General features: G+C 46.8%; 3 protein-coding genes, 1 long non-coding RNA gene and 3 pseudogenes across 4 annotated transcripts; 3 read left to right on the top strand and 4 right to left on the bottom strand.

The window, feature by feature from the left end:
• The window catches only part of LOC115309262, a 12298-nt pseudogene extending 10828 nt beyond the window's left edge, over positions 1 to 1470 (top strand).
• A 35377-nt stretch (positions 1471 to 36847) lies between these two features.
• Positions 36848 to 60177, bottom strand: LOC115319778 (G2/mitotic-specific cyclin-A-like). The gene is made up of 8 exons (XM_040210764.2): positions 59725 to 60177; positions 55447 to 55693; positions 54107 to 54213; positions 51115 to 51338; positions 49096 to 49300; positions 46698 to 46811; positions 41301 to 41434; positions 36848 to 37167 (listed from the first exon to the last, which is right to left on the bottom strand). Exons 1-8 carry the CDS (start codon positions 59941 to 59943, stop codon positions 37119 to 37121), a joined length of 1299 nt encoding a protein of 432 aa, XP_040066698.1. The 5' UTR covers positions 59944 to 60177; the 3' UTR covers positions 36848 to 37118.
• Positions 60178 to 61123: 946 nt separating this feature from the next.
• On the bottom strand, positions 61124 to 62058 carry LOC115319779 (annotated as a pseudogene).
• Positions 62059 to 65490: 3432 nt separating this feature from the next.
• LOC121835494 lies at positions 65491 to 72740 on the bottom strand. The gene is made up of 3 exons (XR_006077618.1): positions 72659 to 72740; positions 66976 to 67103; positions 65491 to 65701 (listed from the first exon to the last, which is right to left on the bottom strand). It is a non-coding gene; the product is annotated as an uncharacterized LOC121835494 (long non-coding RNA).
• Positions 72741 to 78054: 5314 nt separating this feature from the next.
• On the top strand, positions 78055 to 93333 carry LOC115326757 (cysteine-rich hydrophobic domain-containing protein 2-like). The gene is made up of 7 exons (XM_042289615.1): positions 78055 to 78271; positions 80626 to 80648; positions 81738 to 81769; positions 83769 to 83924; positions 87878 to 87934; positions 92283 to 92342; positions 93283 to 93333. Exons 1-7 carry the CDS (start codon positions 78153 to 78155, stop codon positions 93331 to 93333), a joined length of 498 nt encoding a protein of 165 aa, XP_042145549.1. The 5' UTR covers positions 78055 to 78152.
• Positions 93334 to 94703: 1370 nt separating this feature from the next.
• On the bottom strand, positions 94704 to 106495 carry LOC115326756 (annotated as a pseudogene).
• A 25623-nt stretch (positions 106496 to 132118) lies between these two features.
• On the top strand, positions 132119 to 132958 carry LOC120840322. Its single transcript, XM_040210793.3, has one exon. The coding sequence runs from the start codon at positions 132119 to 132121 to the stop codon at positions 132956 to 132958; it is 840 nt and encodes a 279-aa protein (XP_040066727.1).
• Positions 132959 to 144179: the final 11221 nt, after the last annotated feature.

Below are 144179 nucleotides of genomic sequence, written 5' to 3'. Positions count from 1 at the left end.
GTATTCAAACTTTTTTTCTAGAACAATAAAAAAAACAAAAAAAAAAACAGGGTCGCTGGACATATATGCGTGTCAAAATGCAGTCCAACTGTATGTAGGTAGTGTAGTATAAGACTGGCAAGACAATGAGGTTTTCTTTCTTTTTTTTTAATTGTAGAACTTTTTTTTGTTTTGTTTTGTTTTAATGCGGGGACACATGAGGAGAAAAGGGGGGGGGGGGGGGAGGCACCAGGCTTACCAGGGAGCCGCGAGCCGCACTTGGACCCGCGTAGAGCCGGCTCGCGAGCCGCAGTTTGGGCACTCCTTTGCTATAATGTTAAGTCTTGGCTGTTGATTCCTTCCAGATTTTGTTTGCCTTTCAATTCAACTACAGACATTCATAGTGACTGGTACAGTGAAGCCCCAGTTCGATTCTGGACGTAGATTATTGACACTTTAAGTGGTTTTTGACCTAGCCAGACAAACGGCTTTTCGGAATATCCAGAGTTTAGTCTTCTCAGCATGCTATTTATTATCTCTCAATTTAGATTGGCTATTGAAAGACCAGCAAATGACGGTTGTGCAAAAGCCAACATTAAAATTTTCACGCTTTCTCCAGCAATGCGATGTCACATATAACTTGGAAGTTAGCAGTCTAAAACGACACACTGCTTTAAGTGTTTTTTTTTTTTTTTCGTTTGCCGGCGTGAGTTTTTGCAGAATTCATTTAACATTACCGAACGGGAACAAACTGTGCTGCCCCCATATAACAGCAATGGATGAATGGATGGATGGTAACGGTCGTATACCTTTGCAACGGGCGGTAGCCTGCTGCAACTAGCGTCATAATTTTCACGTCACGGTTTAAGTGTTGTCAGTGTCGCTATAGAGCCTTTCAGACCAAATTTTAAAATTTCGATACCTCTACAAACAATTAATGAGACTCTTAATTTAGACTACTAGTTCGGTCGTGTCAATTAATCTGTTGAACCAATTTTGAGGTAAAATTGGAAGCTTTGCCACTTTGGAAGCGAAGGAAAGCATTTTGCGTCCACTGGCGCAGTAAAACGTTTATACATGTTTGCCTTTAAGAGAACATATTTTATATTTGCCGCTTGTGAGCATATTGTAGTGCGAGAGCGGTCAATAACTTTGCTTGATTCCCGCCGGTTTTTGGCATGCACAGGTTACGACGCGTTGTCCTACCACAGCGGAGAGAAGTTCACCATCAAGAAGAGCATGACACAGACACCCGACAAAGACAAGTGCTCCGCAAGACTAAGTGGTGGCTGGTGGTTCAAGGAATGCAACGGGGCAAATCTTAATGGACGTAAATTCACCTACACTTCGCCAACAAAGGCCCTCGGTATTACTTGGCACATCAAAGGCCAAGAAGAATCCTACTATTATCCCTACGACAGTGTGGAGATGAAGATCAGGGACTACGACTATGGTTTCTGCACGGGCGCTTTTAAATCCAAACGCATCTAATTTCTAATTTCTGCTGCGGTGCAAAAAATAAAAACACGAAATTCCGCGGATGTCGTGATTTACTATACGCTCTGCGAATTTCTCGCTTCGTGACTTCTCTCTGCAAACTTTGGAAATAAAATATCACTGCTAGAGAAAACAGCTTGCATTGTCTTGGCTCTCCCGGCTACCGCCAACGTCTAACTCTAAACCGGCGGTCGCACTCTTTATACATCTTACAAAAGAGACGCTGCAGACACCGTCTGAGGCATTCCTTGTATATAAGGGTCCAGTCACACTGCTCATATAAAGACCCATTTTAGACATGTTAAAAGCATACATATGCACGAAGCACACACGCTTGAAACCTGATTGAGGCGTGAACGCAGTGAAATCATGTCTGCAGCCCGCGTCGGTTCTATGACGTATGAGCAGTGTGAGAGCGGCTTAAATTCCCAAGTGCGCACCATTGGCTCCGACTTACTCGAAGCCAAATGAACATTGTTCCACAGTATGGAAACGAGAGATGTGTTTAGGCAGCAGCCTCTGGAGCCGTATGTGTCTGCGATGTGAAGGAACAACCTGGTCATTGCTGCACGACTTACGAGGCGTGGCTGTTAAACAACGCGTGGCTGAACACTCATTCTCCGCTCACGTGTAACCCTAGCGGTCCGAACCAACAGATGGACACGACAAGCGTCCCCTCATTTTACCTGCCCTTCGTCGCTTTTTTGCGCTGGTTCTCGTTAGTAATAAACTTCCGAAGGAGTTGTCGGGGAGTTCTGAAACGCTGACACCTGGTTCAAACCCGTTCATACCCCTAGCGCTACATCTGGGCGTAGAATAGTTCGTTTTCGTTCATAATTCGTTTTCGCGGTTATAAAAACGAGAAATGTGTGTGTGTGTGTGTGGAAAGGGGGGGGGGGTGCACAACGATACGTAAAATGTTTTTTCGTTAGAAACAATGCTGGAACTCAAGTGTAGCCCTTCAGCAGCGTCGCCCTTTTTCTATTTTGTCTCGTTCATAGTTCTTGTCTTGCCATTTTTATTTTGGGCGATGCGGGACTATCTCATAGCATCGATTGTAGCTTTGTTTCACGTCGTACTATAAAATTTCCGCCTCCTCCCATGTGATAATATTTTCCAGCGAGTCGATTTCTGCTGCGAGTTGTTCCATGAAATCAGAAACGTTTCCTCCCGACAGAACATGACGTTGCTAAAATTAGGTTAATTGGTCGCAAAGATCGGCGATTGATTGATTTATTCTGTTATCTACATCGCCCTTACCCGGGCATTATTGTAGGGCGAAGACAATACCAAAAGGTGAATAAAATATAAAACATACATCGAACATATGCGTATGATTCGAAAAAAGTTCAAATGACATTAGGTATAAAAATAATGACATAATATAAAATTTGCGAAAAAACAACAAATCGGCAAGCACGCCAGCAAACAAATCCGCAAATAGACAGTAAGCGAAGAAAAAAAGTTCGGCAGAAGCGAATACAAAAAAGAAAAAGCTGGCGAGGATACAGTTTTATCTGGTATGCTATGCCATTCGTTTACAGCATGGGGATATTACAATATTCGCTATAGGTTCAGGCGCTGTGTCATATTGATGCAGACAGCAACCTGGTTTTGGCAAAATATTAACTTCTTTGTCAACAGTGTGTAGGTCTATAAAACACGCGTTAGGTTGTTAATATTTTTTGCGCAGTGGAAGTCATAGAAAAAGTTCGATAAGAACGAGCCGTATTGCAGAAATAAGGGTTGTGGCGCAGGCTAACTGGTGAACGTTCATACTTAAGGAAAACCGAGACAAGGGAAAAGGAAGGGACAAAAACTCGGGGTTCTTTTAAGTATGGGCCGTATTTACCTTTTAAACTTGCGACCGAAAAAGTGGCTATGTGGTCTCGAGTCTATTCTGTGGTACCATAATCGTACCACAAAATGATCCCCTAAAAAGAAGGGGCTCACCAGTGCGCATGTGCCGAACCCAAACCACGTCTTGAATACGGAGCGTTCGCAGTGACTGGAGGCGCAGTCGAGTCACATCCGAGATAATATAGCAAGGGTGCAGGCGGAGCTGGTGAATGTTAACCATGTTGAATAAACCTGAGACTGGGCAGAAATGGAGATATAAGTCGAAGGAACAGAAAAGGGAGAGGACGACGTCAGCCACCACCAACTTAAAGGGGCCACCTCTAAGCAGTTCAAACGCCAAACCCTCCAATCAGCCACCATCAACAGTCCAAACGCCAACCCTCCAATACACAAGGTAGTACTATGGACGGCCTTCATGCCGATTCACAATGTTAACTCTACAATCTGCCCCAAATTCATTTCTGCCCCAGTCTCAGGTTTATTCAACATGGGTCACATCCGTTCCTAAGAAAGGCCACCACAAACAACACCTGTGTGATTATATCGCCCCCTCACTGTCCGACGCCTCCTAGATAACAAAGCGTCGTAGTGCCGAATGAGATGGCGTCATTGGAGAAGGTCAGCTCTGGTCACAGATTGGACACGACGATTGCGTTAACGTTCGGCTCAAACTTGACTCGAAGCCGAGCGCTGAGGAAGTACTCGTTTCCAATCCCAGCGTTGGGCTTCTCTTATTACGACATCTCATGTAGCACTGGTGTCTTGTTATGTAGGAGGTGTTGTACTATCAAGGCCCTTGCCTATAGGATGTCTACAACTATATTCATTTAACGCGTCTCATATTGGGCTGGGTGAAGGTGCTGGGGTTCTCACAGACCCTCAAGACGGCATCCGCAGATATCGTCGGTCGGATGACAACTCGTATACACTGACGCAGCTCAGCTATATCGTGAGGGTGGAAAAACAAAATTGATTACGTTGCTTTTAAGACGTGGCTAAGTCGCACGACAGTGTCGATCATTTCTTGTAACGTGGGAGTCTCCAGCAGCTCGACATGCCAGCCTGGCTGAGCCCAATACTTCAGCGACTTCGTGACTGCAGGGTCTCACCCGCAGACATTCCGTTGCGCAGGGAACTCCCTCAGGGTTGCCTTTGTCTCCCGTTATCTAGTTGCTATATAGATTCGGCATGAATAAAGCATTGAAACAAACTCGTGTTGGCTTCACTTTACAGGATATTCAGCACGGGGATGGGATAAAACAGCGGCTCCCTTGGCTTGCTTACGGTGACGATCTTTTCCAGATGTTCGACAATGTGTTAGACATGAGGGTACTGCTGATCGCCTGTGAAGCAGAAGCCAAACGGCTCCAAATACAATTCAATGTCAGCAAACCGGCTGTAGTGCTCGTTTCCGGGCAAAGGGGACGCCTTGAGACACTTAACGCCCAGAACACTGCGCTCCTTGTTGGTATGAAATTCAAATAGCTTGAAGTGACGCTGTCTAAATCGGAAGATAATCTTCCAGAACACCACGAAAATTACAAGGAATTAGCACTAAGCAAGCAAAACGAGCCGCCTCGAAAATCAGTTAAAGCTGCGGCCGCTATTTGATCCCACGAGAGCTTTGTAAAGCTGTTGCAGTAACTGGACTAACTTTCTATAATGTTTGTTTTGTGCCCCCGGCGAGATTCGCCATCCCCTCAAGCGACGACATTTAGAGACATGACGACAGGCGCTAGGATGTGATGGTAGTGTTTCCAACCAACTTATCCAGGGAGATGTTGAATGGTTCCTCTTTGAAGGGACTACTGCGGACCACAAGGCAGAACGCAAAGCGACGGCCTCCCGTAACGACTGGACCAAAAACACAGTGTTTACTGACGCAGCATGGGATGCCAGTACTCGAAGGGGCAAGCTGGCAGTGATCTCACCACTAGGCGAGAGCAGATGTATACATCAATACGACCCATGGCTCAGGCCAACTGGAACTGTCCGCGACACTGTGTGCGGTCCACAAGGTGCACGACGTGGCGCGTCAAGGCGGGAGAACGTGTGGTTGTGTACACCGAAAGCAGAGAGGCGATTAGGCGCCTTGAACACTCCCAGGATGGGCACACTTGCCCGCGACATCAAAACCATGAGCTCAATGCTCTTCAGACACCACGGTGTGGAGGTGAAGGTGGACTGGGCACCGGGACACGCGGGCGGCGTCGACAGCGATGCCATGCACGCGCTGGCGAGCAAGAAGGAGGACAACCACTCCGTCCCGGCGCTCCATGTCCTTCCCGCTCCCCACGATCCCGATCCGACCACCCGCATGTGCAGGCAAGCAAGAACGTAGACGTACCCTTAGGGAGCAAGTTCCGGCGAACGATCACCCGCTGCCGCCAAGCTTGTCACGTGGAGCTCAGGTTATGATCCACAAAGCCCGCGCAGGGCCGCGCTAACAGAGGACAGCCAAATGGCGGACTTACCGGAAAGACTGGCATCGAACCGTCGCTACCTGTGCAGACTCAGACTCAGACGAAGAGGTTGAGCCCGCTGTATCGTGTTCGACGTCTACAATGGGAGCCAGCCCAACCGTCAAGCAAATGCTGTGGGACTGTCCTGGCTACTTGATTTCCCGGAAAGGAGCACCTCCCACGAAACGTTCGGACTTTCCTCGAGTGGACCACTCGAGGCAACAATGGCACCCGTGACACATTGCTCTCCCAGTGGAGGTTTGCGTGTGCCGCGGGCATCGACCGTCGTATGTGGTCTCCTCCACTGACCCCTCTCCCTCCCCCGCTTCCCCAATTAGGCCTAAGGGCCAGCCCTTTCCCATTAAAAATGTTTCATTCATTCTTTGAAGGAAATTATGGTAAGGCGCAAAAAACAACGGACACAAGAGAGAAATCAGACATGCCGGTGCCACTCACAACTACATTTGAAAAGTGAAGAAAGAAAGGAATACATATGTCGTCAGCTTCATCACGTCCACGCACGCGCTTTCGAGGCTAAGTACTTTTTATGTTTCCTTCTCCTTTTAACTGTGCATGAAGTAGGGGCGGTAGTTTTTGTTAGCAGTAGGGTAAAATTATAGAATAACTTATCCATTTCTTTTTTTGCGGGCACAGGAGTTTATTTACGGGACCACATGACCAGGCGACATGGCTTTGTTTGAATGGTTGGCGGGATGGGCAGCGGCGTTGTTTAGAATAGACACTGGGGGAGAGCGGCATATAGGTTCGCCCATTTTATTTATCGAGTAAATATTGTCACGGGTGGTGACCAGAAACCAATTAATAAACAGGAAGAAATAAACGCTTAATGTGGCGAACGTGTGCCAAAAATAAAAGGGTACAAAAGATAATAACAGAGCGTCGCGGGCGTCGAAGTCGGCGTAACAGCAGTGTCGAACGCAGGGGCGAGACTGACTGCAGATCAGCACGCCGAGTCCCTTATGTACGCGCGCTGGGTTCTGGAACAATCGGCCTAGATTGTTTGGCGACTGGAACATTCGGAACTCGATCATACGAGAATGTTCTCGAACACACTAGAACCCAATGTTGAAAGAACAAATAAAAGAGCATTCCACTGACTGGAATCGAACCCGGACTTTCCGCGCGTCAGTCAAGCACGGTAACCACTCGGCCACGCACGCGGTCGCTCGCCGAGGAGCGTGGCGATATAGCGTAAAAAGGGGGAAAATCGGCTAGATTTGAGCAGCAGACCATGTGGTGTGGCACGTGTTAGAGTTGTGTGCCGAATTGGGTTGGGCTCCATAAGTAGGGAAGATGGGCAAAGAAGAACGTTTAGGTACAGTGCGGAAAGTGTCCGATCTGGGTTAATATGTCGGAAACTAGGTTCGAGAGTGCTGAGGCAGGGGAATTTCTATGCAGGCTGTGCGTCTTACAGGTGCGTCTAGAGAGGATGGACACCGAGAGCACGACAATGGTAATACGGATTGTAGAAGTGGAGAACAACCGAGAAGGGAAAGAGACGAGCGATAGGTGCTGGAGGAGAGGCTGAAGAACGTAGAGGGGAGTCGGACAGAGACGATCGCCCTGAACGACGTAATGGCGGAGAGGCAGAGAAGCGAGATGACAAGGCGCAGTCTGTCACCAGCGCTGGGGACGGGGATGGAGACGACGACGGCAGCGTTAGACAAATCTATGCGGGGGCGCTGACGCAGAACAGTTAGAAGAATAGAAGGGAGATAACGCGGTGAATCAGACAGGGCAGTTGGCGGGTTGGGGGGGGGGGGGGTCGACTGGGAGCGGGCCCAAGTGAGGAAAAGAGTGTCCTTGCAATGGGAAGTCCAAACGTGAACAGGTTCGAGGCAGGTCTCGGTTGGAAAGTAGAGGAAGATGAGAGGGTCATAGTGCAGGCGTACCCAAGTGCCTGCATTGGGAAGGTTATGGATGGGTCGAAGACCAACTTATGGGAGAGCATGGGCGGGCAGAGCAGTGTGGTGGTACACGGTGGGCTGAACAATGTTTTGCAGGGAAGAGAACAGAACCTGGGGAGACAAATCGAAGCCGGGGTGCGCAAACTAAGGGCGACGGCTGGAGGGGTCCAAATCGTTATGTACACGATTCCGGAGATTCAGGAGCGGAGTGTAAAAATGGAGAGGAAGGTGGTCCAGGAAAATGCGGTCATAAGGAAAGTGGGCCCAGGCAGCACACCAATGTTGGACCTACATTGCACCAACAATGGCAAACGCTGGCTCCGGAGGTTGGTCCAACATTGGTATTCTGGCCGAGCGCAACTTCTTCCAATCTTGGCCCAGCCATTGGCACCAACGTCGGGCCATCGTTTAACCAATGTTCCAGCCATCATTGGCACCAACGTTGGGCCATCGTTCAACCAACCTTCCAGCCGTCATTGGCGCCAACGTTGGGCCATCGTTCAACCAATGATCCAGCCATCATTGGCACCTTTTTTAGGCCATCGTTAAACCAATATTTCAGCCATCGTTGGCATCCACACTATGTCATTGGCTATGCCAATTTTGGCTTTCACACTAATTCAATGGCTATGCCACCATTGGTATACAAGTTCAATCATTGAATAGGCCGTTATCGGCAGTCAAGCTGATTCATTGGCATGTCCTAGTGTTAATGCCATCTTTAATGCTGGCTATGCAATGATGGCAATGTGTTTAAATCCTGGTTATTCCAACATTGGGTTTTAAGAACTCCTGACCTGTTTCTTATTAGCAGCCCACTGCAAGAAAAACATTCTGGGCACAAATGGCAAGGTCCTTCTATGCTTTGTCTGTGCACTATTTTATCTGGCGAGCAAATGACTAATTCAAGATCAATTAATACTTTTTTCGGAACTTTTATTGAAAGGGGCTAGGGAGCAAGCTCAGCGGGGAGCCTATGCCTGGTCCTGGGGAAGGTCCTGGGGCGAGTCCTGGGGCTGGGGAGCCATTACGGCTTCCGAACGCCACTTCCTGCAGCCTCCCCTGTCGCAAGACCCTGGCAGCCACTTCAGCACCATTTTTAAGCTGCCGATTCTTCAATTGTTAGCTTCGCACTGATGGCATCTACGAAAAGATCCAAAGGTCAAAGATCAACGCTTTCAAACCCACATTGGTCTTAGTAAAGCACATTCCCAAGCAGCACTTAACAAATGCTAAGGTTTTAGTGTCCCCGAAAAAGTCCCTCGCTCACGACTTTTCAGTCCTTGCGGCGTAGCACCCGCGGTAGCCGATGATCAGGGGTCTACGACGTCAGGGCCGAGGTCCGGACATAGTGACGAGGCAGTTGACCGATGGCCGAAAGCTTGAATCAGGCCCCGTACGCCGGTGGCAGCCTATGACCAGGTGTCCGCCAAGGTCTGGGCCGAAGGACGTAGCGACGAGGCAGTTGGGCGTTGGCCGAAGGCTTGAGTCAGGCCCAGAACGTCTGTGGCACGGAGTGGCAGCCGGTGTTCAACTGCGCCACGCATGCAGTCTTGTCTACCTCCGGAAGGTTGGCGCCCGGACTGCGTGAGAAGTGGGTTGTGGGTCGGGCCTCTTGACGTCTGGTCACGCCGACGGAGGTCCGGCCTGGTCGCGTCTGCACCGTCCTTTGTCAACCGCCCGAATCCCCTCTCGTGCTCCTTGCATGCCTCCACCTCGTCTTCTTCTTTCTCGTCCTCTTGGGCTGGTCGCGGGATCGCTCATCACACCAGACTAAGCCAATCAATTACCAACGTTGGTAGGCCACTGGCTAAGACAGGCAATTGGTGGCCAGCTTAAACCAATCGATTGCCAACTTTGGTAACCCGTTGGCTCTATTACAGCTTATATTTCGGGGGATCGGTGGCCGTCAATAAAGAAAAAAAAAAATAAAGATCGGTGGCCGAGTGGGCTGAAGCGCACACCCAGCTCGACGCGCGTGGAGCGAAAGCTCGCGCTGCAGAACTCAGGGATCCTGGGCTCGAGCCCCACCCCTACCCGTTTCGATCTGGATGAGCATCATACCGGCGTGCGGTCGTGTATCACTACTGCGTGGTGCACGTTAAAGACCCCAGGCTAGCGGTTGTACCGCACTGGCTAAATTGCTCATCTACAGCGTGTGACTCGTCGCAACTTTAATGGCAGACCAACTACACGCTGTATAAATATCCCCACAACCCCACAATTATTATATTTCTGAGGGCGTTGTCACTACCGTAGTCAGTACTGCAGTTGCCGTATTTTGTACGCACTTTGAAGTCATTTCTGGGCAAGCAGGCATAATGCTCAGCTTCTTCTGTTACATGTTGCGTGATAACCTTTTTTTGCAGATTGAAATGCGCATCAGCTTTATGTCACCTCCTACCTCAAACATAGGGTGTTCGAGATGTTAATTCAACGCAATTTTTTATTCGTGAAGACATGCAATTGCTTAATCAGTCGCTGGATATTTGTTTAAGGTTTTATTTTTTTGCTAAAATTATTAGTGCTTTTTATTTATTTTTTAATTTTGTCCGGTTCAGTCTGAATTATAGGCCGCGTTTTGCGGCTCAGCAAAGCGGGTTGCCTTGAGATTTTCAAGATCACATACAGCTGACAATACACCCGTGTCCTAGGTTGGGGAGGCGGGTGGAAATTTCGGAGTTGAACCCTGCCTCCTTCCCCCCCCCCCCCCCCCCCCCCTTTGGAAAGGTTTCCCGGCTGCGTCGCTAAATGGGCATAAGAGAAGAGGCACTATGCTTTTTGCCGTATAAACATATACACAAATGGAAGAAAGCGTGCATTTTGTATTTCGTGTGGAATTTACTAAGCATAACTATAGTTTTGGGAAGACGCGTGTTAGTTATAGTCGGTGACAGGTGATAGAAGCTCCTCCCATCTCTTTCCATATTTGTAGATCGAAATATCAGGAGGAGTCGACCTCCTCCCCAGCGTTTATTTTTAACCTGTCACCGAACACGGTTTTTTTCTGCGTGGACGTTCAAACTTGCTACAGCTCGCAATGCATACAGCGTTCTAAATCAGTTGCTAACTTGCTGTACTTCTGAAAACAGGAGAATCGTTCCCCCCGGAGGCATAGCTAGAGATTGTTCTCAGCGTGCGCGATCAGCACATTAAAAGAACTAAGCCAATTATATATAACATTGGTAAGCCACTGGCTAAGACTAGGGTGCCTCAATCTCCTTCTGTTTAGGGTGATGCCACCCTTTGTAGTACCAGATGCCGACAGCACGCGCTCACGGGCAAAATACAAAGAAATGGACGAAAACAAAATGTCTCCATAGCACAGTCAGCGCCACAAGCGCGTGCAGGGACACGCTCTTTCACGCGCTTCTCAACAAAAAAATAAAAATAAACGTGTGTGACAAAATGGCGAGATGCCACCACCCTAAGCAAAGCGCTCATGAAGGCACCCTAGCTAAGACAGGCCAATGTTGCCCAGCCTAAGCCAATTGATTACCAATGTTCGTAACCAATTGGCTAAGACAGGCCAATGTTGGCCAGTCTAAACCAATCGACTGCCAACGTTGGTAAGCCATTGGCTCAGGTAGGCCAATGCTGGCCAGCCTAAGCCAACTGATTACCAATGTTCGTAACCAATTGGCTAAGACAGGCCAATGTTGGCCAACCTAAGCCAACCAATTACCAACGTTGTTAAGCCGTTGGCTGATGTTTGCCAATGTTGGCCAGTCTAAACCAATCGATTGCCAACGTTGGTAAGCCATTGGCTGAGGCAGGCCAATGTTGGCCAGCCTAAGCCAATCGATTACCAACGTTGGTGAGCCGTTGGTCAAGTCAGGCCAACGTTGGCCAGTATATTCCAGTGTACCACCAATATTGGTTCTACGATGGCCGCACTGGCCCAATATTGGACCATTGTTTGCCAATTCAATACCAATGTTGGCCCGACGTCGTGTGCTGTCTGGGGGGCGGGAGCTGGGGTGCGAAGTAATGGATATAAACAGATAGGTGTACCAGCCAGCGTCTGTCGGTTCATTTGTAGCAGACGGTATTCACTACCGCGAGCACACCGGAAGGAGAGTGGATCGAAGGCTCGGACGCAGATCGAGGTATTTTTTTTTAATACACACAGAACCCTAAGGGACGAAGCCTAGAGGGCGGGGCTGGGAAGCGGATGAAACAAAAAAAAAATGTAGGGTTAGGAAACAGAAAGACCGTACAGCTAGAAGCAAAGAGCATCTTTGGCTCAATGGCAACATAGCGGGAGAACATGTACCGTTACCAGAGTCGGGAGAAGTTCCTGGGTGTGAGTACCGCAGTAGCAGCAGGGAGAGCAGGAGGAAGCCCCGTAGAAGTAGGAGAAAAAATCGGCTCAGTATAGGGTTCATAAACATACAGGGAGGTAGAAACAGAATAAAGTGAGAGGAGATTGGTGAACAAATAGAGGGCTGAAAATTTCACAGTGTATGGGGTAGCAGAAACACACCTTAGAGATGAGAAGGAACCACCGTACATACCAGGCTATTCCTGGATGGGATGCAACCGGAGGGGAGGCGAACGCAAAGGCGGAGGTCTAGGCATGCTAGTTAAAGGACAGGTCTGGGAAAGAGAGAGGGAAGGCTGCAGAGAATAATTATAGTTGAAAGGCAGGGTAACAGGTCTTAACACTCCTCTGGGGTTTGCGCACCTGAAATCAGGAAATGACTCAAGAGAGGGGAATGCAGAACACTTTACATTATATCGATCGGGACATTCTAAAGAAATTGGTCTTAATCAGGAAATAATCATCATAGGAGACATGAATGCCCATTTAGAAGAGTTTGACGAATTCACAGGTACAATCGGAAAGTTGCTACAATATTTCTGTGGTGCCCTGGACCTAGCGTTAGTGAATTCACACGTGAAATGCGACGGGAACAGAACGTGGGAACAAAACAACTCACACTCAACAATAGACTACGTCCCACAAACTGTATGGCAGTTTAGGCTAGAAAGTACGCAAATAGATGAGGAAAGTGCAAAAAGCTTAGGGAGGGACCACAAGAGAATTAACAGGAAATTTTGCGCATCCAAACCAGAACAACACGCTCGGAAACGAGTGGGTAAGCCGAATCTAAGTGAAGCTCAAATACAAAAAGTATCGAAAAGCATTGAGAACATAGTATCAAAGCAACCAGAAAGGGTATGGACATATGAGGATCTAATAGGAATATTTAAAAGAGAATTAGAGAAGCACCAAATGAAACAAAGAGGAAAGCAAAAACGAAGACACAAACCAAAAAGCTGGTGGGATAAAGAGGCCAAGCAGCCATATTGCGGCGCCAAGATGCATCTAGGGAGCATAGGTGGGCAAAAAAAAAGGGGAGCCTTGCCAGCTGAAGTAGCATCGAAATGGGAGAACTTCTAAGAGCGGAAAAGGGGAGCATCAGCTTTAATACAGGCCAAAATTGGAAGTGCAGGAGTGCAGTGGATGACGGACATACGTAAATAATATAGGAATGCGGCAAACAGGCTTTGGGACCAGATTAAAGCGCAGGGAGAAAGACACAGTGTTTCCAACACGTGCTAACCACACATGAAGGGAAAAGAGTGTAAGGTGAAGATGTACGGGAAACATTAGGCAGACAATCGAAGAGGCTTTCTCCCAGCTTCAGCAGGGGGGCACGGTGGATAGCACTGACAGCAGCAGCGTAGAGGGGGAGCAGAATTACGTAACAATGGAGACGACCACAAGAGAATGGGATAAGGCAGAAAGTAAGGTTTCAGCGGGTACAGCGACAGGCCCAGACGACATACGCATGGAACTCATTAGGACACTAGGAAAAACAAGCACATTGAAGTTACGACATGTGATAAATCAAATAATTATGGGAGGAGAGGTGCCCAATGATTGGAAACTAAGTAAAATGAGACTAATATATAAAGGTCGAGGAAACAAAGACAACATTAAAGGGGTACTCCGCCGATTTCTTCATGATCCCCGATTTGCTTGAAATTTTGCTAAACTCCCCAAGCAACATCGCCAAAATAGTATTATAAAATATTAGGTCAAAATAATTTTTTTTCACGAAGTTATTGAATTTACAATTTTGGTCCTCACCGTGTTTTTCAAACTGAAAGTCTCTACTGGCAACAATGAAAAAGTGACGTCAGTGGAAGTGTTGGGGTTCACACTTTGGACTGTAGAATTTGTTCCCAACTGATTCGAAGCAGTTTCATGGTGTCAAATGAATGCTTTGGAAGCTCACTCCAGTCCCCGCGCTCCAGCATGGAACAAATGATTGGCATATTCTATTTTTTAGACTGCTCGCCCGACTGGCAAGCTTAACCTTCCACTGACGTCACGGCCCTGAAAAGGGCGGGTATATTTGAATGTTTGTTTTTGCATCATTTTCATTTGCCGATTTCGCGATAACTGTTATGAATTTCGCGATACTAAATAGCATACCAGAAAGGGTAAAAGCCGGGGAGTCAGAAAATATAGTTAGTTGAGGTAGCTCAAAAATCGGCGGAGTACCCCTTTAAGTTGCATCGCCCAACAACGGTAACTTCAGTTCTATACAAATTTGCCATGCGGATAGTAAAGCGGAAAATGGAGGAATGGGCAGAACATATGCAAATACCGGCTGAGCTCCAAAATGGGTTTCGTAGAAATAGAAGACTGGAAGAAAACTTATTCGTCACCCCACAATGCATAGAAATAGCAATGAAGAACCAGACTCAGCTTATTTGGACACCAAGGTAGCGTACGATAATCTGAGCCAAGAAAAACTCTGGAGTCAGCTGAGAGAATATAACTTAAATGCAAATTTGGTTAGGTTTCTTCAGCTGGTGTGCACAGACAATAAGGTAATTATAACATGGGAAGCAGAAACCACACAACCCGCAGCAATAGGAAGAGGTATCAGGCAGGGCTGTTCACTATCACTTCTACTTTGCATGATATATCTCAGTGAAATAGAAAAGAAATTAGAGCAGAACAACTTAGGTTTTGATGTGAGTTATATGGAAGGAGGAAGAAATGTAGTACAGGTAATACCAAGACCGAGGTATGCAGACGACACAATACTTATGGCAGATAACCACGATACCTTACAGGAACTAGCTGGAACATGTGGAGAGGAAGGGGACATATTGGGCACAGAGGCGAATCCAAAACTCCGTTTTTTTTTGTTTTTCTTTTGTTTTTGAGGGGGGGGGGGGAGTTTTAAGGATATTATTTTCTATTCTTTTATTCTTTCTTGTGCACCGGGGGGTCCACCGATGTCAAATTGCCCTCCGAGAAGCGGGGAGGGGGGGGGGGGGCGCCCACGTCGACTCCCCGCCTCTTGGATCTGCCCCTGATGGGGCATGAGTTTTAGTAGTGACAAGTCTGGAGTAATGGTGTTTAACGACGAAAATAGAGAGCCATCGAGGATACAAGACACTGAAATAGACCAAGTAGGATTATACAAATATCTGGGAGTCTGGCTCAATCAGGGAATGAAATATCTAGAGGTGCATGCGGAAAATATAATTAGAAAAGGGAAAAGACATTCATCTATTATGAAGCTCAAGGCACTACGGAACTAGATATGAAGTAGTCAGAGGTATATGGAAAGGATTGATGGTACCAGGACAGCCTTTTAGCAATGGGATGGTGCGCATGAGATCAGAGGTTCAAACATAATTGGAAATTCCACAAAGAAGCGCCGGCAGACTGGCACTGGGAGCACATGCAAAGACACCAAATGAGGGTGCACAGGGGGACACGGGCTGGTCGACTTTTGAAAGCAGGGAGGCAATTAGTAAGTCGAAATTTGAACTAAGGTTGACCGAAATGGATGATACGTGGTGGGCATGGAAGGTATTCAAGTATTTATACATGAAAAGTTTAAACACAAAATGGACAATCCGAACCCGAAAGCTTACATTTAAATACCTACACACTGGCGATGCGGCTGAGCAGACTACTTCAGTGGAAAAGGGGTGAAAGAGGCAGAGATGAAAATGTGGGAGGGAAGAATGGTGGAGAAATCAGCACTAACAGTGTCCAGGTCAGGAAAGCAGGACACAAGAAAGAAAAATGTATTTGAAAAATTCTTTGGGAAGTTCTTTGCTGTTTGAGGGGAGAACGGGAGGACGGGAGTTTTAAGGACGAGGACGTATCGGGCTAAATTTCAGAAAGACAGGCACCTTATGTGCTGCCTGCCATAATGAGAGTGAGACACTTGAGCACTTGGTCTTAAAGTGGACAAGGCTTCGTCCTGCCCTCCCTGAAGGTGAAACGGATTTGGCTGGGGCCCTGGGCTTTGCTGGCGACGATGGAAGGACAGGGGAGAAGAGGACTACAGTCACAAAGAGGCGATTAGAAGATCGGTGGAAATTATCTAAGGAAAACTGAATGATGCACAACTAACTAGCACAGCTGAGGGCAGGCAAGAGAGAGTAAAATTGAGACTCCCTCCCGTGTGGTCCCGGCCCAAATCTCAACCCTGCCCCCCAGTTGGTCCGGTGCAGGGGTAACGCCGACAAGGCTTGACCAGAGGAAAATTGGCGACTCCCTCGCCGGGGGGAAGAGGAGGGAGTGATCTTTTTAGTTTTTAGAGCGCAGCTCTTAGGCGCCCATTTCCGGCTTGAGCGGCGTCGGCGTAACTGCGCGGTGCATTTCGGGATATTTCCCATGGTGCAACGTGCGGAGAGTAAGAGGAGGACGAGGGGGAAGGAGGGAGGAGGGGAGGAGGAGGAGGGAAGGGGGAAAAGGAGGGAGAGGAGGGGAGAAGCTTGAAGGAGGAGGAGGGTACCAGGAGGAGGAGGGAGGAGGGGAGTAGTAGCAGGGAGGATGAGGAGGAGAGGAGGGGTATACCCTCCCCGTCAGTACCCTTCCCTCCTCATCCTTAAGAGCTGCGCTCTAATTCGGCGTTACAGGGTGCTGTAAACGCCTTTCATTTTTTCCCCGATCCCCCAGAGGTCATCCTGGTGATATCCCACAATGCCTGGTGATAGTTATGGGGAGAAACGTGGCCTTAAAATCGCGGGAGGAATCATGTTTTCGACTTTTCGACTTAGGCTAGGTGGCACAAGCTACCGCCCGTTACAAAGGGTATAGCCATTAACACAGGTTGGGAGGCGGGGGGGGGGGGGGGGGGGGGAGTGGCAGCCGATTCCCATGCAACCTCCTCAGAACTTGCGGCTCTCAATACTGGCCGCCATGAGAATTTTAGAGCGCAGCTCTTAGGGGCCCGTTTCCGGCTTGAGCGGCGTCGGCGTCGCCGTCGGCGTCGGTGTAACCGCGCGGTGCATCATGGGAAATGTCCCATAATGCACCGCGCGAGCCCCCACCGGGGTCACGTGACCTCGTGTGGGGGGCACGTGACCCCCCGAGGTCACGTGACCTCCCGAAGTCACGTGACTCCCCTGAGGTCACGTGACCCCCGCCGATGTCGCGTGACCCCCAATGACGTCATCGTCACTGATGACGTCACCGGCATCCACATCGTCATCGTCATCATCACTGATGACGTCACCGGCATCCACATCGTCATTGTCATCATCACTGATGACGTCACCGGAATCCGCATCGTCATCGTCATCATCACTGATGACGTTACCGACATCCGCATCGTCATCGTCACTGATGACGTCATCAGTGACGTCACTGATGTCGTCACCGGCATCCACATCGTTATCGTCATCGTCACTGATGACGTCACCGGCATCCGCATCGTCATCGTCATCATCACTGATGACGTCACCGGCATCCGCATCGTCATCGTTATCATCACTGATGACGTTACCGACATCCGCATCGTCATCGTCATCATCACTGATGACGTCATCAGCGACGTCACTGATGACGTCACCGACATTCACATCGTCATCGTCATCATCACTGGTGAAGTCATCAGTGACGTCACTAATGACGTCATCGGTACCCGCATCGTGATCGTCAATGATGACGTCATCAGTGACCTCAGTGATGACATCTACGGCATTGGGGGTCACGTGACTCCCAAGGTCACGTGACCCCCCAAGGTCACGTGACCCCCCCTGGTTAGTTTTGCCCCCCCCCCCCCAGTGCCCTTCCCTCCTCCTCCTCAAGAGCTGCGCTCTAATTCGGCGTTACAGGGAGTTGTAACCAGCTTTCACTTTTTTGGTACCAGTGTTGCGGCATCTCTAGGTCATTTTCAAGTTAGAACTGACAGAAAAAATCTGGCAACGGCGCAACGCCGATGTACGCTGGAAGCTAGAGCCGGTTTGCTTTCGTTGTTTTAGAGCGCAGCTCTTAAAGGACACATGCAAAGGAAAAAAATATTTTTTTTAAACGGCTTAGATGGAAAAAGGATGCCATAAAACAATTTTCCGACGAAGGAAAAAAATTTTTAGAGCTATATTTACGGCGCAAAACGAATTTGTAGTTGGCGCCCGCGGGCACCGCGGAAAAGTGGTCCGTATTTATCACGTGACTGGTCCTTATTTATCACGTGGTGCTCGCGTTCTTTCGGAAGCTTCCTATGGCCTCTAAAAGTAACTTATTCATCTTTGTTTGAAGTATAACAAAAAACTAAGATGAATAAGTAACTTTTAGAGCCCAAAGGAAACTCCTGAAAAAGCGCAACCAGACGTGATAGACCTGTGCGCCGGTCAGACGAAAGCGGCGGCGCCCCGAAGCAGACGAACTTGTGCGGCGGCGGCGACGGCGGCGTGGAGAAACGCGTTGAAGCGACGTTCGCACAAGGCTCAGCCTGCGGCGGCGACGCAGCGCGGCGGCGCGCGGGCCGACCACGTGACCAGCGGCGGCTCCCGCGAGCGCCAACTACAAATTCGTATAGCGCCGTAAATATAGCTCTAAAAATTTTTTTCCTTGGTTGTAAAATTGTTTCATGACATCCTTTTTCCATATAAGCTGTCTAAAAAAAAAAATTTTTTTTCCTTTGCATGTGTCCTTTAAGGGCCCGTTTCCGGCTTGAGCGGCGTCGGCGTCGCCGTCGCAGTCGCCGTCGGCGTATCCGCGCGGTGCATTATGGGTAAATTTCCCCGCGAAATCTAGCGGAACAATTTCCCCGCTAGATTTAGCGGAAAAATTTCTCCGCTAAATCTAGCGTAAACATTTTCCCCGCTAGATTTAGCCGAAAAAATTCCCCGCTAAATCTAGCGGAAAAATTTCCCCGCTACATATCTAGCGGAAAATTTCTCCGCTGAATCTAGCGGAAAAATCTAGCGGGAAAAATTCCTTGCTAAATCTAGCGGAAAAATTTCCCCGCTAAATCTAGCGGAAAATATTCCCCGCTAAATCTAGCGAAAAAATTTCCCCGCTGTGATGATGTGGGAGAACCAACGATGAGGAAAACGACGTGCGTGAAAACTGTGAGTTGGACTGAGCAACACTGTGAACTGAGCAAAGGACGATGAAGAAGATGCGGTGAACGTGGGGAAGATGGAAATGGTAAAAGACAAAGAAGTTCAAGGCAAGAGTTGGATATACGGAAAAAAACGAAGACGACGACGAGAAGGGAAGAGGGGACACAAGCTCGTGACTCGGGAGAGAAGGGCGGGCACGACACCGAACCCGGCTCGACAGCGGTGGTCTCGGCAGCCAAGGAGGAGCCCGGACGGACGAGTCCAGGCCCGTGGGGCTTTCACTCAAGCTCGCTGAGAAGCCTCCGCCTGTGCCTAGCGAGCAGCTGAACACTCCTGGACAAGACGAACGCCCTGCCTACGTCGACGTGCACCACCGGGCCGTAAGCGGATGCGGCGAACTGAACTCTGTACATATAGCCACACCATTGTTTTCTAACTTCTTGTTTAAACGACTGTAAATAATACCTACCTTCTTATATTCACCGCACTGGAATTCCGAGTCCTTTTAATTATTATATATTTTTTTTCCATCACAATCTGGCGTCCGCGACAGGACTCTCTCTTTTTAACATCTTATAGCGAGCAGAATTCCAGACGGTGCTGTAAGAAGAGTTACAGTATGAATCCTGATAAATTGCTATCGGTCGGGAGAGAGCTGGGGTATGCGGGCATAGAACTCCGCGAATGGGTCGAAAAAGAAATAGTCAGGCAGAAAGAAGAACGGGTCAGAATGAGAGAAGATGCAAGAGAGGCAGCTAAGGAGGCGCAAGAAACGGCTGACAGAGAAGCTCACAGATTCCAACAAGAGCAGGCGGTGCTGCAGATGCGTCTTCAGTTGCGAGGAAACAACAGTTCACCTCGAGATGAGGATCCGAAGGATACTGGCGGTGGAGAAAACCCAGGGTGGCAAACATGTTATCGTAGCCCTCATAAATTAATTCCACCGTTTAATGACAAAAGAGACGACCTTGATGCTTACATCCAACGTTTCGAGCGAGTGGCGACCAGTCAGGCATGGCCTCAAGAAAAGTGGGCGATGTCTTTAAGTCTCTGCCTCACCGGTGAGGCCTTAACGGTCGTTGGAAGGATGACACCCGAAGAGTCATTGGACTATTCAAAAGTAAAGCTTAGCCTGCTTCAGCGGTTTCGCTACACCGCAGAAGGCTACCGGGAAAAATTTCGGCAAAGCAAGCCAGAAGAGTCAGAGACCGGGAGACAATTTGCAGCTCGGCTCCTCGGTTATTTCGACCGATGACTAGAGACGGGTGACACCATTAAGACATTTGAAGGGCTCAGAGATCGCATGGTCGCAGAGCAGTTCTTAAGAAGATGTAGCACAAAACTGTCTATATTTTTGAAGGAGAGAGACTGCAAAACCCTCGAGAGTTTGGCAGTAACTGCAGACCACTTTTTGGAAGCGCAGGGCCAAACTAGCTTGTCTAGCTCGAAAGAAGAGGGCCTAAGCCAAAAGAGTGGAGGTCGTAATAAAGAGGGTAGTCGGCTGAAAGTTCCCACCAAGGGAGTGAGCTGATGTTTCCTCTGCAACAAACCTGGACATAAAGCCGCAGAATGCTGGACCAGTTCCAGAGCTCAACACGGATCTGCGTGCTGGAGGTGCGGCAAGCCAGGACACAAATCAGATGCGTGTAACTGGAAGCCAGAAGATAAAGGTAGCAAGACTCCTCAGGCATCCTGTATGTTGACAGTCGCTGACAGCGAAAATCCAGAAGAGACATACATCGTACTGAGAAACGGAGAACAGATACCGATAGTAAATGCGGCACTCGGAAAGGCTCCACGGTTCCTGGTAGATAATATGCCAGTGGTGAGGCGAGAAGTGTGCGGTCGTCCAGTCACCGTACTGAGAGACAGCGGCTGCAACACGGTTGTGGTAAAAAGAGATCTGGTTCCCGATGATAAGTTAACCGGTGTCTCTAGTCCGGTTTTCCTACTTGATAGGACTGTAAAGTACCTGCCAGAGGCAGAAATAGAGGTGAGAACTCCGTTTTTTACGGGCAATTTAACAGCCAAGTGCATGGACAACCCGTTGTACGGTTTGGTGTTAGGAAATGTTCATGGGGTGAGAGGAATTGATGATCCCGATGAAGAATGGAATGACGAAGGAAGACTAAGCGGGTCTCAACTGAACGAAGAGAGACAGACATCCAAGGGGACGTCAGGAAAAAGTGAGACTGGCGAAGGACTCGTTCTTGACGAGAGTGGAAAAGAAGGCTGTGAAGTCTTGGTGCCGGAGATTAATTCTGCGGGAGCGCTGAAGAGAGTAACCGGCAAGGAAAAAAATTCCCAACTACCGGTTATGACGCTCGAACCGACGGGAATTGACCATAACAAGTTGAAACTATCTCAACGTAATGACGAATCGTTGAAGAAATGCTTTGCTGCCGTCGGCAAAAAGTATATCTCGGGAAAATCACACGAGTCTGAATTCGTGTTGCGTAATGAAATCCTCTACAGGAGGTACAAGACGCCGGCACACAAGCAATGGGAACAACTGGTTGTTCCGAGAGATTTCCGAACCATCGTACTGAAATTGGCGCACGAAGGAATCATGTCCGGACATCAGGGAGCTAAGAAGACCACTGATCGCATCCAGGAGGAATTCTACTGGCCTGGAATTGCAATGGACATCAAGCGATTCGTGAAGTCGTGCGACATGTGCCAGAGAACCATTCCTAAGCACATGGTGCCGAGAGCACCCCTTGGAACCATGCCGATCATCGACACTCCCTTCCAAAGAGTCGGCATTGACATTGTCGGACCTATCGCGCCCAGTTCAGAGACGGGCGACAGGTATACACTGACAATGGTTGACTTCGCTACCAGATACCCAGATGCTGTCGCTCTGAAAAGCATCGACACAGTAGAGGTAGCGGAGGGCCTACTGCAAATGTTTTCTCGTGTAGGCCTGCCACGAGAAATCGTCAGTGACCGGGGATCATGCTTCACGTCGGCTCTCATGAAGGAGATCAGTCGCCTATTGTCGCTCAGACTGCTGACGACAACCCCTACCATCCAATGTGTAATGGACTGGTTGAACGATTTAATGGGACTCTAAAACAAATGATCAAGAGAATGTGCCAGGAGAAACCGCGATGTTGGGATAGATATCTCACCCCGTTGCTTTTCGCATACAGGGAAGTGCCGCAGAGCAGCCTGGGGTTCTCCCCGTTTGACCTTCTTTATGGAAGGTATGTTCGCGGTCCTATGGCGGTTCTGAGGGAACTCTGGACCAACGAGAACATCGACCCGGAGACCAAGACAACATACGAATATATGGTTGATCTGCGCAAGAGACTTGAAGAGACCTGTAAAGCCGCCCACGAGGAACTCAAGAAGGCACAACTGACACAAAAAGAACACTACGACAAGAAGAGTCGAGCGCGCCAACTACGAGAAGGGGACAGAGTACTGATCTTGTTACCGACAGACAGGAACAAGTTGATTCTACAATGGAAGGGTCCATTCCAGGTAGTTGAGAAGAGGAATGACGTGGATTACGTCATAGACCTTGGTCAGAAAACGACCGTGTTTCACATTAATATGTTGAAGAGATACGAGGAGAGAGAAGTTCTTGGAGCTCCCAGGCAAGTCTTGGCTGGTATGGCTGTGGAAGAGGCTCCCGAAGAACAGGAGGTCCCTCATGTCGGTCTGCACAAGCTTCAAGATGACAAAGACGTACAGTTCTCAGAAGAGATGACTGAGTTCCAAACAAACGATGCAAGGAAGCTGCTGGAAGAGTTCCAGGACGTATTTTCAGATCTTCCAGGTCAAACTAGGCTTATAAAATGCCAGTTGAAACTAAAGACAGATACGCCAATCCAAGTGCGACAATACCCCATTCCCTTTGCGCTACAGGAAGAGGTAGAAAAGGAGATCGGCGATATGTTACGCCAAGGCATAATCGAGAAGTGCGACTCAGCCTACAACTCGCCCGTTGTGGTTGTAAGGAAGAAGGATAAATCAACACGGTTATGCATAGATTTCCGCCAATTGAATAAGGTTCTGGAAACCGATTGCGAACTGATTCCTCGAGTCGACATGATGTTCGCTGAACTAAGCACTAAACGATACTTTTCTAAATTTGACTTCGCCAAGGGATATTGGCAAGTACCTATGGCCGAAGGATCAGAGGATGCGACTGCTTTTTCAACTATGTCGGGACTGTATCGGTTTAGGTTCATGCCGTTCGGCATAAAAACAGCCCCAGCAGTGTTCACACGATTAATGAGGAAAGTTCTCGAAGGTGTGCCAAATGTACATCATTACTTTGACGACGTCCTAATATCAACCGACACTTGGGAGGAGCATATGAGGACAATGAGCCTATTCTTGACTAAGGTGAGGGAGGCTGGACTCACCATCAAGCCAAAGAAAACAGAGATCGGGTATTCAAGAATAACTTTTCTTGGCCACAAAGTCGGGCAGGGGACTTTCGAGCCCCTAACAGAGACGCTAGATAAAATTCAAGGCGCAACAAGACCAAAGACTAAAACAGAAGTCCGATCCTTCCTGGGGCTGACCGGCTATTACCGGGAATTCATTCCCAATTACGCCGAGACAACGCTCGCTCTGACGGAGCTGACAAGGAAAAGAGCGGCCAACAAGGTTATCTGGGAGGAAAGACAGGAGAGAGCGTTCGAGCTACTGAAGAAACTCCTCTCCGATAAGCCAATTTTGAAATCTCCAGATCTGTCGAAGGAGTTTATTTTAAGAACGGACGCGTCAGAAAGGTGTCTGGGCGCCGTACTAATGCAAGAACATGAAGGGGTCTTGCATCCGGTTGCGTATGCAAGCCGGAAGTTACTGCCACGAGAAGTCGCGTATTCCACCATTGAGCGTGAATGCCTAGCCCTCGTGTGGGCAGTGCGAAAATTCCACATATTCTTGTTTGGCAAACGCTTCACTGTACAGAGCGACCACCAGCCGCTTGAATACATTCACTCTGCTAGGCATCTGAATAGTCGCGTATTGAGATGGAGCTTGTTACTCGCCGAGTACGATTTTAAAGTGACGTACATTAAGGGCTGCCAGAATGTTGGAGCTGACTATTTAAGTCGTATGTAATGCGCCCACAGCTGTTACTGGATTTGTTTTGGGGGAAGGTAATAGTTTACCTACGTATGAAACACGCTTCGTCGTTGTCGTGTGGGTTGGAACAATTGTTTGTTTTGACTACAGGTCTTAATTCTTTCGCTTAAAAGTTTTCGGAAACAATTGTCTGAAAAGGGGGGTAATTGTGATGATGTGGGAGAACCAACGATGAGGAAAACGACGTGCGTGAAAACTGTGAGTTGGACTGAGCAACACTGTGAACTGAGCAAAGGACGATGAAGAAGATGCGGTGAACGCGGGGAAGATGGAAATGGTAAAAGACAAAGAAGTTCAAGGCAAGAGTTGGATATACGGAAAAAAACGAAGACGACGACGAGAAGGGAAGAGGGGACACAAGCTCGTGACTCGGGAGAGAAGGGCGGGCACGACACCGAACCCGGCTCGACAGCGGTGGTCTCGGCAGCCAAGGAGGAGCCCGGACGGACGAGTCCAGGCCCGTGGGGCTTTCACCCAAGCTCGCTGAGAAGCCTCCGCCTGTGCCTAGCGAGCAGCTGAACACTCCTGGAAAAGACGAACGCCCTGCCTACGTCGACGTGCACCACCGGGCCGTAAGCGGATGCGGCGAACTGAACTCTGTACATATAGCCACACCATTGTTTTCTAACTTCTTGTTTAAACGACTGTAAATAATACCTACCTTCTTATATTCACCGCACTGGAATTCCGAGTCCTTTTAATTATTATATATATATTTTTTTCCATCACACCCGCTCAATCTAGCGGAAAAATGCCCCGCTAGATTTAGCGGAAAAATTTCCCCGCTAGATCTAGTGGAAAAAATTTCCCCGCTAGATTTAGCGGAAAAAATGTCCCGCTAAATCTAGCGGAAAAATTTCCCCGCTAAATCTAGCGGAAATATTTCTCCGCTAAATCTAGCGGAAAACTTTCTCCCCTAAATTTAGCGGAAAAATTTCTCCGCTAAATCTAGCGGGAAAAATGCCCCGCTAAATCTAGCGGAAAAATTAACCCGCTAAATCTAGCGGAAAATATTCCCCGCTAAATCTAGCGAAAAAATTTCCCCGCTGTGATGATGTGGGAGAACCAACGATGAGGAAAACGACGTGCGTGAAAACTGTGAGTTGGACTGAGCAACACTGTGAACTGAGCAAAGGACGATGAAGAAGATGCGGTGAACGCGGGGAAGATGGAAATGGTAAAAGACAAAGAAGTTCAAGGCAAGAGTTGGATATACGGAAAAAAACGAAGACGACGACGAGAAGGGAAGAGGGGACACAAGCTCGTGACTCGGGAGAGAAGGGCGGGCACGACACCGAACCCGGCTCGACAGCGGTGGTCTCGGCAGCCAAGGAGGAGCCCGGACGGACCAGTCCAGGCCCGTGGGGCTTTCACCCAAGCTCGCTGAGAAGCCTCCGCCTGTGCCTAGCGAGCAGCTGAACACTCCTGGACAAGACGAACGCCCTGCCTACGTCGACGTGCACCACCGGGCCGTAAGCGGATGCGGCGAACTGAACTCTGTACATATAGCCACACCATTGTTTTCTAACTTCTTGTTTAAACGACTGTAAATAATACCTACCTTCTTATATTCACCGCACTGGAATTCCGAGTCCTTTTAATTATTATATATATATTTTTTTCCATCACACCCGCTCAATCTAGCGGAAAAATGCCCCGCTAGATTTAGCGGAAAAATTTCCCCGCTAGATCTAGTGGAAAAAATTTCCCCGCTAGATTTAGCGGAAAAAATGTCCCGCTAAATCTAGCGGAAAAATTTCCCCGCTAAATCTAGCGGAAATATTTCTCCGCTAAATCTAGCGGAAAACTTTCTCCCCTAAATTTAGCGGAAAAATTTCTCCGCTAAATCTAGCGGGAAAAATGCCCCGCTAAATCTAGCGGAAAAATTAACCCGCTAAATCTAGTGGAAAAATTTCCCCGCTAAGCCCAGCGCAAAAAATTCGGCGCAAAATCTAGCGGAAAAATTTCCCCGCTAGATTTAGCGGACAAATTTCTCCGCTAAATCTAGCGTAAAAATTTTTACGCTAGATTTAGCGGAGAAATTTGTCCGCTAAATCTAGCGGGGAAATTTTTCCCGCTAGATTTAGCGGAAAAAACTTCCCCGCTGAATCTAGCGGAAAAATTTTCCCGCTACATCTAGCGGAAAAATTTCTCCGCTAAATCTAGCGGAAAAATGTCTCCGCTAAATCTAGCGGAAAAATTAACCCGCTGTCTAGCGGAAAAATTTTCGCGCTAAATCTAGCGGAAAAATTTTCCCGCTAGATTTAGCGGAAAAAATTCCCCGCTGCCTAGCGGAAAAATTTTCCCGTTAAACCTAGCTGAAAAAATTCCCCGCTAAATCTAGCGGAAAAAATTTCCCGCTAAATCTAGCGGGAAAAATGCCCCGCTAAATCTAGCGAAAAATTAACCCACTAAATCAGCGGAAAAAGTTCCCCGCTAAATCTAGCGGAAAAAATTCCGCGCTAATTCTAGCGGAAAAATTTCCCCGCTAGATTTCGCGGAAAAAATTCCCCGCTAAGTCTAGCGGAAAAATTTTTCCCGTTAAACCTAGCGGAAAAGTTTCCCCGCTAAATCTAGCGGAAAAAAATTTCCCGCTAAATCTATCGGAAAATTTTTTCCGGGGGTCACGTGACCCCCCAAGGTCACGTGACCCCCCCCCCCCTTCCCCCGCCCCGAGAACAGGTAACCCTCAGTACCCTTCCCTCCTCCTCCTCAAGAACTGCGCTCCAATTCGGTGTTACAGGGAGTTGTAAACGGCTTTCATTTGTTTTGTTTGGTCGGACAAAACCTGGCAGCAACGTACGGTCAACATAGTGCCGGTATTGTTTTGGTTCGACGGAACGCGAGAAGCTCTGCTGTTTGCGAGCACATGTAGCGAAGACGTGACCGGAGAGGTGTCCCTGTGATGTTCCCGGAAGACGAAAAGTATCATTCCTAATCGTCGTGTGTGCTTTGAAAGCGAAGGGAGTCACCGGGTCCTCGAGTGCGCAACCACAAGTCAACGTTCAAGACGGCGCTGCGTTTGACTTCGGTGATCTCGTTCTTCTGTTTGGTGCAACACGGCGTTGCAACAAAGAGCTGAAACGTTCGTGGTGTGCGGTGCGGAGCTTGGAAGTAGAAATTCACACTAATTAATACCCTTGCCACACGGGCAACTCGAATGCCATTTACAATGAATGACATTTGGACGATCGGCCAATGAGCGCGCGACACTCCGAGCGTGGGGCGTTCCACGCGCGTCAGATCGTGAGCCGATTCGTCGATCACACAAATGTTATTCGTTAATTGTAAATGGCATTCGAGTTGCCCGTGTGGCAAGGGTATAACACGGAGCGCAAGTTGGTTGTTGTGAGGTTGAGGTTCAACGGGTTCAGTCCCGTCGTCGTCAGCTGATCCGGTCTAGCTGGTCCGAGTGGACGCCGTGAGCCTCTTTAAAAGAAAGTATTCTTTCATTCCGTTTCGAAATATAGAAGATTCCCGACGCATTGTGTGAGTAAAAAGAGGCGGGCGTTTTTCAACAAAAGTACGCCGTTTTAATTGAACAATGGACTCCGGATTGTTGTCCTAAATCTGCCGTTTTTATGCTTCGTGTCGCTGGACTGTGTTTGCACAGCGACGTGTTCGCACAGCGACGCACACTTAAGTCACCACCGATATTTCCCTGTAAATCTCGTACGAGTTTGTTGCGCTCATCATGCGGTGTGACTAAATTTGGGCAAGATTACCTACCTGCCCACGGATGCATGAACTCATACCATTCTTTACATAGTGAACATGGTGCTTTTTCCTTATTTTGGGAAGAGGCGTTGGTGCATTTATTATGGTACAATCACTTGAGAGTTGAGAAATTGAGGAGAGCGAGCAAGCTTTCCCAACTTTGTCTCTTGCCTCTCGCACTGCCCCTAGCTCCAGTTGCAGTTTCAGTAGATATACGTACTAGCAGGTACAAACCGCTCTAAAGCATGTAAAAGACTGGGAAGTCAGGACGGTGAGGACTCCGTGTTTCGCGCTTTTCGCAAGGTGACTGGGGAAGTGCTTTTGCGAGGTATGCGGCATACGCAAACGATATTATTATGCCCGTCGTTTGCGTCTTTCCAGCAAAACGAATAAGATGATCTACAAAGGAGGAATCACAAGCCAAGATTTACGATAACAGTGTGTTTGCTTCGGTGATCCGCGTGGTTGTACTTTACCCTGCTGTCTGCAACACCGTGTCATGACGAAGAGCTGGAACGTTCAAGGTTTGTGCTGGGCTCACGGGTATCACGGACTCCAAAATGACGGAAGCAATAAGTTGTCAAAAGCCCGTTTTAGGGTTTCGAACCAATTAAACAAGACAAAAATAATTAAACTTCGTTGTTTGTATGCAGGAGGACTTACGTAACACAACAATACATTCTCTTTCCCAAACGAAAAAAAAAAAGTAACACTCCGTGCGCCGTATATGGCAGCAACTTCTTCGCTTCAAAACCTATGCTGGCAACGCAAGCGGTTTTCTAATGGACCTCCTCTAGTTCACCTTACCGCTTGCTTTACCGCCACCGCGTTGAGTCAAGAACTCCTACAAATAAGGCCGTAGCGCTCTTCTCGTGAAGTCGCAAAAGAAGGCCATCTGGGGCGCGCGTCGAAGCGAAGGCAACGCGCGTGGATCGACCGTCCTAACGCGCTTTTAGTCACACACGCGTGTCTTATTAGCTAAAATGAAAGCTGTACATTGCAACGGGTCTAAAAAAACACTTTGTTATACGGGCAAAACATTACATCGCTAAATAATCGATGCGAAATGGCACGAGGTATGCGTAAAAGACGTCTGTAGAAAAATGTGATTGTTTTAAGTAGAAGATATTGAGTCACGCAGTTATTGCTGTAGGAATGCATATTTTATACAGAAAAATTTCGAAAAAATGGCGAGACACGCAGTTATTCGACACAGCACTACAGATCAGTTAAAAATCTGGTAGACGCAGCCAACGCGAACACGTTCCGACAAGTGTCACTGACGATCATGTAAGCGATGTTATCGCATGTAGTCACTGAAATGAAATTAATAAAATTTCGATCAAATGACAATATGGGGTCGACTAATCAGCTTGCGAAGCTCAAATAATCACTCAAAAGACTGAGCTGATTAAAAGGACACTACAACAAAATTTCGGCTCTCATTTTTTGGTCTATATGTGTTCAACGGAGCAGAATCACATCGAACATACCAATACCTTGTTAAAAAAGTCACGAAAAGGAATTTTAAAACGAATTCAACGATTAGCAAAAAGCACCTGGTGGATGTCGCTGACGCCTCGCTTGTAATGCCCGTCTAGGAACCTTGACAGCTAGTGACGGAGGTTGTCTCGCCTCCGGCGGCGACGAGAGAAGAAGGGCAGGAGGAACTCCCCTCTTCCCGAGAATCCCTTTTGTGTGTCGCAGATGTCGCTATTGTGCCCCTACAAGATTACAGAAGATTAACCCGTCGCTCAAAATTCGTACAAAAGCAGCCGCTTCGGTGGCTGGAACGACTAGGCCATCCTGTCGACGTCAGCCTCGCCGTAGCTTTGCTCGTCCTGAGACGACCCACGTCACGATTGCGTTGGATGTCACGTGGTCTCCGCTGGGCCTTCTCCGAGCGCTTTCCAGAGTGGGCCGTTTATAACGAAAAATACAGCCACCAGGCTCAAAATACAAACTTGCGATTGTCATTTACGGATATCGTGAATCACATTCAACCTTTTTTTGAACACGACGGGAATATTTTCGAAGTTCGTTGAAGTAACCCCTTAAATCCCGTATTATTTAATCAAAATATATTAACATTTCCGTGAGGAAGGAGTACTACACTTACTATTTACAGTCAACTAATTTACTTCTCCCTATGAGCTCGAGCTGCTTAAGAACAAAATATAACCTATTTTGTAACCAATAATACTATTACCTTAATACAGTTAAGATTCTAGTATTAACACGGTAATGGCAACAAAATAACATTAGTATAAACACATAAGCACAAACAACGCACTTTTAATAATCACACAAACTCGTTATTTACCTTCCGGTATAAACTAGAATATTACCACGCATATTTACATATGTCGACGCAATAGCGAACAGATAACGAGGAAGAACCAAATTCCATTCTATCACGAGATTTAAAAAAAAAAAAACGACTGCAGCACTTTACTTGCGTCTTACATGACCAAGAAAGCCCGTAAATAAGTTGCTTCTCACTTGTCGATCGTATCCATACGTCCCACAAGATCCATCACAAGAACATTTGAACACGAACTTCGCGTCTCTCCCTGTCGAGAGAGAGAGGTCATCGGCCAGTGTCATTCTTGACTAGTTGCCACACACGTCACTCAAACCGTAGCAGGACTTGTTTCGCGAATCCACGTAAATGCCGTAGTATCAAGCAAACACACACACACACACACACACACACACACACACACACACACACACACACGCACGCACGCACACACGCACACACACGCACACACACAAACGCGCGCGCGCGCACACGCACGCAAAAAAAAACTACTCGAGATTACCACACGCACACACACACACATGGGAGCAGCACCAGCAGGGTAGGAAAAGAGGCCTAGGGAGGCTCTAGAGAGGCCCCATCTCTTGCTTGTGTGCGCTCCCTCCCTGCGGCGATGACTGGATTTTTTGGGGGCTCCTTTCCCTTCTGAAATGTCTCAGCGTTCCTTTGCAGACAGTCAGCACAACGTAAATTTACCAGAATCGGAGCCCGTACGAGGGAAGGTGTCGCATCGGAAACTCGGAGCCGGTTCATTCGAAAAGTGTGGTAAGCCACCCTAAAGGCGCCTTCACACTGAGCAAAAGACGCGCGTTGCGGTCGACGTCGACGCCGGCGTCGTAAAATACGAAGCAGTCACACAGGGCCCTCGACGGCGGCGTCTTCTCCGGGAATCTTGCGTTTGTCGAGATAACACGGAATATTTTTTATTCGTCTGCTTCGCACGATTATTGTTGCCTTGCCTTCGTTATTGCATATGCGGTGCAAGATAGCCGTCTTCACTGAATGGACAACGGCAATGATTGGATGTACGTTTACACTCCGGTTATATGCAGCATTTGCGAAAGGCACGGACTCGAACGGGCCGCTTCAGAGGGTGCTCTTTTGCCGCGTTTTTGTGCAAACAAAGCACGGTGCTACGCCGGCGCGTCCCAGAGCCTTCGCGTCAGCACCTTGAACACTGTACGCAGCTTGTGCGAGAGTGTTTTCGATGGAGAACTGTTGTATTCCGTAGTGATAGGGGCACACAAAGACTACACAACACATTGGGAGTGATCGCTCCCGCACAGTTCAAGGTCGGGACACATCCCGAACTTCGGTGGCAGCTTTCACGCAAACGATGAAGAGTAGTTTCACGGCGTCGTACACGCACATAAAACACTGCTCACAGTCAGATGTTCCAATCGGCTTGCTTCTTTTAACGCTGAAATGCTTCCGGCCAAGTTTGGCGAGTGCACGAATCTCCCGACCCCTCTGCCTTTTCGCCTTCATTGTAGGTCGAAAATAGAAACAGCGAAAACAAGTCTTAGCCGGAAAAGGGCGACACGTCACGTCCGGACGCTCGCTGATTGGCTCAAGCGCGCGCGTCGAGGGAAAAATTGGGTTCCGTGGCGTCGTCTCCCTGCGTCGTCCTCCTCGGCGCGCGACTTTTTTCAATACAAAAATAAGCAAAAAGCTTACTCCACGACGCGCGTCTTTTCACTAAGTGAATGCGCCTTAAATGTGGGGAGCTGCGGGACTGCGCGTAGTCCCGCGGTTACAGGGATAATCATAAATATAAATTTGGTACTATAAACCTTGGTAACGCGTTGTATATTATGTTTATATTATTTATATATAATAAATTGTACAAGACTGCGCTTTTAAAACGTGTATTAATGTCGGATAAACGTGCACGAACATTTCGTTCCGCTCGAAAATATACATTTTTTTTCCCTTCGATATGCGTCAACAGCAGATTTTTTCTCACGTTGTTGCGCCATGGCCTTCCTTCCTCCGACATTGTGAGGTACCCAGTCGCAGCGCTACGGCCATATTTCTAGAAGGTATAGACCATTCTATTTAGCGCTCTCTGGGCGGCACCATTTTGTTCGACAGCAGCGCCCTCTCCACACATCCGGGAAATTCAGCGGGTTCGGTGGAGTAAAAGGAGAGAGAGGGCACGAGCCCGACTCCGCTAGCAGACGACAAAACGAGAGGTTGCCATTTTCCACCTTTGGGCTGTATCGGCGGGCTGTACGGAACATCGAACTCTCGCTCGTGGCTGCCGTTGTGAGGTGGTTTGCGTTCTTAGAATAGTTATGGCTACTCCAATATCCGCCTAGAGCTATTTGTTGTTCTACTTCGGTAAATGATCAACTGACATATCTTTTTTCCGTTACTTAAATATCAGTTGAGTCAGCCGGCAGTACTACCCTCAACTACTGCGTGTATTGCGGCAAGAGAGCACGTTTTTATTTATTTCAGACATCCACTCATGGTCACTAAAGGCCTACACCAGCACGAACTTTGTCTAGTAAAAGAGGTACAGCCACTGGATTCACTTTTCGCCGGCGAGACCGGCCAGTCTGACACAGTTTTCCCTATTTTTTTTTATTTGCACGCAGATAACAGCGCAATTGGACTCTGTTAGTCTTTTTTATCTAGCATAGTAATGCACGATAACTGGCATACCAAAATCTGCGCATCCGCGCTTGAAATGTCCAAAATGACGCGATTTTAAACAGAGTTTCTACGCCAGCCGGATCTAGGTGCTGCCCACTCAGCGGAGCAGACGACATCCGGGCGAGAGGGGGAGGGCATTTTTTTCTTTTTTTTACCCTCTCTGCTATGACCCTAATGGAACGGTCTATTGGTTGAGCCGATTTCCATTTCCATCTTCCCCCATGCAACATATAGCGGGTGCGGCTATCTATATGTTACCGTAAAATCCGCCTTTTTTCTATGCAAAATGTCAGTTTGAAAAGCATTCCACCATAACGGGGCATTTTCTCTTCATCAAGGCTCTACTTTTTGGCAATAAAAACTTCATTTAAATAGAAAAAATAAATATCTAGCCTCATTCCTCATTAAATTTCAGTTCCGAAACATCCACAGCGAAGAATACATTTAGTGATTCGTTGAAATTACAGATTTTCTAAAACGAAAGTTGCTGCAAAAAAAGGGAAATTGAGAAAAACCTGTTTGAAGTTTTCACACCACTTCATTTGATTTTACTGGTGGTGGTGGCAACCAAAAGGCACTAAGTGCAGAGTGGTGCCTTCCGGTTTCACCCAATCTCCTGCACGGTTTTGCTGAGTGAGTCTGAGCTGACAATGCTTTCTTCGAGTGTCATTTTGTTGTCAGCATGTGGATTGTGAAAGGAGTGAGGAATTCGGTATGCTTGCAATACACAAACCAACATCAGCAAGAGTGGGTAGGGCAAGCATCATCAAAATACAAAACAGACAAACCCACGTGACTTTCTATAAACAAAAGGCTGGTTTTAGTCAGTTTTGTGTTCAATCAGGACAGGCTTTTCGGTTCTTAGACATATGCATAGCCTCTTCCACGTGAAAGCTGAACTTCTATGGTGTTCGTGCCCGAATAGAGTTTACTCTCAAACAAAGATATTTAATGTACTGATGTAGAAGAAAATCTCTTTCTAACAAGGGTAAGATCATCATTCGAGGGTATACCGGTGCAAAGCTACAGCAGTTTGAAAATAGGAAACAGGGAAATTTCACAAACATGATTTTACATCGTCGGCTTACCAAAAATATTTTATTTATTTTCCGTAACATTCAGACAGACATTGCTATCAAAATTTTCAGTTCTGGAACCACTATACATAAAAATAGGAAAAGTAATTTGTTTTTCTAAAAATTTGCAATTTTCCGGCAGTGCGCCCCCTTAAGCCAAACTAAATTGTAGTAACATTATGTCTCCCACCAAGTGCCGTTCCAACTACACTCCACCAGGATGCCGGAGGAAACAGCCTACATTGAAAATGTGATTGGGTTGTCTCAGTCCATCCGTCGTAATACCTGTTAAAAATTAAGGAGAAAAAAAACGCTGACTGGGAAAGAAAAAATGTTGCGCTGTCTTAAATTTCAGCTGCGATTATCGTTTTTCAAAGTCCCCTGAAATTACGTTGCAGGTTGTTTGTATTTGATTAAGTGCATCTACAAAGTAGGACATCGTAAAATATTGACTAAAATCTTTTTATCGGATTAAGGCCGGCTCCAATGTATTTCCTTCTTTTTCTTTTTCATTGAGCACAGCTGTTTAAAAACAACGGTAACATGTCAATGCGAAGGTTTGGTAACCTTGATTGGTATGAAAATGTTCAAAAATATTATTTCGTTATTACCGGGCCCACGTATTTCTTTCAAGCTAGAAAAGTTGATGACAAGACACCATTGTTTCATTTATAAATTCCTAGTTTTAATAAAGTGCGACAGTCATATATTTGTCCTGAGAAGTAGCCTGAAACTTCATCGCAAGAATATTCGCAGAGGACAATGTCAGACACAAAAGATTAATAGTCGGCGGGGAAGTTAAGTATGCGCCGGTTAACAGCACCAGTGTGTCGCAACCGTAGCATCAAGCTTTGTTCCAACCGGTAGAAGTCCAGTTGAGGGGGTCCCGAGGCGCAGTACAACTTACGAGAGAAGTTAATTCCGCGTCATTCTCCCTTAACCCGCGACCACGGCTCTCATCATCTCTGCTAAAGAATCATGCAGAGCGGCCTCGGAGTCTGGCTTGGCCCGAAGCCCATTCACGTCTCACCGCTTCCCACAATTCGTCGGCAGTGGCGCGGTAGAGGGGACGCAGTGACATGGCTACCTTGATGCGCCTCCAAACGTGTTCGATGATATTCAGATCGGCACCTTTAGGCGGCCAAGGCAGCTCCGTCAGGCAGCGCTCCTCTAGAAGATACGAGCGTGACAATGGATTTTACACTTCGGCGCTTTCTTGAAAGACACTGAAATGCATGTTAGCTGGAAACACTGGGCTGTACGGCAAACGCATCGTGATCGTGGTTCTATTGGCGAATATTTTATTTAGCAGACGGCCGGAAGAGCGCAGCGGCGCAGTGAGCGCAGTGAGAATTTATCTCAACCTCAGGGTGCGGCGCGTGTTTGGGGAGCGATGCGACAGGCGACGCAGGTAGTACCGTGCACAGGCCGGAGCGCTGTTTCAGCTCATATTGTCCGCGATAGTACCTGGCATGACAAGGCACTAGTCATGCGCAGTGCACCCGGCGCTATCTGATAAATACCGCCGACATCCATCAAACTATGTTCTTGTTGCTCTGCACACGATCAATGATACACTGTCGAGTTATCTGAAGCAGGACTAAGATTTGGAAAGGTTGAGCAGATGACAGAGATTGGCATGTTGTTTGTGTAATTTTCTGAAGAGTTACTCACACCGGCAGATTCTGTCTTATCATTCCTGGAAAACCTTAAAGTTGCTTTACAAGACACTTCAGACAAGCTTCAAAGTTTTGCCTTGTGTCAAGCAATGGCTGCCGGTGCTGTCACCGTCTGGCTGCCAATACGCGATCCAGCCTACGAGTGACCACAACACACGTTACTACTTCAAGGCATTATATTGAAATATTGTTTTTCGAAAACAGGGAAAGATTTACACTAGATGCATGCCCGAAGGGTGACAAGTCAATAACAAGTCTCAATGGAGTTACGACCCACAAATACCAATTTCTTTGAGAGACCGAGAGGGCGAAGAGTCCTGCTCATGAGCCCCTTGCAGATGACTATACTAAATAAGAGGCAAGAGGGGTTTCCGCATAATTTGCTTGGGACTTCAAATGACACTTTCTTTCATGGTTACTTTTTTTTACAATTTTGCTTCGTTTTTTTTTTTTTTTTTGCTCTTCTCTCAGGTGCTTGTGGGATGCGGTCTCGCCAAGAGTTCCCAACCTGCATGACTTTCACGTTGCCCGGAAACATTTTGCATTTCCCGCCGTAGACGGGTTTGCGGCACAATGGTAGTTTAGCCCCATGTCAGAGTACAAACATCTTCGTCCGAATTGAGAGTTAAAAGCATACCTATTTTCTAAGCCTCGCGAAAACCACAGACTTGCACACTTTCCTGAACCAATCGCATTCATTCAAAACAAACCAATGCAGACCAACGAAATCTGGTTCAGTACATTTATTGGACAGGACACATACTGGCTTAAAAAGAATACTTTGTTCGACACTTATGTACAGGGCTTAAAAGTGGAGTCAGTTTGTTAAAATAAAAAAAGTAAGGATGTGGCGATTGGGTAAAAATAGCACCCTTTCATACACAGTGGAAATGTCTCTGAATGATGCATCCGAATCATATCTGCCCTGTAAATGAGTATGTCAGAGACAGACCATGAAAATTAAAAACTGAAGTTGGGGGGGGGGGGGGGGGGGGGGGGGGGGGGGCGAGTAAAAGCAGCGAGATGCGCTCTATGCTTGCTCATTTTAATGCGAACTGCAGACAAGGCTACAAGCCACCAGGATCAATCTCAAGCGAGCCAAAAAACGTTCGCCGTGCTGCTCCGAGATGTTGCAGGTCTCTGGTAGAAAAACTGCACTAACTCGCTCGTTACTGCGCCTGGCAGCCAAGCCAACAGTTTCCCCCATAGTCCCCCCCCCCCCCCCCTCCCCGCCCCAATTCAAAAAATGAGTTTCATTTAAAATCTTGCAACGGGAGTGGCGACTTTCTTTTCACAATGGCACAAGACATGAGATTGCACACTTCGACCATCGATGTACACATGCAGTCCCACAGGCAATTAAAAAAAACTTATTCGTGTTGAGGTTGAGCGGCACATGCAGTCCAGCATGCATTGTCCCACATGCAATTAAAAAAACTTGTTCGTATTGAGTTTGAAGGGCAGTGGTGGTGACGCGGAGTCATCCGCTACAAGGGCAGCGTGCACGCAGGCTTCATATTCGCGACGTAGTGAAACCTGGTGTGGAGGAAAAACAAAAGGCGGTGTGAGCGACAAGAACTCTAGCAGCACACTTTGTTCTGCGATTCCTTAGGACGTCTTAATGTTTTGGGGATGTCCTATGGAGGAAATCCCCAGAACGTTAGGACATCCATGGGACGTTCACTGAACTAAGCGCCGAAATCACAACCCTCGCCCCAATCGAGGTGCCCCTCCACTTCCTCGAGGCAGGCGCGAGGGCCTGCGCCGGCCAATCGCAAGGACGAATAGGCGACCTAGGCTGCTTATTCACCCTCTCGCTTTCCTCGAGGAAGTGAAGGGGTACCTAGATTGGAGCAAGATTTGTGCATTCGGCGGTAAGCGTGCTAGTACTTGGGAAGGCAGGCAGCACCAAAACGGTGTAGGTCTAAGTAGGGCTCCATATTTCTAAGGCAGATTTTGTTTATACTCCATTTTAGAACTGCTCAAACTCTCGACTGTTCCACGTAGGTTGAACTTGTATGAAGCGTATAGGCCCGTTATTAAAACACAAATGAAAGAGTACTCTCGGATGGGGATGGAACAAGGAACAAGCCATTCCCAGCCAGACACCACACCGACCGAGCTACACAGAGCGGGTAAACGGGGCGGCTAGATGCACTGGCACGCTGGCGCGATTAAGGAAGCAGCTCCAGAGCTGCAATTCACTAGAGCGAAGGTTTTGTGGTATTTGCAACGTCATATGTATGTTAATACCAATGGGATATGGTCGTTCGTAACATCTCCAAAAGATTTTCGAGCCAAGTGAGAAAAAATGGTGCATGAATAAAAAAAAAATGTAACTTTATGCAAACGGCAAGCATTCCGCAGCTACTCAAAGGACGGCACTGGCGTGTTCACTTGTCGGAACAGATCCCGAGAGCTGTCACTCGTCCGTAAGCAGTGCAAGCCAACCTTAACAGCTTGTTTACAAAGCCATATTTACACCAGCTCAGCTACGCTGACAAAGACCAGACAAAGAATGTGTCCAGCTAGCATACACAAACAGTGCAGTTGTGCTAGCCCAGGAGAAGTCGTGAAGCCGAAAACATGAACGCGGGCAAACCGCTAAGCTGTACGGACCACCTGCGGACTACGTTCAGCGAGTCTTGAAGTCCAAACGGGCGCCTCATCATTTGAACTGTCGTCTGCTCTCTCAAACGTTCCTGCTTGTTGTCTGCTGCATTAAAAGGCCCTGCCTGACGGATCACTCCAATGACATGCACAAGCAATGCATTTTTGAAGCAGGAGGAAAAAATGTGCAACGAGAAGCGGCAATTTACCAAAAGGAAAGAAGAGGCACCTGCATTCCTAGTCACTGCCATGCCATTCACACAATCGGGCACCTTGGAAGCTACAGTAGAATCATTATTTCACGCTCCAGGAAGCCCCGAATTTCTCTCGAGTTATCATAAATTCATTTAAATACGATGCAAGATAACATTACAATTTGGTGCATGAATGGCTAGACATACAATGCAAATATTTTATGATTTCCTCCACATGGGCCTATAATCATAAGCAGGTATGCCATGCATAAAACATCGGTGAAACATAACACAAGTTATTTGACCCCTCAAAAATGTTTATCGTGGACTGTTTAGACAGCACGTGACACCTTAAAACAAAATTAAGTTTGTTCATCTAGCAAAAAAGGTGTCTGTTGTGGACTGTCAGGTAGGGCACGCACGAGCGGTAAAAACAGGCGCTGCACTGCAATTTACATGGCAACTTGCGCGCACGCCGTAGCTATGGCACGGCGCCCCGTCACAGCGTTCGTGCATGTTGCTATTGAAACTGCTGCACTTTCATTGCTCATGCGTCCCCTGCTTTAGCCCCATTGAGCGTGCTTCTTAACGAGCACCGGAGCACTGCGGAAAAGCAACACCCGCAGATACAAGCTTCGCAGGTGCTGGTTCTGCGCAAGGCACCGATGCTTGGACAGAAGCACTCAATGTGGGCAGCGAGAAAAAAAATACTGAAATGCATGAAAACGCCGTTATAATTAAATGGCTTATGAAATTTGATTAAAAAATTGCATGAAACAGAGTAAAACAACCGAAATTTTTAAATTTAGTTCAAACTAACCAGAAGTATGGCATATCCGAGTTTGAACTGTTGCGAACCTACTGTATGTCACTGCACTCTCTCCAAGTGTCCACACTAATGGCAAATTCGGGTGGTCAATTGCCGGCAAGACCGAGCCGGTGGTACCGACAACCACAAACGTGCCGGCGGTACATTACGTGACCCTCAGCAACTGAACATGGAACGCCAGACGGTGGCAGTTTACTTCGGCGCTTGACCGCAAGACACCGCGAGCGAGGCTGCTACTGCCGCGTCACCCGTGTCCCAATGGCTTGGACTGGCTCGAGTATCGGCTGCTCATGTGACTTCCCATCAAAGACAGGGACAAGCTGACGTAAACACTGGTGCAACTCGGGGCCAGTATTTACGTCAACTTTTTGTCCCTGTCCCTTTTTCGGCGCTTGTCTACGACCTTGAACCAACCAACTCAAATTGCCACATAGAGACTTCGGATCAGAATTGTTCTTTTGCTTAGTTTTTCTCACTGACCCCTCCCATTTCGGAGGTGATGACACCGGATACAGTCTGGCGCCCGCCTGCCTGGCCGCTTGGGCGAGAAAATCGCCGGAAAGGTTTCGGTGCTTGCCGGAGGAGAATGACCACCTGAACTGTGCGCACCAGCCAGAAACTGGCAATGCAAACACCATACTTGCCAACCTGTGGACTTTCAAATTCGTAAAACTCCCGCAGCCGCGGGGGAAGTTTTTAGAGGCAGGCACTTATCTCTGGTGTTTATGCGAAGCGATGTGCAACTTAATGTCAGCCTTGCCACCGCGCGAAACGCTGACATCACACGTGCACGTGTGACAGAATGCAAACTTCTCTCCCTTCTTTGACGGCACGAAGCACGGGAATTCTAACATGTAGGATTTCAGGAACACTCGAAAGTACCTCTTTTGAGGTTTGGAGTTCGCCATTGCGCTGCGAAGCCACCGCGACTAGGGAAATGCTATAAATATAAGTGCAAAAAAGGCACCGCTCTGCTTGCCACGAAATTGGCCAAAACAGCGAGGCACAACACGTCAAACCAACGTGCGGCGCCAAACACATGAACAAAGGCTTTGGGCTTTGGATTGGTTTTGGATCCGTGGCTACTGGATAGACAAATAGTAAAAACCACGACGCTGCCGTGGATGGTACCTATCGCCCTCTTGTAGATGTGCAATATACCGCAATTTTTACAAAAAAAAAATTAAAAAGAATTATCACATTTTTTTTTAATCTTAAGCAACATTTATAAAATTTTAAAGTTAGTCCCAATTCATAAATTTCTCAAAAAATTCGGAAGAATTGGCAGGTAGGAAACACTATTGCCAGTTTTCTGGAAAAATAAATTGCCGACGATTGACCACCCGAATTCGACATAGATAAAAGTATGGCAACGCCTGGCACTATCACCATACAGCTGCTGCGAAAAGCCAAAGGAACGATAGTTATTGAAGAATGTGTCATTTGGTTATCTCGCATCAGGGGGGCTAGCAGAGTGCAGCGGTTTTAAGTTTGCTTGAACACCGAGTAATATGCCTCTTCACTGCCACAAATACCATAAAAGGGTTCCCCTAAATAAACTTTCAGCCTTTCCACTCTGGTGAACAAGGAAGACCAGCAAAGCTGTACCTCAAGGATGACACTGGAAAGGCTGGAAAGGTTGCCGCCATTGCTCATAGATGACGGTAGTTGGGGAAACTAGCCCTTAACAGCTCCCTGTAAAACTACAAGGGACTTGGGAGTTCCCAAAGGAAGTAGAACCGCATCGTTCTGAACGCCATGGTACTACCAGTGATTATACTGCATGACAGCAACAATGCCACCTCCGATGTTCTCACCAATGTCTTCCCATTTTTGCAAAGGATGTTTGACACCATGCCCGAAGTACCGTCAATCATTGCTGCTTTCTCGAAACAAGCGGCCAGACAAGGCCAAGATATCAAGTTTTAAATCGATGTTCCCCACATGGTCATTTTTGTCACAGGAGTCTTGACAATGAAATTCAAGGGCTCACAAGGGAGCACAGAACAAAAAGGCATGCAGTGCAGTAGACTCACTTGGAGGACAGGAACTTTTTCTGGATGGCCTGCTGTGCTTGTGTGCCAGCATTGCAGAAGCTGCTGTGCAGGCTGTGGATGCACTCCTTGAAGTCCTCCACGTTATAGCCAGAGTAGAGGACCAGGTCCGAGGACTGCACGCAATGAGGAGGAAAAGACGTATGGATTGCGGAAGTTAAAGGGGCACTCCTGCGTTTTCTTCATAGTCCCTGATTTGCCTCAAAATTGACTCAACTCTGAGCATATGTTAACCGTAGCCATCTGTTATTCTTCTATCCCCTCTGCCGCCTCCGCTCAGTTCTTTCCTTCCGAATTGCTCCCCGCAACCCGAGTTCTCTAGAGCCAACGAGCCCTCGCCGTTCAAACCCACCGTCAATTCTTCTCGCCCTCAGTTCTACCCATCGCCCAAATGTAAACACATGCCAAGTCGACTGCTCGCAAGCCCCGGCAGCCGACTTCTTCGCCGCAGCTGTAACCTTACCCCTCACTTTATAAACTAGCCTCGCCCTCGCCCGCTGCCATCGCCTCAAAGTACTCCAAGCCCACGTTCTTCTCTTTCCAGTTGCTTCCGCCCGTCCCACTGACTCAGACAAACCTTTCTTTTCCGTAATAAGCAGTTATCTTAATCTTTAAACTTGTTATTTCTTCCTGGGGCCTACCACCGCTCCCACACAACAAACACTGCCGAATTAACCAAATTGTTTGGCCAAAACATTTCCGCCAATTTATTAAATTTACAATGTTTGTCCTCGGTTTTCGTTTTGAGACTGAAAGTTTCTACTGGCAACAATGAAAAAGTGACGCCAGCGGCAGGTAGGGGTTCATTTGTGGAATGTAGAACAGGTTCCCACTGATTACAAGCAGTTTCATGGCATCAAATAAATGTTCTGGAAGCGCGATCAACCACCCATGCTGCAGCATGAAACAAATGCTTGGCATACTGTACTGCATTTTATTTGATTGTAGGTCGACTCGTAGAACCAAAGCATTCCACAGCCGACAAAAATGAATAAATTGCGACATCAAGAACACTTCTGCTCGATTTCAGCCGGTTGAATCTGTAGCATTGCGCCATTCTGGACGTTCATTTTACAACTTTTCCTCTTCATTATTGCACGAAAAAGTATTATTTCCATTCGCGAACCAGCCTGAATGTTTGGCGGGGAACGGACGCGCCTGTATCACAAGGGTTACGGCACTTGACGCAAGAGCCCCTTCGGAACGAGCATGGAACAGCCTCACTCCCCTGCTTTTCGCAAAATGCACGGTCGCATATCGTTTGATCGAAAGTCGAGGTCATGGAAGCTTGCTGGAAAGCCAAATAAGTTTCTATCGACACTTGTGATCCAGACAGCTTCGGTTTTCGGTGCTCATTTACGGCCCGTATTTCATCCGAATGCGACCGCAAACAGCGCTGCTGGACGCAAGTTGGACCCGTCAAAACGGGCGGCAGCAGCGTCTGCAACGGCAGAGGGGCTTAATCATGGCAACAAACTGAGTGGCTTCTGAGGGCCAAAGTCTGGATAGGTCCAGATGCTTTCCGAAATTAGAGGTAGGCTTGCAACGTACGTCGCAGAAGTGCGCGATCGGCTGCTGCCCGTGACGGGCGACGCGATCACAGAGGAAGCGCGGAAGATGCGGTCATTTGCTAAGTGCGAGAATTTGTAGGATGATACCGACAAATCAGTGTCTAGTAGCAGACAAAGAGCAAGAAGGACAGGGAGCAGCTTCAGTTGTTCTGCCTCCAGCTTTGATAACTCTCCGGCATCTCGTGCGCCACGCATGTGCGTGACCGACTAAAGAACGGCAGAAGGCATCGAATGCATGCTGGAGGCCGAGGTTTTGAGAGACGCCCTGCCGTTCTCACATGTTTGCCATAGAATGTGCCTCCAAACTATCAACTTTCTTTTTTGCTGCTGTGGAATTTTTTCAGGGGGGGGGGGGTCACATACAATTGTGTAAATACGGTATTTAGACTCCCTGCTCGTCTGTAATGTGAAACTGAAAAGCACAGGTATATTTGAATGTTGTGTTTGACATCACCCTCATTTGCCCATTTCACGATAACTAAATTTTGACTTTTGCGATACAAAAGAGTATACCAGAGTGGGTAAAGAACCGGCGATTCAAAGAACCGAGTTAGTTGGGGTGGCTGAAAAAAATGTTGTGGGAGTCCCCTTTAAGCACAACAGACTTCAATGGCTTTTAGGCCCAAACTATGGCTCATGAAGGTCTGCATAAAAAGTCACAAGTGCTCCGCTTGGCCGCTACGCAATGGGTCAAGTCGGCAAGGAACCGCCCACCTAAACTAGGGTGTCAGTAACACAACATGCAAAACAAACACTCGCATTGGACGTCAGAACTAGAACACTAAAAAAGGAGTCTTGCTGTCAGTACAATGAAGAACTAACTACTGTACGAGGGCGGCAGGGTATCTATGCTCTCTGAGGTTCTCATTTTAACATGACCTACAAGAGCCGGACCACCTATAACACAATTTTAATGCGAAAGCATTAACTGGACCCATGAAGCGAACCGCAGTCATCAGCATTGAAACCGCGCCAAACGGCGCCTTCCCCCTTCCAAATGTCGTATGTAGCAGAAATCTGACGGCCCATTGGCTGGCGCATGTCATAGTTTTTAAGGAACGAGGCTCCCATTGGCTCCAAGGTTCCAAGGGACGCCACCAGAGAACCCCTCTCCATGGTGGCGCAGTGTACGCAGCGGCCCGGCGAGGTGCGGACCTGGCCGCAGAGCCTACTCGGGCAAACTCAAGAAAGGGTGCACGGCCGAGCTGAGCGCAGCCACTTCACGAGAGCGCGTGCTCGGCCGTCGGCAAGCAAAACCTGGCTGTCCACGCCATGACGCCGCAGACGAACTGAGGGAACGGAAGGTCGACATTCATGCTTTCCCATTAACAACTCATAAGTGCATAGGTGTCCTCGAAATATATTGGCTGGAAATTCGTTTTTTCTCCGCCATAAAACAGCCGGTTTCAGTGGCGCTCACTCTTTTTTCTATGGTCACGTGGCGTTTAAACTACAGTAATCCTTAGCTATATTAAAGTCAAGGGGACAGCGCAAAAAAATTGGATATGGTGGTAATTCGATAAAAGCGAGAGAGGCAAAAAAATAGTTCCAACACCTTGAAGGCGGATGGTAAGACTACGGTAAACTCTGACCGTACATTTAATCAAACCAACCTTGGTTATGAACATCTTGAGGCCGATTTATAGAGTAAAAGAATAACTGAATGGGAGTTTGCAGATGATTTCATCCTGGCACGAGTTCTCCTCGAATTGCTCCAGGCATTGCAAGAACACTGTCACCGCCACCGCACTCCACTTTGTTTTGAAGTAGCTGTAAGGTGTTTCGCATCTCCGGAGTCGTTGGCGTTTCCTGAGTGCCTCTCCAACGTCACTTCGTGTTTGCCCCAGCCGCACGCAAAGTCTACGATCGCAGCATCTGTTGCAGGACCTACAACTGGAACGTCCGCATCGACAAGCACGAACCAATTAATGTTACCCTCAAGAGGTTTGCAAACGTTTTTTAGGGATGCCGCGAACCTCCCTAAGTTCGAGTTCTAAAGGTTTCGAAATGTTCAAACCACTCTTAGATACGAATTTGAAAAGTTTGCAACATTATAACTCTTCTAAGGTTCAATGTGTTGAATAATTCGAAAATATTAAGCAATCCGAAACTTAAAGGGACCATGAAGGCAGTTTCGAAGTTTTATTCGACGATTGAAATGGATGTCAGGCACGTCTCAGATACTGTTGACCAAGTTCTAGCCCGAATAGAATTTTGGGTGCCGCACCAATCGAGCAAACAGGCGCGGTAATAAGAGCGCCGGGAACGATGCCTGAGACCCCACCGAGGCGGCGGCAGAAAGGTGAACTAAAGCGTGACGACAACGGGCTCCTCGTCTGGCGATTGGTTCAAACGATAGACGCGCTCTTGGTTTCCATTTCGGTGGTGAGATGTGATGAAAAAAGTTTATTTGAACGTTGAATAATATCTTGAAGTTGTAGTTGGGAATTAATAGGTTTCATACCGTGTATGAAAGCATAATCTGAAGCGATCCCTCCGTTTGTCACTGGTTGAATGCATCCCGCACTGCTACCTCAGGCGCGTAACAAGCATCGAGCAACCATGGACAAAAAAAAAGCAAACGAGGTACGAGCGCCGGGGGCGGCGGACTTTTGGCTTTGGTTTCGTGTGTCGTCTTGTGTTTGCTTTGCGAACTGCTGTCTCACCAATCATGCCGCGTTTATGTGCAGTAGTAGGTTGCGCGAAAGGTCGGCTAAAGACGTGCGGTCGATCGGGCGACGTTAGTTTGCATAAGCTGCCGACTGATGCAGCAACGCGCAGCATTGCTGCATGTAGTATTCCGAGTTGAGCGGTCGTACGGCTTGAATTCTGAACCAGAAAAGCGCGTGCCCCACACGCAGTGTCGCGTGCTCAGCTCGTGCTAGTATCGCTTTGGAACAGCTGACCCTGAGATTTGGAATAAAGAAGTCAGACAGTCGCCGGTGTCCTTCCTCGCCATCGGCGGGGCCCGCGAGGACGCGGGCCCCCGCCGCTACCGGGTCGCCTTCGCGGATGAGCCCGACGTCAACTCCCCGGCATCGACGACGGCTGCAGCAGCGGCTGGCACTCCTTTCCCGACATTGGCAAGGCAAGACATCGCCACCACCGGCATTCAAGGCCATCCACGTAGCCTTGCGCCGGTACACGACAGCACCTCTTGAACCACCACCTCACTACCAAAACCGGCCACCTCTGAAAATACAATACTGCATCGGTCGCCAGTCCAGAGTTCTGCGTCCTTAGAAGCATCTCCCGTTCAGTCGGCGTGAGGTCGCTGAACGGGAGCTGAAACTAAGTTTTCATGAATTCATATAAAACAAAACGAGAGATGTGCTACAAATTTTACTGGAAACGTTGCCCATTTTTCTTACGCCGTGAATATACTCCCTCCTTCTTCGTGCTGTGCTACTGACGGTACTACCTCTATTACTCGTTATTTGTCGTAACTCACGAAACACGCGTTGAACTGGTTGGTAGTCTCCCGACACCAGATTAAACCGCCTGGCAAAAAATAAAAGTAATTTTGCGGAGATGCCATTGTCTCTTGAAAGACCGACGTACAACCTCGGTTTACTGCAGGGAAGAATATCCTCTTAGCTTTCCCCTCTCCTTAGCTGCAAGAAGAGCCAAGTTGGGGCGAGATAAAAACTGGAGAGCATATAGGAAAGAAGGACAGCAAAAGTGGAAAGCGCGAAGTCGGCCTTTTAAGAGGTGGGGGAGTGTTAGCACCGCTGCTTCTCTAGCCACATCCTCAGTGCCGTTCACCACGAGGTATAAGAACGCTAACCGATTGATAAGTCAGACTCACCCACGGGTATCGGTTGAGTGTGTGATTTGCCAGGCACAAGGACGCACCGGCAACGATGCTGGGCAGGTACTGAAGGTACGGGTCGTCCTCCAGGAACGTCAGCTCGCACAGATACTGGAAGAAATGCCGGGCTATACTCGAGTGGCAACTGGTTTACAAGCAGACAGAATGCACTTCCAAACTTCTCATAATTAACACGCTTGATGGAAAGGGTAGATGCCCCTTTAGGCCAGTGTTGTGGACCAAGCACTTTCTGCCCCGCCCAAATTCTAGGGAATTAGTTTATGCCTTTCAACTCCCAGGAGTGGAGACACAGAGCCCATTCTCATTTCTGAAATTACTGAACTGCTACACTCCACCGATTCCTAAACGTCGAAAATGGCTTTTCGCAGCTCCATGGCATTGCCGGCAAAATCTACATAAAGTCGACGTCATAAATTGCGTAGCAGACAACTGCATAGACCGGCAAAATGCGTCCACAAAACACCGATGTGAAGAGCACAACCTCTTGCGGTCCCTTACCGTGCAAGAGCACCCCCGGCGCCATCTGTCGGGCAGCTGTGGAAGTCTTGCGATTTCTGAACATTTCCCATTTTTTATTCACATCATTCTTTTTCTATGCAGAGCGCAAGTTGGTTTGCTTCTTTGCAGGGGTGTCAATAATGTCAGAATGACGATCTCTTGTTGGCTGATGGAAAAATAGTGGGTAGACCTGATGGCACTTAGCAGAGAGGTCTACCTTTTTTTCAATCAAAGCCAATCGGAGCCCGGCGTCGTTCTGACGTCACCGCAGATGCAAAAAGCAGACTTTCTTGAAAACCTTTCTATTCTGAGAGAACGCCCACCCCCGAGAGATCGCCCGTTTTTCTGGCTAAATATCTGCAACATAAAAATTCCAAAACACTGCCCACCCCCCGATTCCCGTCGAACGCAATGTCCGATGAGAATCGCATCAACCGCGTAATTTGCTGCACCAGCGAGGTTATAGCGGTTTATAGTTTGTGTGCGAGTTTATAACGGGTTCCCGCGTCTGCGATCTGCGCATATGATATCAGCTCCTGCCTTTTTGTCCTTGATCTGCGATATCGGTTTCCGTGACAGACAGGCTTGTAGCGGGTTCCCGCGGGTTTATCGCACCATAAAACTTCCATCTGCTACGTCCGTGATTTGCGGTATTAGCTCCCTTGAGAGTTCTCGGCAGATTTCGGTGGGTCCTTAGCACCATGAAACGCGAATCTGCAGTGTCCACAACCTGCGGCATCATTTCTCGGGACACGGGAGTTTGTAGCTAATTCCTGCGAGTTTATCGCATTGAAACACTCGAATTCGCAGTGTTCACGATCTGCCTTACCAGTTCCCGTATCACGTGGTTTGTAGCCAGTTTTTGATAAAGTTTTGCTATGGCGTCCCCAAAGATACGCCACCCCTGTTTTTCACCATTCATTTCTTCATTTTGGGTGGGCGTTCTTTCGGAACTTTACGGTAATGTCATAAACAGGCGAAAATACTGCAAAACCTTCACTGTAGTGAAATGCAGTTCCGAAGTTGTCTCATAGATTGTGCCAGTATTTTCTTTCGTCTTAAAGGAGCCCTCCCGTGCTTTTCGTAGACGCTCATTTTTAATGGCCTATTGTTCATTGGGCCTTGATAAATAAAAATGACCAGTTCTAGACGGCAAGATGTCATAGTAAACTACCAGCAAAAAATACACCACGACTACTTCCTCTTCGGGGAGTGGGGAGGGAGAAGCATCCTCCGGTCTCCACCCCCTCGATAAAATTTGACCAATAAAAAGAGGGAGTTGCGTGAAATCGCATATCTATAATATTGCTCTTTAAGTGCATCAAGCCTTATATTTCGACAATTAAATCTCTGGGTGCCCGATCGGGGTGATGTGGTTTATGGGCCCCATTGGCAAAACGAGCTGCGAGGAGGTGACATAAGCGTTGATCGTCTGCAAACATCTCCGCCTTTCCTCCTCGCCACCCGCAAACACAGCGCGCTTGCAACCGATCACCACAGGAGCTGTCCGCCATTAAATTGTAAACGCTCCCCACGGTTTAAGACGGATCCTTTCTTCAATCTAGGCTTTAGTGAAAATGCCAACCGACGTCGCCCCCAGTGTCTGCTTTAAGGCGCAGAAAGAAGTGCGTGTCACAATCTTCGGTTCGATTTTTAATACATTCAATTGCCACCCTTGAGCTTAATTTCAGGTCTTTTTAGGAAGACTTGAGCCCGCAGAATGAGTCGTCGTCATAAACAGACAATCTTAGAACCCATTCCAGTTCCCGTTTAGGATATCGCGCAAGGTCGTAATGTATCAAGTCGCAAGCGGTCGCAAGGGTGCGCACCGGCCTTTGAGGGCAAAGGTGGCAGCTAATCGAAGAAAGCCTCTCACGTGAGCCAGGTGCTTGACGGTGTCCGGGGTATTGCCGACTTCCGCGAAGCGGAGCAGGAAGCAGTAGATGGTGGTGTCCGCCATGTCGAACGAAAGCACCTTGAGCACCAGCTTTTCCATCCGGAGCACCTGCTGCTTCGAGTATGTGTCGTCCGTGATGAAAACAAACTCCGACACCTCCGGCTGGTAGATCCCCTCGAACTTCCTGCAGCGCCCACGACAGATGCACCAATTGGTCTACAGATAAATGGCGCATTTAGTAAGGGTAAGAGAGAAACGAGAGCGGCCTTCCGGCCGTACGAGCTAGTCGTGCCCGAACTGCTCGTTCAGAAGGGCGTTTCTTAAGCCACCGGTTGGCGACACCCAAACACAACAAATGGTGTCAACTCTGCTAAGAGTTTGTCGAATGATGCTCATCTAGGAGGAGGCACCGAATAAGTCACGAATGGCTTAAAGGCTCCTACACACGACTGCAGCCACTTGCGTCTCGTTAAGACTGCTTGCGTCGAGCTGTTGCTATGGTGACCCCTACGCTAAGCCAATGCGAAGCAGCTGTGCTGCTCAACGCAATGCAGTCGATGCAAATGCGTGGACAAGCCTTAACGCTTCGAGTGCCACACCCGAATAGAGCAGGTTGTACTTCCATATGGTGTCCGTGTTTGCTGCCTGCCCCATTCAACCGGGCAGTCTTTGTTTGTTTCTTTTCAACGTGTAGCAGCATGTAAGGGCAACCCCTTCTGTTGAGAGCAATAAACGAAACTCTAAGAACTTTCAATCTATCCGAGTCAAAAGCAGATAAGACTACAAAACCGCAATCCGTCTTTCGATTTAAAACTCGTTCTATTTCTGTCTTAGGTCTGTCTGTCTGTGTGTGTGTGTGTGGGGGGGGGGGGGGGGGTGTAGGAGAGGGAGCCGCGAGCCGCATTTTAACATGCGAAGAGCCGCATGTCGCTCGCGAGCCGAAGCTTGGCCACCCCTGGTATAGACCCTTGTTTTTTTCTCCCTTTTTCTCTGCTTTTTTTTTAAGAGATTAATTTTCAATTAGGACAAAGCTCAACCTGTAATAAACCTGAGCATAATTTGCATGCCCATCGCGTTAGGCCAGGCGCCGCCCCACAACAGCCGCTGCTCGTAGCACTCTGGTGAAAGGCAGTGAAGCTTGACGTGCGCACACTGATGAAAGGAAGTAAAGTTTAACGCAAGCGGCGCAAGTGCCCAGGTGCAGCCATGACATGGAGGCATGTGGCAGACACGATAACTGAGTGCTCTTATCAGGAGTATGAGTAGCTGGAATCAACTATCTTAGTATTTTGCAACAGTCTTCTCAAGACTCGGTCTCCGAAATCGACTGGAAATTTAGACGTCGGCGATTAACCTGCCAGTGCATCAAGCGGCCAGAGCGGTCGATGCCCAGCATCAACGGCTCTGCCCAGTTGATTTGCCGCTTCAAAGCGTGACATCGTGGCGTTCGTCGTCCCCCTGTACCTGTGCTTTCATCGGCTAAACCAGTCAAGTGCAATGAATAGCCCCGTGACTTGCACTGATTATACGAGAGTTTTTGGTTGTAGGCGTTCGAGCCTTTGCCAGTGCTCTGACCTAAGACGAAGCAAACTATTCGGTGTGTAGAGACGCCGTAAAATTCATGTTTGTAAAATGTTTCTTTCCCTTTATTTTCCCAAATATTAAAGCGGACCAATAATAAAACATCAATTTTTTCTGCTTTAGGCCCATCTAGGCGCACGTGAGGCACAATTCTTAGCAAAAATGGCATTCTGGCGCAAGAAGTACCAAGATTCATCATGCAATTAAGCGCAGCGCTTCTATCACCTGTGCATGGGGCACATAAATTGGGCTTGTGCCATAAAAGCTGCCCTAACCATAAAAAAAAGAAAGAACATGCATCAGTGTTGGGTGAAATCAAGATCGGAGCACGAGCGTGACGTCAGCACCTTTACTCTCACGCACGAAGATAAACGCTTTGGCCGACCTGCCGGCCGTACGGCAGAAGAGTCCACTCACGCGGCGATGTAGAGGGCGGCTGTGCCGACGAGCCGCAGCTTGTTGCGCATCACCGACATGGCGGAGAGGAAGCGGTCAACGTAGGAGACGCCGAGGAAGAGCGTCTCCGGGAGCAGGCGAAACTCCTCGGCTACGTCCACCAGGCAGTCGACGAGGACGGCGCGCATCGAGGACGTGATGTCCGGCTGCTCGCTCATGTACGTTTGCCTCGGGGTCAGCTTCTCCTTCGCGCACCCGGGGAGAGAACAGGAAAGCCGTGAGTGACTCGCGTGAGAAGGCGTGCTCGAGGTCCTGCACCCTTTGCCGTTCTCACAGTGCCGCAACATTTTTTATATATTTTCAACAACTTACGAGGCATTGAAAATGACGGCTCAGAGTTCCGACACTTTCAAGGACTTGTGGGAAGCCTGCACGATGGACAGTTTCGTTCAATTGCTCAAACTCGTCGTTGCTGGTTAACCAAGGTTTCGTCTGAGGTTGTGGAACAGCTGAAAGGGATGCTGAACCGAAATCTGGATTCCCCAAAACACGCGGCAAAAGCGTGCAACGGGATGCTACAAACACCATAACATCACTCATACAGCGATATCACGAACGGATAACCGTATTTTTTAAAAAACGAGGCGCATTTGGCAGAAATGTTAACGTCATGTTTTTCTCAGAAAGAGGAAACTGCCTCGCGTCTTCTCAGCCTTGCCGCCTTGAGGGAGCAAAGCGAAGAGAGGAGGAAACAAGGTATCTTGACGTCACGCGCTTCGTCGGCCTGGTCCAGTCTCGATCTTTTTTCCCAAAAATACGGCCGTCCGTTCGAGATATCGCCTTACTAGTAGTGTTGTAGGGATTGTAGCGTCCAGCCTACATCTCCTGCATTGTTTTTTTTAAATTGAAATTTCGGTTCACCATTTCTTTAAGCAGTTCCGCGACTGAGCGAGACGATGTTGCCCGAGCCTCTCGACGCCATATCTAAGGTTCACAAAGTCCCCAATTCGAGTGGTAGCTATAGTCGAGTGCTCTTATACTTTGCGAAACCATCGGGGAATGCGGCGTCACTACTCTGGGTTCCCAAACTGCCCTTTGGGGGACGTAGGGGGTTCCTCCAGGACTCTCCAAACTCCCAAATTTCCTCGAACGTCCCCGCCCCCGAGTGAAGCGTTTCCTTAGTTTAAGTGCCATTTTAGCAGATCTAAGCCACCTGTCAATGCTTAACTAGAAGCCATACACTTCACGCACACCATGTATATCTTGTGAGGAACGGGGGCTCCTTAACCTCCTCACTGAGGCATTTAAAAAATCCCTTTACCTTATCAGTCTGACATTTTTTGCAGAATAAATATCCAGGTTTAAGTAAACCTCTGGGCAAGCGCACTCGTGCAAGCGCAAGCAGACAAGTTAGTCCTGGTGCCGGAGTTTCGAGAGGCTGCAATTCAGGTTCCACCAAGACTAGTTTTCAAGCGGAGTCGCGTGCAATGTGGCCTGCACCAGACGCTCATCGTTTACAGTCACTCGAAGGAAGGCAACACAGTTTGCCCGACCGGTGCCGATCAAGGTGGAGAGTCCCCGGCTTTTACAGAATCGCCGAATTCCCCCAACAACTCACGGTTTCCACAGTTCCCAGAATGGGAGATGCCCCGTTTACTGCATCAATCTCCACATTGGGGTGTCCTCGAGTCCGGAACGTTCCCCGGAGAAGTTCGCTGGTGAATGCGGCTATTTCTCCCGGCGAGAGATTATCTGGCGACGTGATTGCCTCAGAGGACGGAAAGTACCTGTACTCGATGTCACTAGTTCTGTGCAGTGCAGGCGAAGGCAATGCCAGGCAAAGAGAGAAAGGGCGAGCACTAGGAAGGCGAGGGGAAAAAGGCAGAGCGCTACGAACCTTGGAGAGGAAAGGAGGTTTCTCTCCTCGTCGACAGCCTTCCTAGTGCTTGCCCCTTCTCCTCACCTGGCGCTGCCTTTGCCTGAACCGCATGCAACTAGTAACACAGGCAATAGCGTTCCAGCCGATATCGCTCGTCAGACCCTTGCCCATATTTTTTTACTCTCACTCCAAGACTATCTTTCCCAGAGTTAACTTCACATGCCACTCCTAAAGCAGACAAATGCGGTTAGTCTCGCATTTCAGGCCTCTTCATCTTCTCGCCCGTGCAAAAGCATACTTGAATAATCTAAGTGAGGACAGAATTGTGGCAAAAGGGCGCTTGTGCTACGTCTTCCCTTCTGTCCATGTCTCGTGACACTTCTGTCAAAAGGAATGATATACCAACTAGCCCATCTCTCACTATTGATACTATTTATGGCAGCCATTTGCCAATCTCCGAGTCACCTATGCTGCGCTGCAGAGTCGAGGTTGGCGCATTTTCCACAGTGCTCGCACACCGTAAAAGCCATTCGCTCGAGCGCTGTATCGTCCAAAGAAAAAAAAAAAAGACAAAACAGAAAGGAGATAACTAAAGGAAGGTGATGGAAGTCGTACAACTGGATCGGCGTTCCTTCATCTTGCATTTAACTACACCTCATTTACGTTTACAACGCGTTTACACAGTCTCCTTTGCACGAGAGCGCGTGAAAACAAGATGCAAGACAAAGGCGCGCTCTCGCAGCAGTGCCGAGCTGTAGCACAACACAAGAGACGCTCGACAACATAGCAGAAAACAGTAGACTTCGAGTTTTCTGTAGGTACCTCGTCCTCAGGAAGCCGGTCATGCGACAGTCAAACCACTGGCAGCAATACCCACATTCCCTAGCAAACTGACCCCGGTGGAGAAAGCGGCCCATTCGGTGGCTCTACCACGCCGGCCGCGGCGAAGCCGTTCCAAAACGAAGCAGCGGCACCGTCTCGCCATGCCGCAGTCACACTGCTCGTACAACGTACAAAAGGTACGGTGCGTGCATGGAGCACGTTTGCTTCTTACATATGTATGCTTCCAACACATCCTTGCAAACGGATGTGTTGGCATATCAGCAGCAGCGTGACCAAAAGAAACCCACCCACCTCCCGCTGCCTGAGGTGCGTGTAGATGTCCTGGGCGTACTCCAAGCTGGCCTCCAAGTCCCGGATCTCCATGTATGACATGGGCTTGTCCAGGACCGTGGGGGAGTCTGGGTCCAGGGTCGGCAGGGTTCCCCGGTTGGAGAGAGAGGGGAAGACGGCGGGGGGTCCGCTCGTCGGTGCAACCAAAGTGCCGCCCCCAACACGTTTTGACCGGAGCGCCCGGCCTCCTGTTCCGCCCACGCATTACACCATCTCCAGAGCGGCGACGAAACGAGACGCAGGAGCCGTCGAATAAAGGTGGATTCGGGCATTTGAATTTCAGTGTGACAAACTACGCCGCGACTCCTCGAGTAAGCCTCGCGTTCACCAGTCTGTCGCACTCTATGCAAATGTCCGAACAGGTGTGCATCAGGTAGGAGCCTCTCTGGCACTTGTCAATGCGTAAAGACTGGACACGTGAGCTAACAAGGCTGTTTTTACTTTAAAGGTGCACTAAAGACGTTTCTGAGATAGTCTGTTCTAAGGGGCGGATTTAGAGGCGGAGGGGGGGGGGGGGGTCCGGATGCCCTGACCCCCCCCCCCCCCCCCCTTGATTTCTGAATGTGTAAAATTTAGGGCGTGCAACGAGGAAAGGGGGTTCCAAAACATATGGTACGCTGACCAATACCTGACACCAACCCCCCGTCAGGAAATTCCTGCATCCGCCCGTCTGTTCTTGATGCTAACTCATTGTACAGGATCTTAGCACCACAGAGATTTAAAAAAGTATGCTCGTGCGACGTCCATTTTCCTACTAAAAAGGTGATTGAAGTTAGTGATATGCCCCTTTCTGAGCGGAAAACTCTGGAGCACAGAATCCAGCGGAGGCGTGACAACGGGCACACGGCCTGGCAGACACTCACTTTTCGTCACCCGGCTGCCTCCGCTGGATTCTGTGTTCCAGAGGTTTCCACTCAGAAAGGGGCGTGTCACTAACTTCAATCACATTTTTAGTGGGAAAATCGACGTCGCACGAGCATACTTTTTTTTATTTCTCTGGTGCTAAGATCCCGTAGTATAAGTTGTCACCAAGAACAGACGATCTCAGGAACGTCTTTAGGGCACCTTTAAGTCTGGAGGCTCCTTATGCCATGAGCCAATGGGGCTAACCACAGCGCAATAAGTGCATATATGCGGTGGTCCTTATATTACGGGAAAGGCTCAGTAATTCGCGTTTTCGAAGCTCTTTGGTCGGTCCCATCGGCTGCATCTGAACTTGGTGAAACGGTGTGGAAGAGTTGTCGGAAAAGCCGCAGCGCCGACGGACGGTCCGCAGGTACGGGACGCTGCGGCAGACTCACCCGCGGCCTCGCACTCCATTCCCCAGTCTGGAGAGTCTGAGCAGACATCGCTGGACGCCCCCCGATCATCGGAATGCAGAGCCTTCTCGCCGTCCTCGTCGGGAGCAACGGCGGGGACAGCAGCCTTGACGTCGACTTGCGACCCCCGTGCGGCAGACGACTCTGCGTAGATCTCGAAGCTTGGTGGAGCAGGGCACAAACTGGATCCTCTGCAGCTCAGTCTGGCCGACCGCCGGGCGTTGGATTGCTGCGTTCGAACGTCGTTGCCACCGTAGATTCAATCGAAAGACAAAGCGACCGAAGAAGGGCACCGTACACCCCGGACTGGAGTCGCTTTAGAGCCACGCGGAGAGTCAGGCGTCCTTCGTTAATCAGGAACGCATTTTAAAGGGGGCAGAGTCGGGATTGGTGCAGCCGTTCCGCAGCGGTGTAGCCCCACGGTGCCATTGCCGGCTAACTTTCCTGGGCTACCGTTCCGCCACGTTCGGTGGGGGCGCCGCGGGGGATCACCTGGGCATGCGACTTCTCGGTGTCTCGCAACACGGAATGCAGTCGTGTAGTCGTGTCGTAAACAGTCGAAAGCTCCAGTTTTCCCTACTCTAGCGCGACTGCCTTACCTTCGTCAACTCCTACACCTGCAGCACGCGTGCACAGCCACGCAGAAGGCATGAAGCACGTGTTCGAGGACTGGCAATTCAAAGACACGCCGTTTTATATCTGCCAGCAACTGCAGCGACGTTGGGGATTGAGTCGCGGTGCGATGTGGCACCACGACTCGACTTCTAGACGTGGTGCTGCCCAGATTCGCATATGTATTACTAAGGCATTCTTTGCACGGGATGTCTGGGCGCAGATCAGAGAAGCTCCTTAATTATTGCAAGGAGCAGAGAAAAGCAGGTTGGCTGCCAAGGAGGTTTTAAGTACAGGGTGTCACAAAAGAAAATTTACACGGTCTTTTTCTCCGCAAAAATAAAATAGGCATCACCGAACGCTCATTTTCCGCCCAAAGGTAGAGCTAGAGGTCACGACCAGATGCCGAAGTTTCAGTACAGTCCGGTAACTTAATCAAAAGTTATAAGTGATTTTCTGAAAATTTCAATAGGAAAATGGAGCCCATTTTTTCCAGTTTTCGGTTTCTAGCGCCATAGAGCCCCATGTGTTTGAAAACGCCGTCGGCCACCATTTTCCCATTGAAATTTTCCGAAAATCACTTATAACTTTTGATTAAGTTATCGGATCGGGCTGAAACTTTGGCCTCTGGCTGTGACCTCTAGCTCTACCTTTGGGCGGAGAATGAGCGTTCGGCGATGCCTAGTTTATTTTTGCGGTAAAAAAGACCGTTTAAATTTTCTTTTGTGACACCCTGTACTAGGAGGGGGCACGTTGCAATATTGGTGAAGCCTAGTCATAAAAAGTTTAAATGATGTTGTGGCCAATGTGATCGTAGATCTCTCCGAATAACACGTGTGAGATGGATGGTTGATTGTAGAAGGATTCCTTGCAGGCTTGTGCGCGCTCCGTCCAGTAATTTTTATCAAATCGAAGGCTAGACGAAGGCTAGCTACGGTCACGTGGTCATGGTGGGCTGATAAGTGAGGAGAGTAAGGAGGAAATTGAGAAAGAGGCGTCAAGGGAGCATGGCTTGTGGAGGCTACGCGGTCATGCCCTCTCCTACCCTTATATCCTCCTTGTTGGCTGCTCTTAGGGAGCAGCCATCGGGTTTAGACACTCAGCATGGGCATCGCGAGAGCGACCATGTTTCAAGAGCAGCGAAACACGTGCATCTTAACACCATCGGTGGCTTCAAAGTGCCCGGATTGCGCCATGACATTGGGGTAGGCCACCTTTGTCAGAGAACAAAGACCCAACTTCCCACGGACTGTAGACCACTCAAAACTAGCCCTAGCGAACCTTTTCATTCATTTAACACTCAAATGCCCACATGCACCTTATGAACAGTCAGAAATCGCAGGTTTAGAGTGTGGAAATATTTTGCATAACCCCCCTTTCCCCACCGGATTTAAAGGTGCACTAGGGACGCTTCTGAGATTGTCTGTTCTTGGTGATAACTCCTTCTACGAGAACTTAGCATCCCAGAAATCGAAAAATTGTGCTCGTGCGAAGTCCATTTCCCTGCTAAAAATGTCATCGAAGTTTGTGCCACTCGTCTTTCTGAGCAGAAATATCTGGAGCACATAATTCAGCAGAGGCGCCAGCCAATCGCAAGCAATCGCAAGCAGAGGCACCAGCACCTGTGCTGAATTCTGTGCTCCAGATTTTGCCGCTCAGAAAGGGGCGTGGCATAAACTTCGATCACATTTTCAGCAGGGAAATAGACGTCGCACAAGCATAATTTCCCGATTTCTGGGATACGAAGTTCTCGTAGAAGGAGTTATCACCAAGAACAGACAATCTCAGAAACGCCTTTAGTGCTTCTTGAGGATGGTGGCCAATGACAGCCTACAAGATTTCTTATCTAAAGAAATCTAAAGCTAAATTTCTCCAGCTGAATCTGGCGCTATGGTATACAGTACTTCTGCCAAATTTAGTGGCTCTAAACTGCACCAGCTACATTTGCTAACTAGTCTTTTTTTACTGTTTGTGTTTGGCACATGAGAAACCTAACCAAGCCAGAAGTGGCGTCATTTTGACATTGAGGAAACTACTCCATTTCTAGTTGATATAATCATACTACTCACATGCACTCTTCTGTAGCATCAGGTTAACAAGGTCACGTAGCAATAGAAAGAAAGGGGGGGGGGGATGCTAGGAACAGGAAACTTAAGTCTTCAAGCTCTCAGTTTCTTACCAAGGGAAAAACTCTGTTCCTCCCTTTAAATGAGAGCACAACGTCGCATATGTACCAGAATTCAAAAAGAGGGCAGGTGAACTGCAAGGTTCTTTACCTCAAAAACTGGGCAATGTCGATAGATACTGTTTGAGAAGCTGAGTGAGCAGTTGTATCCACGTCTTAAATAAAGAAAAAAGACTAAGAAACTTTAAGAAACGGTCGACATAGAAAACCACCCATTCCAATGTTACTGTCACAGATATCAGCGAAAATCACTATGACCGGAAAGCTGACGAATGTTCAAATTTTGCATTGCCAAAAAACATCTAAAAAAAGGGAACAGGTATGATTTTACGCAAACGAGCATGGAAGTGTTAGCACAATCGAAAGGCAGTTCGCACCAAACACTACCGGCTTGTACATGATGCATGTACAGTGCTAATCACACTTGTCTATAACGCGCGAGCATGCGGCTTTCCCCGGGGAGCGCTAGACTGGTGGTATTCGCAGAAACTAAGCTAGTCACGTTGCGTAACATTGAACGGTCCGCTCGAGGGGTGTACGCCCACTCTATCAGCTGGTGACGAACGTGGAAGGATGCTTGCACGCTTTTTACAAACATCATTGCTCGAACAATAAACACACTAAGGCATTAACGTGTATCAACGATGTCGTCATCAAAAAACAATATATTACAAAGGACTTTACTTTTATCGCTTATCAAGCTGACAGAGTGGGCAGGACACCCCTCGAGCAGGCCGTTTCATGTTGCGCCACGTGACTAGCTTTGTTTCCGCGAATGCCACCAGTCTAGCGCTCCCTGGAGAAAGCCGCACGCTCGCGCGTTTAGACAAGTGTGATTAGCACTGTGCTTGCCAATTCCCATAGCTTTTAAAATTTATATTCTCATAATAAAATACCGAGATTCTGGCGTCGAGCACTAACGTTCGGAAAAGCCGATCCAGGCTGGATATGTAAGCACACTTGCTGCGTCGACCTAGCATGTTCACTCCTGCAGCAATCAGGACTACTCGAGATATTTTTATCCAGTAAACAAAGTATCATAATTGTTAACAAATTTACACGGTAAGAAAAAAAAAATCTACAAAATAGTCTTTTTGAAAACGCACGTAAGGCACACAACCAAACTAGCGAAACGAGGACGCTTAATAAACGTCGCGAAGATAATCCGGAGTTACCATGAAAAACACAAGCAGAATTAAAGCAAACCGAAGCTTTCACGACAAACATCCCAAGTCCAAGACGCCCCCAAAATCTCGCGAACAACAGAGAAGCGACGAACAACACGTTAGGTTTACAAATGGTTCAAGACAACATAATGAACACGCATATTCATGCACGGGAAGATCTATGAACAAGGACAACATAAAACATTAAAGAAATGATCAAGGTTCTCCGGAAACCAATAAAAAAAAAAGGGGGGCGTCAACGACTGGAACAAAGCGACAAGGCATGAAAAAACGCACCTGTCGAACCAAATCCCGCTTCGTGGGCCCGGCCTGCTTGCCACCGCCAGCCACCAAATTGGGCTGCAAATTGGTGAGCGCCGGCCTCTCGGTCAAAGCCTGGGTCTGCATCTTGCTGTCGGGGTTCTCGGACCTCTTGGAACGGGCAGCCCCGAAGGGTCTGGAGTTTTTGTCGCCGGCGTCGACAACGGACGCAACGTGAGCTTGACGCCTCGCCATGTTTAAAAAAAAAAAACGGTCGGCTCGCTTCTTGCGCTCACGGGCAGATAGAAAGACGGGTCAGTTTGAAGATCTCGCGTCTCTCGGTGTGGGTCCGACTCACGGCTGCATGGGGGCTCCTTTCGGCGACCTTCCTGACTGACCAGAGCCGGTGTGCGGTCTTCGTATTGACGTCCGAATGTGGATTTGTTTCCCACGCCCGAGCCAACCGCGCTATCAGAACCCAACTGAAAGAAATGCAGCGATGCTGCTGAGTCAAAAAGCGCTAAATTCCCCGTGACGGGTTGGTTCCGCACAAACGGGCCAATGAAATGCGCCGGTTCGGGTCACGTGAGGCCACGTGTGAAGCCCATACGTCGCTTATTTTTATGTTTTTTGATCGCGCAAGTTTGCGCGACCACGCGCGCCTTCGCGATCACGGCGCCACCAGCGCCACTTCGAACCTTTATTTGGAAACACAAAATCTGGTCCAAAAATAATAGATATTTGGTGTGCGCTGTGCTGCAAGATTTAAAAATGAATCATTTTTTTTTTAAATTATTAATCGCTGTTTTTTTGCGGCGTCCCAATGAGCTTCAAGCAAGTCATAAATAACGATTTAATGTCTAGTTTATTAGGAATAAAGCTATACGCACTCTGGAGTGCATTTCGGTCGAAGTGGCTATACCCACTCCGCTAAACTCGTATAAAACGAAGGGCCACAACGTTTTTTCTAAGCGACGCGTAGCATAGAGGTGAAGGAGACCGCTTTGTACGCAAGCGGACGCGGGTTCGATCCACAATCTGCCTATTTTTTTTTTCTCAAAACATTTTGTTTTGTCGAGGCATTGACGATATTTACATTTCTTTTTTGCGATGACGTTGTCGACGAAACTTCGCAGAACTAAATGGTATGGGTCTCCCTTTTCGGAGGTGCGATCGGGGACAGCGGGGCTTGGGTTGCCGGCTGGACTCCGCGAAGCGGCGTGTACTGGTTAAGTTTTGTAATTAGCAGCCGATACTGTCGCCGCGAAGCGGCGTGAACGCAGGCGGGGGGCTGTGTTAACGAGCCCCCAGCGATACACGCGCCGTTCGAAAAGGGTGGCCCGAGCGGCATGAGCTCCGTGCGGAGTGCGTATACCCATTTCGTTCAAAATGCACTCCGGAGTGCGTATAGCTTTACTCGTTTATTATTGCCGAAAAATACCTCGTAGGAATAGGAGTACGGAACCCGTACAAGTTTACAAAATGTGTAGCTATTTGTTTGACGCCCTTATCGAATATATTATTGATCCATAAATATGGGCACATGCTTTCATTGCCCGTCGTCCGCGACGCAAAATCACAGTAGGAAAATCTGCGCAGCGTCGGGTTCTCAACGTTGACAATTATTGGGCAAAACAACACTACACAACAAAGCAAAAACACACGACTTTCAGATTCACCATCGCCAAATCACCTTTTCATAAAGAACTTCCAGTACACGATGCCACCGAAGATGATAATTTCCATGATGATGATCAAGATCAGAATGAGTTTGTTGGTGATCACGCGCCTGTACACGATGCGCTGTATCTTGCGATTTGTCGTCAATTTCTGATCGGTCTCTTCGAGCCGCTCTTTGGTCCGGACTAGAGACTCGCGCTGCGTGCGCAGCTCTTCGGCCACGGCAACCCCGACTTGATCGGTCTCGGCAGCGACTTGAAACGTTCGCGCGAGGGTATCGGTGGTCCTGCCCAAGGTTTCGTTCATCTAAAGCAGCCGACTGCGCTCAGGATCGTTCCCAAAGTCACCGATGACGGTTGAAGGGCTCAAGAGTTCCTGCCTCGCGCCGCTGGCGTTGATGCTGGTCGCCAGTGTGACAACCGCCTTGTTGACGTCGTCGAGTTCAGCCCGCTACTTGGGGGTCTCGGCGTTCATCTGGATACGGTACGGGTTGGGCGCCGAGTGGGCTTCGTCCTGGAGTTCTTGGAGGACGTCGTTGGCCTGGTCCAGTTTACGCTCTACTTCGTGTAGCTGGGTCGTTTTGCTTTCGCCGCTTTGAAGGCGATTGCAGGTCCCGCCCAACTTGCGCTTGATGTCGTCGAGGAGAGCCCGGAGATCCTCTTCGATGTCTTCGAACTTCTCGGACGACATGCCGTGATGCATCGCTGAGAAGTCCAGCGGAAAGTCGGTGGCGTTTACGGACGTGAAGAATGGCGAAAAACGGCTCCAAGACACAAACGTGACACGAAACACACCCCGCCGTAAAAGATCGCAGAAACCAGCGACAAGAGCATTGATATGGACGCGCTCGAGTACACAAGTCCTTCCGTCTCATTTTAACAGTGACGTCATTTAGTATCGAATGTTACGGGTTGCGCTGGTTAATTTATTTCTAATATAAATGATCTAAACCGACCGAAAGAAGAAAACATAGCAATGATAAGCTGATGAGAACAATAATTTTCTGTTTTATACCGTTAACGCATTATTAGTACTTTTATCATTTTCAGCCATGCCGAGCGTTCTTTCATTTGTTTAATCTTGAATTAAAGGGACCATGAAATGATTTTAAAATCGAGTTTAATCCACCGCACGTCGTAAAAGGTGTGAAAAGAAACACAAAAATAGGGAGCCAAAAAAAATTATTTGCTATAGAACTTTTAAAAGAAAACTGGACTCTTTTGCGCCTTCCTTCCTTCGCCTGTTCACTACGATGCATCCGCGGAAATGGAGCACGTCAGCCAAATCCAGGTCGCCTATTGGGCAAGAGCCTACCTCACCAGCACCGCGATCGTAAACTATAAATAGCCGGCGAATGTTTCCTAAAAGTTTTGTTAAATAATATTCAGATCCACATTTTGTAGCATAATTAGAGATGTGTGGTGAAAATCGCCAAATTTGATAATGCTGAGAGCCAAGCGCCATCTATCGTGTGGTAAACGAAGCAACTACTGCGCGTGCGCAGTAGGGCAGGGCCGACAGTTGCTTGGGTGGCGGCGATCGCCGAGCGTTTATTTTCTTTTGTTTTCCTTCCTCTCAAAACTCTAGCTGACTGAACGTTTATTTTTCTACGTGTTCTTCCCGCGCGTGCCGACTTCAAGCAGCAAGAAAGCAGTACTTAAAACAGACCACGACGAACAAGAACGCTGGATCCACCGACTCCGACGAAGCGAGCTGCTCAGAATATAGGCCTAGCTGGCATTCCGACTCGGCGCTGCGTTGCTTCGTCGCAAGACCGTCTGCCTACGATCGGCTGGCGTGCTAAATGGAATATGCCCGCGCGACCCTTGTGGACCCTTCCCGTATTATAGTTTGATCACTGACCTCAATTCTAGATTAAGAGGTGAGGTCAATCTCTTCCCCTTGTTTTCCGAGGCAGTGTTGACGAACACTCGTCGAAAAGGGACTCTCGTCGATTCTATCTTCTTGTTTTGTGTGATATAGAGCTGAAATAAACGCCGTATGGATTACCTTCGTAACACGGTATGTTCGCTTTGTTATTGGTATGCCATTTTTATTCTGACAGACTGCACATCACTGTCGAGCTATAACAGTTCGTGGGAGGTATACGTACAACCCCGGTCCAACCTTTCTTTGCCGAGTGTCGCGTCAGTATCGAGTTGCAATCGTAAAAGAACGGCCCCGAAGCGCTTACAAACAGCGCGAATACAGCACTTCCATCAAGCGCGCGCGTCCGCTCCGAGTGTAAACAGGTATTTACGTGGCTCTTGCTGACACTCGTAGTTCAAACGTATCTTTTTTAACGTCGGCTCGCTCCTGCATCTCCGAGGCCGCGAAAAACGCCATCTACGTCGCTTTGCAAACGACTGACACGGGCCGGCCCTTCTGCCAACAATGACGGGGTGGTTGACTTCTGGAGTCTTCACCGGAAGACTCGCTGCACTTCCCAACAGGCATACCGGCGTATGGGACTAGTCCCATGCTGTCGCTGTAGCGCAACATATCTCATTGAATTTCGCTCAGCTGCGATGCGGCGATGAGAGGCGCCGATTCAGGAAATACCCAAGTAGCACAAAATATCGCTGCAACGTTACTGGAATGTTGTCAGGTAACGTTGCCGAACGCTGCTAACGACCGCGGATTCTACACTCCAGTAACGTTACACCACAATGTTACAGTAACGTAACTGCATACGTTACCTGGACATTACCCAAATAATGTTACTGGAACGTTGTTAGATAACGTTGCCAAACGTTGCTAATGGCCACCAGTTCTACCTTTCAGTAACGTCACATCAAAATGTTGCAGTAACATAGCTCTCTGTTACCTGGATGCTAGATCAGTGATGTTACTCGGACGTCGTCGCTAACGTTGCTAGTTGTTGTTAATGGCCACGAATTCTACCATCCAGTAATGTTACACCAAAATGTTGCACTGACATTACGGCTTACTTAAAAATGAAGGAATAAAAATGTGAAGAACATACACAAACGACCACTCTTTCATTTCGCAACAACGTTTATTTTTTGAGGAGCAAAGAGTCACATACAGGTCGAGATCAACTAGATACCGAAGGTGGAGTGTTACTGACTCATCCCTTACCTCCCTAAAGTTCCTTTGATCAAGCCTTCCTTTTGCAGTTAATCTTGACCTGTGCGCGAGTCTTTGCTTCCAAAAAACGAGCGTCGTAACTAAATGAAAGAGCGGTCATCTGTTTTTCCTCGGTGCTTTTATTCTGTTAACTTTCAGTAAACATTTTTACAATATGCTGGCACTGGCCAGATATTACTGTATGTGTTACTTGGACATTACTGAACACTGTTATCCGAAAATACATTGACAAGCGCTGCCAGGAAACTGTATTTATGGTTGTCATGAAGTCATTTTTTGAGCTGGTGCCTGATATGAGTAAATGGATGTGCATTACAGGCCATTAATGAATCAGCATTTTAAAATCCTAGAAGCAGGACTCCGGAAGAAAACAAGAAGTTATTGGAATAAATTTATTTCAAAAACGAAACCAACATTACAAGTACCAGAGAATTCTTCTGTTTCTTACAAGCTATTAGATCTACAAAATTGTAAAGAACACACTAAATTACAAGGCTGATCTGCATAAAAATAAAAATGTAAAATATTAAAACTCCCAGCAACATAAAGCAAGTAGCCTAAAATAAAATTCTAAATATATCTCAAATTACACCCGATCTTGGGCTAGGACATATAAATAAATAGCGGAGGCAATAAACCAAAAATGACTAGAAAAAGAACATAAATTTTAAATCTTCTAAAAATACCACATTAATGTGTACATAAATTAAATAAAAGAAACCACTAGCTGGGGCTAAAATGTATGCATGAATAGAAATTAAAGGTAACATATGCATATTACAAATTGACATAAAAAATTCAAACAACAGGGACTCTACTCATGGGATGGCTGTAAAAAAAGGAGAAAGAAATCATTAGAAAAAAAAACATTTTAAATGATTTAGGTAGCATGAATATTTTTTTTTTAATTCTATGCATTTAGCACGGTTAACCAATTCCATGCTTCCAACTGGGATCAAAGTAACCAATTACTAACATTTAAAACTAACAGAAAAATAAAGGCAGAAACATGCTGAAAAACAGCGCAAAATGCACGGATAAGAAAACACACAGGACAAGGCACTGTGTGTTCTTTTTCCTTTGTCTGGTTTTCGCACCGTTTTTCAACATGATTTCTTACCAACTAGCCCAGCCCAACTGTCCATCCTTGTAATCAGAAACATGCTTGCCTTCTCCCCTCGTGGCAGCCCCTCAGTCACTCCTGAGAAGAGGCACACTGCTCCTGCAAAAAAATAACACAAAAAAGTTGGTTGCATTCAGAAAATGGGTGCCTACTTCAGGGCAGAGAGTGTCATCAAGATAAAAAAAGAAATGCCTACATCTGTCCTAGCAGTTTCACCACAGTTTCTTTGCATGCACAAGCCATTCTTTTCATCCAGTTTAGACTTTTACCGCAAAGTGTGACCTACCCACAGAAGACAGTGGATACGCGACTTATTCTTTTCTGGCAAGGTAGGCGGCTGTTCTCGGCCACTCACTTTTTCCCACTTCAACCTTCTATTTATTCATGCGTGAAAGGCACTTTCTTAAGAGGGAAACAGCTATTTTCTGCCGCACCTTTTTTATTTTGCATTTGTAGATTTAACTTTGTTTTCATTTTATCCTAAGAGAATAGCTTTCTTTTTAAGAACATAGATGTTCTTAAAAAAGACGTGCCTGCCCTCTTCGTCAATTTTTTGTAACCGACAGAACCGTGGACCTGTCGGATCTTTGAGATGGAGTATATTACTGTATGTCGAATATCCGGCAGATCCACGGTTCTGTCGGTTATAATAAATTAACAAAGAGAGGAGACACGTCTTTTCTTTTCCCCATATCATGGGCCACGGAGACAGATCACTGCCTCAAGGACGGCTTCGTCTTGAAGCAGAATAGGTCTCTTCAAGGACGAAGATATATATACGCTTTTGAATGGACGAGCATTCCTCACTGCACCTGATGATCACAGCTTTTAAAAGTGTCGTCAGTGTTACCGTGTCTTATTGGCCTCATTAACAGAAGTCATCATTTACTAAAAAAAAAAAAATAGAAGGTGACAAAAAAAGGTTCCTTCCTTTTATATATATATATAAGTTTATAAGTTACAATAAATATTAAAACACTGCTATCCTCCCAGCACTAAAAAGAAAAATATTTCTACTGCTCAAATAGGCTACGTTCAATGAAACAACTTCGATGAAATGGCGTTCAATGAAACAGCGTTCGATAAAACTGCGTTCAATGAAACAGCTTCGATGAAACAATGTTCAATGAAACGGCGTTTGATGAACTGTCCGGACCCAGGGGCAATGTCAATGAGCCTCATATTTTCTACAATGTCAAGCTCATTGCAGACAATGTCATAACATGGTGTTCTTTCATTGGCTAAATAAATTTCTTAATACTTAAAAATGTCTTTATGTAAATAGATTAATGCCTTTGTTTGAAATCTGGGCTTGTTTTAGGATGCAAAAGTATTTTTCGGGAGCTTAAGCAAAATTAGAAATATCATATTACCATTTTCTTGGTCCTAGCTGGTGCATGCCTGACTGATTCAGCAGCAGCCCATTTGGCGTCGGCTTCCTGCACGATGATGGCTGGCTCATTGTTTTCTGCCTTCTGTTTAAAGCAGGTGCGCACAGCTCCTGTTTCAAAAGTATATAATTACAACACAACGTCAGCTACCACAGTGAAATATCGACAATTTCATGCCCTACTTCAGCATAACTTGGCAGACATCGGTAACTATGAAATCAGCCAGGGTGTCTAGCAAATTCCTCCTTTTAAGTTCCCCAGCTTTTCCAGGTTTTAAATTTCCTGTCCATTATGAAGTTTGGAGATGGGGTACGAAGTGCTACTAAACACCTCATAAGTGAACACCACTCACAATTTAAAACAATTTATTGAAATCGGTCTTTATGTTGCTCAAGAAGTCAAAGACTTACAAAGTTTCGGGCAATGTTATTTAGCACAGCCACGTCAATGCACGACTCTCCTGGCTTCGTCGCACACCACCGCATTACTCGCCCAGGCCATTTTCCCTGATTTGGCTAACTTTTAGATTATCTCCCTGACAATTCCCTGACTTTTCCAGATGATCCGAAATTTCCTGACAATTCCAGCTTTTCCAAGGTGCTAGACACCCTGTCAATGAGCCAGATAGCTCGGGAGCGAGGCATGGGACAAAACTCCACTCTAGTGAGCTTATGTGAGCTGCTGTCACATGCTTCACCAGGACACAGTTTCCTTTCATCTAAAAGAGCCAAATCCACAAAAACTGAAACCAAGCAAATTTTTGTATAAATTCAAACTATATTCGTTGGTCCATCAATCTCAAATGCTACTACAGTGAAATCGGTCAGAGTACGCTATAGAAACCACAGCAGAGGTGGCTGCGGCACATGGCTCAAAGCTATACTGATAATGAAGCATACCAATTTATCTGTTTTGCTTCATGTGTATTTCGCCTTTTTAGAAAAAAAAGCTCCTCACTTGTGTGCCCTGTTTAGCTATAGCCATTTGTTCTTAAAAGGCAACTCTGCTTAATTCCAAAACTTTTGGAATTATAAGACTTCAAATAAAAATAAAAAATAAATTTAAAAAGAAATATAAAAATAACTATTTTATTTCATGCATTGGTGGAATATTTCCTATGCAATTTTGCTTTAAACATAGCCCAAATAAAACCCGAAACATCGGCTTCTACAGGCAACGACGGCAGAGACGGAGGAGACATGACCAATCCCATGGTACAAATGATGATGTGCTACCCCTGCGAGGACGACGCAAACAGACGGGCCTGAGTGTTGTCTGCTCCGTGTCGGACGACATCTGCACCACTGCAACCTACGCTAAAGCCAAGTTTTCTCAAAGGAATAAATATCTCAGGAACATTAGTATGCAGCGAGGTCTACTAAATAGTACATAAATGAGCCATTGAGTATGTGAACATTGTGCAAACAATGCCATTATTATTTAACAGAGGTGAACCATGAGAAACGTGCACATCCAGCTCTATGCCAATCATGTGGACACCGCTGAAGCAACTTTTGGAGAAGACATTGCTCAAGTCAAGGACTGGCTGTGCATGGAAAAAACAAAGAAAACGTAACAATGCACCTGACATAGTAAATTGATGTTTGGTGCACTGAAGCCGTAGTAGCAACTGCGCTGTCGTTTGCGCCTACATTGTCAGCTAGGGTTAGCAGTTTGCTGATCCATTTCATAAAGATTTAAATGGAGATAATATTGGACATGTGGTTTTCCTAGATGATACTGAAGAAACCTTTGTTTTCTCTCACTAACAAAAATGAGACAGAGTCTGCAAAATGGCGGGCCCTTGCGCGCTGCCATCTTCCAGCTCAGGTGCACCCCAGATAATCCGATTATGAAGGCTTGCTAAAGCGTCACTAAGCTAATTGACAGATTGGTACCCTGAGAGCACGTTTCCCTACCCATGGTGGCTAGATTACTTTTGGAAACATGACTGCTTGCAAACGTGTATAGCTGATTGTGTCATTCAGCTATATGGTAATGTACCTTACACCAAAGAGTGCTCGGTGGTGTAAAACAAAATGTACCACCTTTCTTTAAGAAGTGGTCAGTCCTAACGCTGCCCTAACCATTCCACATATAAAGCAGAGGACAGGTTCATAAAAAGTGCTAGGGTTAGAGTGCACAAACAGCAAGCATTCTAATGTATCCTTTGACCAGAAAGCATAGATAAATAAACAAAATAAATTAAATTGTAAAATAAAAATGACTAGTACAGCAGAATTATGCAAACATGAGGTTGCAGCAATTCAAAGCAAACATATGCACCATCAAATTAAAAATATCCACTTCACCATCCCTTAGGCTATAACTGTCCCTGTGCGAGGAAGCATACCACAACTAGCAGCTTTGTAAATTAAAAAGGACTAGATAAAAAAAATGAAAGCCGTTTACAACTCCCTGTAACGCTAAATTAGAGTGCAGCTCTAGAAGAGGAGGGAAGGGTCCCGAGGAAAGGGTATACCCCTCCCCCCTGCCACACCTCCCTCTGAGCGGCGTCGCCGTAACCGTGAGGTCACGTGACCCTCCTGACGGGGGTCACGTGACCCCGCGAGGACAATTTGGCATGGTGCCGAAACGTCACCTTGCCGAAACGTCGCCGCGGTTACGGCGACGGCGACACCACTCAAGCCGGAAACGGGCGCCTAAGAGCTGCGCTCTAAAAGAAACACCAAAACAGCAGGTGCTCAATAAACAATATGGATACCATTCATTATCACAATTGCGGCTAACCAAGCTGAGGCTAATCACATAAAATAAAAAATCTAAATGCTGGAAAGCGTTAAGAAATTGCAGCAACAAAAAGCAAACATACACGTGTGCGTTTTTGCTTGGGCTCTGGTGCACGTTCTGGAAGTCGAGGGGCTGGCTGAGTGTTACGTCGTTCCTGCAGAAGAGGCAAGCTTGATGAAAAAGGAGGGCAAATGAATCCCGAATACAAAGGTGTTGCAGAAATTTAGGTGCATACATCTTGGTCATAGAAGTCCTCATCCTCAAATAAAGAAAGAGTATGCTGCAGTCTCTTCCTTTTTCTCTTCTCCCGCTCTTCATTATTCAATGTTAGGTCGGACATCGCTTCCGAATTTTTTTTCTTTGTACTTTGCATCTTCATATGTCACTGAAACAAGAAAGCCGAGCACACCAGTCAAATGTTTAACCACCACAAGCTTGTTTGCACCCTAAACTTTTGTTCATTAAATCAAATATGCTCGCTTTATGGTTAGACAGCTAGCTTTTAGGTTAAAGCCTGCCAACTTTTTCGGGCTCATGTATATAATCTGTGAGGATTGGGCCAGCTCAGGTTTATAATAAAGAAAACAAAAATTTTGTCGGGCTCGTGCTGGGCTCAAGCTTCTGTCTAAAATTCTGTCGGGTCCGGGCCGGGCCCGAGCCGTGTCTCTTCAAGGCCAAGTCTGGCCGGGCCCGGAAATTAAATATTCTATTAGGCTCGGGCCAAACCCGGGCCGTGCCTCTACTGGGCCGGGTCTAGAAATTCTGGCTCGTGCAGTGCTCTAGCACACTCTACATTGGGTGAGCAGAGTCCGCGCTCCGCTCTAAGCAGAATTTATTGCCTACTTCTCTGCCCCAAGGTTCTCAACTATTTGCTCAGGGCACTCAATGGCATTTCCGGCTCATTTTCCATGACTGGGCTTGACTTTTGACAATATCCCTGATTTTTCCCGGTAATTAAAATTTCCGTGACAATTCCTGGTTTTCCCGGTTGCTAGACACCCTTCTATATTTACAACATGATGCCATCACCTGACAGGAGAATGTGGCCCAGTCACTCGAGGGCTCTTCACGCTCTCTAATATCCATCATCAACCGATTTGATTTGTAGGGTGGCCATGCCGTGCAGCCATTGCACACCCAACAGGTAGGGACAACTGCGACATCATTTTCCGCCAAAAAATGGACAAGAGAGTACATTTCCTGAAATCAACAAATAAAGCCGTTATTACCTTAAAGACCAGTCATAAGTCACTAAAAATACAGTTTTCGAATTAAGCACAACCAATGTACAATAGTTGCAAACATAGATCACACTTGCAAGTGAAGTAGATAAAAAAACAGCATAGCCCTGGTTATCGAAAAAATAGTCAGCGTGCAGGCGAGCTGGTGTAAGTTGAACATGATTGTAAACCTGAGACTGGGGCAGAAAAGAGAACACAGCGGAAGGTAGAAAAAGGGGAGGCAACGTCTCAAACTCAGCTGCAAAGTTTATTTCGTACACGCCTTATATACCACAACTCCAACGCCGAATGGCGGTGGTTATGCTGGAATGTGACCCTTTGTGTGAGTGTTTCGCAGGAGAGGTCAAGGGAGATAAGAGAAGGTTTACCCAAATTTCATTGTCCTCTTGTCATATATCTTTTTTTTTTGTAGAGACAGCGTTGGAGTTGTGGTATATAAGGCGTGTACGAAATAAACTTTGCAGCTGAGTTTGAGACATTGCCTCCTCTTTTTCTACCTTCTGCTGTGTTCTCCTTTCTGCCCCAGTCTCAGGTTTACAATCATGTCCCTGGTTATATTGCAAGCAGACGCACTTCCACCTGATGTCCTGCACACTCCCCACTGAATACTGCATGGAGAGCCCTGTAGCTCTAAAAATTCCTAGCTCTGATGATGGCAGCTTTGAAGTATAAAGGTTGCCGAGATTTCGGAAAAACTGTCCGCAGATGCTACGGTTCCCATCTGACTCGATGAAGTTCCTAACAACAGCAATGTTGCCATACTTCAGTTGAACACAGTTGTCGGACGCCTTCAAAGAGAAATGTGCTCCGTCTAAAACAAGCTCACTGCACGGGGTTTTCTTGAAGCTTGGCGGCTCAGGTTGTTGCTTGAGCAGAGCACGCTTCTGTTGCACAGAACTTGACACGGTGGTGGGATTCACTTCTGAGTGCCTCTTGATAACCTGCTGCAGTGCCAAGGAAGGACCCCTCATTAACTTCTTGAGCTTCCCAAGGAAGTTCTCAAAGGGTAAGGCCGAGAAGGCGTTGACAGGGCCGAACCGTCGAACGTCTTGTCAGGTGGATCAGGGAGTGCATGTTGTAGACATAAACCCCCTCATACAAGGTACCAGATCCAGAAACAAACTCTCTCAAGAGAGATTCTGCAAGATCACAGTGTGTCAAAGAACAGTTGGGGCTCGCTAGGATGGTCATAACACAGCTCAGCTTTATGAAGTGTCCATAAAAGCGCTTTTCCAAATGGTTTCTAAGGACCACTGGCCCGGGGGAGCTGATAAGGGGATAAAGGAAAGGGGGTTTTGAAGGTCGGGGATTTTGAAGAGGGGGAGGTAACGCGGGGAATTCGCAGCGGGGATTTGGACACAGGTGTTCTGAGATTAGGTTATTTCGTGCACCACTCGTATCACTCGACTCAGATTCACACTCGGAAGCTCGTTGGTATTCAAACTCTCCGGAGAAACTTGCATGTGCTGCCACGGCCTGTTGTCCAGGTGAAAGAGGGTATGCTTCCTCAGTGTCCACCGACTCCTCACTGCTCGTACCGCAACTTTCAAGTTCCTCGCGAACACTTTCGGCTACTCTACGTCTTTTTTGGCGATCAGAGAGCTCTGATAGCGAACGCTTCGCCCGCTCCATTGTTCAGCACAAGTAGTAACAACAACGAAAATGAAACATACCTTTGTTTACGTTTCCTCCACGCCGAGAGATCGGCAGAGCGGTCCGATGAAACAGGCCTTGACGGTCCGTTCAAGTCCGTTGACATACGGTCACGAGGTCAACCTGGCTTCGACCTTGCTTGGCTTGAGCCACTTGCACTCTTGGCATCTTGGCTTGTCAACAGTGTGTGTAAACGAGTAAACGACTAAACATGAAGTTTCAAGTAGGAATAAACTGTGGAAATTTATCTGACAGTACTAAAATAAGTTTTTTTTAAGAGTTATAAAACATTACATCGATTGGAGAAATTGGAAATTGGTATAAGCCGTACAGCCATAACCGTAATGCCGTACTAGTGTGCAATCATGGCGGCCGATGGCGATCTTGCAACGTCTTGCAGTGATCAGTGGATGACCTCGACCGTAATATCGGTAACGATAGTGAACTGTTAACATCGAAACGGTAGTACCGTAGCTATGCGACTGTGCTGTGCTATTGTGATGTGTCCAGATAACAAATGTAGGCAAAGAGTGGTCCACGCAGAGCGAGCTTCGAAGCCTCAAGCTCAAATATGTTCTCGTGTCGACGGCTCTTTGGCGAGAAGTGAACGGGGGCTAACAATGTGTGTGCGATTGTACTCGTTTCATTATAATTAGGGTCCATATTAGATGAGCGAATGACGTTTTAGCAAACAGTGGCATTTGAGCGAATCGACGTTTTAGCGAATAACGGGGGCGCGCGTTAACCCATCCGCCGCGCGGCGAGTCTGCGGCGGCTCATTACAAAAATGTGAACCCACTTGGCCCACCCGAAAACGCCGCTTCGCAGCGTCCGAATTTTTGCTAAAGTGTCATTCGGTGAAATGTGGACATTCGCTAACACGTCACTCCATAAAGTGAGTGCCTCCCCCCTTGGGGCCCTTCATTTTGAGTGGTCGGCGGAGTGCGTCCTTGTATCCGTGGCTCTTGATGCTAGATCTCCTTCCTACCTGCCCCTCCCCCCCCCCCCTCTCACTCACTTTTCTTTAATCTCACCCCATTCCCGTCCCATCTCTCCTATGTTGCCTTTTCCAACCTTTCACTCCTCATTTCCTCGCATGATTTAATGTTTGTGGCCCCCCCTTCCCCACCTTCATAGGATTATATGTTTGTTGCCTTTGACCTTTGATCTCGACTTCGGACCCTTGACTGCTCCTCCTCGCCATCTCCCCTTCTATCTCCTCGGTCTCCTTATTCCTCCCTCCCCTCTTCCTCTACTCTCTTGTCCACCTTCCTCTTCCCACTACCCATCATACTCATCTTTCCTCCCCTCTTCCCCCTTCTCTCTCGTTTGAGTGATTCTATGTTCATGGCCTTTGACCTTTTCTTTTTGGTGGCAGCTGCATATGGCTCTTCATTTTGAGTGGTCGGGAAGGTGTGATCTTGTCTCCATGCAACCGAGGCCTATGACCTGCGATGTTTTACGTCTTACCTGGCCCCACCCCGTCCCATCTCCTCATTCCCCTCCACTCCTTCTCCCCCATTGGCCTCATATTCCCTCTGTGCGCTCTTCCTCCCCTCTTTCCTCTCTCCTCCGTCTGATCTTGCTCCTCCCTGCCCCACTTCTCTTCATCTTTCTCTTCATGCTCCCTCAGCCTCTCATCCTCATTCCCCTTTTCCTTTTGTCTCCTCTCTTCCTTGTGTGAGCGTGTGTTTTTGGCCTTCGACCTTCATACTTGACCTCTTTCTTCCTGCCTCTATTCTCCTTCCCATCTCATCGCTCACCTTCCCCCTCAACCGTCTCCCTTTTCCCCTCCTCTGTCTATGAGACAATGGCTACCGCCAGTCGTCTCACTTGCAGTGTGCTGCAATGAGCCGCCACTTTTTGAGTTTTCCGAATAGAGTGCTGAGCTGTAAATTGGATTGAAATATGAGCTTCTGCATGTAACTATTTCAAATTTTCAACCAGGGTGTATCTTATACTGCACGCTCCAAGATTTCTCTAAATCTCTATGGCAAGCACTGGCGCAGACAACCGAGACAGGGCGAGAGTAAGAACCACCCAGTCGCTCGATTTGACCTGAGTCCATGGTGAAATTAGTCCTCGCTTCTATTTTAAATAGTAGAAATCATTTTGCAGCAAGCTCGGGTCGGATAGAGCAGTCGGTCGACCCCAAGAGCTGTCTGCGACCTGGCCGTAGGGTAATCATGTTCGTATTTTTCACAGAAACAAAGCTACGCTTCGAAAATAACACAATAGAGCACACAACTAAAATACACTTTTGGTGATAATTTTAGCTAGCTACGTGTTCCAAATTAATTTACAGGCTACGACTCTCATGCCATTCTATACATGTTCGGGAGGTCTTTGGGTCGTCGCGTCACCAGCGTAAGTTTTCCACCTTTGATAACAATAACACCCCGTGACCTCACCCTCTTGTTATCTTTAGCATGCGTTCCAAAAGCTGGACATTCGAATGACCTTAACCTAAAAGCTATGATGAGGGTGCATGCTAGCTCGTGAATATTGAGCAGACTCGCCAACCCGTTAAGGGGCAGGAAGGAAGCAAGGAAATGCCATACACACAAATGAATTCAATTTTATCATAAACCTTTTGGACAGATATTTTTTTAATTTTCTGCAATCTTTCCAGGGTACATTTTGAACATTTGTTTCAAACACGCCCGTCACAAGCATTAGAGCGGTCTTTCTGTTTGTAAAACAATAAAAATGTTTGAACAAGAGAATCAACATTGAACTATTATAAGTTTGGTATCTTCGTGTATCCCTGACCAGCCTCTGTGTGATGTGGTGATCCGTCACATTTCGTCACATTAGGCCAACATCGCTGCATAACATTGCCCGTATGTCAGAATGGAAATGTTACCAAGAGGTTATTTCTAAACGTTGCTCCAATGTTGCTTCTCTAACATTCCTGGAACGTTTGCCTATGTGATGCAACGTTACATGACGTTCAGTGACAGTCAAACAATGTTACAGGAGAACGTTTCTGTTACGTTAGTTTTCAAACATTGCTATAACATACCCAAATGTGCCCCAACGTTACATTACATTTGTGACATTCCAGTCACGTTATGGCAACATATGGTGCTACTAAGGTCCGTCGGTGACATCAGCGCAGTAAAACCTACCGGCGCACCCCAACTCGTTGCCGCTAACACTCCCATTCTCCTACTGCCGAGAGAACTTCCGGTTCCGGAAACGGCCTACGTCACGGCTTCTTTTGCGGTCAGTTAAAGAGAATGAAAAAGTCGATATTTCAATAATTTTTTGTGTAGAAGTTAATAAACCGAGACGAAAACGGATGCCTGTTCGGCATTCAGTGAACATTGACGGTTTAATGTAAAAGTTATCTGGAAAAAGTAAAAAGGTCATTTCATGGTCCCTTTAAAGGGACCATGAAATGATTTTAAAATCGAGTTTCATCCACCGCACGTCGTAAAAGGTGTGAAAAGAAGCACGAAAATAGGGAGCCAAAAAAAAATTATTTGCTATAGAACTTTTAAAAGAAAACTGGACTCTTTTGCGCCTGCCTTCCTTCGCGTGTTCACTACGATGCATCCGCGGAAATGGAGCACGTCAGCCAAATCCAGGTCGCCTATTGGGTAAGAGCCTACCTCACCAGCACCGCGATCGTAAACTATAAATAGCCGGCGAATGTTTCCTAAAAGTTTTGTTAAATAATATTCAGATCCACATTTTGTAGCATAATTAGAGATGTGTGGCGAAAATTGCCAAATTTGATAATGCTGAGAGCCAAGCGCCATCTATCGTGTGGTAAACGAAGCAACTACTGCGCGTGCGCAGTAGGGCAGGGCCGACAGTTGCTTGGGTGGCGGCGATCGTCGAGCGTTTATTTTCTTTTGTTTTCCTTCCTCTCAAAACTCTGACTGACTGAACGTTTATTTTTCTACTGTTCTTCCCGCGCGTGCCGACTTCAAGCAGCAAGAAAGCAGTACTTAAAACAGACCACGACGAACAAGAACGCTGGATCCACCGACTCCGACGAAGCGAGCTGCTCAGAATATAGGCCTAGCTGGCATTCCGACTCGGCGCTGCGTTGCTTCGTCGCAAGACCGTCTGCCTACGACCGGCTGGTGTGCTAAATGGAATATGCCCGCGCGACCCTTGTGGACCCTTCCCGTATTATAGTTTGATCGCTGACCTCAATTCTAGATTAAGAGGTGAGGTCAATCTCTTCCCCTTGTTTTCCGAGGCAGCGTTGACGAACACTCGTCGATTCTATCTTCTTGTTTTGTGTGATATAGAGCTGAAATAAACGCCGTATGGATTACCTTCGTAACACGGTATGTACACTTTGTTATTGGTATGCCATTTTTTATTCTGACAGACTCCACGTCACTGTCGAGCTATAACAGTTCGTGGGAGGTATACGTACAAACCCGGTCCAACCTTTCTTTGCCGAGTGTCGCGTCAGTATCGAGTTGCAATCGTAAAAGAACGGTCCCGAAGCGCTTACAAACAGCGCGAATACAGCACTTCCATCAAGCGCGCGCGTCCGCTCCGAGTGTAAACAGGTATTTACGTGGCTCTTGCTGACACTCGTAGTTCAAACGTATCTTTTTTAACGTCGGCTCGCTCCTGCATCTCCGAGGCCACGAAAAACGCCATCTACGTCGCTTTGCAAACGACTGACACGGGCCGGCCCTTCTGCCAACAATGACAGGGTGGTTGACTTCTGGAGTCTTCATCGGAAGACTCGCTGCACTTCCCAACAGGCATACCGGCGTATGGGACTAGTCCCATGCTGTCGCTGTAGCGCAACATATCTCATTGAATTTCGCTCAGCTGCGATGAGAGGCGCCGATTCAGGAAATACGTCGGTGACATCAGCGCAGTAGTAAAACCTACCGGCGCACCCCAACTCGTTGCCGTTAACACTCCCATTCTCCTACTGCCGAGAGAACTTCCGGTTCCGGAAACGGCCTACATCACGGCTTGTTTTGGGGTCAGTTGGAGAGAATGAAAAAGTCGATATTTCAATAATTTTTTGTGTAGAAGTTAATAAACCGAGACGAAGACGGATGCCTGTTCGGCATTAAGTGAGCATTGACGGTTTAATTTAAAAGTTATCTGGAAAAAGTAAAAAGGTCATTTCATGGTCCCTTTAAGTAAAAGAACGCACTCAAACAAATCACGTGACAGAAACATTTATATATGTACAAAACAATCTTAGTTTTAATTAGTCGGCTTATCGCGCCATCTGCCAATATTATTATTATATTTAAACATGTTTTTTATTGCCGTCACCTGTGAGAGAAGCAAGAAGCTATCACAGAGGAACAGGGAACAGCGAAACAGAGACTGGCAGAGATCCTCACAACAGCTGAACGAACCCTAAGCGCTTTTGTTATGAGTCGTGCGGTGCCATGACTCGCTTGAAGTCGCATTAGGGCGTACCACGGTTACTTCTCGCGCACAGACGGAAACAGGAGAGCGACGAGTGCGTGCCCGTGACCCTGAAGCCGGATGGCGGCGTCGCCATAGTCAAACATGGCAGATCTCGACGCGATCTACGAAGAGGACGACGAAGACCTGAGGGCCAACGAAGATTCGTTGGTGAGCCTCGCACCCGAACCGATGGTCATACGAGGCGCCGGAAACATGACAGTGTGAGTACCGGTCTATCTCCTCCGGACGAGCTAGCACATACTCCATCCGCCTCAACGTCACACGCTGCAAGAGTTCTTCACCCCCCACCGTGCATGCATGCGCTCGCGCGAGCACTTCTATGGTCCATTTTAGAGCGCAGCTCTTAGGGGCCCGTTTCCGGCTTGAGCGGCGTCGCCGTCGGCGTCGCCGTCGCCGTCGGCGTCGGCGTAACCGCGCGGTGCATCATGGGAAATGTCCCATAATGCACCGCGCGAACCCCCACCAAGGTCACGTGACCTCGTGGGGGGTCACGTGACCCCCCGAAGTCACGTGACTCCCCTGAGGTCACGTGGCCCCCTCCTCGAGGTCACGTGACCCCCGCCGATGTCGCGTGACCTCCCGATGACGTCATCGTCACTGATGACGTCACCGGCATCCACATCGTCATCGTCATCACTGATGACGTCACCGGCATCCTCATCGTCATCGTCATCATCACTGATGACGTCACCGGCATCCACATCGTCATCGTCATCACTGATGACGTCACCGGCATCCGCATCGTCATCGTCATCATCACTGATGACGTCACCGGCATCCACATCGTCATCGTCATCATCACTGATGACGTCACCGGCATCCACATCGTCATCGTCATCATCACTGATGACGTCACCGGCATCCGCATCGTCATCGTCATCATCACTGATGACGTCACCGGCATCCACATCGTCATCGTCATCATCACTGATGACGTCACCGGCATCCACATCGTCATCGTCATCATCACTGATGACGTCACCGGCATCCACATCGTCATCGTCATCATCACTGATGACGTCACCGACATCCGCATTGTCATCGTCATCATCACTGATGACGTCATCAGTGACGTCACTGATGTCGTCACCGGCATCCGCATCGTCATCGTCATCATCACTGATGACGTCATCAGCGACGTCACTGATGACGTCACCGACATTCGCATCGTCATCGTCATCATCACTGGTGAAGTCATCAGTGACGTCACTAATGACGTCATCGGTACCCGCATCGTCATCGTCACTGATGACGTCATCAGTGACGTCAGTGATGACATCATCGGCATTGGGGGTCACGTGACCCCCAAGGTAACGTGAGCCCCCCCTGGTTAGTTTAACCCCCCCCCCCCCCAGTGCCCTTCCCTCCTCCTCCTCAAGAGCTGCGCTCTAATTCGGCGTTACAGGGAGTTGTAAGCGGCTTTCATTTTTTAAACCATGCTTCGGTGCTTGCTTACGAAAGAAGGAAAAGACCTCCGCGGTATGACCGACAGCGTCTCTGAACGTCAGGTCGCTTTGAAAATAAATAGCAACACAAACAACGTTGGGTTTTTATCCCCTCCAAACGCACAGAGGCAAGTGGCGAGAGCTGCCAGCGACGCGCTTTTTGTTTGTTTGTGCATTTTTCGTGGTAGTTACGGCAAACAAAGGGAACGATATCGCCCAGTGTGTTTGGTTGGCGTGCCGCAACTTTTTCCAGATAGTAACGGCGTGCGTGTGTGGGGAAATGGAGGGGAGGTCTTTTTCCAGCATCGATTCAGCCTCACCCACGCGTTTCTTGTGGTGTCGCGCCCTCCCTCTTCACGTCCCGCAGACGTCACGACCATTAAACAGCTCGTCGATCCGGAATTTTGTTTTCATTATCGATCGGCTGATCTACGAAGTCCGATCCTGAAAGGTAAACCCGGCTTTTTAGCTCTCATAAGTAAAGTACGCTTCGCAGAAGGCGGCTGAAACTCCGTGAGATTCTGACGCTTGCGGTAAAGATAAAATGCGAAAGTTTGAGCGCATAATGTTGCCATACTACAGAAAAAAAAATTCTATGGGTCGACGTTTACCTGAGCCAAACTTTCACCAAATTAAAATTTCAGACTGTCAGTGCTTGCAGCAATATGTCAGTGAAGAAACTTGTCAGCATGAAAGAAGACAGTATTGTCTTTCTAAGTGGCCAGGGGGGCTATGTTTGACAAATGTTTCGTTTCTACTAAAAAGAAACAGAAGTGACTGAATTGGCATCATGGCGTCTGATTGGTTAGAGGCTCAAATCACGAAAGAAAAAACTTCAGTCCTTTGAGCCTCTAACCAATCAGACGCCATGTTGTCAGCTCCGTCACTTCCGTTTCTTTTTAGGAGAAACGAAATATTTGTGGCACATAGCCCCCAGTTTCTTTCACTGAAATAAAGGCTACAGGCGCCCACAATCTCAAATTACTGCTCGGTGAATATTAGGCTCAAGTAGATGTCGGCTCATTGAGAAGTCTTTTTCTTTTTGTGTGTGTCTTTTGATCCAGGTAACTTCATGCGCTCACACTTTCACATTTTATCATCACCGCTAGCATCGGATTCTCACTACGGTTCAGCTTTTTGCGATGCATGGTTTATTTGTAAAAGCCGTCTTTGCTTTTCTCGATTCGACCATGATTGCCCCCTTTACCGTTCACTTCTCCATACTGGCACAAAATCTCCTGCCTGCGAGTGTGCGTGCGATTTGTATTTGTATGACAGTGCTTTCCTCATGTAGCATATTGTATCACCACATATGAACACAGTTGTTGCAGTCTGACAAGATGAGAATGATGGCTTCCTACTTTTGATACCGCTTCGGCGTCTTGAAAGCCTGCAGCGCGCAGCCCCAGCACTGTGCATGCTGGAGCAGGGGCATTTGAAACAGACGCCCCGTCGTTCTTGTCCCCATAGTTTGGACTGTTGCCTTCGTGTGGCTCTGTGATGAGCCAATAAAGATTTTTATTAATACTTCCCTTTTATATGCTATGCATTGGTTCATTACAACTAAGTTCCTTTAGTCGACTGTTCTTGAGTGGTGTGACATGGAGGCACTACTCGGAATTGTAAGGGACATTGTCAAAAATCGAGCCCAGTCAGGGAAAATAAGCCGGAAACGCCATCCAGTGCCCTGAGCAAAGACTTGCGGACTTGGTGGAAGAAAAATGGACAATAAATTCTGCTTAGAGTTATTTCAGGATGTCGGTGTATACGTCGGGGAGGGGGCCGCGGTTAGAATTGCAGGCGGATGGGTCACTGCGAATACACCATGATTCCAGAAATCTTCTGGGGCCCCACCGTTGTTCGCGTGCCAGGGTCACAGCGTTCGCCAGGTCAAAAGTGTGACCAGTCGTCCAACAATGGTCCATCAGTTCAGATTTTGATCTGGAACCCCTCCTGAATCTCAAAGTGGTGTTGTATACAAAGTGAACTGTCAGGACTGTGACAAGTGTTACATCGGAGAAACTGGCCGCAAACGGAGTACCCGCCTCAAAGAGCACAAAAGAGACGTGGAGAAGGCAACACATGCCACAAGATCAAAAACTGAACTGGTGGACCATTGTTGGACGACTGGTCACACTTTTGACCTGGCGAACGCTGTGACCCTGGCACGCGAACAACGGTGGGGCCCCAGAAGATGTCTGGAATCATGGTGTATTCGCAGTGACCCATCCGCCTGCAATTCTAACCGCGGCCGCCTCCCCGACGTATACACCGACATCCTGAAATAACTTGTCATTTAACTTACCATCCAGGACGGACGTAAAAAGAAGTTGAAGCAAGGGCAGACGATGATAATGTCTCCCGTATGCCATGGACGAAGAAGTCGGCAGAACCAGCGCTACGGATGAAGAGAAGGAAGAAGAAGCGTTGAATTTCTGGTAGCTAGTCGGGTGTTCCCAGGCCGCACTGATGATGTCTCCCGTATAGGAGACGAAACGTCTGATAAATGTTGATATTGTTATGCAAGTCGGAGGTATTCGTTTTTAATCATGAATCCCAGCTTTTGGAAAATTTTTGCGCAGAGAGACAACTGTTCTCTCCAGTCCCCAAGATAAACCTCTACGCAGATTATCTCTGGGACTTGAAAGAACAGTTGTCCTTGTTTGAAGAATTGTGTCGTGGACCGTTCGATGTTCTTTTCTTGCTTTGTTTCTTGTGAATGTCGAGCAGAACCGCTGAAATGGTGTGCGCTTACCAGCGTCATTTTAACGGGGGAAGACAACAGAGAAAGGGCACGGAGCATGCTCAAGGAAAATAAAGCAGAAACTTCCAAGAGAGGCTGGAAATCTTTCTATTCGAAACCGCAAAACATAAGTGGGGGATCGCACTGTGCAGGTTTCAACAATCCAGGAGAGTGGCAGAAAAACTATTAGGGCATGCGGGAATCGCACCAGACGCTTTCATCATCAGCAGCATGGTGGCGGCCTAGGAGCGTTATTTCGGAAAGGTTGTGTTTGGTTTGCCCTGGCTGGGCATGCCCGACCCGGAGGAATAACAGATAGTCAGTTCCGGTTGCTGTCCCGACCGGTATCCCCCTCTACAAAAGTCGAGTGTCCTGCTTTCGCCTGTAATAAAATCTAGGCCCACTATCACGGGTGCCGCGAGTCCTGGCAGATAAAGAAATCGCTGACGCCGCTTCTTTCCATTAAACAGAGTCCGCAGCCTCACGGCTCCTGCACCTGTTTTCGCTGTGCCAGAAGCTAGCTGCAAACGGGTCTTTGCATTCCTGGAGGCTCGTCTCCTATGCTTTGCCTAGGAATCACCTCTAAGCGATATGGCGGCCCCAGAATCCTAAAGCATGGCAATGGGAACATGAAGCAGTGAAATCGTCGCGCGCGGTTCCATTATGTTGGCCTCCGGCTAGATTCGACGTACCAATAGAATTTGTGCCGTGGCCTCACTGCTCCCATGGACTGTGATGACCGTCAGCGAGTCGCTGGCTGGAATGAAGCACCACCAGTGCTCGTTGGTTTTCTGTTAGTATTCTCCCTCGTCCCGTCCACGTCCAATTAAATGTAGTTTCTTGTTGTTGAAACCGTTTTGCTCCGTGTTCTTTCTCCGGGTAGGGCATGCAGCAAGGCAAACCGATCACTAGGTGTACACTCTATTGCTGGCTAAGTAAAGCGAGAAAAGCTCTGCCTGCAAAGCCCTACGTTCTTTCGGTTTTAACAGATCAAACACTGGAGAGGAGGCAGGTGAACTCTCTTCCTCTTTGGCATTCACTCTGCTAAAGTAGAATGATTGCAGGGCTTTTTGGGCGAAGCTTGTCTTGCTTTTCTTAACCTGCAACAGAGTATATACTCAAGGACACCTTGCTGTGGCTATGCGGTCAAAGTTTTCGGCCCATGGGCGCTCGAACATCAGAGCCGTGCACGAGCGCTCTTCACTTCTGAAATGACACAGGAAGTAGTTCACGTGTATAGAGGTTTGCATTCGTGAAGTCTGTAACGAGTTTTAGGAATGTGCATTAAAAGATGTTGGGCAGAATACGAGGCAAGCAAGTGGCTCTAACTGAGCAGGCGAAACAAATGGGCACTATGAGCAGATGCCGTTGCCGGACCCATACTTTTCATCCACCATAGTCGATGGGAAATGGCGCCACCCTCGTTTACACGTAGGGCCGAAAGTTGTTTCTCGTGCGAGGTGGCGTGCTGTGGTAGCTGTAATTTAACCAGCTGCAAAATTACCGCAGGTGGCTCCAGAAGAATTCAAAGCTACCATGGTGCGCATCAACAGCGTCCTGCGCAGGACTCTACCCGTGAACGTCAAGTGGCTTTTCTGCGGCTGCCTGTGTTGTTGCTGTACCCTCGGATGCTCGCTCTGGCCCGTCGTCTGCTTGAGCAAACGGGTGAGTCGTTCGTCTCCTCGAACACTGAGCTCCCTCCCCAACGTTTATCTTTTCCCCAAGTTCTCTTTGGGAGCATCTAGCCCAAGCGCTAGGAGGAAGTACAGTGGAATCTCTATAATTTGAACCCAAAGGGGACCAAAACGTTCTTTGAATAATGCAAAGTTTGAACTACTGGGAGTTTCCTCCCTTATAACTCATGGGACGGGACCTGCATGTTAGATTGAATTATCCACGAGTTTGAATATAGAGGCTTTAAATTAACGAGATTCCACTGTAGTAATGAACCCTTTTCAAGTAACAAGCACAGTCTAGAAGGTTGCCTGTGAACTTCAAACGAAGTGCAGCCCAACATAGCATCCGCCCGTCAAAACGTGCTGGCATTGTATCGGTTTTTATTGATATTTATGCTGCATGCTACCATTTCTTAAAAGAGAATCGCCGAAAAAGGCTAAATAAGCGCAAAGACGGGTTCTAATCACGTTGGTCGTGCGAGACGTTGCCCTTCGAAAAGAACGACAGCGGGAAGCAAGGCGAGGGGAGAGGGTGTATGTACAGGGTGGGGCAGTAAGGACCGACACATTTGGCACGCCTTGCAAAATTCGAATTCCAAACATGCATGCGTGAAATTGGGCACGAAAGCATAGTTTAGCAAGAAGTTTTATGTCTTGTTTTCAGAGCCCAACTTGGAGGATGTAAAATGTAAGAAATAAAGCGAAACCAGTGGCCGTGTATTTTTTTTTTCCTATAAAAGCCTGTTTGTCGTCTCCACACTGGTTTACGAGTTCGCTCCCGCATGGCTCGCTGTACGCAAAAACACTAAGAGCCAATAGTAGAGGCTGGCGATGTGCGAGATAATCGCGTTAATTAATACTTTTAACAATATATGATGAATAATGACCACCTGTGGGAAAGCTCACAAACCAGTGTGCAGACAACAAACATCTTGTATAGGCCATAGGAAATGCACAGCCGTCGTTTGTGCTTTAATTTTAATATATTACCATCTCTGACTTAAGCTTTGAAAAAAGAGACATACATCTTGAGAGACTATGTTCGCGTCCCAATCGCGGGTATGCAAGAATTTGAAATTTTGCAATGCATGCCAATGTGTTGATCCCTATGGCTGCACCCTGTAGGAGCATAGGCATACTGGAAAGATTTGTTCGGTGCAGTCTCACAGGAGCCCAAAAAATAAAAATAAATTTAGCCTGAACCTTTTTCATCGGGCAACAGGTTGTGCCACCTACAGAGTGCAGATTTCTCTATTTTTGGTGCCACTTATCCAAAATGGGAAGCAATGGTCCTTGAAGATAGCGATGCTTCTATCGCTTCTCGTAACGAATGTTCTCAACAGGTCTGAGAAACAAGGCTCTAGTGCAGGCTGCAGTTCTTTGTTTTTCATCTCCTTTTCCTTTGTACAGTCAATTTGGCACAACGTAGGAACACTAAGACAGCACAGACGTGTCACCATCTTTGAGTCTCGCAACACAGCCCTCAAAGTTCTGCACGACTTCACCAGGAAAAATAAGGTCTATTGTGCTTCGATCCCCGCCATGTCGAATCTCGGGAGATACAGTGAAATACAACCCGAACAAATTTCAAGGCACCTCAAAGAAAAGTTTACATAGGTGAAAGTTCACCCCATTAAATGCTTTATGCACAGCGTGGCTTTGCTGGGGAATTTGAGTTTTTTCATCTGAGTGGTTTTTTTCAATTCAAGTTTCTTCAAGTGATATTTCACTGTACCCTTTGTTTCTCCGTGAGTGCAAGTCACGTAGAAGCTGCTATAGACTGGAGGTCAGATTTATGAAACAATCTTACGAACGCTGGTTCCAAAGATATCTGAAAAAAGCTACAACGGCAGCGATTTCGCCATCCAAGCAGCTGCCAAGGGCTAGTTCGGCACACTAGGCCTAGCAAGGCACTCCTACGCTGTGTTGCTCCGACTGTCCCTGGCCAAGACCGTCTGCTGAATAGAATGTGCCCGCGCGACCCTTGACGACCTTTTCCGTATAAATAGTTTAACTTCTGACCTCGATTTTTAGCTCAGAAGTCAGTCTCTTCCGCTTGTCATTGCCTTGTTTTCAGAGGCAGCAGCGGCAAATGCTCTTGCTGAAAAAGGAAACTTTCGTTGATTCTACATAATGTAGAGAGATGGCCCGCAAAAATCACTTTCTCAGTGCATCGCCTCATGTTAACCACTTGTGCAAACCTGATCACTACACCTGACAAACCTCTTCACTTTTCTTTTCTTCTTTTTCAAAAATATGTTGTCTGGTGGAATGCCCTTCCCGATTCCTTTGTCACCAAAACAAACCCCAAATATTTTTGGACTCATATTTCTTTTATTTAGCAATGTTGTAATTTATGTTCTATCATTTCTTTTTTTAAAATAGTGGTAGCTGTGTGATTTGCTTTAGATATTTATTCTTATTTTTTTGCTTTGATTCTTTTGATTCTTTTTAGTCAGTTTTTCCTCGTAATGTGTGTGCCTTTTGTCTTATGTAATCCACTTGAAGAAACCTTTAAAGGGCCACAGAAAAAAAAAAAGTTTTTTTTGAACAGTTTGGTTGGGACACGCGTCTCACAAAATTAATTTTACGTGAAAAAAAATACATTTTTGGAGCAGTATTGACGGCTCGAGATTTATTTAAAAATCTGCGCGGAAAGCCCATGACGTCACGGAATGGTCATACACTCTCGCCACCTTAACGTGATGGCCAAGCCGATCCACCTCTCTATGCACCCGAAATGCCGAGAGAAAACAAGTAGAAAGGAGGTGACACCGTCAATATTGCTCTAAAAACGTATCTTGGTTTTGCGTAAAGCTAGTTTTTTGACACGCGTGTTTCAACCAGACTGTTTAAAAACATTTATTTTATTTTCAGTGGATCTTTAAGGTATTTCAGTAAATAAATAAATAAATAAAAGATTGGTCCCGAAGCGCTGACCGAGATGCAGTCCAACAGCGCTGTTCCAGCGACTCGATCAAACACGCGCATGTCCCTTCCCAGTGTATTAAATAGGTATTTACATGGCTCTTGCCGACACTTTTGTAGTTCACATGTGTGTTGTTGGACGACTGCTCGCTCCTACAGCCCCGAGGCTGCGAAAAAACGCTGCAGCAATTTTTTTCCCTGTGCGCCGCTTTTGCAGACGTCCAGTGCAAGCCGTCTTCTTTTAGCAATGATGGTAGTTGTGTTGACTTCGTAGTGATTGAGTTTACAGTGTCGACCGAGGCGGTTTTCCGGCATTCTCTCTCGACATTAGGGCCCATGTAAATCATAGCGTCGTCATTTCACTGCGCGGAAACAATCTCCAGACAAGCATTGGCGGAAAGTCCACCTGCGCTTGTTGTAATTCAGAATCCACGTGCTCCGAAGCGGGTTGAGCCCCGATAGGTTGTTTGTGTTGCCGAAAGGACTATCGCCATAGCAACAGCCACGCTCTCGCTGGCATCGGGAGCCTGCAGGGCACCAAAAGTCTACAACTTGAGTTCGTAAGTATTAGCTTTCGCACTTCTTGCGATGTGTGCAACTTGCGAACATAGCTAAGTTGCGTAGCCTGAGAATGTCTTCGTGAATCTGGCCTCTGTAGCTTTAAAGTTTCGACTAGTGCCCGTGGCAAGAAAAATCAAGTATCCTTCGGTCGTGTTTTCCACATTGTTTAAAACAAATCTGAAAGAACTACATGCTTATCATTTTGGAAAAACTCTGAAGCCCCGTGCTGTACATTTTTTTGTTGTTTTTGTTAGCACACTAGAACAGGTGCTGACAGACGCTTGGTGTATGACCACAACTTGTACACAATTAGATGCTGCAACGCCGCATTTATGATTGCATCTTGCAAACACTAAAGCGCCAATGTACACTTTTGACCGTGTATAGACGGCTACAGACCTTCGAAGACTGTGTCGGAACGGGATAGAAAACTGGAATCTATCTTATTTGTAGATGCGGCATTCGATAGAGAAAGTCCTGGACTGGGAGAATAGTCACCTTTACCACAATGTAGGTGTGCCTTCAACGCCATGCGGTCCTGTTTTTTTGCCCATTGCATTTCTTCAGACAACCGTTAGAGGGCTGTCTCATTCTAAAATTGGGCTGAAGTCAAACACGAAATTACACCATTCTACTTCATTTCAACTTTAAAAAACGTTGCACCTAGTACCCTATCTGGTGAGAACAGGCATGTCTCAAAATGTGTCTGTCGCAAAAAACATTTTTTTTTACTAATATTTATGCTACAATACAAACTTTTTGGTTTGCGGACGAAACCGAAACTGTACCCCTGTCGGATGATGATGATAGCGTTTGTACCCAACTAGTGTCTGCTCCGAGCTTGCTGGACTTCCGAGTTGCCTCAGAGCGAACACTATAGCCCATTTCAACTCAAGAAGGTGGGGCGAGGGAAAGGAAGGCTGGGGAGGAGCAAGCAGACGGTATGCTGGAGAGGAGAGGGGGAAACTTCCTCCTTTTTTTTTTGCGTTTCGTCTGCCTCCTCCTCCCCAGCCCTCGTTTCCCTCGCTCTACTTTTTTTTATTATAATAATAGTTTATTTACCATATACATGTATACTATATGGTGAAAGCTGGGGAAGAAAGCTTACAAAGAGCTTGACTGGTCCCCAGACCCCTCAGAGGAACACAGCGGTGTGAAAAATTGTACAAAGCAAAGAAGTCCACCAATTCAAAACAGGATTAAGAAAACAAAGGGAAGAAAATCAAAACACTGGGCCGAAAATGCCAACTAGGTATCAGCCACACACAACAATGAAGAAAATGGACATGCCAAATACAAAAAGTTAACACGACATTATTTCAAAGAAAATATTCACGGATCTCACGTGGGGTTAAAAATACTATATCAACATTGGAATGCGAGAAAGTGTTGAGCAACGGAGGCAGGGCTCTTCTAATCGTCTGAAGGCCGTAGTCAGAACGCGATGTGTCTATCTAATATCCAATGGTCAGGGTGACGAAGGGTATGCGTTTGCGGTTTTTTTCTGACGGAAGCCAAGTCAAATAAAAATCTTTTACTCTTGGTATATTCTTGTTTATATTTCATGGCAAGTCTATATTTGGAATTTTTATGTATTTTCATTATCCCCAGATTAGCAAAAGCTTTCTTGAGTTGGAATGGACAATAAATAGTTTGATACAAACCTGGCCTAGAGTACGGTTTCGGTTTTGCCCGGAAATCGAAAAATTTGTTCAGCATCATCAATACAACAGGGTGATTCAAGGAGACCCCAGGCTCTTTAAATCAGCCAGAAAATTCGGTTTCTTAACCTATCACGCTACGACTTTGTGCAGCGTTGCCCACAGATGGTGCATTTTTTTGGTAAAATTTGCAAAGAGCGAACTTACCTGAGAAAAAAGTAAAGAAAGAAAAAGGCTTAGCTCCTATGGAAATGCAGCGAAGCCACCGGTCTTCAAACAACATGGCGCCGTTTCGCACGGGAAACAAGAGATGGCGCAAGCGGTCGCGACGCCAACTACCGCCAACAAACGAGCATACGACGCTGAGAGCCGGCGACTTTCAATCAATCAATGAGTTTATTTTTTCTTTCAAGGGGTACACACTCCTCGAAATGGTACCTTGGTGCAAAAGGCGATCGTGTCGCCTGACTGGGCACCACGACGAGAAACTGCAGTTCTTTGTTGTTACCGCGCCTGTTTTTGTTTCTGCGACTGTCGCTGACAGCGGAACGCGCGCCACTTTTGAGTCGAAAAGATTGTCTGCTAAAGACGCCGGCTCTCGGCGCCGTATGCTCGTCCGTTGCGCCATCTCTTGTATCCCGTGCGAAACGGCGCCGTGTTGTTTGAAGACCGGTGGCTTCGCTGCATTTCCATCGGAGCTAAGCCTTTTTCTTTCTTTACTTTTTTTTCAGGTAAATTCGGTCTTTGCAAATTTTACAAAAAAAAAATGCATCATCTGTGGGCAACGCTGCACAAAGTCGCAGCGTGATAGGTTAAGAAACCGAATTTTATGGCTGATTTAAAGAGCCTGGCGTCTCCTTAAATCACCCTGCACAAAACAAAAACAAAAACATTTTTTTATATGCATTTATTTTGAAACATGTATTTATTTTGAGGCGTCCTGTCCTTCCAAAAAATATAGAAGTTTTTTTCATAGGTTTAGTGTTTTTTTAAGAGACAGTACTACTCAGGAAAGCAAACTTTTTAACCGTTAGCCTTTTTCGTATAAAATTTGCAGGGCATATTGATAGTTGGTAAAGAGGATGACATGAAAAATTTTAAAAGTATAAGTATATCCTTTAAAAAGTTACATATATGCACATCAAATGAACATGCACCCCCCTCCCCCCCCCCCAGAAAAACTCTTTTAGAAAAGGTAATGATAATGGCCAGTTCTTTTGAACAAGCATGCAGTATAACATCTCTGTAACACGGCTACGTAAAAAATGACAGACCACCATTTCTATTAAAAAGTAGAAATGTGAAAATTAAAAAATTATTTGCCAGCATTAGGTTTAAGTTACTGCAGCTTTTTTATAACAAAGGACCATGAGAATGCAGAAAGTAATCTCATAGCCAGGTATGTTCCTTACAAAAGTTTCAGTACAGAAACTTCAAAAATTCGATCCACACATCATTTCATTATCAAATGGTAGCTTTCCTGAAACAAGATTTGATGCTGAAAAGTGAAATTGAGATAATTGTGTTTGAAAGTTCAGAAACCCACACTTCAGGTGGCAGCTGCATGTCGGAAGTAATTTATTGCAGAAAAAAATACTTCAGTTACGGGAGTGAAACTTTCTGGCAGCATCCAATTGAAAGCGGCTACAAGGTAGTTGGGACCAATCGAGCAGCTTCAAAACCACAAGATGAACCAGTCTGTTTGCAATTTGTCGAGCGATGATAGAACGCATGCATAAACAAGATAAGCACCATGATGGTGCGCGTCTGACACTGCCTGCTAGATCTCATCAGCCCAAAGTGTCGGATGTGTCTGCAGTTGAGGTGAAACAATGAATTGCTTGATCATGCCGACAAGGACTGGGGGGGGGGGGGGGGGGGCACAAAATGCTACGAGCTGTGACGAAACGACGCCGTCATGATATCACCATGTCATGGCGTCAGGTGACGTAACAGTCCTTTGTGACTCTTTTTCATGACTGCTCTTTACTACGGTTTTCTCCTAAGAGTTCGGCTGCAAAAATGGGCTCTGTAATTAAACGAACATCAAATTCCTGTTCAGCAAACAAAGGCAATTGGTAGGAGAATCTGTGTAGTACAGTGAAATCCACTCCTAACGATACCAGATATCTCGATGTACTGCTTATAACGGTCAGTTTCTAGAGTTTCAAGACTAGAAACGCCCAGCTTTTAGTCCAGATACAACGATATGTTATGACGAATGAATTTTGGTTTTTTTTTATTATCGTTATAAGTGGATTGCACTGTAGTCAACCCAGTCACACTTTCTTCGTGCTGGCTTTACTCGATAATGGGTAGACTTTTAACAGAAAAGCTCGCGCATCTTCGACGTGCCTGCTTTGCACATCAAGCACATACAGTTAGTCACTCTAATTTAGAGGGAGGGCAGCAAATGTGATCTATGCCAAGGTTCTGACCATGTGAACATCACGTTCAACATTCTGGCGGTTTCGCTTCTTTTTCTAAATCAGATCTTTGCCTCGTTGGGTTTGTACAAACAATTAGCCTCCAAGTTCTTGTTGAGAAAGTAAGTGTGCAGGTTTCGTTCATGAAAATGCCGACCTATAACTAGAGACACCACAGTGTGAACATTTTTCTGTCATTGTGGTTTCTTCCACCTTTTAATATTCAAAGGGGGGGGGGGTGTCCACTAGACTGCATCTGTTTCGTCATGACAGCAGCAACATCATCTGCTCACTGCTCCGATTTTCAGAAACGCAGAGAAATTTGTGCAAACGCTTGCTTCTTTGAAGCAAGTAAGTGCCGCAGACGGTCTTGCATCCACACTATACACCTTCGACAAGTGCACAACCTGATAGCAGGTTGTAGAGTCGTAATATCATATGATGATATGATGTATTCTCAGTATGTAATGTCATCATCATATCAAGGCGATTCATGCTACAGTACAATCTCTTCATACTGAAATCCGAGGCATCGCACTAGCCTCTTCCTCTTGATGGGAATTCCACGCAACGAATGACTAGAATACCACTTTGAAGAAACGGTGAAGTTTCAGTTGCATATCTATAAAGAACCGCCCGTGAAAGTTCCACCAAAAGAGCTTCTGCCATATTTATTTAGGCTAGGCGTAAACCCTCCCATGGGGGCACAGGACTGTTGCTCCAACTCTTGCAGATTATTCAACGGTTAACGAGCGTGTTGCTTTGTTTCAGGTCGGTCTACATTGGAAGCTTGGAAAGAAGTGGTGCGATTCCAACAGCATGATGGAATACGCAAGTACCCTCCGATCGAAAATAGACTCAAGTTATTGAAACTACTCTGCGTCAGCTTGTTCGTGCTACGGCTGCGAGGCTAGCACAACTTCTGCAGTGCTCAAAGAAAAATCTTATAAATGAGAAAATGAAGACGTCGAGACACTTCTTCCGTTCTCTCAGACTTTTGTTGCACAGGCTGGCAGCAAAGTTGACGAGATCACTGAATGTCGCTATTGCCCGGTGCCAAATGTGGCGATGGTCAAGGAAACGGCAGCCGTTGTTGCCGTTTTCTAGACCAAATGTTTCCTTAATTAACTTGCATCTACTTCCAAGAGTGGCTTTTGATCCGACACAAAGCAAGCAATGTTAAAATAGTCAGAGTGCAGGCGTGCTGGTGTAAGTTGAACATGGTTCTAAACCTGAGACTGGGGCAGAAAAGAGAACACAGCAGAAGGTGGTAAAAGAGAAGGAAACGTCTCAATTTGAGACGTTGGCTCCTCTTTTACTACCTTATGTTGTGTTCTCTTTTCTGCCCCAGTCTCAGGTTTAGAACCATGTTCAAGCAATGTTAGTTTGAATCAAATCATCATTTTATACTTCTCGTCTAACGGCAATTACATCAATCTTATTATTACGAATGAAATGGTGTGAAGCTTACACATTCTTACTTTGTTAGCCATTACACATTCTTACTGTGTTAGCTATTGGTCAGTGTCGGCTATTGGCTTTCTTAATAAGCCAAACTGTAGCCGACAGCCATTGCTGACATTTTCGTGATAAAATGTTTCTGCAATCAATGTACACAACTTACGAAGAGTGGCTTGTCTTGCAACGCAAAATTAACAATGTAATTTTGCTGATGCTCACAGTTTGACTTGTTGTCTAACCATTTTTTTTACAAACAAAATAGTTAAGTTTGCAAATTATGAGGGTCCCTTACCCCTGGTTCTGAAACCAGATGCTGCTCGTCGAATTCATCCCCAAGTTGGCCATCCATCGGCCCTACTAAAGGCCGACGAGCCAGTCCCCCTTTCTCAAGTGTTGCCGCGGTGCTCGGGCCAATGAGGCGGCAAGAGGGCTCTCGAGGACGACAAGAGCGCAGCGAATCTCTGTCACGGCGGAACGAAGACAGCCCCACCCTGAGCATTTGCTGAGTCTTTTTGGAGACCATCTTACAGACAAGAAAACGGCGCAAGGCAAGAGTTCTTAGCCGACACCACAAAACTACTGTACCAAGTGCAAACGAAAGAGATCTGACGTGTCGTTTAAAAGAAACGTGCGAGCAGAGATGGGTCGCAAAAAAAAAAAAACAGAAACAGCAGAGAATTGCACAGGTGCCTTTAATTTACCGTGTTTAAACGTACGTAGGACGCGCTTAGACTTAACAAACTGGAGTTTGCTGGAAGAAGAGTCCCAGACCTGTTGCTTGTTCGATGCTATTAATCCTTTTCAGATGTCAGCAGTTGCAAGCTGTCTGAGCGTAAACTTGGAAGCACTAGGAATAAAGTTTTTATTGGGCGCTCCGATCTAAAATACGCAAATGTTGTTGACAAGGGTGCTCGTAAAATGAGCGTCATCAACTCCGTAACGACTGCACCTGGCATTTGAGACTGCTTCCTCGTCGTCTGCCGCCAAAGTTTAGAACTTTATGGCGTGCCATTGATCATGATCGTCGGATTGGATTGTGTTGGCTAAGCCCTTTTAACCGGGCAATCAGTTTCAGAAACGTTTGGAAAGGGTCCACACATCAAAACTTGACATTCTGTGCCTCGGAGCTTTGCAAATCGGCGACAATTTTCGCTTTTCACAAATACGAGCCAACTGTCAGAGAAGGATGCCACGAAGAGTGTGTTTGGAAACCTCCAGTATTGTACATTTTCCTTGTTCTTACGACGCATCAAAAGTCCCTAGCCAGAAAATTGTTTCTTCCCCTTCATTTTGTTTTTTTCTTGCAGAGAGGAAGGCAATGCAATATGAAAGTTGAACTTTGAGGGGCCAAGGATGACAGTCGTTTTTGTGATAGAGGGTGGACATGTAATTTCTTATTAACGGGGAAATGGTGATTTCAATTCAATTCAATGTTTATTTGATGAGTTGAAGAGTTTGGTCCCATATCCTGGGACCAGCTACTTCAGATCAAGTAATGTACAGTATGAATGATGTATAACATCCAAATATAAAATGATAACACCATGAATAATACTCTCAGTTGCCGTACACGAACAAACAAAATACACGGTGAGAGAAGCGATTACGCAATAAATACATTTGTACATATGTACAATAGATTACTGTAACATAGTAATAAACTTACTATAAAAAAAAAACGCACTTATCTTTTAAGGGCGCGTTGTGGGTGTTTTGACCTTCGTATGATACCTAATATCTGTAAACCATCTTTGTGTCAGTAAAAAATCACGTAGTAAAGTTGATGCCCTCTTCTGGCTTTTTAAATCGGGCCAAGGTCCTAAAACTTTGGCCAAAGAAAAAGAGCGATTGTCGAGTATGCTTAGTCCCACTCGTAATCGAGTTCGCCACTGGCCGTATCTGGGACAGTCCATTACTATGTGCTCGACGTCTTCCACGGGGTGGCCACACCTGCAGCTCGGTGTTTCCACCTGTTGAATTCGGTAAAGAAATTTGCCGGTGTACGCAACATTTAGTCGTAGGCGATGAATTAGTGTTTCAATAAGTCTGCTCAAGTAATTATGGACTGGGCACCGAAGGTCTGGATCAATTAGAAGGAGTAGGCTCTGTTCCGAGATGCTCTTGAGCCACGTGTCAGGGGACATCATGTTTCTCAGACAACGAATGTACCGCTTGGCATCGCTTTTTGTAAAAGGTGTGAGCTGGACGTTGTTGCTTGTATATGCATCCGTAGCCACTTGGTCAGCTTGGGTGTTTCCTAAAATACCGCTATGTCCAGGAACCCAATGAAGATGTACCGTATGTCCAACCCTTATTGCTTCCCCAAGTTCTTCACAAATTCGGTACACAAGAGCCATATTTTCGTTGCGAGTGTTCAGGGTATTAATGGATTGTAGTGCTGGCTTGGAGTCCGTACATATAACCCAGGAATTCGCTGTCGAGCTATTTTTGATGTATATTGCAGCCGCGAGTAAAGCATGCAATTCTGCGGTAGTTGAAGAAGTATGATGTGACAACGGAAAGGATGACGAATGGTTGAACTGGAGTACCACAAATGCTGATGTTGATCCTTGATCCTTGGTTGATCCGTCGGTATACACGTGGATGTTGTCGTCGTATTTTTCCTGTAGATGTGCTAGGGTCAATGTCCTTGCAACGTGTGTATTTACCGATGCTTTTGTTTCCATGCCTGGAATGTTCATGTGGACGTATAGTAATGGTAGCTTCCATGGTGGCTTATGAATGTCCTGAACCCAGTGTGCTTGTTCAGGGATTAATAGGGGCACGAAATTTAATGTTCGAAGAAAGTTCGTCCCTTTGCGAGAAAGAATTTTATTAAAAAGGGGCCGCCCAGAAAGTCTAAAAAAATTACGGCATACTTCCTGAATGCTTAGGATAGTTACTGGTGGTTCTTTGGCTGTCCCTATTGGCAAAACGTACAAGAAAAAAACCTGCTGCTTGTACAGTTCTGGTATGACACCAACATAATTTCTTTGTGTTATGGATGCAGCTAGTTTGGTTTGGCGTTCTGCATAACTGGAGATACCGGCACCGCTATGGCTCCGGGTCTGTCTATACTGGCAGCCACTTTGCTTGCCGATATGATTCGGTGTGGCTGGTATGATTTTGCGTCCGATGACGTAGGTGACTGCCGTCTTTCCAACAAAACGCTTATACCACAGGACCACCGGTATAACCAAATCATACATGGAGAAAGACGACCGCCATCTTCCAACAAAAACGTCCATCGTTCACCACCGCTATCGTTACATACACCATACATGTCGAAAAAGAACATAAGCCACGTTTACACGAATGCGACTTAGTCGTATTGAATCCAGTTGCCGCATTCAATATCCGGTCATGTAAACGGCATGTGCCACCGAGCGGGCGCGACGCGAAGAGGCTCCGGGCGTTCTAGAAAGCTTGTGAACTGTCTTTGATCCGTCGGCTGGAACGTGCTGGAGCTTATGGGGCGCTTTTCAAACTTGTCTTTGACTATTTTAGATATCGCATGATCTAGAATGGCCTCTATATTTTAATAGTTGATTACAAAACAAATGATAAATTGGAAGTTGTTTACAAATTTCTGTAATGCGAAATTAGATCACAGCTTATGAGCTATTTTGATTTTGCGATATATGGTGCTAAAGAATTTGAGGAAGAAATATATGTATATATGTGCAAAGATAGAACCTGGCACTTTTGCGTACACAGTATAAATTATATATACACAATACAATACAAAAACCATCTTTATTTACTTTCTTTTGAAAACAATACAATATAAAGTTCACATAAGCCAATGGTGGATTGCGAGTGGGACGCGACAGGAGCCCCTGCTTGTTATTGCACAGATAACTAAAAACAACAAGGCGTTCAAATGTAAGTATAAATTATTGCAGTACCACCTCGTTTCAGGGCTGATAATAATTCCTTTGAATTGGTGAGTAAGTTTGTAGAACTCGTCCATTCATATTGAATTGGTATTTATATATCGTGAAGGCTGCTTGAATTCGTGACGTACAACGTAATTCTAATAATTGAAGAGAAAAGAAAACTTTTTGGTATTACGCGTTTTTAGGGATACACCATTATTTATTCCTTTTATATTTTAATGAGTCTTTTTTCCCCGTTCAATTATCAATCTTTTTGGCTAGTTTCTTATTCTATTGGATTTTATTTTATGTAGCTCGTCCGGTAATGTATTATGACGCTTAGGTACGTAATATTTCCTTGTTGCCTCTCCATAGTTTGTTCTCATAAATGGTTCAACTAAAACTTTTAGCCTTAATGTTCTTTCTTTTTTAATTTTCCCGCCTATGTTCGTTGTTGCAAAAATGTTTTATAATATTATCATACTTCATTTCATCTTTGAAACGTAGCATTTTAACTTCTGTATGCATATAATCTGAGATCAGTTTCATCACTTCGGTAACCGTTATTCCTAACTATCGTTTTTTGAATCGATTCCATCCTTAGTTGCAAATATTTGGCACAGTCCACGTAAACTGTTATGATCCATATTGAAGTGCGGATTTCTCCAGTGCATTGTATATCATTTTAAGTATGGATCGCGGTACTAGGTCTTAGATATGGTACATATGTGCGATTCATACCCTTGATGTCTTACAAACCTGGTCTATGTTAATATCCCATTTAACATGTTTGTCTATGTGCATACCCAGGTATTTGACATTATCAGCGGATTTTAGCGGGATGTACAAGTAGTTGTTGCAGTTTTGATCATGCATTTTTATTGGAAATTCATTTACAATTGCTTTTCTCGGATCTCTAAACTATATTACTTGCTTTTTAGGAACGTTTACGATTATTTGGTTTTTACGCTACCGTTGAATAATGACATGTAGATAATCTTGTATCGTCATTGCAGGTACTCCGTAATTTCTATGTGCGTATACAATTACCGTGTCATCTGCAGATTGATGGAGCTTACTTTTTAACCTAACCTGTGCTACCTCGTTTTCATATAAATTAAAAAGTAGTGGACCGAGGACTGTACCTCGTGGTACTCCTTGTTTTACCTTAATTGCCTTGCTATATATTGAGCCAAAACGTACTATTTGAAACTGATTAGTACGATAACTTCGGCATAAATCACGCGTATTTCCTTAAATTTCAATATTATATAGTTTATCTATCAATACAACATTATTTATTGTATCAAAATCCCTGGTAAAAATCTATAAATAAAGCTAGAACATAATTACCGGCGCCCTTGTTTTCATTTACATAGTCAAAAAAGCCTTCTAGAAGATCACTGGTTCCTATATGTTTCCCTGAATTCATATTGCGTGCGAGTTAATAGGCTATATTTTGCGATATAGCACTCATGTATTTTATTAATGTATTTTTCATTATCTAATTTACTACCGAAAGGATGCGTACTGGTCTATAATTTAGGAATTCATTTTTCTCACCTTTCTTGTATACAGGCCAAACGACAATGGTTTAAAGCTTTTTTTTTTTTTTGGGGGGGGGGGGGGGGAGGGGGATGATGCCGCTAGAAAAATATACGATTGTTCAGCTGTAACAATGCAGGTTTCATTATAGTGATGCGGTATTTAACGTATCTAGCCCTAATTTAATCCAACCCTGTTGCTTTATTAGTCGTTAATTGTTTTATAATTTCAATTAGACCATTGGCATCCATATCAAAGAAAAATATAGAATTGCTATTTCTTTTTTGATTTGGTTGTCTTTCGGTGTCATACAGCATAGTTTCAATTGACTGCACATATCCTGTATTAAAGTCTGTTTTCTAGTACCTCTAAGTCGCGTTCGGGACGGCAGTTCGTTTGAATAGTGTTTTTAATCGTTCTTTTCTTTTGTTGTTGTAGCAGTTTGTTTACTATGACCAGCTTGTGCTGTATCTTTTGTGCCAGAGAATTTATTCCAGTAATGCTTTTTGTTAGTCTTATTAATGATGTAACTTTATTCTAATTATTTTGTGATTTTAGTTTTATTTCTTATTGTAACCAATCAGACGTGTTCTAGAAGCACACGCTTCCAGAATATCTCTGTTTGGTAACATTTCGGTTCTTGTGCATTTAAAATAGAGATAGGAAACGCAGGGAAAGCCAAGGTGGAGTGGTGTAGTGGCCAGCACACCCGACCGGACATTGAAAGGCCCAGAGTTCAAATCCTGGCTCCACCAATTATTTTGACTTTCGGCAGGATCGTAAAACTTTTATTCTTTGATTCATCGGATTAACTACGGTTCATTCATCTGCATATGTTCGTCAATTGCTCTTCGGAGACAACGTACGATGCTGGGAAGTGCCCGTCATATGTATGTATATATATCACAGGCACTTCCCATCATCGTACGTTGTCTCCATATCTATATATATATATATATATATATATATATATATATATATATATATATATATATATATATATATATATATATATCCACATTATTATAATGTCGTTTTACCTACTTTCATATATATCACAATAAACAAATATAGACACTCTATTTTGAATACTTTGAGATAGAGAGTGATTCAAAAACGCCACACACGACAATCGTCAAAACCTCGTCGTTCTTTCCCGCTTCTTTGAGATTTTTTTTTCTCAGAAACTAAACCTCTCAGGACATTAAAATAAAAAAGATTGTTCTTCTTGAAACTTGCCCCAGAAAATATCAAAATTTGAAGCAAAATAAAAAATACGGCTACCACTCGTTGCCTGAATCTAAAGGAAACTGCCCAGATATATATATATATATATATATATATATATATATATATATATATATATAATATATATATATATATATATATATATACAACACGGGCACTTCACACCATCGTACGTGGTCTCCGAGGAGGATATGAACAAATATGTGCAGATGAATGAACCGTACTTAATCCAATGAATCAAAGAATCAAAGTTTCCAGGAACCCGCCGAAAGCCAAAAATCCTGGCTCCGCCAATTTTTGGCTTTCGGCGGGTTCCTGGAAACTTTGATTCTTTGATTCATTGGATTAAGTACGGTTCATTCATCTGCACATATTCGTTCATATATATATATATATATATATATATATATGTAAGGAGGAGGAGGGGATGGTACGGAGGACCCTCCCCTCCAAAAATGGGAGAAGGTTTAATCACTTTCCATGACCTGCATTCCAGCGGCGCGTTGCAACATTAACACAGGTTCGAAAATTGCGACACCACCCCTTTAACGTTTCTGTTATAAAAGCATAGTTTGTCTGCTCTCCCCCCTGTACCTTCTTTTTCCTCTGTAAATAATGTAATTAGGTTGTGTACAATTTTGAGTGTGAATTTAGCAGTGTATAAAATAATTTCTAGACTGGTTAAACGATGCGCATACTAACAAAACCTGACACTAGCAATAGGAGTCCTCACGAGATGCGCCAATATACCGTTTTAATTATTGATTCCCCAATGTATTAATCAAGTGTTGCGAAATCAACTGTGCGATGTTTTTCCAATCTAGATTACAGGAACCAAAGCGCGCCTGTAGGTATAAAAGAAAAGCTGAGACAATACCTGCCGCGTACCGAATTTTTTGTTCCTGCCACCGCGTCGTTTCCCAGGGAACGGCTGATTTAATTAACCCAAAACACAAGAGCCATTCTAATTAAAAGCTTCCACGATAGAGAGACGGGGGTCACGTGTGTCTCAGATAAAGGCCTCAAGCAAAATTTCCCTCGCAGCAATTAATATTTTATTCGCTAGACTGTATCTGCTTGCTTATATTCTTTCCGTTAGGTTACCCATTCGCCATTGCGTCTTGAATTCAGGAGAGCCCGAAACCACTAAGAAGGCCTTCGCTGTTCGTTTACACGTTCAATAAAGAGTGTTATCATTACTCTGACCGTCGGGATTGGGTCAGCAAATACACTAATATAATATAAAACCAGGTTTCTTAAGCATAAAATTATACGGGGTGTTTTTCTCTCGAGTGAAAATATTACATAAGGAAAAAAAAAACACTCAAAGAAAGAAAATTATCCTTCGGGACAGTGTGTTGATAGCGGCGGACGTAAGTTTAGTACAGTTAAGCGATCAATATTGAATTAATTACATAAGTGCTACTAAGGAACTCCTGACATATTTGCTTTAGCTGGCACTTTAATTTGGATATGCGTTGCCCGTCGTCAAGATATGCCATAACTGTAATTAGAATTGAGACCCTTAAGTTATGCTCGGCGATGTATTCTTTGGAAGATTTAAGCCGTGATGAGAGCGAGATGCCGGGTCTAGTCCATAGGCATCCTTTGTTGGCGAGGAGGCGCTGCGAAAAGCGACTCGTTAGGACTTGTATTGGGTAGTACAAACTTGAGCGTCTCAAACGGTCACAGATGTAGGAGCGTGCCTGCTCTGGTGCGGAACGCGATAACAAGAAAGAACATATAAAAAAAAGACAGTTTAACACTGTCAAAGCACAAATCAGAGCTAAGACGATACAAGCGTGAACCAAAAATCACCGTATCACGCCTCACAAAAAAAAAAAAAAAAAATGTCGCGACGCCAAATGGTTTGACGTCACCACCCAGATATAAGAGACGTGTACCCTAGCGGTGGTGTCATGGATGTGGAACTTTCGATTATCTTGCGGCGCTGAATCTAGCCGATTTCGGACGTTGAAAGGTGTCTTTTTTTAATTCTTCAACAGTACACACACACACAAAAAAGGAAAACTTGGCGAAAATGCCGCGAGTAAAGTACGAGGCCCAATCAGGTGACCTTGTACCACCCAAAAAATGAGGGCGCCACAGTTTGTTCAAAGCTTCAGCGCAGGAGGCCTATGCCACCTCGAAAACAAGGCCCGCGCATGATGCCGTTGATATCGTCCCGCCTCAAGATGCCAACAGCTGAAGGATAGTCGCCGCAAATGGGTAGACGCCTCCGTCTTGGCGTTGCCGCTTGCCAGCGTCACGCTTGTTGTGCGACGCCACAAGACGCTCTGAAGGCGATGCTGGTGAAACCTAGATGGCGCTGACTGGATTTACAAGTGATGATGATGATGCTTGGAAGAGGGAAAGAGGGGGGGGGGGGGGGGGGGCTTGTTTGGTTCGACGCAGGGATGGACAAAATACATGAGAAATATGTATTGAAATACAAATACAAAATATTTTGTCAAAAATGTATTTAATTACAAATCTAATTACATTTCTAAAAAAGTATTTATATACAAGATACAAATACAACCAAATTTATTTGGTCTCCTTCAAATACTTTTCTAAATACATTCCTCAAAATTTGCGTCAGCGACTTCAGGGCACCTGCAACGGGTTTTTGGGTATCTCATCTTAATTTTGCATCGCACACTCGGGAGTTAGTGTGCGAGGCTCTAGTAACGTAATAGAAATATAATCACAAAAAAAATGTAATCAGCTTGGACGTAATAGGTGAAAAAGTACAGAGCTTCAAGTAGCTTTTTTTGTCGATTACATTTTGGTATAGACCAACAAAGAATCGAGACGACCAAGACGCGCAGAACTAGCTAGAGAATTTTTTACTGTTGCAACTCGCACCAGTTACGAAAATCTGGACCACCCGCGCATTTAGAATAGTCCAGGCAAAAATATGCATGGAAATCAGGCTGGAAAGCATCACAAGTTGTCACAGGCACTTAGTTAGCCAGTCTGCCGGTGAACGTCGATTTCGTCACTATTCTTGCCCAGGACTAGCACCGTAATCACAAAGTCACTAAACGCTTGTGCTTTACTGCATTCGGTGCAGAACATAGCTTTCTTCCTGCTCTGGACAGTGACAACAAATTTGAGGGATGTATTTTCACCCACAAAATTGTATTTAATTACAATTGTATATGAAATACTCACGTTTTAGTATTTAAAAACACACGTCAAATACATTACCCAACTTGTAATTAAATACAAACGCAAAATACACAAAGTATTTGAAATACGTATTTCAAATACTTGTATTTGAAATACTGCCCATCCCTGGTTCGACGTTATTCGCGTCTCCAGCTCGACGCTCGCCCTCCCGCGGCGGAAACGGGAAGCGCTCTAGTGAGGGTCCCCCAATTCTCCTGCTCAGCGGGCACGGCGGAACTGCTCGCGATTATTGCACGCGAAATGTCATTTCCGAATGTAAACAACACTCTTCACTGTCCTAACGTAGTGATGCAGCCGGTATGGGATTGTACCTATACTTGAGAGTTTTAGTATTGCGTATAGACTCAAGCGCTGTGTCTTTGCGTTAGGGTGGCGTGCTCCACGCTGCGCATGCGCGTCGTTGCCATGTTTCAATCCAAGACCGGAATTTTGGGCAACGCGCACGCCCAGCGTGGAGCACGCAAAGCTAACGCAAACACACAGCGCTTTCTTGTATACTCAATACTAAAATTCACTACTGTTTCACCGGCTTCCAACGCCACCCAAACTTGCTGGAGTGAGCAGACGCGCAAGCGGGTAGGCGTTCCTTCGAAATGGAAAGGCTGAGATGGGAAAAACGACGGCGCGTAAAAACGAAAGTAACTAATTGTTATAAAAAAGATTAATAATTAAAAAAAAATCCATATATATATATATTTTTTTTTTTTTGAGGGGGGGGGGGGGGAGGGGGGATTTGGTCTGGAAAGGTATTGGCGGCGACCTCGGAAGTTTTGTCGATTGTCAAAATTCGCTACTTTGATCGCACTTTCAATCAATGCAATTTTACATTAATTTCTCACATTAGCTAGAATGTGTTATTGATTTTAGACTATATTTATTTCATAACTTGGTACTTGAAAACGCTGCAATTGACACCAGCGATGATAATTAGCACCCTTTAGATTGTCGTACTTGTTCGCGCGTTTAAAATTAGATCAGAAGCAACAAATTATTTTAGAGCTTGAAAACTTCGGTATTGGCATATATTAATTTTTATATTATTATTATTATTACAAATCGCGATAATATATGCCCCCACTTGACGCCACGATCACAAAAATACGCCATTTAACTATAATAGTCTTTCCAGAAAGGTATCATTATGTTCTCTTTTTAGCACATGAGAACCTCTGACATCGTTATGAAGATAGACGAACAGTCAATGACTGGATGCAATATAAACTTTTATGCGTTGCTTTAAAAAAACGCACACACTTCAGCTGCCTGACTCGGATTCCGTCTTTGAATTTTTCTAGTGAGAACAGCGTTTCTTAATTCATACGTTCTGTGAACACATTGTATAAATTGGATTTATTCTGTTATTCTTGTGCTGGGAATAATGTTAAAGCAATTACTCATCTAAGTACCCAAAAACCCATTAAAAGGCCCGCAATTCATTATTTCACATGATTATTATCTGAGCGAGAAGAGGCAGCGTACAGGAAAAGGCAGAAAAGGAACGTACAAATATCAGCGCTGATTTTTTTCAGTAAATAATAATATTCTGTGCTACCTCTAAGGTGTATGAAAGACCCTGTCTTTGAAGGGACAAAAGTTTCCGCGAGCAACTTCTTTAAATAAATAATTACGGTGTGAGACACATCTTGAGTTATGAAAGGGTCTAAAATTAAGACCTATACCGAGAAATTAAATCCAAAATAAAGGTTAGTTCCGGTTTCGCTCCAGAATTAAAATGTGCCTCCTGGCGTAAATATTAAGCTAAATATTATTTTTCTTTTTAGGATAAAGAGGTGACCTGCGCCCATAACACCCTAGCTTCCTCGTAATACCAGAAATAATTTGTGTCGCTCAGTGAAGCCAGCTCACTAGACAGGCTCAGCAGCGGCACGCATCTCCGACCCTCACTAAACCCGCCATTTTGGAAAACGAGTGGCGCCACCTATAGTGAATTGGAGTCGCGAATACGCCTCGCAAGTGGGCTCATTTTCGTCTTCTGCGCATGAGAAAGGAAGTAGTGGTGACGTCAGAACGCCGAGCCCTGATTGGCTGATCGCGACCCCCTATCTGAGCGTTGTCTGCTCCTTTGCAACGTCGTCTGCTCGCAACGTCGTCTGCGTCTGTCTTACCTTTCCTGCGACTTTCGGAAGTGCAGGTCTTTACGAGCGAGCTCGACTTCGCCTTTCGGAGAGGGCAGACGAAATAACTCGAGCGGTACGTTGTTTTTGTCTAACAACTAGCAGACGCTCATCAAGGAGGGAAGTCAAAGGACTCACTGGCGAGGTGTCCCGATGAGCCCAGGTTTGTTTCCTAAGAACCGAGAGGTGAGCGTGTCAAGTTCCCTCCCAAGTACGTTTTCCCTCCTTTCGTGTGCGGCGAGACCCCTCATTCTTTAATGGCGTCGGCGGGTTGGCGCAGTTAACGTCGTCTGCTTTACGTCTGCTAGTCAAAGCGATGGCTGCTTTACCGTCTGTCGGAGATTCACCGCTTTTTCACCGGTGAGTCGCCGTTGCCTCGGGAAACAAGGAGATAACAAGAGGAAGAAATTGACCTCTTAATCTAAAACTGAGGTCAGCGATTAAAGTATAATACGGGAAGGGTTTACAAGGGTCGCGCGGGCATATTCCATTCAGCACACCTGCCGGTCGTGGGCAGACGGTCGCCGAGTCGCGGAGTGCTAGGCCTAACTGCCGTGCTCACTTGGTCGCGTTCGGTGGAGTCGTCGCCGTTGGAGCTTTTCCCTGGTGTTTGTGGATCCAGCGTTCTTGTTCGTCGTGGTCTGTTTCAAGTACTTTTTACTTTTTTCTTGCTGCTTAAAGTCGGGACGCGTGAGAAGCGCACGTAGAAAAATAAACGTCCGTGGGTCGTCGCGACCGCGACGCTGTCGGCCATGCTGATTTGATCATAAGAAGTGCGTAAGACAGCTTCGGAGCTGTCGTAAGATTTCGTCGTAACCTGCGCAAAACTTACGAAATTTCGTTGCGTGAATACGAATTTGTTCTCAAGATTTGTCTTACGCACATTTTTGGCGTAAGATCGTTTCTTGAATCTGGCCTCTGCGCTTCCGAAAGTCGCAGGAAAGGTAAGACAGACGCAGACGACGTTGCGAGCAGACGACGTTGCAAAGGAGCAGACGACGCTCAGATAGGGGGTCGCGATCAGCCAATCAGGGCTCGGTGTTCTGACGTCACCGCTACCCCCTGCGCAAGAAGCAGACGAACTTGCCCTCCGCATTGGCAACAAACCCGCGTCATTTTTTCAGCGCTTGGGTATGTTTCGAGACACCTCTTTTTGATACTATAGCGGACAAGAAAAAAATCAAAAACTTGGCAAGACAAAAAAAAAAAAAAAAAAAATGTTGGCTGCGCGTATTCTGTTGTACGCGGCGCCGGAAAAATGATGTAATATTTTCCATTGTCGCTTGAATACAAAGTACACTTTTAAAGAAAGGAAGCGCACGGGCCGCGCGCTTCCTTTTTTTGGCTGGTGACAACGGCTGTCTCGGGGTTGCGGCTAGGTGTTCGGAAATCAGCGCAGATAACAAAACATGCAATTGGAGTATACTAAAAGGGTGCATGACTCTTGATTGGAAAACTTTGGGTTCAATCAGTTCCCGCAATGTCGTCTGGTTTTCACGTCTGCTTTACCTGAGGCAGCCATCTCATATTAGGAAGTTTTAGAATAATGTACGCAATTTTAGCGCACGTTAGTGCTAAATTCAGCGCTTGCGTTAGGGCACGCTATGTAAGAAAGTTTTAGAATAGCGTTTCTCTGCCGCGACGCAAAAGCCCATGCATCTCGGCGCTTGCAGTACAGTCCCAATTTTTATTTCACTCACAAAATGCTGTAACTTGTGAAAAAAAACAAGTTTTTTTTTTTCTTTTTGGTTTAGAGTAACATTTAATATTTGTTTAAACATGAGAATGCGACGCGAGCGGTCGTTTGGTCGTGTCCGCTTGCGTCGTCTCGCCAAGGAGTGTCTCGCTTATCTTAAAAATTTAAAGATAGAAATTGATTTGGAGCTAGAGCATTCAGTCGTTTTTTCACTGTACTGTGTTCCATGTCGCCGTGACCACACTTATGCGGAGCGCTAGTCCGTCTGCTTCTTTTGCAGGGTTTGTGGTGACGTCAGAACGACGAGCTCTGATTGGCTCTGATTGAAGGATAGTGGGTAGACCTACCCACTATCCTTCAATCAGAGCCAATCAGAGCTCGGCGTTATGACCTCTCCGCAAACCCTGCAAAAGAAGCAGACGAACTAGCGCTCCGCATAAGCTTTTATGCACTACGCATTTGATGCTTACACATGTAAGTCCTCGGAATCCTCGGCTTCGGCGCACCCGAGGCAGCTCATAGTAATGAAATGTCGATTTTATGAAGAGGCTTACTCAACCACAAGCGCCACGTGTATACTCTGTTTCGCCTTATGATGTACCGCAGGAAAGGCTTCAAGCGCGAGCTCCTTGCTCTAGGGCACATCTCGGTGGCACAAGCTCTCGTTCGTTAAGAGTAGCTCCCAACGCTATGAGCTCGCGCATCTAACCTTGCTGCGGTGCAACATAAGGTGAAACGCCATTGAAAATGAAGCAAATAGAGAGATAACTGTTCAGCGAAAATCACTAACTTTCGTACGTCTACCGTTGATGAATAGGTACCAGAGTTTATACGCTATTGACATACAACAATTTGAATTGATATTTCAGCCACTAGATGGCATTGCATTTGTGAATGAGTCTATTGTGGCTCGAAGAATTCGCGACTCCAGCAAAACGGTCGGCACCTAGCGGAAAAACGGTGAACTGGCCGGAACAAGTTCCTTCGTTATTTCTGCTCGTCTCTTGTGGCTTCCGTGATTACATGCCGTATGTGGTTTGCGCGATAGAACAGTTGTCCCGGTTCGGTCGTAACCATAGTATCAGCTTGTTCCCCGATTGCTCTGAACGCAACCTACACAGCCGAGTGAACCATACGTTCCACGATTATCAACGTTCATTAGCACCGTGGAAGGACAGTGGGCAGTCCTTTCATCACTTAATCAAAAAATGGCAAGCCTCTGGAAGCTCGCTTACTCCAAATATATCGCCGCAGGGTCGAAACGTGGAGGATAAAAAGTGCGGCAAACCATTTTGGGTGCAATGCTTGCTCATGCTGGTGCCCGAGCGTTTTCGTTGTGCGCTGTGCTGGCACATAATAATAGGGGTTGTGTGGATATTTATGCAGTGTGTAGCTAGTCAGCCATTTCAAAGTTGCGACGAGTCACTCGCTGTAGGTGAGCAATTTAGCCAGTGCAGTACAAACGCTGGCCTGGGGTCTTTAGCGTGCACCACGCGGTAGTGATACACGACTGCACACCGGTACGAAGCGCATCCATGTGCTCGCACATGGCACGGCACGACCTGTATTAGACCGCCATATTCGCCCGAGAGTGGCGTCCCCTATAGATCGCTGGAGTCGCGAATACCAAATGTAAAAGTGAAGTGGCAGGGTATCGGTTACATCCATTTGTAAATTGCAGTACTGAAGACGAGAAGACTGACTGACTGCTTTCTTAACGGAAGCATTTGCACCTACGAAGGAAGCTGGCTTCGGCATTGCTGAAAGCTCGTGTTACGCTTTTATTAGCGGCTCCCTCTTTCCCCGGACAATAGACGTAGCTTTCTCGTTAAGCCTTACGGCGCTCGATTCGCTCGATTTGGGGCCACCATAATAACATGAAGACGATGGAGGAACTTTGCTGAACTGCTTTCACGGATGAAAGTTTCTCTCTTTCTGAAAGAACACAGGTTACAAGAGCGTGCCTGTCTTTAGGGAGGACTGTATAAACCCCTTTTTCTAAGATTGTGGTTGCCGGCTGCTTCAATTTTAGATCGTAGACTAGCGCCAGGTGAATATTTAGCGCATATTATAATAGCTCTATGGGCGACCTGCCCGCTCGAAAAGGTTGCTCCGTTCGGCTAGCGTGCCTTTCCTCCACTTCGGATTGAAGGACGTCTTCGGACCTGGCGAATTCGATTAAGAAAATAGACCCTTTTCAAAATTCAGTGCCATCTGATGAATCGAATGGCCGAATTGTAAGCAGTGATAAAGTGCAGGCAGTTGCGTTTGAGATTTTGTTGTGTTCGTCCCTTTTTTTATCGTCCCTCATCTCAAGGTTTACAAGATGTTAAATAGCCGCTTGCCTTTTACCGTAGAAATGGCGGTAATCGATACGATACGATACGATACGATACGAACTTTATTTTTCACCACAAATACAAGTGGTGAATGGGAGGCCGAAGAAAAAGCTGCATAAATGCAGCTTGACGAGGCTCCGGGCCCCCCATTCAGCAGCTACGACGGAGTACATACAGTACACTGGTCAAAAAAGAAAAAAATCAAATGAACAAATTGAATATTTGGCTGTTGGACAATTGCACAATATCTATGTTTTTAACAAAATATTCGTTCAGAATAGACGATAAGGCATAACTTATTTTTTGTTTTCCATAGTTTGTTCTACATTTCGGAATTTGCCAGGGCTGGTGATTTCTCGATGAATAATAATCACTTTTTTCTTTTAACTCAGACAGTTGAAGAATTACATTTGAGCGTCCTAAAGCCGCATATTTATACGCCATCGTTAAACGATAGTTATAGATTTGGTGAATATTAATAATCTTGTACGACTTGAACAGTGAATCCGTATGATGTATGTAGGGAACGTTACCTATTATTCTTAGCACTTTTTTTTTCCAATAAGTGTATTATATGCAAGTTAGAGTAAGACGTGTTACCCCAGATGAGGGTGCAGTAACATAAATGAGAATAAAATAAGGAATTGTACAAAACTTTTTTTACGCTCGATGGAAGAACGTGCCTATGCTTGTTCATAATTCCTGCGACTTTGCCTAATTTAGAGCAGAGATGTTTTACGTGATTTGTCCAGAGCATGTCTTCGGAAAAAATGACTCCGAGAGTTTTAATGCTATTCACAAATTCAATGTATGAAGACCCGAAATGAAGAGGAGTGTAAACTCGGTTACCTGAGCCGCGTGGGCGAAGCATCATTGCTTTTGTTTTCGAAGTATTTATAGTCAAGCAATTGGACTGAGACCATACTTTTAACTTTGAAAGAAATGCGTTAGCTTTTTTTATGAGGGCCTCTTCGGATATATCAGAAAAAAAAAATACTCGTGTCATCCGCATAGATTATATATTTACAGTTTGAATCAATGTTCACAATATCATTAATATACAACAAAAAAAGAAGTGGTCCTAAAATACTTCCTTGGGGCACTCCAGCTGATATGGTTAATGGAATTGATTTCTCATTATTAATTTGCACAAACTGGGTACGATATTCTAAATAAGATTTGATTAGAGCATGAGGAAGATCACGAATGCCGTAAGCATATAGTTTATCTAACAAAATGGAATGATTTATACAGTCAAATGCTTTGCTGAAGTCTAAAAATATCCCAAGCGTTAAGGTTTTTCCTTCGAAATTCTTAAGTATTTCTTCTTTTTGAACCAATAATGCTGTTTCGGTTGACCTATTCTTTCTAAATCCAAATTGACAATCAGTAATTATAGAGTGCTATATAGTAATCGACCTGCAGTCTGCAGCAAGAGGAAGAACACAAAACGCAAGAACACAAAGCACAATTTTCTCGTGTTTTGCATTCTTCCCATGGTTTATATTACCCTTACCAGCACGCTCTTCATTCCAAGTCTGTAATATTTTGCCAGGCACCGTCACTTTCGCTAGTCAACAGCAGTCGAGAATATGTGTACTTACTTTATAATTCTTTCTGGATATTACAGTTTCGGCGTTGGCAAATATACAACTGGTAAGGACGAAACACCCACGCAAATTGAAACCGTGATAAAAGTTTATACATCAAGGGGCTGTAAAGCCGGTTTTGCGCCGCCAAAAGACCGAATGTCCCCGACCTATAAAATGAACGCTTGTATTCGATTCCTGCGTCACATCGTATACTAACGTCTCGAATATATTGACCTCGCATCATTCGCTTCTTTTTCTTCTTGAGCGACGTCTTTCATCATCAGAAATCAGTAGGCCGCCATTAGTCCGACGACATGTTAGCCATTCCTCAGATCAATGTTCTTTGATTAATAGGTAAGTTGACAAGCTTCGGAAAACGCCTGACGCCTTTTTGACGCGTTAGCTCGTTGACGCTTGCTGCACTATCAGCCCGCCCTATGGACAGACGTGGCGGAACCGGTGGAACGTCGGATACACATTTCATACGGTGGAAAGTGATTTTATTGTGTTTGGGGGGGGGGGGGGGGGGGCAATACGCGACGCACAAAGAGCGTCGTTAAAGTAATGTCCATCTCCGTTGCCAATGGAGGCGTTGACGCTGGTGGCGCTATCAGCGGCGAGATTTTTTGGTGGCGCCCTCCCATGGCTCCCTTTCGTGACGTCCTTACGTTGCTATCAACAAGTTCGATGGTGTTTGCAATGAGCATAGTGGAGGCTTGAAATCGTTACCCTCCCAGAGCGACACGGCCAACACCGTCAAAATAAAGCTCTTACATTCATCTTATTTTCTTCGATGAGAAGTCCTTTCCTGATATCATAGTCAGCATTCGGCCAATCATGGGCGGCCGACCACAGCGACGCTTTCGGTGGCGCACGTCGCCAATTGGCGACGAGCGCGACCAAAAGCGTCGCTGTGGTCGGCCTTCCACGATTGGCCGAACGCTGACTTATGACGTCGGAAAGGGTATATCATCGACGGAAATAAGAGGAATGAAAGAACTTTAATTTTGACGGTGTTGGAAGTGTTCCTTTGAAAGCGCAATGATTTCAAGCTTCCACCATGCAATTTACAAACACCATCGAACTTGTTGTTTGCAAGGTAATGACGTCACAAGGGGAACCGTAGGAGGGCGCCACCATAACTTCTCGCCGCTAATAGGGAGCATTCACTGGCGGCCATATCCGTGTGCGCTGCTGCTGAGCGCGTGCTGATGGCGAGCTTCCGCAGTCCTTCTGGAGCGTGCATTTAGCACCATCAAGGTTGCCGTCCTTAGCAGGCTATTAATGTGAGCTCGTTCTGAGCATGCGCTCTAAACATCGCCCTCAAATAAGGCGTCCAGTGAATACCTCCTATAGGAACGCTATTCGTAAAGTCCCTCGATAAAATTCACGCTTTCAAGTGCCGCGAACCAGTGTTGTAGAAACGCGCAAGACACGCGCCAGGAGCGGGTGCTCCGCCGCCATTCGCTTCCAAGGGCAACTCGAGGCGCGGGCCTCGTGCACTGGCGCATTTGACGATACTTGGCAAGACAAGCGCCAACACATCGAGGAGCTTTAGCTATCCGCCATTACCTGCTCCCATGCCGGCAACAGAGAAGAACCGTTCTCGAAAGTCGATCTTCCGTTGAGCTTGTCAACTGATAGATCTAAGAACGTTATCTTAGATGGTGATAGTGATTAAAGCGGCCAGATTGAATTTCGAAAAGGGCCTTAAAGGGAAACTCCGCTTCATTCTCGCTTGTTAGCAAACACTGCGACGCTCTTTAGTATCATCTAGAGAGACCGAATGTCAAATATTATAAAGTAATACCACCTAAAAGATCACTAAACCGGCAGACAAAAACTGAGATGCGCGAAGTCACCAAAATCCGCTAATTTAGCGGGCGACGTGCGGCGCAGCCAACGTTGTACTTCCGTTTTAGGTGACGTCTGTTGCATACGCAGTTTTTTTCTTGGTATTTTCTTTTCCAGTGAGAGCTTACCAGGCGGCGCTACGGACGCCGTCTGAGCAAGCAAAGAGGCGAGACAGACAAAGAAAAAAAAAATGAACGAGAAAAGGAGAAACAAAAAGAGGGAGAGAGAGTTGTACGGGATGAGTTTCGCTGACAAACGTGCCAACAGGTGCCAACAGAGACCAGAGTCCAAACTAACCGCCTGGGTTGCCGCCTACATAGCCTGCTTCGTCGCTGCTTGCGTTTTTTGTTCGCCGCCGCGGCTAGGCCAGCCCTTCCTCCTGGCCCTTCCCCTCACATCCGCGTCTTTTCTGGGTTACCGCTGGTATATCACGTGACCCATTGTATTTCACGTGGGTGCGTATGCAACTGACGTTGAGGGTACAATGTTGCCCGCCTGTGCCGAAGTTTCAGTTTCGGTTTGCGATTATGGTAAATAACAAATCGCACGAAAAATATTTTGTTTTTAATGAAACAAATGGTCTAGGGTTGTTTTAAAGTACTTTTCACGTTTATATCACCCACTATCTCAAAATTTCCGAAATCGAGCGGAGTTGCCCTTTAAGCGCGAAACACATGTATGACGAAACCTTCTGATCCGACGTGCGGACTGCCAGAATGACCTTGGGGGGGGGGGGGGGGGGGGGGGGGGCGAGGGTTTTCGTAGCATCGGAGAGCGTTGAAAACCCTCGCCTTCGACCGCCGTATTGCCTGGTCGGACGTCGGATCGGACGGTTTCGTCGTACATGTGTTTCGCGCTTTATTTAGCGCTGAAAAAAGTCTATACTCCGTTTCACCCTATGTTGTACCGCAGCGAAGGCTAGAAGCGCGAGCTCATAGCGTTGGCAGCTGCCCTTAATGCACGAAAGCTTCTGCCGCCGAGACTGTGCCCTTTCCTGCGGTAAATCATAAGGTGAATCGGACTATAGCCGAGTATACCATTTGTCTGTACAAAAACTCGAGCATAGAGGTCGCTTTACCAAAATTAGCGCGCTTTGATCTGAAAAGAATCCAAAATAAAGACAAAAAAAAAAGAGGAAGAAGAAATTGGTGGAGGATGCCCTATACGGATTTCGATGAGGTCGGCAATGGGAGATTCCATGGCGCGAGAGACCTCAGGGGCGAGCGGCAGGGAGGACGGCGTGCCGGGACCCGTGTTCGCGTCAAACAACGGAGGAATCGCCGGAGCCCTGATGACGCTGGTGATACTTGCCCTCCTGATTATGTTCCTGGTCACCATGGTGGCGCGATACGTTCGCACGCCAATTCAGGTACGAGTCTCTAGCCCCACCTTTCTCTCAGCAAAGCTGAATGTGGCTAGCTTTCTTACTCTCTTCTTTGTTCAATGAAATATATATATATTTTTAGTCTTTATGTTAAATATTTGCGTGTTTTATTTCCTAAAAATCAAGTTCAGTGCTCGCGAGAATCGGCAAACGTACAATCCCATTCCGCTTTTTTTATTTTTAATACTCCTCTTTACGTGATGTGTGGCTTGTATAGTAGGCATAATTCAGCGCAGGACTGTTGTGATTCTTTTGGCGTTCTTTGAACCACAGCGTTAACCCAGGGTCTCCTACGTAATCTATGCCTGTAGGAAGCGCTTCCCAATCCCGTCGTGTCCTGCTCCTCCTCCTTCTCCTCTAACACCCGTGTGCGCTGCGACGGCGCTGCCTACGCTGGGAGGCTATGTAGAAAGCGGATTGGAAGAGACGGTCCGTTTCGAAGCACGGGGAGCTTTGGCGATTTAAAGTGGACGCTTCGTGCGGAGATTGGTCGCAAGTGCGCATGCGCTGCGTTTTTGCGTGGCGAAAAGGAAAGCAAGCGGGAGGGCGGAAACGGTTACAGACGATCAACACTTTTAGCGCAGCCTCGCAGCTCGCATTGCAAATTCGGCCCCCAAACCACGTGACCCTAATCGAGCAGTTAGAAACTCTTTGTAATACAGGCTCTCAGAAGCAGAAGGTGAACGCCGGTGCTTTGCGCTCAGAAGCAGAAGGCTAACGCCGGGGCTTTGCGCGCGAGCTGTGGTCTGCTCCTGCCGTAGAGAGCCCGTATTACAGAGAGTTTCCAACTGCTCAATCCTGGCCACGGGGTTCATGGGTTGCAATAAGAGCTGCAGCAGGTGACGAAAGCGTTGACCGTCTGCAAACGCCTCCGCCTTTCCTGCGGCTTTCCTCCTCGCACCGCGAAAACGTAGTGCATACGTACTGGCGACCGATCGCCGCAGGAAGTGTCCGCCGTTAAATTGCAAGCCTTCCCCTTGGTTTGAGATGGATTCTTTCTTCAATCAAGGTTCTCTATCCTGCCCCGACAAAGGTGGCGCCCCCACCCTGAAGCAACGGCGGCGTCGCGCAACTTTTAGGACGGAAAGCCCCAATGTATTTTCCTCCCTCGGACAGGCGTAAAGCATATATAGGAGGCATTGGTGAAACACGGAAGCAAACAGTGGGCGCGTTAAGTTAACGCGCTCGAGCGCGCTCCAGCGGTCAGAGCGCACTCGAGCTAAACTAAACGACATCGTCTCACTTCCGGTGCACGGTGGCGGAGCGCGCTCCGCGAGCTCCGTCGTCGGAGATGGTGCGCGATAGCTCGAACAGGTTGGTTTCCGGTGAGATGACGGCGTTTCCGCTCTCGCGACCAGTCTCGCGGTCACTCGTGGTGGTTTCACGCGGTGGTCTCGCACGAGACGGAAGAAACATCAAAACCCAAAGCGTTTTGGGCTCCGGGCCGTTCCGCCGGGACACTTTGGACCAGAGGCGTCGGGTGTGCGCAATCCCTGGCGAGCGAGTTCGCTTCCGAACGCTCCGAGGATGCCACCACGCTCGCCTCGCCAAACCTCGCCGACCGCGACCGCACCAACTGAACCCCGCGGCCCAAAGGCTCCGACCGAGCCAGGAACGGCACCGAGGTAGGCCCGGTCGTGGGTAGGAGCTGCTCGTTCTGCACTACCATGCAGTGCTCGAAGCTCTCGGCGTCGTTCGTGCTGTCGCTTAAGACTTTAGGGACTCCCTCGGACGCGCAAGTCGCGCCTGCTTGGATGCGTGGATACTTCGACGGCGATCGCTTGGCAGCTCGTGCAATCGTTCCGTCATCGTGGAATATTAGAAAAAAAAAAAAAAACAAAAAAAAACATGGTGCTGGTGTAGAAAGGTATGCATACATCCTTCAAATGCTTGTCGAAGTTGTTCACGTACCTTACCGCAATTTCACGATCAGGCGAGCCAATGAATTCGGCCATTCGGCCGTCATTCTTTAAGGCTTTTGGAAATTCAGGGGGCGTTCGGCATACCTTTAATCGCCGCACCAACAGCGTGCAGCACAAATACAAGCTCTTGCTGTTGCCGCCGTCTCCGCGCACTTATTTCATCGAACTCGTCGTCGAAGGAACACTTTTTCGACGTTTCGATATACTGCAGTTTCGACGAGACGGGAGCCATGTTTACGCGCGCCAGAAAGCCGGAACCGGAAACGTTAAAAAAATAGGCGTCAGATGGCGCCTCGGTAACAAAGTGCGCCGTTAAGCTACGCTCCGAACCCGCGCGCTCGAGCGCAGATGTCCGGAGTCTGGAGCTCACTAACTTAACGCGCCCATTCTGTGGCGTCGCGCCTGAGCAGCGTAGTCGCAGCAGCCGCCACCGACGCCATGATGGGGCTGACCGCCGCGCCACCGCGTCCCTGCGCAGAAAGCGACTAGTGCTGTGGTCACGCCGTTCGATGGCGAAACGCTGCGCGATTTTTGCTCGCATGTGTTTTACGCTTTGCAGTTCGAAAGCGTCAAAATGTTAGATGAAACACTATTTTTGGCAGCCTAGCCATCACCGTGGCGGAAAAGGGCAGACGCCACGGTCCACGCTACGTCACGTCAGGGGATGTCACATCACGTGACATCGAGAAGGCACAAGCTAAGTTTCCCAACTAAACAACGGCTGCTCCTCATAGAAGTGTGGAAGACCAATTTAAAGTTTGTCGTAAAAACTCCGACTGTTCTTTTCTTTTTATGTAATGCTGTGTTTGTATTTTCTCCATTATGCTTTATTATACAATCATCTAGCCCAGTGGTTCTCAAATAGGGGTCCGCGAAGGCATTTTAGGGGTCCGCGAAGTTTAGCCTCATCAGTCAAGCCTAGCAAAACCCCTCGCAAGTGGGCTTATTTTCGTCTTCTGTGCATGAGAAAGGAAGTAGCGGTGACGTCAGAACGCCGAGCCCTGATTGGCTGATCGCGGCCCCCTAACTGAGCGTCGTCTGCTCCTTTGCAACGTCGTCTGCTCGCAACGTCGTCTGCGCCTGTCTTACCTTTCCTGCGACTTTCGGAAGTCGAGCGAGCTCGACTTGGCCTTTCAGAGAGGGCAGACGAAATAACTCGAGCGGTACGTTGTGTTTGTCTAACAACTAGCAGACGCGCATCAAAGAGGGAAGTCAAAGGACTCACTGGCGATTTGTCCCGAGGCGCCGAGGTTTGTTTGCTAAGAACCGAGAGGGTGAGCGTGTTAGTGTCCGGAAGTTCCCTCCCAAATACTTTTTCCCTCCTTTTGTGTGCGGCGAGACCCCTCATTCTTTAACGGCGTCGGCGGGCTGGCGCAGTTAACGTCGTCTGCTTTGCGTCTGCTAGTCAAAGCGTAGGCTGCTTTACCTTTCCTGCGTCTGTCGGAGATTCACCGCTTTTTCACCGGCGAGAGTCACCGTTGCCTCGGGAAACAAGAAGATAACAAGAGGAAGAAATTGACCTCTTAATCTAAAACTGAGGTTAGCGATCAAAGTATAATACAGGAAGGGTTCACAAGGGTCGCCCGGGCATATTCCATTCACCACGCCAGCTGGTCGTGGGCAGACGGTCGCCGAGTGCCTGCTAGGCCTAACTGCCGTGCTCGCTTGGTCGCGTTCGGTGGATTCGTCGCCGTTGGAGTTTTTCCCGGCTGTTTGTGGACCCAGCGTTCTTGTTCGTCGTGGTCTGTTTCAAGTATTTTTTGCTTTTTTCTTGCTGCTTGAAGTCGGGACGCGTGAGAAGCGCCTGTAGAAAAATAAACGTCCGTGGGTCATCGCGACCGTGACGCTGTCGGCCATGCTGATTTGATCGTAAGAAGTGCGTAAGACACCTTCGGAGCTGTCGTAGGATTTCGTCGTAACCTGCGCAAAGCTTACGAAAATTTCGTTTCGTGAATATGAATTTGTTCTTAAGTTTTGTCTTACACGTACACATTTCTGGCGTAAGATCGTTTCGTGAATCTGGCCTCTGCACTTCCGAAAGTCGCTGGAAAGGTAAGACAGAGGCAAACGACGTTGCGAGCAGACGACGTTGCAAAGGAGCAGACGACGCTCAGAAAGGGGGGCGCGATCATCCAATCAGGGCTCGGCGTTCTGACGTCACCGCTACCTTCTGCGCAAGGAGCAGACGAACTTGCCCTCCGCATAAGACTTGTATTTTCTTAGATTGAGAAGAAACGTTCAATATTTCGTGTGAGGTTTCTGATGTGTATGTTAAAAGAAGTCTACTTCACACTAGCACTCAGTTATATCCATTTATTAAATCTTTATACTTATTAACCTATACTTTCCTTCCCTTCACCATGCATGGGGTCCTCATCCCCGCCGATTCAAAAGGGGTCCGCGAAACATCAATGGCTGAGAACCACTGATCTAGCCGTTGGCGCGTTGGCCATTCAGAAGTGTCAGCCAAGAAAACAATCACAAAATTCTCTCATCTACCGCAGGATACTGCACGAAAAATTTCGGCCAACATTTCACGCGGGGATCTACCAGCAAATGCACAGAAGAACAGCTCTGTCCAGGGAGGTGCCATGTGGATCCAAGCGATGGAGACACATTACAACAGAACGACTTAATGAGTCCACTAACGCTCGTTTTTGCTGGAATGCAACTGCGGAATCGGAAGGATCTTCTCTCTCATCAGGAAAGGATACTGAAAAAAGTCTTAGCTCAACTGAGAGATACTGGTTTGACGTTTCATTTTATTGTTACAAACCAAGAAGCAAGATCAGCTGTGACTATCCCGTAATCAGATATATTGATCGACGGGCCACCTTGTCAGAACTTCATGTCTTCACCAGTTCACATATTCGCAAGCTCACTTGGTCACAACTCTGCTTCTTCAAGGAAATTTGTCACCTCTTCATGTTATCCCATGGTTACGTGACTTTATGTGCACCTCACTTCTTTGTTACCTCCCTTTATGGTTACCTGGCTTTACGGTCATTTGACATAATGATCACCATACTGACTTTTTGCCTGTCTATATAGTCACCTTCCTGTTTCGTGATGAAGCTGTTCGGAAGCTGTTTATTTACCAGGCCGATTGTGCACAGCCATAATTTCCTCTATACTCACAAAGCCTGGCAGTTCGATGACGGAGCCATAGAGTGCCCGGTCGGAGATTTGGAGCGCGAGGATCTGGTAGCAAAGAGCATTTCCCGGGGAGCCTGGTATTCAGCGCACAGCTTTTGTTGCGGCAAGGACCCGAAAGATGGTTTTCAAACCCGACGAAAAAAGAAGCGGTAGCCCGAGGAACGCGAGAAGCACGAGCAAGCATTCCATCGCTCGGGACAAAATTTGTTTTGGCGTCTCGCCGCAGCGGGGCGCCCGTTACATGACTCTTGTCTTCCGCTCTACCTTTTCACTTTCAGCGCCCGCGTCACGTGACGATCTGTCAGGCTTTTTCAGTATAGAGGAGGTTATGGCACAGGTTTCATTGTCCATTCAGGGCATTCGTCTGCGAAGTCTTAGTGACCTGTTAGTTTGGGAGCTATTGGGGGCACTAGGACGATTATTCTTGACACGATGGGCGAAAAGACAGCCTTGTGATTTGCTTGAGTTAGGTGTTTATTGTTTCGAAGAGCTGCGTGTATATGAGAAACGAATGAAAGACGAGTGCTAAAAGATCACTTTTACTGTTTCTATCGCGTTTGCAACGCGTCTCCAAATGAAATCCTTTAGCGAATCTTTATTTGTTCTACCGAGTTTTCAGCTGGGAACGTCTCAGTATAGTCAGTGACTATAGAGGAACTTAGTGACTTTTGACATATAGTTAAGATGTACTATGTTCAAAAAGAAGTCAACAGAAAGTATGTAGCTTTTCTATTCACAGTGGCTACAGAGAGTCAACTGAAAATTTTCAACACGAAGTGAACAGAACGTCTGTAGTTTTTCTGATGACGCTGGCAACCGAAAGTGAGCAAAAAGAAAAAAAAAATATCAACGTAGAGTCAATAAAATGTCAGCAGCTTTTCTTTTGACTCAGGCTGAACAAAAAAAAAAAAAAAAAAAAACACCGGAGAAATTTCGACACAACATCAACAAACTTTCTGTTAACAACGTCCACAAGAAGTAAAAAAAATAATAATAATAATAATCAGTGTGAACAAGACGTCAGCACGTTTTCAATAAAAAGCTAAAAAACATTTTTATAGTGCTTGGCTGCATGTAACGCTGAACACACCAGACAGAGACCAGATTTTCTTAGATATTACGGTCATATAAGGTCATTACCTTTTCCAAGTGTACAAAACGAGGATGATTTAAACTACAAGGAATATAGCGTAAAAAATTGACAACTTAAAAAAAACAAATAATACAGATCTATATTTGTGAATATTTGTAGCAGCTTTTAGAATAACTCAATGTAGCTTATAGACATACGGCATGCTTTACTAAACTGAAGTCAAAAGGTTTATGCGAAAACTATTAACAAAGAAAAACCAAAAAAAAAAACCAAAAAAAAACAAAGAGCCTGTTTAGAAAGGGGTTTTGTTTGAGTTAATCGAATGTTAAATTAGTTATAAAGCGTATTTCTCATGTCCACAGTATGTGCCGTGTTGTTATCAGCGCGTCTGTTACATTTCATTGCATCGTGGGTCGATCTACTTATTCGTCACCTTTCCTTCCACAGGAGGGCGCTATTTTTGCAGATGTAGTGGCTACCCCTGTAACGGTCTAGACACAGTCTTACCATTTCTCATCGCATGTAACCTTTAAGCCGGGTGACAGTGCTCACACATCATACAAAAGACAGTCTGCTAACACGAGTCACCGCAACATCCGTGGTTAGAATGCCGCGTGCCTAGTTTCCTCCTTGAGCTCATTGCCATGCGGCATTCGAAGCACGGATCCCGCGGTGACTCGCGTTCTGATTTTTATGCAGACTGTCTTTTGTATGATGTAGGAGCAGTGTCTCCCCGGCTAGTATCTTGGGCTACCTGTATCGTTCTGCACAAACTCTTGTCCTGCTAGATCTTCGCCGTCGAAGCCATCTTCGCTGCCATCGTCGGACCCGCCATCCGTGTCTTGCTTGGAGATGAAACTTCACACTGCCTCCGAAGCGGCACGGTTTACTGTTTCGTCCCCCGGGATCCCCGAGTGACCAGGAATCCACTCAATGTCTGCCATGCATCCCTGAGTCTTCAGCTCCTTGCATGCCTCTTGGATTTTATTTACCTTGCCTCTTCTGGTACTTCTTTCTTTGCATGATTTAACCGCCTTTTGTGAGTTGATGAAGATTGTGGGATCTATCGCCTTTCGCCGCACGCCGTCACGATTGACCGTGCTACGCCGTTTGTTACATTGAACAGAACAAAGATTCATTACCGTTCGAGAAACCGTAGCGCTGATCCAGAGCCAAGGGCGTAGCAAACCGCTCCGGCTTGGCCGTCTCTTTAAACAATTACTTCAGAAAAACGCCATTCACACAGGGGCGCGCCCCTTCGTCGCTTTGGGCACTTGGGTCTGTTGGTTGCGGTTCTTGGCGCGTGGGGTCGGGGCAGGTGCCCACAAGATCCATACCCACTTCGGGTTTATTGACGACGTGCGCAATCGAAAGCGTCGCTGTGGTCGGCCTTCCGCGATTGGCCGAAGGCTGACTACGACGTCAGCAAAGGATTTCTCATCGACGCAAATAAGAGGAATGGAAGAATTTCAATTTCGACGATGTTGGTAGTGTTGCTTTAAGATCGCAATAATTTCAAGCTTCCACCATGCTCCTTACAAACACCATCGAACTTGTTGTTCGCAAGGTAATGACGTCACGAAACGTAACCATAGGAGGGCGCCACTAAAACATCTCGCCGCTAATAGGGAGTATTCACTGGACACCACATTTGAGGGTGATGTTTAAAGCGGATACTCAGAGCGAGATCGCATTAATAGGCTGCTAAGTCCGACAATCTTAATGGTGCGAAATGCACGTTGCAAAAGAACAGCGAAAGCTCGCCGGCAGCACGCGCTCATCAGTGGCGCGCACAGCTATGGCTGCCAATGAATACTCCCTATTTGCTGCTTGGATGTCGCCGAGTGGAAGTATTGCTGACTGTAGCTCTGAATCTTTTATGGCCGCGCCTCATCCGAGGGCTCTTGTGTTGCACTTTCTCCCTTTGCCGGAAAGCCGTGCTGCAATCGCTTGCTTTTCGGTCTCTGCCTCCTCCGTGTATACACCATTCAAATATTTACAGGTCCTCAGTACAGCGTGCGATCTCCGCAGCCCAGCACGCGCATGTTCGTTGCTTCGGAAAGCGAGCAAATCACGCGAAATACGAACGAACATTGAAAATAAAACCGGCCAGGAACCGCCCTTTTTTTTTTGAAAGGTCTATAGGGAGTATTCACTGGCGGCCATAGTTGTGTGCGCGAATTTTGAGCGCGTACTGATGGCGAGCTTCCACAGTTCTTTTGCAACGTGCATTCCGCACCATCAAGAGTGCCGGTCTTGGCAGCCTATTGATGTGAGCTCGTTCTGAGCATGCGCTTTAAACATCACCCACAAATATGGCGTCCAGTGAATACTTCCTATAGAATATTGCCGCGTGCATGAGCGAGAAGGAACGCTTCTCCGTACCACGGCCGGACTGGAAGCCCGCGCTCTCTTTCTCTTCTTACGGCCTTTGCAATTAGAGCAATCGCCACTTCCCGCCGCAATTCGCGGGGGGCGCTGTCACCTCACCCCTGGGCTACCCTTTGTCGTGTGCACAGAGCGCGTCTGACAGTGTATCTCAACGCTGTCGCAACTTGCGGCCGAGATTTTTATAGCCTTTGACACCTGATCCTTACGTTTAGACCCTCAACCATTATCTAATGCGCTTCAGAGGAGCCCGAAACAGTGAATATTTGACGCACATCTCCGAGATATTCGGGAGTAAAAAGTAGTAAGTAGAGACAGTGAATGCAATTGCGGAAAAACTATACTCGTCTTTACCTCCAGGACTTCTGTTGCAACTCAAGAACAGGAGGAGACGAACCCCTTCTACGTGGAGGAAATTTAAATGATAAATAATTCGAACACTCTCGTGAAATGTCAGCAGGCCCCATCTATCTAATGCCGTGGTCTGCATCATCATTTCATAAGCCGCACATGAAGTCGGTCAGCTGCTCTAGAAGTGGGTGTAGTAGCCTGTTGAATTTTCGCACAGTGCATATTACAGCCTAAAGTGCTTCCTCGAGGGCTTGTGCACATATCCAGCTGATTTTTCGTTTCTGTCCGTGACCGTCTTTGCACGGCTAATCAGAAGTAATCCGAGGAAGCATTGCCAAAACCACAACCTACGATGCTCGAACATCGGCGCAAAGCAGCTCGAGGGGACTCTCCGAGTGAGCTGAAGTGGGGTGAGGTGGTTGCGCCCCTGGCGGCAAGCAAGTGAACTACATACGGAGAAGAAATGCCATTGACTCCCGGGCGATTGCAAAGGCCGTAAGAAGAGAAAGAGAGCGCGCGCTTCCAGCCCGGCCGTGTCCGTACATCTATAGAAGATTGATGTTTACTTTTACCCCGGGTGTAAAAAATAAGGAGGCCAGAATGACCTTGCCCAGTCAGTTTTGCCCTAGCTCACACCCGAACATTACAGGTCGCCTGTTTTCGAGCCGCCGTGTGTAGTAGATAAAGAGGTGACCGTGGCAGTGCCGCCTCAATCTCCCGACGACGACACACTGTTTCGCCAGCGCTCGACTCTGCGTTTACGCCGACTCCGACCCCCCGCGGCGCTCTGTAGATATCTTCATAAATCCTTTTCGGTTGTTCGTTAACTTCGGGCACAAGTTCGTCCCTTTGAACGTTTATTTCAGTTCATTATTCATCGTGTCTTCGCCTTCATCCGTGACAATACGTGGCCGTGACGATAAGTGGAGTGACTGCGCAAGGTTATGGCGTGTCATGCGTGTGTATATAGGTGGCTGCAAAGTTTGTAGAAAAAATAAAAAAAGGAAAAGATTTTTTATTTCACTTTTGGCTGAGGACGACTTTAGTTTTAAAGTGTATATAAGAGGTTTACTGGATAAACTCATATGCTGAAGTTTGAGACGCCGTATGACTAACTTTTTTCCCTGTCTCTTCTGCTTTTGGTTATTGTTTCAAGGTTTTTTTTACATCCAGTCTCAGGTGTTTTAACATAATGGTAACACGTCCCGTCTCGTATCTGGCCTTTTCGCTTTGCTTGCACTCGACGTGTCCTTTAGCTGCGTGTTTTCGTCTGTCGCTCTTCGTACCTCTTTGATTTTCGCGATCGGTTTGGAATTTCCAACTCCTACTTCTATTCATGGTTCGTATTCCTATGACCCCCCCCCCCCCTTTTTATGGTTGTAAATTGTGTACTACTCAAAAAAAGGGGGTGAAAGGGTGTAGCCATAAATTATAGCTCCATGGATTATCAATTTTACAGCCTTAATGGTACCCTGAGAAGGTTTCTGAGATCGCCTAATTATGGCGATAACTCGCTCTGCGGGTTCTAAGCATCGTAGAAATTCAGAAATCATAATGACGCGCGGCCATAACGATGCGTGGCCGGCGATGGCAGGAGCATTGTTCCGGCAGCCAGGACGACACGTGACCAATGAAAACGCGCCATTTCGGTGATATTGCAAACGCTGGTATTACAAAATGTGTAGGCTTTTTTAGACGATAAAAATAATTAAGAGTAGTCGGAAAAATATTCATTTTTCGCAAAGACGGAACGTAATACTACGATAAAGGTTGAACTCCATGGAGCGAATTATGTGACCAATAAGTGAAAAACGTGGCCCTAGGGCACGCTCGCTTTGCGGGCGACGTAGCAGCCACTGTTCTGATCCTACACGCAGAGCAAAAGCCGCTGGACACAATTCGTGGATATTTCGCAGCATATCCGTCCCATGAAGTTCAGACTTAATCGGCTCAAGAACAACGCACAATGATTTAACAACGCACAATGATTTTTTTTCTTGTTTTCCGCTGGAGTGATGTGTACGGTCGTCAGCTCTCAAGCGCACGCTCGCTGGGTTGAATAGCAGTGCGGGCTGTATGACCAAAGAGCCGCGCCCATTCAAAAGATCACTCCGCGGTTCCACCGGTCAGAAGCGCGAGAATTCTTCGCTTCCTATTTGGTGATAGTGGTCCTGGCTGCCGGAACAATGCTCCTCGCATCACCGGGGATGGCCTCGGTGTGTTCTGATATTTGATTGCTATTTTAACAGGGAAATCGGGTGCGTATCGTTGTGATTTAGGGATTTCTAAGATGCTTAGAGGCAGCAGACTGAGTAATCGACATGTTTAGGTGATCTCAGAAACCTCCTCCGAGCACCTTGAATGGTGTAATGAATTTTCGTAGTTACTTAAGTTACTTAAGAAGCAGTTGTGCATGCGTTACCAGAATAAAGACGAAATTATGAATATTGACAATGACCTCTGTGAGCAGAATAATTTGGAACTAGGAAATACGAAACGAAGTGTCTAGCGTTACGTCCGACGTAACCCAAGTTCCGTCCAAATCTACGCCTTCCCTGGGTTCACGGGGGAGAGAGAGGAGGGCGGGGGGGGGGGGGGGGGGTTAGGTATACGCGTTTCAGTGCACCGTCCGGACGTAACGCTAGCCACAGCGAATACGAAACGTATGTAAACAGCCAAACGGCTGCAGGGCATGCGGCGGTAGTGATAGCGATGATGCGGACGTTGCAATTACTGTGTAAAGGCCGTTCATAGCGTACTTTACAAACTCGAACGTTAATAAGTCTTGAATGAGAAATGCAGGGTGAGCGGATGCTTTCAAATTGAGAAGACGACTGTCCGGATTGCGATTTAAGGAGAGAGACTTCGAGAATCCTGCCGATGTCTGAAAGCGGGCAAGGGCGGGTCTTATTCGGAGAGCCACGCAATTACCGATAAACAGGGCGAAGTTAAATTGAACCCGCGTGCCGTACTAATGAATTACCATCACGGGCATTGAACAAGCCCCTTCGGGAAATAATTGAGTCCTTGGCGCGGATTCTTCAATGCATCACGCAGCTGGAACCTCAGCGGAAGCAGTCTGCTGATTGGGCCAATCGACAGCTTTCTTCGTGCCAGGTTACCAAGAACTCCGCGTATACATATGCACAAACGCGTTTGTTTACAAAGCAAGTCCGAATTCACCAGGCGGGGGCACGGCGCGTGCACAGGAACCAGGTTTGCGCAGGAGAAGCGCCTATACGCATGCGCGATGACGACAGCAGCGACCACCGCTTTAGTGTGACGTCAGAGGGTTGAGCTGGTATATACGTGTAGACAATGCTTCGGCTACGAGTGTGTATGTGTGTGTGCGCCTGTGTGCATGCGTGTGCGTGCGTGCGTGTGTGTGTGTTTCGCAAATTACTGTGTGGTTTTTCGGCGTTATTTTTCTCACAGGTTCGCGGTGACGTTCGGTGTAAATTGCTGGTGACGTACCAAAAGTCGATGTTTATCGGGGGCTTATTATGCTTGAGAAAACGGGACACTGACATGGAAGTCTCGTATATCTTCGGTAAACACGCGCGTGACCTGAAAAGAAAAAAAGTCACGGAAATCGTCCCGGTGGCAGTAACAGAAGGAAACGATACGAAGTATTTCGGTTTCTGAGGTACCAAACACTCTGGCAGACAGTTTTATTTATTTTTTTTTTTTTTTTTTTTACAAACTCCGCTCCCAGCGAGCACAACGCGAAGCTATAGATTCATTTACACGAAGCTCGGGTTCTTCGGGTCTTTGGCCGTTTTGGGGATCCCGGTGGTTACGAGGAAACCGATTGCGGGGGCACTTTCTAGGGTTTATTTTCGTATGCCGAAGACTCGTACGAGCGCCATTTAACCTAGCAGATACATACAAGGACAAACGTTCCAAACGAGCGAAATCGTGGCGCGTTCAGTGCGTTTCAGTGCCGGCTGAGTCCTCCTATGCGGAGATCAAGTCGTATGTTTCTTGCGCATGGGTTGCGGCGATGTCAGAACACGACTAAACCCTCAATCCCACGCTTTCTTCGGTGTGTGATTGGTTGATTGGCTCCGTCGGACCGTAGCTCCGCGGCTGCACTCTGCAGGACATGACACTCCCTTCACACAGGTCAAATTAAGGCCGAAGCTCCGCAGCGGCCATCTTAGAGAAGCTTAAAATTTGAACCCTAGATGGCGACGCCGATCCGTGTGACCGAGAAACTGTGGTTATGGCTCGTGGCACCAACGTTCCGCCTATAAACCAACATGTTTACAAACGAACCAGAGCGCCCCCAAGCGGACGCCATCGGCGCTGCGCATGTGCGATGGAGTGTGGGCAAGAAGTTCGCCGTCGCCCTCAAATCAACCATTGGATAGCGATAATGTCGACGTCGGTGTTCGTCCCCGTTCTCTTTTTTTTTTTGCGTTAGAATTGTTGATTTTACGTCTTCCTGGCAATATCTGACTACTTTAGCGGCTTCAGCGAAATTAACGGGGCTCATTACACCGCAAATCTCCGCGTGAATAATGGCGAATAATGTTACATGTGGCGATTCATTCCGCGTGGATGCCGCAGAATGGACGCAAATGCCCGATTCGCATGATGAGATTCTGCTTGCTATTTTCAGTCATGACGACGCTCGGGCTGCAATAGCGCGAAACGTAGTTGAGATGGTCAACGTCGATACTGAAAATAGCAAGCAGAATCGGACAAAGTGAATCAGGCATAACAAGTCGGTGATAGCCACTGGTAACAACTATCAACGTCTTGTATATACTGTTTAGACCGAGCCTACTTACCCGAACCAACCTTCATACTTGAAAGTCTTTTTAGGCCTGCACTTACTTCTTATTTGAATTACCGGGTCCGCGTTTGGTCTACGGACCGCTGTCGTTTCAACGAGCAGGAAACAACAAGCAAAAACGTTTGAAAGAGCAGACGACAATTCGAACGATCAGAATGCCGTTTGAACTTGAAGACGCACTGAACGCAGTCCTCAGGTGGTCCGTAAAAAAACGACGACGACGACGAGTCCGGTAGGACCATTGTCTACATTGCTCTAGAGGTAAATGACAATTTTATATATATATCTGTCACCGATTCTTCCGCAACCCCTCGTTCTTCAACGAGGGGCAGCTGTCCTCGACTCTTGAAGCAGTGACCCGTCTCCGACCAACGGGCATGCAGCGCAGACCAATCAGCCGAATCATCCAACATCTCTGAGTGCTCCCCTGATAACGTCATGGAGGAGTCTGATGACGAAGGTGGATGGATCACCAAAGTAGCAAAGAAACGACGCCACGGATCCAATTCGAGTGAGGCGACGATCATCACTCAGCCGACACACAACCTTGTGGTCATTGTCAAACCTACTAATCCGACCACGATCATCACTAACATGAATCTTCTGGCTCTGAAACAGATGCTAGAAAACCTGGCACCAGACGGAGTAATCCAAATTCGACCAAATTATCGCCTTAACCTATTGGCCATAGATACAAGAAATATAGAATCAACGGAGTCCCTTCTTCAGCTGAAGAAGCTTGGCACAATCCAAGTTCAGACGTATGAGCCAGCACCCCCATCTTCCAATGTTGGCGTTATTCGCGGCGTATCAACAGAAATCACAGACGCGGACCTCTGGGCATCAATAAGGGAGAAAGCACCAGTCATTCAAGTGAGGAGACTCGGCAAGACAGAGGCGGTAAAGCTGGTCTTCTCCACCAGAACCTCACCAGAATACGTCTTTGTGGGCCACACACGATACAGTGTCCTTTCCTACCTCGAAAAACCGCGGCAGTGTCCTAAGTGTAACCGCTTCGGACATCTGGCGAGCACATGCTCCAAAACGCAACGCTGCAGCCGATGTGGTGGAGAACATGTCGTCAGCGAGTGCGAAGCGAAGCAACCAAGGTGCATGAAGTGCAAGGGAGGCCACGATGCCACGTCCCGGAACTGCCCAGCCTACAAAGCTGAAAAGCAGATAACTAACTACAGAAGCTCGAACAATGTCGACTATACGTCTGCCAAAACTGTCATCACGAATGAACAAAAGGTTCGAGTACTGGAGAAGCACCGCACTCCCCACAATCAAAAGCAAAGCTTGAAAGGAGACAAGAAAGCTATCATCTCAGAGATGAATGAAACCGATTTTCCTCCGTTGGATACGCTGTCATCAGAAATCATGCCGAAGCCAATGGTCCCGTCTGCAGAGCAGCCAGAGTCTTCACCCAAGAATGCAGAAGCTGTTTCGACCCAGAATACTTCTAAGAACCAGGAAGTACCAAGAAAATGGGCAAGAGAACACCCAGCTCAAAAGAAGCCAAGATCAGTTGCAACACCCAAGTCTCAAAGCATTGGTAATGCGTTGTGCACAATTGTCACGTTGTTGCGCTCCTTCCTCACTTCTCTCCAGTCACCCATCGCTCAAGCAATGATCACAATTATTGACATTGTTGTTCCACTTGCCACTTCCTGGTGCAACTAGACTGCTTCATCGGGAACAACACATCGCAAAGTGAAAAAACGAAACATACAAAGAATACACTTCCTCGCTGCAATAAGAGCAGCTTATTTCCCACAATAATACAGTGGAATGTCAATGGGCTTCGAAACAAGATAAATGACTTACGGCAACATTTACGGAGACACGAAGTCGAGGTACTCGCTCTTCAGGAAACCAACTTGAAGTCAGGAGCGATCCGACTATCTCCCTACGTTATCTACACTAGTACTCCCCGAACAACATCAACAACAACAGACGCACCTAAGGCATCTCTATTTGTACACAGAGACTTACCTCAGTTCCAAGTGGATCTTTCAGATCTCTGCGACCAAAGCGCAGAATACGTGGCTGTCACGATACAAAAAGACAACTCGGACGCCATGACAATCGTATCGGTATATATTCGGCCCAGTTCTCCTTGGAATCCTTCCATCTTACGCACGATCCTTTCTCGGTGTAAGCCGGCCACGCTGATCCTTGGAGACTTTAACGCCCACAACGAGGCCTGGGGGGGACAAGCAAACGTCCGCTCGTGGCCGGTCTCTTGAGGATACCACTACAGCTATTGGCCTCCGGTGTCTGAATGACGGCACTGCGACTTTTGTGAGACCTGGCGTAGAGAACAGTGTGCTCGACCTGAGTTTCGCCACCGCTGCAGTACGTGCGCTCTGGCTCGCCGAACCCGACAGCTGGGGCAGTGACCATCTCCCTATTATAATTACTTCCCCAGAGAAAAACCCTGTCACCCACAAGACTTGTTCTGTAACAAACTGGGGTGCCTTCCGACTGTACTTCGAAGATATAATATCTACTGGCACCACTGATCACACGACCGCCATCTCTCAGGCGCTCTGCAAAGCGACACGGAGAGTTACGGTTCCTATATATAGACCCAACCCGGACCTAAAATACTTAAGGCTACGTGCCTCGTGCCGCAAAGCACAACGACGTGCCTTGAAAACATCAAGACAAGAGGATATACAACGCTATCGAAGGATTGATGCGGCATTTCGTAGGCATACCAAGAGCTTACAACGGAAACAATGGCGACAGCGATGTGAGACCCTTCACTCTCCCGGTGGCGGAAGGCAAGCATGGCGAATGGCCCGCATCCTGGCGGGTCATGCTGTTCCCCGCTCACCGGTCCTTGGCCTTGTTATCGCGCAGAACATCACGTTGCCTCAAGCCGCGGAACTCCTTGCTGATGAATTCACCTCTGCTCCCGCTCCGCCACCGGGATTTGTCGCAGCCACTGCTACCAGCACGCCAGCGCAGGTTGCCAGCAACTCCGATTTCACGCTGAATGAACTACAGCATGCTCTTCAGCGTTCTTCTCGGAAACGCACCGCACCAGGCCCAGATGGGATAACTTTTCAAGCGCTTTGTAACCTTGATGATACGACGCTTCCTGGCCTTCTGGAATACTTAAATCATATTTGGCGCTCGTCTGATATTCCTCCTGCCTGGCTCAGATCTGAGGCTGTTCCCATTCATAAACCAGGAAAACCGATAGGTGTCACCAGCCCCTACATACCGATATCTCTTACATGTTGTCTAGGGAAGGTGATGGAGCGAATGGTCCTACGGCGCCTTGACTGGCAGCTCGAGACATCGGGCGTCCTGCCTAATCAGCTGTCTGGCTTCCGCAAACAACGTTGTACGACAGACGCGATCGGCAGCCTCGTATCAGACATGGAACAATCGAAGGAAACAAGGCAAGCAACAACAGCAATATTTCTCGATATTAAGAAAGCATTCGATGCAATTCCACACGAAACCAATATTGCTTAGCTTACAAGGCTCGGGGTTGCAGGCCGAGCTCTGGCATTCGTACGCGCCTTTCTTACAGGAAGGTCTATGCACGTACGCCTAGGTGGAATTCGAAGTTCCCAACGTACGGTAACCCAAGGCGTTCCCCAGGGCAGTGTTATAAGCCCTCTCTTATTTAACGCTGCTATGGCGGCACTGCCTGAGGCTCTACGGCGTATGAAGTCATCGGGACCTGTCATTAACATCGCAATATACGCTGACGACGTGGCCCTCTGGACTACCGCCCCGACTAAGATATATAGCAAGATGCAACAAACCCTCCAGAACAGATTGACTATAGTTGTAGACGAGATTTCTAGACTAGGCCTTACGCTTTCCGCCTCCAAAACAGCTGCCCTTCAATACCATCCAACGGCTAGAGCATCGATCAACAAAATCTACACAATTAACGGAACAGATGTAGCACGTGTCCGAACGTACTCCTACCTGGGGTTTCTTCTGGATGACCGCATCTCATGGAAGCCTGCAGTCAAGGCAACACTGATCAGATGTCGCCGCCACCTCAACGCCGTTCGAATGATGATGGGCAGCAGGTGGGGAACGTCTCAGGTCATGATGCTACAGTTATACAGAGGCCTCATTCTTTCGAGATTATTATACGCCTTGCCGCTGATTCACTTGAGCAATGCACAGTCTGCAGCCATTGAGACCCTGCAAAGGATTGCACTTCGCTTCCGTCTGGGTTTACCGAGATACTTCCCGAACATTCCAACGCTGGTTGAAGCGAGGGTCAACCTTGTCGAGAACCACGGCAGAGAGCTGACACTTCGCCACATCGCAAGGCAAACATCCTGCCGGTCAACAGAGTCCCTCTTGAACCATATTCGAAGTTGTCCTCAATCTCGCCTTGGATCTCTCGCTAGAGACTTTGAAGGAATTGTGGGCACCTTAGATAGAATCTACCCGGCACCACCACCTTACGCCTCGCCTCTGAACATCAGTGAATCTATTCCGGAACTCAAAAGCAAACGCTTCACAGCCCAAGTTGTCGCTCGGACCCTCGCAGAATACCGAATTGAGGTGGATTTTCTAGGATGGATGCGTGTATATACCGACGGCTCGGTACTTCATAGCCGCAAATCATCCACTGCAGCAGTTTTTATACCGGAACTAAAAATGGCCAAATCAAGGAAACTGAGCTTTCACACTACATCTACCACTGCCGAACTTGCCGCGCTTTGGCTAGGCCTTGACATCCTCGACAGTATCCCTCACAGTGGAAAGGCAGTGTTCCTCACAGATTCCAGAATAGCTTTACAACTTCTCGGTAGCCTTGAAGACGCCCCACAATATGCCAGATACATTGGACACATGACAAGAAACCTAGAGTCTAAAGGATGGCATATAGCATACCAATGGCTGCCATCACACTTCAGTATCTCGGGCAATGAGACAGCCGATCGTCTCGCTAACGCAGCTCACCACATTCATGTACCAACACTTGTTATACCAAAAATGTATGAGGCCAGACTTATTATTCACAAAGAAATAGAGAAACTACATCCGGACACGCGCGTCTCTACCGGGAAGCCACCCGCACGCGTGCCTCCAAAGCTGTCCCGAGCCTCCGCTTCTCTACTGCACAGACTTTGCACTGGTTGTGCCTTTACTGCGAAAGCCCTTCACCGTATGGACCCAACAATAAACCCAAACTGTCCATCCTGTGATGTTCCCGAGGACCAGGACCATCTCCTCTGGACCTGCCCTACCCTAGCGGACAAAAGAAAATCGCTTCTCGACGGCCTGCGGCAAGCAGGCGTAGCAAGTGCTACAACACAGGACATTCTTTTTCCCCCAGGTTCTGCACGCGATGTCTCGAGAACATTCGCCGCACTTCTCAAGTTCTTGGAGGACACCAGTTTATTTGACCGCCTCTAACCCCGGTGTCTGACATACACTGGGCGATGGCAACACTTCAACAACCGAGCCACAAGAACTGCTGACCAATTTGTCCTTTTTTTTTTATTATTCTTTCTTCCTTTTCCTTTCTGATCCCTTTTCATCCCATTTCCTCTCTTCTCTTTTCAATCTGTTCTTTTTCTTTACTTCTCTTCTTTCTTTAACTTTTTCTCATCTCCCCTTTCATCCCCCTCCCTTCCCCGGAACTAACTTGCCCCCACTAAAGGAGTGGCCAACATGTTCCGGCTTTCCGCTACCCTCACCACTAACTACTACTACTACTACAGGTGGTCCGTATAACTTGGTGGTTTTCCCGTTTTCATTTTGAAACAAAACAAATAAATCTGACGACCACAAGTATCCATGAATTCAACCCAAAATTTTTCCGCACAAGCAATCGTGGTCAAACAAAGTCTGTTTTTTTTTTTGTTTTTTTGTTTTTTTCAGTTTACGTTCTCCGACTAATGGAGCAGGCGGAAAACACATGAACACAGACCTTCAAACATTTCCCGACTCCTTTAGTCCAGGCCCAGCCGCGACGTTTTGACGAGAAAACAAGTTTTTGTCTGGTTTCTTCCAAAACAACATAAGAAAGCATTTCCCGCATCGTGACCTCCGTCCACAGCCCAAGCCGGAAGTGCGCCCGACGCGCACGACGCGCCACCACCGAGCCGTGACGTAACAGAGCTGAGTTCATGTATAGTGCCCTGTGCACGACGCGCGTTCACAACGTGCTCTGGCCCGCGTCACGTGGTACCAGAGCTGCGTTGTTTTCTCGGCTGCTAGGAAAAACAAGCCAGCCCAGCCAGCTCATCTATCGGAGAACGCCAAGCTGCGCAGTCTCTGATATAGGCTTCCGATCCGCGGTGCAGTAATTTCCAAATGCTTTTGTACGCGACATCACGAAGTGAGAAAAATATGTTGCGGCTTGACTCGCTCAATTTTTTTTTTGTGAATTAAAAATAATTAATTTTGCTATAAACGTTTAGCGGGCCCTCTGTTTCAAGACACAGGTTGACAAGGACGTCTGCAAGAAAGGTAGAGACGCTTGGCGATTGATTTTATCTGATCAACACGATACAAATTTAACAGCGACTGGATGTTACAGAATACTATCTCTATGAACAAAACATCAGGGCTCAAACTAGCTGGTGATGATTGAACATATATTAAGACAATGCCCCGAGATAGGAGAAATAACGAATGACTTGGTTCTGTAGTCCTTCATTTCTTTTTATCAGTCTCGGAATTTTGTTTTTAACATGCAGTTTCGGCAGAAAGGCACTGTTTATTTGCTGAATTAAAGTGCCGAAAATAAAGCTGTGCCTACAGGCCTTTCTTTAAGTCCCGACTAAGTTAGGTTGAGTAGACTGTTCCTCTAACAATACCCGATACATCACTGTGCCTTTGCGCATGCATACCATGTTGCTAAAAAGTGTAAAAAGTACCTGGACGTTTTCATGCCATACAGACATGGTTTTGTGGTCGATATTTTGATTTTTACAAAAATATGTAATATTTCGGTTCATTCTTAAAACGAAAGAGAACGCAAACGGCAAGCTTGGCAGATATTTTTTTTTCAAGTTATTATTATGGAAATGGCCGAGGCTGCTTCAACGGTTTTTTGTCACTTAATATTTTGGTATTTTCCACTTGATAATGGTATTTTGTCACTATTCTATCGGTTCTCAAGCAACTGCACAAGGACTCTAGTTTGACACTGTCAAAATATATTTATTATGGCAAATGAAACAAAGCAAAAATTTCGTATTTTAGAATAATAAAACACAATGTCTGACAATCTACCGCTGATGATTTATGGCAAACTTGAGCAAATATTTACGTCAGGCCTATTTAAAGCGCAACTCCGCTCAATTCTTGCTACTGAGAAAACAATGTAATTCTATTCAGTATAATCTAGAAAGGCTACGAGTCAAATATTTTAATTGAATTCCGTCTAAAAAAGTTGTACAAGCGCGAAAGTAACAATATCGGCTAACTATAGCGGGAACGTGCGGCGCAGCCAACACTGCACTTCCGCCGGTCTGCTTCCGCCGCTTCCACCGTCAGTGACGTCTATAGCATGCGCAGATGTTTTCTTCGTTTTTTCGTTTCGAGGTAGAGATCCCACAGGCGGCGCCACGCTAGCCGCCTCCGGCGGTCACTCTGCCCTCTGACTCTACCAACTATTGTGATTCCACCTACTCTACATCGGAGGCGGTGTCCACATGATCTGCTAGCGAACGCGGAGGCTCCGGTTCCGTCTTTGCCGTTGTGCTGGTTGTGCCGTGTTCATCTTTCGTTGTTTCGTGTTTTATTTAGGCAAGATTTGTTCCTGGTGTGCCTTTGCAATGGCTGGCAGAAAGCGCAAAGGCAGAGGCTCACGTTGTTGTGTCGCTGGCTGCCCGAACTACCAGCTAAACAGCCCAGGGAGTCCTCTCTTCCACAGGTTTCCTGGCGACATTGAACGGCGGAAACTTTGGACGGACGCCCTGTACCTATGGGACCCCGAGAAGTCCTTGTCGCCAACTGCCAGGATATTTATCTGTTCCGATCACTTCTTGCCCGAATGTTACGAGCGAAATATGCGCGTGTTAGCTGACTGTGGCTTCTCGACGAAGTACGCGAAGCTGAAGTCGGACGCCGTGCCGCCGATCTTCGCACGCGGCACAGCTTCCCCGACAGCAGACGGCTCAGCGTTGGCTCCATCATGTTCAGATCTCGTCAGCCAGGAAATTGAGTGGCTAACGCGATTTTACTTCGGCAACATATGCAATCAAATATTACTCCAGCACATCGCTTTGGCATAGACAAGTGTTGAGCGATTGCTCATGCAACCAGTACACGTTTTCACTACTACGCGATCGCGGGCTTTCGAGATGTATCATTCTCGCGGGGCAATGTTAACACGATGCACGATGCGTACGTTCACTGTCTCCTGAAAGGCTGGCAGTCGCTCATACGCAACAACGCAGTCGTTTCTATCGGAGGGTTGCATGGGTTCATATACACGGGGGCTATTGGAACTAAGTAATCGGAATTTAGATCAACGAACGGTCGCACCAGGCAAGTTATTAGAACAACGAACAGAAGCCACACATGCTGACTACGTTGCAACAGTCCTTCCTCAGACCCGTTCAGGTTATAAATACAGCTCTCCCAGCGCGCAAGCGCGTGCAGCGTGCACGAGAACGTAGCGTTGACAAGCTTGTGATTGCACTGGCTTCCCCGCATAAAATAAGATATGACGGCGGCTACAGGCCCAGCTTGCATCTACTACAATTTCGTACAAAATATACCTCGACAAGAACTTACCTCGTTGTGTGTTTCGGTTCACAACGGAAATGAAGCGGGAGCCGTCCTGTGCAGCCGATGCGATGCAGACGACGTGTGTGCAGCGCCTGTCCGTGTCGAAGGCCACGTGACCCTTTGTATCCCACGTGGTGTGTGCATGCTCTCGACGTCGACCGTAGACGCTGACGATAGTGTTGCCGATCCTTGCCGAAGTTTCGGTTTCGTCTTGCGATTTTGCTTCTTTCAAGATTACTCGGAAATTAATTTACTTTTCGGGGAAAAGACTATGCAGGGTCGTTTATGAGTGCTTTGCAAGGTAACATCATCCACTAACTCCAAATTTTCAAAATTGAGCGGGGTTGCCCTTTAAGATATTTTAATGACCTGAAGCTGAAATAGAGTTATATTTATTTAATAAAATTTCAATACTATGTGTACAAATGAAATTTGTTATATACATTTGCTTAAGTGGTTTATCAATACCGAGGTATGATCGTGATATATCCTGAAATATAAATAAAATATTAAGTATTTTGTGTATATAACCGGAAATCAAGCTCGAGTCTTAACTATGCGTTGGAAAACGACAAGATTTATTGCGGAATAAAATTACGTTTACTTTGCATTGCGCACTATTTAAAGTACTTTTAAGCTGACGTGTCAAGTATTAATTTCAGGTAATTATTCATATTAACGCCACTTTATTGTCCAAAATATCACCTATGCAAAGACGTTGTTACAACGCACTAGTGATAAGTTTCAAGTTTCAAGTGTAGTCATACAAACAAAATATACTATAATTTCTATTTTTATTTATTTAATAGAGCAGAATCATACAAAAACACAAAGCCAAATAAAAAAAAAATTGTATTCGTTAAAGAAAATTGTTTTCAAATTTGTTTTTTGCAGTATTTGTTTATTCAAATACAAAGCGTGTCCTCCAAAATATTTAGTTATTTTATCAGCAAAAATAAATTCCGCGTCGAAGATCGTTTATTCTCCGCCCAAATGTAGCGCTAGTGGTCAGAACCATACGCCAAAATTTTATCACTAACCGTTATCTTACTCAAAAGTTAATAATTTATTTATTTATTTATTTTTTTATTTCAAGGGGAAAATTGGGTTTATTTTCTCCCGTTTTCGGTAACTGGTGCCGTGGAGCTCCATGTATTCTAAAGTTGTGTCGGCCGCCTTTTTTCCACTAAAAATTCCAAAAAATCCTGGATAACTGTTGAGTGAAGTAATGGTTAGTGCTGAAACTTAAGCCTCTGGTTCGAACCGCTAGCGCTAGATTTGTTTTGAAAATGAGCGCTGGAGAATGCGTAGATTATTTTTTGGGTGAAAAATTCCGTGTACATGTTTTTGGGGGAAAACCCTTGTATATAACGGATTTTATTTTGTATGCATTTTATTGAATTTATATGCTCTAAAGGGGCTTGGTTTTAGTTTTTTTGGTGATGTCAAGGTTCTTAAAATATCTTAAATAGGACACATTGAAAACGTGTGGATCTTCGACAAAAGCCATTAAAAAGAAAATTTAACTTTTTTTAAAATTATGCAAAAATACTATTTTATTTATTAATTAACCAACATAAAATCTTAGTTTGAAAGTACCACAGAAGAGTTTCAGTGCAGGAGTGCGAGAAGGGAAAGATTTGCGAGTGGTCAAACAGGCGGTCTCCGGCAGGTGGAAGAAACATCAGTTTTTGCCTTGGCCGCTTCCAATGATCATTGCCTTCAATACAAAAATCCGCCAGGCTTGCCGTTCGCGCGGTCCTTTATTTCAGGAATTCCCCAGAACATGGTGTTTTTTTAAAAAAAAAATCTACTACTAAATTGTCTCACGATAATAAATATCTTTTAAATATTACCCTCCTGAAGTTTTATGCGTAATACCAGGCCTCTCGGGGCAAACACGTTACTGTATTACCGATGCGCCGAGGAGCCCTAGCTCGGCATTTCACACTTTTCCAACTGCCTCTTCTCCACGCACCCTAAGCCAATGGCTTGTTCAAGACAACTTATCTTTGTTTCATCTTTTCAAAATGAAAACTTGCGTACACCATGGGGGGAAGTACAGTGGCCCAATTTTTTAATAATATTAAGGGAGCTTCGACCGTCGGGGCGGCCAGTGCCGTGCCGCGGAGGCGTGCGGCGATACGGGAGAGATTAAGTGCGTGTGCACAAAGCCCTTTCTGGTGGGAGCGTCGTCTGCTAGGCTATTCCGTTGATCGCACACAGCCCCCGCTTCATAGCAAAGGAGGGCAGAGTGCTGGCAGTGTCGAAGTGCATCGCCGTTACTCTCCTCCTCTTGGAATGCGTACAAGAATCCTATGAACTGTAGCCTGTGTAACCCCGACTGTTGTTATATCCCTTTGCGTCATGCCGACCATCGACATTCTCACAACACGTTCCCGTGTTTCTATGGGCACTCGAGGAGGCATAAAATGCGCGCGCGCCCGCTGGAAAGTGTGACTACCCGGCTACATAGGCTAGATGACGACAGCAACAACGTAGTCGATAATGGAAACCACCAGGCGGAAACCCTGTCTATGCTCCGTTTCCCTTTGTGTTGTACCGCAACCAAAGCTACGCGCCATCTTGGCCAGTCCATCGCTAAAAGTGTGTCGCGTGGCCTTCCCGTTGGGTACAACTGCACGGGAAGCACGATGTCACGTGTCATGGTGAAAGCACTGGATTGGCTATTTTGGCTCGTAGCATTGTCTGCGGTATATAATTTAATGCCTCGTTGCATTCCGTTTGTCGCGTCACCGTATTTTTCATTTTTGCAGGTGTTCACAAAAGTAAACGCAAACATGAAATGAAAAGAAAATGTAAATTAAACTCGAGATGACGCGCAAATTATGCCACGCCTAAGCAGTATAAAAAAAAAAAAAAAACAAGCGGTTTTTAGATTTTTGTCTAAAAGCGGTTAGCTATGCCAGCAGATAATGAACAGGGGCTGTGTGCGGGCAACGGAATAGCCTAGCAGACGACTTTCGCAACGAAAAGTGCTTTGTGCGGACGCGCCTAATCTTTCCCGTGTCGCCACATCCCTCCGCGGCACAGCGCTGGTCGTCCCGGCGGTCGACGCTCGTTTGATATTATTAAACAATTGGGCCACTGTACAGTGTTTCTTTAATTTAACGCCGCCACGAAAAGTCTTTTTTCTTACTTTTTGTGTTGTTCGTGGGCAAACTGGTCGAATTGCGTGGTGAAAGCTTGACTCCTCGATCGTTGTCGGGACTTCCTCCAATAAATGCCAACTGTCTTCTTCACATTGTCGGCGTATAAATACGGTAGGTTTGGGGAAAAGTCGCGCTAAATATTCGCAAGGTCGAAGTTAGTTTTGCGCAGCCCTGCATGCAAGAACCGGCGCTTCCCTCGTCGCCCTGTATCACTCATGGTAAAGCTCCTAAAGCTTAATTCACAAGTCGGAGATCTCTAATACAGAGAAGAGCAAATGCCGTCGCACTTCGAAGTCACGTGCGCTACATCACCAATGCTTTCCGATCTCCACACACCGCCGAGACCGAGGATCGCCCCATCGTTCCCGCGAGAAAATAAAATGGCGTCGACCTACAAGTTCGATTGCGTGTGAAAAAAAAACAAAAAAACATGTGGCAAGCTTCAAGTCGTCGCATTCATACACCAACAGCGTTAAGTTCGACAGTTTGACATTGCGTTTGTGGCGTATTCATACGACGAAAATTTTCTCCAGGTAGAGGAATATACGTCACCGAGATTTGAAGTTATATGGGTCACGTCACGGATTCTTGCTGATCACCGTACTCTGCAGGGAGCCGAGGACGAACTGTCCTCTTCTTACATATTATCCCATCGCTCCGGTGAGAAAGGACGATGGCATCGAACGGTGAATTCCGTTGGTTCGATGATGTGCGTGAAAAGTATGGGGGATACTTGAAGTCAGTGTTGCGGAATGAGCACCCCCATTCCATTCTATCCCATTCCGAGGAGTTAACGTGTCCGACAATTCCATTCCTTTGAACTCCTCCTCGGAATGATAGGGATATGTAACTGGGCAGAGAATGATAAGGATAGATAACTCGGAATGATAAGGATAGATAACTGGGCAAGAGAACACAAAGCAACGCCTGTCTTGTGTTCTTTTCGTCTTTCTGTCCTCGTCCCAGTCGCGCTGTTCTTCAACATGTTCTCGGAATGGAGACACTGGGCCCATTCCCACTCCTGGAATGGCTGAACTCCACCATTCCAGTCCTCTAATTCCTAAACGTGAAGAAATGGCCACCAGCAGCCACATCGTTACAAAAAAAAAAAAAAAAAAGCAGCATAAAGCTGCTAACGTTACCAAACGCGGAGCCGAGTGCAGAAGTATGCAAAAGCTCCCTCAAATCACCCATTCTGCCAACACGAGGCGTGGGTGCACAAAGCGATTGGGGATCGGTGGGCAAGTGTGTGAAAATATAAAAATAAATAAAAAAAAAAAGAATCAGAGACCGACTGGGCTAGCGCTTTTAAATATTAAAAAGAAAAGAAAAAAAAAAGAAAACGCGTGGCCTAGCGCACACCAGCTCGGAGCACGTGGAGCGAAAGCTCGCGCTGCAGAACCCAGGGATCCTGAGTTCAATCCCACCCCTACCCGTTTCGATCTAGATGACCATCGTTCAGGCGTGGGGTTGTGCACGGTGGGTCGTGTGTCCCTACAACATAAAGCGCGTTAAAGGCCCCTGGGCCGGTTTGCTCATCTTGCGGCCGCGGACGCGGCTGCGGCCAAGAGGGATTTTTCTGTCACGTGACCAGCTTCACGGGGACAAGGAAGTACCTAGTGTCCCTGCCTAATGGCGGAGTATTCTGTATCGCTTCAAGCACAAGAACCTAATTTCGCTCGCAGAAACTGAATGCAGGAACTTTTAACTGGAGTCCAATTGACCGCCCTTTTATAGACCTTTGTCCGGAAGTGCTCTTTTTAGCCTCGACCGCAAGGAGCAAAAGCGAACAATAATCTCGAACCCAGACACTCACGGGGAGGGGGGGGGCTGCGTCGGCCTGCGGCGCCGCTTCCCGCTAAGGGCTTCTTCGCTGGTGTGCCGACTGCCGTTTCGCCGGCATCGGTCCTGTTTACCGCGGTATGTGAGTATAGTGCCCGTAATGTGAGAGCCGTGTGTCCATAGGCCACTTTGCCGCTGTTGGTTTCCATCTAGCCGAGCCAGAAAAGATTTCGCGACGAGTTGACCGCGCCGCGAATGACGAAGAAGAAGAAAACATGGCGACGGTTTTGTGCGATTGCTTTGGTGGCTCCGGTGTTGAGTGTCTTCAACGTCCTCGTGAGAAGGTTCCCCTGCCCTTCGAAGGTATTGCAAGCACCACGAAAGATGTGAAATCATCTTCTCAACTACAAATAAGTAGGCCTTCACGAGCAACAACGGTGCCGAGCAGGCGCTCGGCACAGTTGTGTCAGGCTCGCGCAGCCAGCGGCACAGTTGTGTTGGTTGTGTCGTCAGATGTTCAACAACGCCGAGGTATTTTCATTTATCATTTGGAATGGCTTCAAGAGTGGGAGATTAATCTATTTCGCGGATTGTTAACGCCGAGGCGAGTGCCCTCGTTGCAGTGCCGTCGTCGCGCAAAGTGCAGAGAAAACCGGGTGGCGATGGCTAGGCGGTGCTCTTTGATCTTGCGCTGTCGGGTTCATGATGTCCGGAGTAAACGTACGTACGTGCGTCTGCTGGATCGGTGTTTTGGACTTCCTCAAAACTCTTTCTCACGCGCATTTTCCTTGTGAAGCTTTGTAGCTCATTACACCTCATCGTCGACTGCGCTCATTTGACTACGACGGACGAGCCTGCGTGATGTGAATTTCACTGCCTAAGATCCTTGGTGTGCTGTAACGAGGGCTAATAAAATATCACCGCGAACTTCTGAACAAACGAGTCGAAGTTTCGTCTGCTATCATAACTGATCGCCTGTCACAATATTAATCAGTAGCGTTCCTAGACTCCGCCCCCACAGACACCGTGCTTCGTTACCCGATAGTAAGTGTCTCCTGGTACCTCGTAGAATTCCAGCTCCCACTTCAATTAAGTACCATCCTTCAGAACTGGCAATTAATAGTTTCGAACCCAGACGCTCGCAGTGTGTGTTTGTGTGTGTGTGTGGGGGGGGGGGGGGGGGGGGGACGCGTGCTGACATACTCGGAGCCCTCGTTTACGCCGCTTCGCAGCGGCAGACAAGGCGCCACATTACAAAAAAAAGCTAAGCCGAGCTGTCTATGTAACTAGACCCATTCGCTAGTCATTCGATGAAACGTCGTGGTCTCGTTTTCATTCGCTAAAACGGCGTTCGATCAAGTGAACGCCTCCCACTTATTTCGGGTCGGTAGAGCCGGGCTGCCGCAGAAAGGCAAGCAGATCGCGAAAATCGGTCTCAAAAGTGCCACGAATGTAATGTCGTATACAAGAAGCCAACAATCAAGCATTTGAAAGCTACAAGAAAGCGGTAGCGAAATATTTACTACGCAATGAACCCGGACTGAAACGCGGATGTCAAGGGTCAGCAAACACCGAGAACATTTAAGACAAGAAAGGTTTTCTCTTGTTTTCTTGATCGAGATGGGTTCTCGAATGTTCACGACATCTTATCTGTTGAAGAACGGGTCGCGGAGGCTTCTCGTGAAGACATCGTTCACTATGTGCCGGTGCATTCGGACAGCCTGCCGCATCCAGCTCCTCAAAGCAACGCCGCCAACGCAGCCCCCCCCCCCCCCCCCTCCTGCCTGCCAGTTCTCTCCGCGTGGTGGCGCGAGCGTAGATAAACATGGCGGCGCCCTGGAATTGGCGCGGACACTGGTCTATACTGTAGGAGCGGCAGGTAAAGTTGCGGCCAGGAATATGAGCCAAAAGAAAGAATAAAAAAACGCGAGATAAAAGCGGTGGGAATATATTTATATACCTCCGCCAGCGCTGGCGGCACGCGCCTTCTGCTGTGGTCGAGAGGCTACAGCGCCGGTACTTGTCGACGCGGCGTGAAAGTTCCGGGTTCAAATCGCGCTAGGCAGTCCTTTTTTTTTGTGTATTTTGCGCGTGTCTCATTTTTTTACTGATCCTTTTTACGAATCATCCACTTGCACTAATTCGCCTTACACGGTTTTTACTGTTAGCCCCACCTGTTCAATCGAAACACCGGGAAGGAAAAAAAAAATCAAGACAAGTTAACGCGCTAATACAATCGTTTCATAATGTTTATTAAAAGGAAACCAAGGTAACCGCATTGGTATGGCTTTCACGCAAACGGAGCCGAAACAAGCATCCTTTCCCCAGCAACTATAAGTTTATGTGTTTTTAAATATATAACGCTCTTGCTACGACTCCTTTCAATAACAGGAGACTCCTATATAGTACAACTAGAAACTGCAGTTGTCACAATTAAAAGAAAAAATTTCCACAAAATAAACAAAAAGTAATAAAGACTAGCAGCTGTGGATGCATCGATTGAGCGAAATCCTACACACAATGCAGCAAGTCAAACGTCTGAGAAAGTAATAATAAAAGAGATCATACTTTTACTTGCATGGAATGTGATAAAAGGTAAATTTTTACTCTTTACATTTTGCTGTAGCAATCTTTTTGTAATATTAACCCATTACTTGTTGAATTTTAGTTAGGATAGCAGACGATCACAACCGAACGTAAAGATGAATCAGACGTCGACATCGCAAACGATACCTCTAACCCAAATACCTAAAATGACTTTTGATCAACACATAGAATTAATTAGAGCAGTTGGAAAACGGAAACAACGAATTCTAGAGAAATTCAGCATCACAGTTATCTGGCGACCGAAGAGATGGGCATGGGAAGATATCGTCAACTTTCAGCGGAGTGTACGGCAGATGCAGTAGGCGTGGGGGATGTTGGTAAAGAAAGCC

The sequence above is a fragment of the Ixodes scapularis genome, unplaced genomic scaffold, assembly GCF_016920785.2.
Source record: "Ixodes scapularis isolate PalLabHiFi unplaced genomic scaffold, ASM1692078v2 PGA_scaffold13__105_contigs__length_92229423, whole genome shotgun sequence".
In the NCBI taxonomy this organism is placed as follows: Eukaryota; Metazoa; Arthropoda; class Arachnida; order Ixodida; family Ixodidae; genus Ixodes; species Ixodes scapularis.
Note: the sequence above shows the minus strand (reverse complement) of the source record. Positions and strands in the feature narration are given on the sequence as shown.

Excerpts from the sequence above, each read along its gene's own strand:
- LOC115326757 (XM_042289615.1), top strand. The coding sequence starts at position 78,153 with ATGGCAGATCTCGACGCGATCTACGAAGAGGACGACGAAGACCTGAGG. Across the intron at positions 78,272-80,625 it reads GGCGCCGGAAACATGACAGT|CATCGGATTCTCACTACGGT; the intron begins GTGAGTACCGGT and ends CATCACCGCTAG. Across the intron at positions 92,343-93,282 it reads CCAACAGCATGATGGAATAC|ATGCTGCTCGTCGAATTCAT; the intron begins GCAAGTACCCTC and ends TTCTGAAACCAG.
- LOC120840322 (XM_040210793.3), top strand. The coding sequence starts at position 132,119 with ATGCGTGTATATACCGACGGCTCGGTACTTCATAGCCGCAAATCATCC.
- LOC115319778 (XM_040210764.2), bottom strand. The coding sequence starts at position 59,943 with ATGGCGAGGCGTCAAGCTCACGTTGCGTCCGTTGTCGACGCCGGCGAC. Across the intron at positions 55,694-59,724 it reads AGCGGGATTTGGTTCGACAG|CAATCCAACGCCCGGCGGTC; the intron begins GTGCGTTTTTTC and ends GTTCGAACGCAG. Across the intron at positions 37,168-41,300 it reads AAAAAGTTCCTGTCCTCCAA|GTTTCACTACGTCGCGAATA; the intron begins GTGAGTCTACTG and ends CCTCCACACCAG.